Raw genomic sequence first — 116697 nt, forward strand, 5'->3', positions numbered from 1 at the left:
ACCATTTCATCAATAATTAAATAGATACAAAACCCAGTTTTTAGGTGTCTTTAGGGTATTTATTAATGGACTATTTTAGAAAAAAATTTATACCATTTTTATGGAAAATATAAAAAGTTTTCAGAAAAATCTTCAAAAAAATCAATTACATTTTTCTTTTCTGGTAAAAAAATTCTAAAATTATTTCTTAAATCAATGCTTTTAGGGCATCCTTTAAATTTTTCCATAGTCAATATTAGTATAAAATACATGGTTATCTTCCTTTCTCTTCTTCCCATTTTTTTGGCTAAGTGGTAAAAGAGCCCAACAAAACCAATCCCAAAATTTTTGGGGCTAAATGACAGAGGAAGCCCAACAGAATCAAAATCTACACACCCAGAAAATAATTGACAGTTGCCTAATGGTAATTGTAGTTAGCTTATGATGCAATTCTCTTGTGAAGGCTTTTGGCACTTTCATCAGGAAGTTAATTAAGTTTTGAATGGTCAAGAGTCATGTTGATTCAATAACATTATCTAGTTCATTTCATGTACATAACTTGGGTTTCAATCCCCATTCTTCACTAGTTGTAAGAAAAGCAAAATTCAAGTTATGGATGCAAAAATAAGGTTGGGGTGCCACAAATTGATTACATGATTTTGTGGAAACTCATGCATGCGCATATACAAACACATTTTTTTAGACCTCATATTCCATTAACATCCTAATATTTAAAAAATCCCCATAATGTGTTAAATTTCTAGACTTTTGAATTTTAATAACAAAATGAATTGGTTAAAAATGGGAAAAATACTTTGCAAGAATGATAACAAAGGAAAAAAGGAAAAGGTAATATATACATCATATATTGTAAGACTCATCTTCTAGGATTAGTTTGGATGGAGGGGAAGTAGAATAAAGTTTACCAGAGCTTGAAGAATAGCTCAGCAACATTAAACAAGAAAGAAGAAATGAGCTTGAAGAATAGCTCAGCAACATTAAACAAGAAAGAAGAAATGGTGTTGCTCCTTCTGGAGACAAACATTTCAAGCATAAAAGTGATGTCGTTCCAACTCAGGTTTCAGGTAAACGGTGTTGTTATACATAGACTTATAAATCATCGGACTCATGAGTCATGAGATAAAGGAAACGGTGTCGTTTCTCATTAATCCAAAACGTAATGTTTATGTAACGGAATCAGTTAGTCCGAGTGGATAGGAACCATGCACATGATGACTGATGAGTTCTTAGTTTGTTAGATTTTAGCCCTTAGTACGGTTATCATATCAAGCTCTATTCCATATATGTGAAGCAGTAAAACAAATTTGTAAAATCATTAACTTAAGCAAGATTTGTAAACTCACATTTTCTCTTTCAATAAAATTCTCTCTAGAAATTGCTTTTCTTCAATCATTTCATGAATCCAGATCTGATGTGAGAAGGGTCATCCCTCATAATAAATATGTACCATACTTTTTTTTTTGATAGGTGTACCACACTAATTGTTTCAATAATATGTACCCTTTCACCCTGCTTACTGATGAGCATATTATCTTATGCAAATCACCTCAATTGCTATGGGACATGATTTTTTGGGCATTTAACATTATTTTTGGAACATTTAGTTAGTTATCAAGTTTGCAAAATTATTTAGTGAACTAGCATCTCGAGACTCAAGTTTAATGATGGAACTCAAGTCTTTAAAACTTAAGTTGCAAGTGATGGTAATCTGATGTGGAAGAAAAAATCCACATGAATTCCTACCGTTGGATAGGGTTGTACTTCTTTAGATCTTCTCCTTCTTCTTCTTCTTGTTCACTCTATAGAACTCAAGTCTGAGATACTTAAGTTCCACGTGGATAAATTATTCCATGTCAGCTGTGTGTTAGCACAGGAACTCGAGTCTTAGAGGCTCGAGTTTTGTCACTAAACTTTAGTCTGAGAGACTCGAGATGCTAGTTTACAAAATAGTTTCAATAACTTGACAACTAATGAAATTGTTAAAAAATTGATACTAAATGCCAAAAAAAAAAACCCCATTTTGTTGCTCAGTTGCTCTCCATTGTTTCCCTTTATTTGGTGCAAAATCATTGTGTGCGTATGCTGAGGGTGACTTTGTGCATGCAAGCATGAGTTTCTCACACAGAGAGAGAGAGAGCTAGCTTAGAACCAGCCTACCAGGAGGAGTAGCAAAACTTTTATTCATCAATGTACTTCACATCAATCCCAGTAAACCATGATCAACTAAAATCAAAGAAAGATGTTAATTCAATCTTGCCATGTGTGTCTATTACCATAAAAGAGGGCTAAAATACATGCTAATCCATATGAACTGCGCCAACGCTCTTGACATGACATACTGCTCCCCTAAAGCATTTCAAAATTATTTGTAACATACAAGAAATAAGGAGCGCTGCACAGCCTGCATGAATGCTTGTTGGAATTATTGCACAAATTATTTACTTTTGTGATTTTGTGAACAAGATAAAAAAAATCAATATTAATACACAAATCTATGTGTGAATGTACAAGAAAAAATAGTGTAAAACTTACATAGCAAATGAATGTAGAATGGTTGATACAAAACTGATCGAGACTGGTGTTTGACAGTATGTCCTTAAGACATATTTCACCCCTCACACTATTTATTCAGTGATGTTTTAAGTCTCTTAGACGTCTGCCTCTCAAGATACAATGATCAACAACACATAGAAAAATCACTACAATCTTCGTGCACAACGAAGAAAGAATGTTTTAAGTCTCTTAGACGTCTGCCTCTCAAGATACAATGATCAACAACACGTAGAAAAAGCACTACAATCTTCGTGCACAACGAATAGATCTCTCTCTCTCTCTCTCTCTCTCTCTCTCTCTCTCTCTCTCTCTCTCTAAAGACTCTTATGAATGAATGAAAAAAACTAAGTTTCTAAAATAAAATTAGGGATGCCTATTTATAGGCACACTGACACTCATTTAGAATAGGTGCAATTATGAATAAACATATTGTTACATAATCGAATTAGTTCAGAAAATGTGCAATAGTGAATAGACATATTATTACACACTCGTACTAGTTTAGAAAATGTGCAATAGTGAATAGACATATTGTTCCAAACTCGCACTAGTTCAGAAAAGGTGCAATAGTCAATAGACACATTGGTTTAGAATTAAGTACAATTTGCACAAACAAATATTGAAATTAGGGGTGTGCATGGATCGGGTTAGGTGGGGTTGAGGGGATCTTTTGACCTAACCCACCATAGTGGGTCAAAAAAAATTCAACCCAACCCAACCCATCACATAAGTCCAACCTAACCCATGTGGGTTGGGTTGGATTGAGTCAGGTTGAACCCATGGGTTTGACAAAATTTTTTTTATTATTATTATTAAATTGAATAGAAAAAAATATAAATATTAATATATTAAAAAAACCTAAAGATTAGTATCAATGTAACTCCTTAAAGGCAAACAACACTAATGACTAAACAACAATAGTAATTTATTAAAATTTGTGTGAACTAATTGGCTTTTATATAGGATAGGAAGAACTAGTTATTTTAAAAATTTTATTAATTATATAATATTATATATATATATATATTTATATTCGATTAGTATTAATAGGAGGAACCGAGGAAGTGCTACTCTATAGCTGGTTTTTTTTTTTAATTATTAAATATATAATATATATTTAAATATATATATATATATATAAGTGCCCTAGCTGATTTAAAAAAAAAATTATTAAATATATAATATATTTTAAATATATATTAAATATGGGTGGGTCAGATCGGGTTTGGCGGGTTTGTAATTTTATGACCCAAACCCAACCCGACCCGCTATAAAATTTTTTTTGTAACCCAACCCAACCCACCAAACCTTAAAAATAGACCTAATCCGGCGGGTCGGGTTGGGTCGGTGGGTTTTCTGCACACCCCTAATTGAAATAAGCCCAACCCATTTGAGCTAGAATTTATGGAATCAATTTCTCATTCACACCTTAATTGAATAAAATAATTTAGTTCAATTATTTTGTAGTTTTTATTAAAAAAAATAGAGGGTAAATTACTCATTTGATCCTTAACCTTTAGACTATATGTTAATTTAGTCCCTAGTGTTTCGAATGTGCATTAATTTAGTCCCCAACCTTTTGGTATTAGGTCAAAATGATCCCTGCCGTTAAGTAATAGACGGAAAATATTGACATAGCTAACGGTTAAAATAAAATATTATTTTTATGCCATTTAAATTGCCACACATACTGCCACACATACTGCCACATCAGCATAAAATATTCTCTCTCCCTTTCCCTTTCCATCTCTCTGGTGTCTCTATACCTTAGGCCAATACACATCCAACACCCACCCAACCAAATCCCTCTCTCTCTCTCTCTCCATCAATCCCAGCTTCTCACCCCACCCATCAAATCCAAAAGCCCCCATAGCAAACTGATCCAAGAAAAACCAAACTATGTATTGGTGTTACAAGAGTTTAACTCCATTAACTTCCATAACCTATCATTAAACCTGCAACTCTCCTATGATCCTATCCTTCTTCGTACTTGTATTATTTTGCCAAATTTGATCATTTTTCTAAGGAAATTAATGATGTTTGGTTCAATCTGCAATGGATGGTTCTTTGATAGCTTGGACCTTTTAGCTTTTCTTAAAGAATTGAATGAGTTATCAATTAAATGTTTGTTTAGCAAACTCCAGTGGTCAGTGAAAACATCATGACTTAGTAATTAAATAACAAGGTTATCATTGAACATAAATGAAAATTACAAAAGAAGGATGAACTGTACATATCGCCAAATCAAAGCTCGTATTTTCGATGGCGTTTGGAGAGGGTTTCATGTGCAAAGTTGCAACTAGTTCTACGGGTCTAGAAATGACTACAAAATTTTGCTATCCACAATCCACACACTCTTAGATTTATTACTTAAGAATTATTGGCTTGGAATACTTAACATCAGTCAATAAAAAATTCTAGTTTTCTACTCAGTATTAGCTTGTTACTCAAGAATAACAAGTACTTTTTTCCCTTTGTGTTTGGTTTATGAAAAAGTAGTGGAAAAGATAGGGAAAATTGGTTGGGTGGGTATCAGGTGCATGTGTAACTGTGTATTGGCCTAGGTATAGAGAGTCATAGATGCCAAAGGGAGAGAGAGGGAGAGGGAGAGGAAGAGAGAGAGAGAGAGTTAATTTGGGGAGAGGAGATGGAGATAAGTTTGGGTGGTAGGATCTCCTAGTTTTAATTTGGGTTTTTTTTAATATGATGTGGCGGTCCAATTAGTAGTTGATATAGCATGGAAAAAAAATTTTATTGTTCTGTTTGACACATCAACTTTTTATATCCTCAATCAACTGCCAATTTATTTACTTGTATCAGATTCTTACATGTTGGTAGAAATGGAAATTCTGTAGCTCATAACCTAGGTAGATATGCACGTCATATAATTGATTTTTCGATCTGGATGGAGGATGTTCCATTCCTAACTCTTGCAGCATATAGCGCTGATTTACCTATTTCTTAATAATATTTAAAATTTTCTTTCTCAAAAAAAAAAAAAAATCATCCAAAAGATAACGACAGGGACTAAATTGACTCAGCACTGAAAATGTTAGGGACCAAATTGACTCAATTAAAAGGTTAGGGACTAAATTGAAACATGGTGTAAAGGATATGGACCCAACTTTGTAATTTACCCAAAAATAAAATTAAAAATAGTTACTGTAAGAGCGCGTTTTAGATCCTTGGCCCAAGGTATGATTGCATCCAAGCCCAATAAACCCAATACAATGAATTTGTAGAGAGTGGGTTGGAAAACTATGCTCTAATGAATCACTTAACAGTTAGAATGGATTTTAAAAGATAATCAAACAAAAATGAACTGGATTTATCTAAGTAAATTTGTTCTCAACATAATCTGAGGAGGTATATTCTAGTATATATTGATTGAAAATGTTTACAGATATGGTTCAAGCTGTTACAGTGCTTTCTCTTACAAATTTCCGATCCCCTTCTCTTAGGGTCTCCATTCCATTTTATACTATCTTCCCCTAGCATCCCCACCCTCCACGTGCAAATTAGATCTCTAAGGTTGGTTCTTGTCCCATCAGCACCTCCCTAAAGTCTTTGGGTAGTAGCTGGAAGGTTGAGAATTACTGTTCAGGGATCACTTCATCATTAATACAGTCAGAGAGTTAGTTGTTGTATATTTAATGCGGTGATAGCAGTTTTTTCCAAGATATTTGTAGCTTTCCTCTATCATGTCCCTTCTTGATGTTTATCCTTATCCATGGAATGGTCTGGAATGTTGCTCTTGACGGCAGTACACTTCCTCTTACCTGGGCTTTACTTTGCTGAGATGACACTCCTCCTCGGACCTTTGCCAGGTGATCCTGATCTGATTTTACCCCTTTCACCTACTACCACTGATCCTCATGCAAGCAATTATTCGTCCTCGGACTGGTTACGTCCTCGGATTGGGCCCCTGGCCCAATACATGTGTAGAGATGTACACCTGGGCTTTTCTCCCCCACAATAGCCCCTTAAAATTCTTCTTTCTGGCTCCTTAGGAAGAAAGGAGGATTTTGATGTCACAAAAATCACTCTGTGCTCATCATGCACTGTATCAGATCTAGCAGTTGCCTTTTTAATTGCCCAAGGTTTGCTCCGGACACTTCGGTATCCGAGACGCGCCTTCATTAAATTTTGACGATTCTATGCTCCCCACATTCTACGGTATGATGCAGATCCAACGGTTGAGAGTCTTGCTAGAAACCAGGCGGGATCTTTCCCGCTCGCAACCTTTCCCTTTGATATAAATACGATTCAAATCAATCATTCTCCTCACTTTAGTGCTTTAGACATTGAACCTACAATTTCACTCACTCTACTCGTGCCCTCATAAACCTCAAGAGCCTTGTCTGAGAAGTCCTTTCCTTTTCTAAGTAAGTCTTCAGAAACCCTCCCATTTTATTTTTCATCTACTTTTTCTTTTTTCCGTGTCTATTTCTCCTCGGCTCTATCAGCTTTCTTCTCCTTTTCCTTAGTATCAATAGCCTTTCTCTAGACATGGGTTGATTTGCTTACCTAGTAGATTCCAAGGAGGGGATAACGAACTTTAGAACCCAATATAGGATCCCACCAAACGCTTACATTAGGTATTGCAAGGAAGGGGGATGGTTTGAGAAAAGGCAGGAGGGTGAAGTAGTGATCCCTATGATTGCCTTCATAGAGGGAGGGATGAAAATCCCTATGGGTACTGTCACCAGAGACTATCTTAGGGCTTATAGGCTAGCTCCTACCCAATATGCCCTAAATATGTTTAGGATTTTGGGGAGTATAGATGCCCTTAACGAGAAAATGGGCCTAAGGCTTACCCACCACAACGTTAACTGGGTTTACAATCTCCACCACCTAAAGGGGCAAAGGTATTACCTAAAATCTACGTACCCTGAAGTTAGCCTAATCCAATGCCTCCCCGACTTAAATAAAAGTCTAAAAAAGGACTTTCTGATCATCTCAAGGGAGTGGCATAATGGCCTCCCCTGCCCAACGAGAGAGGGGAAACCAGGTAAGGCTTTAGGTCTAGGTTTCTTATTTCGGAATCATTTTCTTTCTCATATTTTTTATTTGTATCAGTATAGGAATTTTCCTTTGACTCGTTCTTTTTTTTTTTTTTTACTAACAATGTTTTTCTGTCTTTTTTGATGGGTTTGCAAATCTGAACGCTGCTGTACCAAACTTCAATCTAGTAAATCAATCAAGCTTAGACTAGATTTTAAAGGCCGAGGTATTCGTCCACAAGGACAACTAGCTTAGTGCAACACATCTGATCCTCGGCTAAGATCCTATCTCCAAAGCCTTTCAGGTGCCTAAGTGTATCATCAAGGCAAAGGACCCCCGTCTACATCGGATCAATGTAGCAGCTCTGGGCTTTCTCACCACTAGTCCCGTCCCAGATGGCGTCCACATTACAACTCCCATACTTGAAGGCATACCAAAAGTAGGAGCCTCATCTTCCCATCCAGTCATCAAGGGAGAGAAAGAAGAAAAAGAAGAAAGAGTAATCAAAGTGTCTGATTCCGAGGACGACTTTGATGTCTTCAATCAACCTTTGTCTCCAGAAGCTCCTGTTGGTGACCTCGACGATCTTTTCCCTATACAAACAGATCTCGCTCAAGAAGAGATTGCCATCCCAACAGACATAAGAATCCAAAGAAAATAAAGGACCGGCCTACTAGAGGTGATGGAGTCCTCGGCTGAGGGCAAAGCACTAAAGAAGCCCTCCCAGGCCAAACTTCCTCCCCCTACCCTAATTCAGCCTATTGACCATAAACGAAAAAGGGACCAAAGGGGGTAGGAAGTAGTGGAAGGGAGGAAGGGCCCACAGACTAAGGAGACTGTGCCCCCTAAAGGAGCCAAACAGCCCAAGGTCACTCAAACCTAGGCAGATAAAAGAGGTGAGTTCTCGGTGGCAGTCCTTGCCTGGACCCTGACCATGATACTGGATGGGGCCTCTCTATCAGCTAATGCCTCGATCAGAAATTTCCAAGGTGGAACGGCTGGCTATGTGGCTGATGTCGCTGAGCAAGCCTTACTCCTTCCTGCAGATATGGCCGACCTTCGAGAAATGTGGAAACATGAGATTTTTCCTAGCCTAAAAAGGGACCTTGCCCTGGTAAGTTCCATGAATATCTCTTTATTTCTATCACCATAGCAATTACTTATTCGTACTTATATACATATATATATATATATATATATTTGTTTCTTGTTGTGGCCTTCCTTTTTTTATAGGTTGTTTAGGCTGCCCATAGGGCTGAAGAGATAGTCATCAGCTCCCACAGGCTAGCAAAGGATGAAGAGAGTAGGCGCATTGCTACTGTGAAGGCCTTTGAGATAGCTGAAAAGAAGTCTCAAGACCTCACAACCAAGCTAGCAGAGGCCAACCATGCTAAGAAGAGTGTTGAGTCTGCCTTGAATGTGGTAGAGAGGTAGGCCAAGAGTCAAAGGTTGATCTTTCGCCAGATAGAGAACCAGCTGGCCATTGCCAAGGAGCAGATAACAGCCTTGGGCAAAAAACTGGAAGAGGCTGAGAAGGCTAAAGAACAAGCAGAACAAAAGGGCTGCAATATAGGGGTTACTGAGACCGAGGATGCCCTAAGGGCTGAGGTCGTGGGGGTATGTAGACATTACTGCCTCCAAGTGTGGAATGAGGCTCTTGAGTCCACCCATTTTCCCTTCGCATCATCCAACCTCTTCTTGAGTCCGTTTACTATGACCTTATTGACAGCCTCGGCCTGTCCATTCCCTTGGGGGTAAGTGGTATCCAAACAAACCCTATATGGCTTATCAAGATCTAATTTTATTGCTAATTGGCCAACCGTTCCTTTCTTCCTTCTCAAAGACCTAATGAACTCTTGGACTAGTATAATATCATCACTCGTGTAACAAAGAATGAATTTTTTTAGCAATTCCCTTTCTTAAAAGATAAATTGCAACACCTCTAAGCGAAAAGGATAATGTAATTTTGGCTTTAAACAAGCCCATGAATTCTTACAATATTTCAAGAACTTGGCTTATGTTTTTTGTCCATTACTAATAGCCTTGCTTTAAGAATAACACTAAGGTTGCATTTGCAACGAGTTTTGGAAGAATGCATTTTCTAGAATGTATTATGACAAAATGTTTTTTTTTTTTTTTTTCTAAACTGTGTTTGGTATTATGCTTAAACTTTTACTAAAATGTAATTATTGTAAGGTTGAATTTAATCAACCATCTTGTTGGCTTTATTTCATGCCAAATTTGCTTGTATTTCAGCAATTAGTAACCCTGTATTTAGGTGGGATTTTTGTAAGGATAGTGAGTGAGATAGTGTGAAGAAATGCTCAAGAGTGTGCAAGAAAAACAGAGACTCGCAACTGGATCTCGCAGGTGACTCGTAGCTGCAAGCCGCCAGAAGTTGCACACGTGCTAGGCATGCCAGAAGTTGAAGCGTCATGCTAGCTGGAGCACTACAGGACAAAATAGAACAACTGGCCGTTCAGTTATCTCACAGTTGGATCTCGCAACTCAGTCAAGCCGCGAGCCAGCCCTGTTTTGAAAAACCTGACTCTTCACATTCCATTCTCACTCCAGTATAAATACCCCTTATACCCATGAAAAAAAAAAAAAGCTTCCAGAGAGAATTTTAAGAGAGAAACCCTAGAGAAAAACAAGATTGATTCATCCCCAATCTTCATTAAGAGACTCTTCAAATTTCTCAACTCTCTTCCTCTCCATTGTTAAATCCTTGAGAGACCTTTTACCAAAACCTTTTCTCACCATATCTATTACTGTAAGAGGGTTGTTTGATATTTTGGGAAGCAGTTGGGAAGGAACCAATTTCACATTGGTTGATACTATGGTCAAGTAGTGGAATCCGGGAAGCTAGAAAAGAAATAGGTTCGGCGCAACCTCGTTGGAGCAAGAAGCTTGGAGGGCTTAGGTACACTGGGTAGATTAGGTTTGGAGGGTCTATTACTGTTCATGTATCCCAACTACATTTTCTAGTGGATTATTGACCGCTTGGAGGGCGGCGAAGAGGTTTTACGCCGAGGGCTTTGGTTTCCTTTTCGATATCACATTGTTGTGTTGTCCTTATATTTGCATCTCTCTTCCCTTAATCTTTGCCTTTTATTTTCTGCTGTGGATGTGATTTTAATTGGCTTAGATTGTTTACCGATTCTGTTTATAGCTTGTGTTCATTTTCCGCACTCTTATTGTTTGTCATAAAACTTGAATTAGTAATTTTGTTATTGGGGGTCTAAACGTTTAAGGGTATTTTATACACTAATTGAACTTTCAATTATGTTCAATGAAATTGCACTTGGTTTAATTTGGAGAAATGTAGAGTGCATTTTATTAGATTAAATCAATTTTTCTTAGGATAACTATAGTTGCACACATATAAATTGAGATATATTATATAAGTGTCCTCCATTACATAAAATCTCAAAAAAAAAAATCAATTATTAATATCTACTTAAATACTAAAACACAAATACACTCACCATTACTAATAAGAATAATAGTAACAAAATAAATAATGCCAACGAATATTTTCAAATTCCTTAAATTTTTATATAACTTTTTTTTCTATTTGAAAAATGTTAGAGTTATAAACTTTTTTATAATATTTTTTACAAATTACTGATGTGGCTAGTGGTTATTAGTAAGTAAAAAAGTGATATAGGTGGTGGGCCTAGATGAAAACCAGCAAGAATTTATTATTTGAACATTTTGTAAAAATGTTGTAAAAAAGTTTGTAACTACATCATTACTAAGGAATATATTTAGTAGAACCAGGTGAGTGATAGAGATGATAGGGATTCAAGGAGAGATGGTTTTGGTGTTTGTAGGTTCTAAAATAACAATTTGGGGTTTTATGCCCCAAATGCTAATGCTAAGGAAAAAAGGTTTATTTGGGTGTGTTAAAAAGTTTAACACTGTGTTTGGTTGGGGTGAAAATAGGGAGAATGGAAAACAGTGTTTTCCACTGTTTGACAAAAGAAGGAAAATGGGGAGGAAGGAAAACTCGAGAGAAATTTTTCTCTCTCGGGCTCACAATTTTCATCCTCCCAAATTGGGAGGAAAAGGCTGGAGAGAAAAGTGCTCGAACAGCACTTTTACACAAATGCTCTCTTTCTCTCTCCTCTTATAGCTACAAACACAACCATCTTTCTCTCAAACATCTCTAAACTCAAGTATAATCAGATTATCAGAATACAAACACAAAAACAGAATTTTAAAATTAATCAAATCATAACAAAAAAGAAATAAAAAAGACAGAAGACAGAAGACAGAAGCCATTTGACCCATTTAGACTACGTTGGGGATGAAAATGAGCAACGACTCTGGTTGGGCCAACTGCTTTAGGACAAAGATGACCCATCTGGACTGCGTTGGGGACGACTGTTCTGGAATCAAGTAAAGAGAGAGAGAGAGAGAGAGTGAGAGCTGGAGAAAAAAAGAAAGAATGAGAGCACTAACTGGAACGTTCTTGAATGAGGGAGAAAAAGAAAGAAAAGAAGGGGGAGATAAAGAGATAAGGACAAACATGGATGGAGGAGAAAAACAAGAAGAAGAAAAAAAAAAAAAAAGAAAGGAAAAAAAAATGTATGAACGAAATGAAGGCTGTGAAAAGAGAAATAATATAAAGAATAAAAAATCCTAATTGAGAAATGTTACCACAATATTTTCACAATAAATTTTAAGTAATAGATTGTTGTTAGTAAATATTGGTGAGTAAAAAAAATAATTTCAGTGGTGGGTTCAAATTAGAACTAGTAACAATTTTCCACATAAATTTTTTTTTTTTTTGAGAAACTTTTCCACATAAATTTTGTTGTTAAAATATTGTGAACGTAACACTTCTCATTGAAAAATATAATTGTTGGTAAATTTTATATTATTTAATAAGTACAAATAAATCTATTTCTTACCTATTATGTAACAAGGATATAATAGTCAATTTATATAAATTACATTTTCTATCCTCCCACTTTTCTTTTCAACTAAATAAAAGAGTTTTCCACCTTCCTACTTTTCCATCCCTTCAACCAAACACATACAAGAGAAAACTAAATATTTTCTACCCTCTCACTTTTCCATCTTCCCACTACCTTTCCATCTTCCTATTTTTCCACTTCTCCAACCAAACGGACCCTAAAAAAAAAAAAAGAGATTGTAGTGAAAGAATGGAAAGAGTAATGCTATATTTACATTCCTGTCATGACGTGAGCTCATCCCACAACAAAGTTGATTAACTTCGCCCATCCCAAATAATCTAGAAATTGCACGTAGGAATTCGATTTAGCCATTGAACAACCTCAGGCATAGTTGGCCTGCATCTTCGTATCTCACAAGTACACATTCCAGCAATTTCAAAATACTCTTTGACTTGGACTTGTATGAGGCCGTCCTCCCTCGAAATATGGGCATCAACCATTTCCATATGCTGATTTTTGAACAGCATATTCCTGGCCCATTCGACTAACCCAACCTCTTTCCCATCCAAAAAGTTGGGCAAATTGGGACGCTTTCCGGTAGCAATCTCGAACATTAAGATCCCAAACTGTAAACATCAGCCTCGAGTGTGGGTACAGTGAGGCCGTCCTTGTACTCGGGGGGCTTGTAACTGTAACCCATTGTGCCCGTAGATTGGCTTTGGCTGGACGCATAAGAAGTGGAGGCGTCGATCCTCCTTGCGAGACCAAAATCAGAAATGTGAGCCTGAAAATTGGAATCCAAGAGCACATTGCTGGACTTAATATCCTGATGAGCAATGGGTTTGTCCAAACCATGCAGAAAAGAGAGACCATTAGCCACACCCCTCACAATCTGAATCCGGGTCCCCCAAGATAACGTAGTCACGTCCGGTTTCTCTTCCTCCTGCAGGTGCAACCACTGGTCCAAACTGCCATTCTGAATAAACTCGTATATGAGGAGCTTATTGGAGTCGGTCATGCAATAACCTAGAATCTTAACGATGTTTGGGTGATGGAGCATACCCAGGGTCACCATCTCAGCCCAAAACTCTTGAGAGCCTTTGAAAGCGTCTGGGTCGAGTCTCTTGATGGCCACGGTGACTCCGTTGGAGAGCTGGGCCTTGTAGATGAGGCCGAATCTGCCACCGCCAATGATAAAGTCACTGGAGAAGTTTTTGGTGGCCCTCCTCAGCTTGGTCATGGAGATTTGGAGAGTGGGATCGAAGGAAGCGCTATTATTGGCGGTAATGGTGGAGAATAGCTCGGTTGTAGTTGTAGTTGTAGTTGTAGACACGGGGTTTTGGACTTTTTGGGGTTTCTTGCGTTTTCCACACAGGATGACCAAGAAAGCAAAGAACATGATTACGATCGAGGAAGAAGCATGCAGTGACTGCAGCAACCAACGACTGCTAGAACAGAAGACTACTATGTTATGTTATCGTTAAGAACATAATATAACATAACATAGTAGTCTTGGCAATCTTGCAGACATCATAGGAATAATGAATTCAAACACTTTATATAGAAAGAATTACGAATACACCACATATAACATATATTCCTTGTGAACACTGTATCCACGTAAGATTTGTTCCAGATTCACAACTATTTTTTTCCATAACTCAAATATGGAATTATAAGCATTAGCAGCAATGAAGCTAAATAGCTATATTAACTTCTCTTTACAATGCACAACTATGTATGGCTGTGTACTATAGCAAGAAGCTAAAAAAAAAATTATTTTATTAACTTCTATCTCTTCTCCCATTAAACGAATATTTTCTCTTTTCTTTCTTTCTCTCTCTTTCTCCGGCTTCTCTCCTTTCTTCTTTTTTCCTCCTCATTTTTTTTTTCCTCTCTAGCCATCTCGTGCCTCCCTCATCTCCCTCATCCCTCAGCTCCCCAACCACCAAGACCCATCTAACCCACCTACCCACCGAAAAGTCGTTCAAAAAAGACACACACCAAACCACCGATTTTATTTTTTGTTGTCATATCAGGTTACAAAATTTTGAGCTTTGACTGTTCTGAATCTAGCGTTGTTAAAATTCTGTGTGTACCCTTTGGTTGTGATCGAAACTCTGTAGGTTTTATTTTTGTGGTTGTGAGTAGATTTTCTTGAGTAGTTGCGGGCTGATTTGGTTGTTGTGGTGGCGGTAAGAGTAGATTGTGGGTAGGGTGGTGGTGGTGGTGGTGGTGGTGGTGGTGGTGGGCTGTATGAAGTGGTGGGATGTATTATTTTATTGTAATAGATATATAATTTTATTGTGATATTTATATTATTTTATTGTGTTGAAAGCTAAAATAGATCCACTATTGCTAGATGTTTTGTAAAATAAGTAGATAAAATAAATAAAATAATTTTTTGTGGTGCCAAATAGCTAAAAAAATAACTCCAAGTAGACTTGTTCTCCACTATTAGGTATATCACATCCAAATTGTGGCAATATTGTGACAAAGATGGATGTGGGCCTAGGAAATTTTCTCCAACTACAATTATAGTTGGAGAAAATTTCTACTTTTCTGCTTCGCACTATCACACTGTATTTGTGGGAAGTTACCCAATTATTTCTACTTTTTCTACATTCGCACTATCTTAGGAAGTAACCAGAACTTTACTTCTATGTACTAATTCCTTGTTGTAGTTGGAGAAAATTTCTACTTTTTTGCTTCGCACTATCACACTGTATTTGTGGGATGTTACCCAATTATTTCTACTTTTTCTACATTCGCACTATCTTAGGAAGTAACCAGAACTTTACTTCTATGTACTAATTCCTTTTTTTGATTGGATGTACTAACTCGTTATTATTGTTGAGACTTGGAAATTTACACACACACACACACACACATATATATATATATATAGAGTACATTTTTTTACTTTAACATATATATAGTACAAAGGAATCCTACTTGTTATTGAAGTGAGTGTTGGGTTCCATTTACTTTGAGAGGGTGACTTCATATAACCATTTTTTGGCATGGACTCTCCTACGCTCTCCACAGAAGAGAAAGAAGAGCTAGTACGGAGCAATAAGAAAGTGAAGTGTCCTACTCATGAGCAAGGAACAGGGCCTGATTCAAGCTCCTTCAGGGATAAACTCATTGGGGAGATTCCAGGCGCATACTCTCAGGCTTTTTGTTTTGACGATAGCATGGCGGATGAAGACGGATCCGATGAGGAGGTTGAAAACCTTCGTGAAGGTCTGGTAGCTGTTAAGTTCTCTAAAGATTTTAAACAGAGAATCCGCAACCCATGGACCAAAGCTCTTATCGTGAAGGTTTATGGAAGAGCTGTTGGGTTAAGTTTTTTACAAAACAGGCTGCTCTCTTTGTGGAAACCGGCTGGTAGATTGGATTGTGTGGACCTAGAACAGGGCTTCTTCCTTACCCGTTTTTACTTGAAGGAAGATTACGAAGCAACTCTCAGGAGGGGTCCTTGGTTTATTGGAGAGCATTTTCTCTCCATTAGACCATGGGAACCGAATTTCCGGCCTGAGACGGCTAATGTCACTTCGGTGGCTGTTTGGATTAGATTAAATGCATTACCTATTGAATATTACAATTCAGAAGCTCTGTTGATGATTGGAAAATCCATTGGTAACGTGCTTAGAGTTGATACGCATACTGCGAATGAAGCGAGAGGTAGATTTGCAAGACTTTGTGTTCAGGTGGATGTGGATAAGCCTTTGGTGACAGCCGTGTTGATTGGAAAGTTTGAACAACCGGTATGTTATGAGGGCGTCCAAAAACTTTGTTTTTCCTGCGGAAGAATGGGGCACAAGAGGGAGAACTGTCCATACATGATCCGTCAAGCTCCGCCGCCAAAACACATAAGGGAGGTGGCATCGGAGAGTGATAGGGAGGTCAGGGATGGCTCACGCATTAAGCATGTCTCTGAGGGATTGTACATGGGAGCGGGGCAAACCAAGGACGTGCATGGGAGTGAGCCTGAGGAGGGGCAGGAAAGGACGTACGGTCCGTGGATTGTAGTGGAACGTAGGAGACATGCGCAGAAAAATCAGAGAAGTGGTGGGCCTCTGGTTGGGATGGACAATGGTAGGCTACGACAAGAGCAAAGAAAGGTTGAAAGTGAGGCAAATTTCAAGTTCACAGCAGGTAATCCAAGTAATGGGGTTGAGCCAAATAGAGAAGCCAAAAGGAAGTTGTCTCCTCCAAAGCAGTTAAGCCAAGCCCAAGTTGCTAGTTCAATTAAGAGTCTAAGGCCGAGTAGCTTCCAGCAGGCCCACAAGCCATTAACTAAAAGCCCAGAAGTTTTTAATGGGACTGATGGGCAACCACGGGCTGAACTTGAGGTAAGGCCTACCAAGATAAATCATAATGGCTCTGTTAAGGGTAAGAAGGCCATTGCGCGTACAAGGGCTTCACAAGTTTCTTCCTCAATTGCCGTAAGGGAGGAGTCATTTCAGTTCACTCCTCAAAAGCTTGAGAAAGCAAACAAGTTGAAGGTTCTTTCTATACCAAGTTGTGATGGAGTTTCAAAGCAAGAAAGGGAGAGAATGGCAAGGCCGAAATCTCCAAATGAAAGTCAGCTATCAAGTATGTCCGGGTCAGCAATGGGCAATCAACATGGAAGTGGTGGCTGTGGAGTTACCGGAGGTAGCGGTAGTTTTAATCCGTGCAAAACCGAATTGGGTGAGGGGCTGGTCCAACGAGAAGATTTGGACTTGGAAGAGAGGTTTCGCACTGACAATCCTAGCATGGAAGAAGGCGAGGATTCCGTGGTGGTAGGTCCTAACCAGTACACCTTCATCGGAGGAGAAGCGTCACATGGTGTGGGAAATGATGAAGATGATAGGATGGAATTTGAGGGGGAAGGTGATGTCCCTAGCTCTTGTTGTTGATTGTTTTACCAAGTATTATCAATTCCTAATGAATACAATTATTTGGAATTGCAGAGGTGCTCTAAAGCCCTCTTTTCAAAGTCATGTCCGAGAGCTGGTTCAATATCATGATCCGGCGATCTTAGTGTTGATGGAAACCAAAATTGGAGGTGATAGGGCTAAAGAGATTTCGAGTAGACTCCCTTTTGATGAGGCCTTTCATACTGACACTATCGGTTATGCTGGTGGGCTCTGGATGTTATGGAACTCAGATAGGGTGGAGGTCTCCATTTTATCCAGCACAGAGCAGGAAATTCATGCTGTTGTTAAGGTATTAAATTCCAACTTAAGCTGGTTATTTACTGCTATTTATGCTAGTCCTAGGACTACTAAGAGACATATTCTTTGGGAAAATCTAAATAAAGTAGCTGAGCTGCATAATATGCCTTGGGTTTTAGCGGGAGATTTTAATGAACCTCTCTTAAATGAGGATAAATTTGGGGGGAGAGCGGTGAGTGTGAATAGATCTCTTCTTTTTAAGGAATGCCTTGATAACTGTGGGATGATTGACATTGGGTTTTCTGGCCCTCGGTTCACTTGGACTAATAAAAGAGAAGTTCAAGCACTCATCCAAGAAAGAATTGATAGATTCTTTGTCAATGCCAGCTGGTGTACTTTGTATCCTGAAGCTAGGGTTGTTCACCTCACAAGATGTCACTCCGATCACTGTCCTGTTATGCTGGATATGTTGCCTACTAATCACATGGGTAGGAAGAGGCCTTTTAAGTTTCAAACATGCTGGTTGACTGATCCTACCTTTCCTAGGATTGTATCCCATGCGTGGAGACAACATAACATTCTTGAGGGGGCTATAGAAACTTTCTCGAAGGAAGCGTTGGTTTGGAATAAGGTGCAGTTTGGGAATATCTTTGCGAAGAAAAAGAAAATCAAGGCTAGACTTAACGGCATTCAAAAGGTTGTTGGAGTTAGACCATCTACCTTTCTTCTTGAGCTTGAGAAGGAGCTTCTTGGAGAGTTAGATACTATCTTAAGGCAGGAAGAGGAGTTGTGGACTTTAAAATCCCGAGTTAATTGGCTGATCCAAGGTGACCGCAATACTGCTTTTTACCATGTCTCCACTTTGGTGAGAAGGAAACGAAATAAAATTTTAGCTATCAAAGATAATATGGGGGAATGGCTGCATGAAGAAAATGAGGTCAAGGAGTTTATTAGGGAGGGTTTTAGCAGTATATATACAACTTCTTTGGTCAGTGCCTCCCGGCTAAACCCATCTATATTGCCTTGGCAAGCCAAGCTTTCGGAAGAGGAGCAAGAAAGTATTAGTGGGGAAGTGACGGAGGAGGAGATTAAGGCTGCCTTGTGGTCGCTTAAGGCTTTCAAAGCGCCGGGGCCGGATGGGTTGCATGCGGGGTTTTTCCAAAGATTTTGGTTGGTGGTAGGTAGATCGGTCATTAATGAAGTGCAGAAGATTTTTGTGGAGAGAAAAGTGCCTAGCTACTTGAATAAAACTCACATTGCTCTCATTCCTAAAATACAAGGTCCGGAGACCTTAGGAAATTATAGACCCATTAGTCTATGTAACACTGTCTATAAGATTGTCACTAAGGTTTTAGTTGCTAGATTGAGACCGCTCTTGGATAAGCTTATATCCCCGGTTCAGGCAGCCTTTGTTCCTGGAAGGAAAGGATTAGATAATACAATTATAGTCCAAGAAGTTATCCATTCTATCTCAAAGAAGAAGGGGGAAGTTGGGTATATGGCTTTAAAGATTGATTTGGAGAAAGCTTATGACAAGCTTGAATGGAGTTTCATTAAGGAGATGCTTGTTAGAGCAAATATTCCGGCTGATCTCATTGCTATCATTATGAGCTGCGTTTCGTCGGCCTTCACGTCCATTTTGGTGAATGGGGAGGCCTTAGAGCCGATTTATCCTTCAAGAGGGATTAGGCAAGGAGATCCGCTATCCCCTTATTTGTTCATTCTTTGTATGGATTACCTTGGCCAGCTCATTGAAGAGAAGTGTCATATGCAGCTTTGGCAGCCAGTTAAAGCTTCTCAAAGTGGACCGACTTTCTCTCATCTTTTCTTTGCGGATGACCTTGTCCTCTTCGCTAGAGCAGATCACATTAATTGCTCAGTTATTAGGGACGTTCTTGATGATTTCTGTAGTATATCCGGCCAAACTATAAGTGAAGCCAAGTCTAGAGTCTTCTTTTCTCCTAATGTGAATAGAGATACTAGAGAGTCCCTTTGTGATATACTTGGTTTTGCTTCAACCCCTAACCTTGGAAAGTATTTAGGATTTCCCATTAAGCATGAGAGATCCTCTTCTCATGACTATAATTTCATCTTAGATAGGGTCAAGCAAAAACTTGCCGGTTGGAAGACTAATTTGTTATCAATGGCTGGCCGAGCTGTTCTCATCCAAGCTTCCACCTCTGCTATCCCCTCGTATGTGATGCAATGCACTCATCTCCCAGTTAATATTCTTGAAGGATTAGATCGGGTCAATCGCAATTTTCTTTGGGGTTCTTCGGAGACTGCTAGGAAGATACATTGGGTTGGTTGGCAAAAGGTGACTAGGCCTAAAGATGAAGGTGGTCTCGGGCTGCAAACTGCTAAGGGAAGAAATGTAGCCCTTCTTGGTAAACTTAATTGGAGGTTTAATATTGAAAGAGATGCTCCTTGGGCCAAGGTTTTAAGAACTAAATACTGTAACAGCAGAAGAATTGCCTCTCCTAATGCTGATAGGCTGCCTTGTTCCCGCGTTTGGGCAGCAATGAAGAAGGGTAGGGAAGTGTTTAATGCAGGTAGCATGTGGATGGTTGGAAGGGAAAGCAAGTTGAGCTTTTGGTATGGGAATTGGACTAAGAAAGGGCCCCTTCGGCATCTCATTCAAGGCCCTTTAAACCAAGAGGAATCCAAGTGGGAAGTGAAAGACCTTATGACAGATACGGGGTGGGATTTAAATTAGATTTCCTTTGTGCTCCCTTTAGAGGTGAAGCTCATGATTCAAGCCACTCCTATTCCTTTAACTGGTAGAGGAAGGGATAGTTTAGCTTGGAGAGACAATCCTAGAGGTATTTTTGATCTTAGAAGTGCTTATAGCCTTGCTAATGGTACCGCCCAAGACCTGATTTTCTCGGCTAAATGGATTTGGAAAGCAAATACTTTGCCTCGAATCAAGACCTTTATGTGGCAATGTGCTCATAACAGCTTAGGGGTGAAGGGATGTCTTATTAGAAGAGGTATGGGTATTGATGATACTTGTTCTATTTGTCAAGAGGGAGTTGAAACAGTGATGCATGCCCTTAGGGATTGTTCTTGGGCCAGATCAATTTGGAGGCAGCTGGGTGTGCTGCCTTCGAACCAAGATTTTTGGAGGTTAGATTTGCAGGATTGGTTGGTTTTTAATGGGATGTGGAAGCCTAATGGTGTTGTTGGGACATTGCCTTGGAAGATGGTTTTTCCTTTTGCCTTATGGAATATATGGAAGAGTCGGAATAGGTATATTTTTAGAGGGAAAAACCCGAACCCAAAATTAGCCGAGGAGATTGTTAACCAAGGAATGGAGTTTCTGTACTGTGCAGCTTCGCCAAGGGACTTGACCTGCAGTATCATTAAAAGAGTTAGGTGGGAGAAGCCACAGGCTGGTTGGAAAAAATTAAACACAGATGGAGCTTCTAAGGGTAATCCGGGTTTGGCGGGTTGTGGTGGCGTGGTTAGGGATGAGAATGGTAGGTGGTTTACTGGGTTTTCAAGGCGCATAGGGGTGACTTCCAGCTTTGAGGCTGAGCTTTGGGGGCTTCGGGAGGGTCTCATATTCTGCGGCAACCTAAACATTCATTCTTTACTTATTGAACTTGATGCTAAAGCTGTGGTGGATATTTTTCTTACTCCAAACTATCAAAACAGAGCTGTTTCACCAATTTTGGATGATTGCAGGCATTTGTTACTTCAGTTTCATCAGGTTCAGCTTAGGCATTGCTTTCGCCAAGCCAATCGTTGTGCGGATATGTTAGCTAGGATGAGTTTTGAGCAAGATGTTGATTTTATTTCCTTTAATTGTCCGCCTGTGGACATTAGAAAGTTCTTAGATGAGGATGTTGTTGGTCTGTATGTGAACAGGGGATGTTCTGTTTCTGTTGTCCCTGGTTAGTTTGTTGAATGAAATCATATTTTAACCAAAAAAAAAAAAACATATATATAGTACTTTTTTGATAAACACATATAGGACTCAGCTTCTGTCTAGTGGCCAGTAGCCACTGGACACGTTGGATACGCGATACGTGTTCAACACGTTGGATACGTGACACGTGTCCAGTCTTGGACACATGTCGCGTATCTAACGTGTCCAGTGGCCACTGGACAGAAACCTTACCCACACATATATATCATACTTAGTTCAAAAGCCTATACTTAGTTCAGAAGCGAGCGCGTTCTTCTGTTGGGTGGGAAAAGGAGATTATCGGATATCAAAACCTCCATATTTCCACACATAACTCATAAGAAGCCTACTGGGAGTGGGTGGGAAAATGCGTGTGTGGTTTCAAGGAGTCTTCAGCCTTGAAGTTTTTGACTTTTTGTAGTGAGGAGTCACTGAGAGACACTTATGAACCGTATCTGGACTATCATGGAAGTCACATTTCTTTTTTTTTTAGAGAGAGACGTGGACATAAGGCTACTCATGATGAATGAATAAAAGTGGGACAGAAAGTTGCTTGGATTTGTTTTCTTATTTCTTAATTATGAATAGATAAAACTGTGTATGCACATGATATTTGATTAGAGTCTAAATCTTCTGTCTCATTCTTTATGCTCCATCAATAAACTTTGCCACATTATATCATATACTATATAATAAAAGTTGGGCTTAAAAGCCGTGTTTGCACTAAATTGCAGAAATTTTTTTAGAATTTTTTAAAAAATAAATAAATTATTTTTGTATTTATCTTCTTCTCCTATTATTTCTAAATTTATAAAAATCTTAATTTGATTACAATCCAAACTCTTCATCTAATCCTTTTATTATTATAATTTATAAGTTGATAAAAAAATTTTAATTTGATTACAATTCAAACTCTTTATGAAATCTTTTTTTATTTATTTAAATTATATTACTACGAGTAAAAACAAAAAAAACAAAAAAAAAAAAAAAAAAAAAAAAACAACAACAACAAACAACACAGTACACGTAAAAAAAACAAAAAACAACAACAATCTTCATCTATTCCTTTTTTTAAAATTTAAATTATATTACTTTGTGTAAAAAATAAAAATAAAATAATACCTGTAAAAAAAAAAAAAAAGTAACGTATTCAATAGCAAAATCTTCCTCTTCACACGTGACTCTTTTTTTTTCAGATAATTATTGTTCATACAGATTTACCAAAAATATTTTTGGATAAAGTTAAAAAAAAAATTATAAATGGGTAATAAATATTTAAGTTTAAAGTAAACACCTTCTCTTTCTTCTAAAAAAAAAAGTATATATATATATATATAAAATAAACTTTTTTTTTTTGGGTTATAAAAGAAAAGTTTCCATAAAAAAAATGTTTTCTTTTTTCTTTCTATTCATATGACCTTTTTTTTTATTCCACTTTTTATGGGATTTATCATTTAGCAACAAACAAATAGATTAGAAATCTTAATTCCGATTGGATTTAAATTCTATATCAAATGAAACTCTATATATATCCTTTTTGAAGTGAAGTTTATTCCAATATGTGAATGCCTAAATCCCATGACAGGTATGGATTCTTTCTTGATTATTATTTTTTTCATTTTGTTTAAGCTATTTTTCTTTAACTTCAAAAAAATTAATAAAAACTTCTCACATACGTTTTAACCCAATTCATATTATTAAACTTTTGTACTCATTTTTTCTCTTCTACAATAATTGGTTCAGGTTTTAGTTACATACTCACACTTTCATCTCTCAAAGTGATAGAGAAAACAAATAGATTTATTCTTTGTTCATTTTCTAAATTTATATCTTAATTTATAATTTATGCTAATTTCTTAATCTTAAATTATAAAAAAGTTTGATTATATTCTTTATATTGAATGTAAATGGTTGTTTATAGGTTTTTGGTTGTGTTAAATTCTTCAGCAAAAAAAAAGAGTTTATATAAATTTGGCAAAAAAACTAAATAGATAAGCCTAAGAAATGTTTACTAATAATCGTTTTATCGGTAACTTTTTATTAACATGATTTAAAAAAAATTGAATAGAGAGATAATTTATTAACATGATTTCAACTCTACTAAAACTTTTTTAAGGGATTGGTTTAAAAAAAATTCAAAGTAATTTTCTAATTATTAACTACCGTGCACTAACTTCTAACTACCAAAAACCATAATTGAAATACTAATCTATATGAGATACCACTTCTAAAGATTAATATCTTAGCTATTATATATTATATGCTAACTTTTTTTTTTTCAAAAGAAGCGTTTCTCTCTCTCCCCGCAAAACAAAGATATTATAATAAGAATTAGCTAGACAGGGTAAGATTACACCACCTCTTTTCTACAATAAATGTTAAATTCATATCATTTTTCATGCATCTACACACACACATGTAGTGTGCAACGCACAAGACTTAAACTTGGTAGGGTGAAACTCACTCAAGTTTTAGTGTCTTCTTCCATAATTTCAAGGACAAAAATTAAATTCTCATGTGAATCTCTCTACTTCAAATTTTTAAATGTTTAATAATTTAAATTGTTCTTAATTATTGATTTGAGGTTTCTACTTAAACTTGATTTCAATTATTGTTTTGGATAGTTTTTAACTATTAAATTTAAGGATTTTCCATTTAAATATATGTGATTAATTGAGCCTTAAAGTTCAATGTATTATTGAAAATCATTTTATATATATATATATTTTTTAGGTACTTCTACCATCTTCCATTCAATTATATATATATATATATATATATGCATTTTATGATACCTTAATCTCACACAACATGCATTCATTATGTAACTTAAAAGTAAAATATTCATTTATTTTTATAATTTATTTTAAGTAAATTAATAAAATATTATTTACATATGAATTTTGATTAAGCCATGCATCGCATGGGCATAATGCTAGTGTACACTATATTTAATTCATACCTAATTTTAAGCATTTTTTATAAAACTTCCAATAACCCAAACCATCCCACCAGTCCTCCACCACATCCCACCGGCCACACCACCGGTCCTCCACCACCACCATCAGCTTTCACCAGCGCCACCAGGAGTAGATCACTGACATCATCAACGGCCAACAACCACCATCATGATTTGGTTTTGATTATGCAAAGAAAATCATTTTATCAAACAAAAGAGTAGATCTGAAATTATATTTGTAAAAGTAAACATTTTTTGTAGAGAAAATATCAATCTTGGTTTTTGTAATTATATAGCAAAACAAGTGTTTTATATAGAGAAAATATAAGTTCTGATTTTGTATAAACAAAAGAAGTGTTTTTCATAAGAAAATATCTGATCTAGTTTGTACAGCATATAAAATAGTAGATCTCGATAAATAACGCATAAGGAAGCATGTTTTATACGAAAAATAATAGATCGATGAATATAGTAAAAGAATAACCCTAGATCTAAGACTACATCATGGCATATTGAATTTAAAGCATGTGATTCGAATCTAATAATTAAAACATGTGAGCAATTAAAGCATGTGAACAATTCAAATCTTGCAATTACAGCATGTTATAAAACATTAATCAAAATAATATACCTTCATGTAGGATAAAAAAAAGTCCTAGTTCTCAATTTTTACCAGTTTTGACAGGTCTTTACGGGACAAGATTATGGTCTTGTTCCCGATTGAACCAGCCAATCCAATCCGATTTTTAAAACTATGGTCTTAGCTTTACTTAAAATAAACAAATTAATGGTATTAGCTTTTTGTGTATACAAGAGATTTAATTGACTTTATGTAAATTACATCCATCATTTAGTCATGTATTATCTTCTAATAATATTTTATTAATAGTTTTTTTAGTTAATGTGGGATGTCTAAAGCTTTTCAAACATTTGACTATTTGCATGGGTGTGTATAATCTCTCATCCCACACAATATAATTACGTAGAGGAATTCCTTTAAAATGACCAATGACTCTAAAATACTAACTAGGAGTTTTAAACCCAACATTAGACCAACCCTTTAGGGTGTGTTTGGTAGAGTGGATTTTGGAGAGAGAGAGAGAGAGAGAGAGAGAGAGAGAGAGGAAGAAGAAGAAGAAGAAGAAGAAGAAGAAGAAGAAGAAGAAGAGAAAATGAGAAGAGAAAACTTTTTGGAGAATGTTTGGTTGGGAGAGGGAGAGAGGAAAATGATGGTGAGGTCCACGTGTTTTCTCTCTGGGTATACGAAAAAATTTTCTGTCCAAAATGAGGAGAAAATTGGGTGAGAGGAATTTGATAAATATATGACATTTGGGGGGAGGGGGGGGGGGGGGGTTTGGCTTCTTTGTAGACATTTTTGTTTTTTTTTTTTTTTAATAAATTTGGGTGATTGCATTTTTCTTTTTTCTTTTTAATTGGATATCATTTTTTAACAAGAATATATGAGTAAATTTACACAAAGTCACTTTTTTCATCCCTCCACTTTCCATTCCCAACCAAACAAAAAGAAAAAAAATTAAAATTTTTTCTATCCTCCTACTTTTTGACCCTTCCATCATTTTTTATTCTTCTATATTTTCACCCCTCCAACCAAATGGACCCCTAGGATTACCTTCTTCTCTCTTGATTCTGGACCTTTCCTGTCCTTGAATTATTTTTATTTCAATAATTTTCAATATAACCTCTAGGGTCATCTTCTTCTTTCTTGACCCTCGACCGTTCCTTTCCTTGAATTATTTCAATCATTTTCAATATAACATCAAGGGCAGTTAGTCCTAAGGTTCACAACAATCACTTCCCCTCTCTCCATTAAAGTGTGGATTGGCATATCAAATTGATATTATTTTAATGGTAAATACTAGTACACACCATTGTTAAGTCATGATTTTAGTACAAAAAGTGTGCGCGTGTACTAGTGTGAAATAAACATTGCCCTTATTTGAATGATAAGGAATATTGCAACTTGAAACAATGGCATCTTTGCAAGTATTTTCATACTGTCTTGTTTGGTTGTATTCCACATGAGAATATTTATCACCTTCGGTTTAATTGGACATCCAGGTCCTTAAAAATTTTTCTTTCATGTGAATGTTACAGAACAAAAATTTTAAGATAAATTTAGTGACACATGGAAATCAATATCGATGCATGGGGTTGAGAAGTAAAAAAAAAAAAAAAAAAAAAAAAAAAAAAAAAAAAAACCAGCAGCAACAGGATAATACAATAAAAGACTCCTACAACAGTATAACCCCATTCAGCAATATCAGCTCCATCAGGCATAAGTATTAAGAACAAAGTGACTTGTATTAGTAAAATACAAATTAAGGATTGGAATTTGGACTAGGAATATTGATGTAAAATTGACTGCAATCCTGTGGAAACTTACAGTCATATTCGTGCATGCGCATATGCAAACACCTTTTTAACCCGCAAGTTCCATGACTTTTCAAGTTTTGATAACAAAATCAATAGATTCAAAATGACAAAAATAATTTGCAACAATGAGGATGAATGAAAACAGGTCAATTATAATACATCATATATCGGAAGACTCGCTGATCTTTCAAAGTCTCTGCGAATGAGAACTATGTTACCTATGTACAGAGCCTCTTGAAAAATACTGATTAGCATGTTAGCATCTATACTCACAAAATCACTCCAATCGAGAAATCCAAGCTTTAAAGACAGCTGGAATCAACTTTTGGCAGAAAAAATCCTCTTCACTTCGTGAACGTTGAAAACACATCTGTTGAAGAGAAGGGTCTTCCCTTGCTATATGTACCAATTGTTTCAATAATTTGTCATTGGAGGCAACTCAACTCACACAGCTGCACAAATTGCCCCTGAGATGTGGGGGGAAAAACTATATAAACAAAGATGTCACTCTAAATGAACTTTGTCCCTTTGAGTCAGAACCATAAGTTAAGAGAAATGTAAAACTGCCCAATCCACAAGTAGTTGAGCCTTCACAAATGACACCGTCTATAATATTCTAGCCTCTTTGATCTTAGTTATACATATGTCTATGCATGTTTAGATATTCAGGAGTTTGCCCTGCTCTACGCTTTTAAAAAAGAATGCTGAATATAGATTGCCAATGGAGCGTGACCAGACATCATGGATCTTATTGTAGGGGGGAAAAGAAAACTCGTACAAGGCTATGCTATAACATGCAAGAATCTAACAAGACTAAATGGAAACTAACTAGACATTGGATCAAAGAATCTTCGCTTCAGCAAAATTGTTATATCACACCAGTGGAGGTATATAGCAAGAGGCGGTTAGGATTGGTGTTCTGTTTTCCCCACAAACCCAAAGAAGAAATAAGTTTTTCTCCATGCCAAAACTTTTAGGGTCCGTTTGGTTGAGGTAAAACAGGAAGGATAGAAAATGATGGAGAGAAAATGAAAAAAAAAAAAAAGTGTTTTTGTTGGGAGTGGAAATGAGGGAAGAAAATAGTGAGGCTTGGCAGTTTTCTCTCCGGGCCCACCAAAACTCTCTCCCCAAATCAGGGAGAAAACTCAAGTGGAAACCTGTTGCTATATTTTGGATGAAATTGTCTCAATCCAACGTCCATATTATTTGAACTTTTGTGTCATTTTCTTCTCTGTTATTTTGTTTTCTTCTTGATTTTTTTTTTTTTGTCTCTTTTATTTAGTATTTATCTTTTTTTCAGATTTTTTTCCCTTTCATGCATATCCTTTCTTCTGTTTATTTTTTTATTTTTTATTATTCTTTTCTTTTGTGCTCATCCTTCTTTTCTCAACAGTTTTGGATTTTTTTTTTTTTAATTTTTTTTGGGAGAAAAAAGTTTTGGGTTGTTCAACTCCTTTTTTCTTTTTTTAATGAAGTAATCAGTCATACATAATTTTTAATAAAAATATAATGTATTAATTTTTGTTTTACCTAATTGGGACATAATGGTAAATTTATACTAACTCTATTTTCTATCCTGTCATTTTTGTACCCTCCCAACCAAATACATATAAGAGAAAATTAAATCTCTTCTATCCTCCTACTTTTCCACCCTTCTAACCAAATGGGCCCTTAGAGAAAGCTGTGTCACCATGTAGCTGACTGTTAAAGAGTTATTTAATGTTATAAACCCTAATATAAATATATGCTAAGGTAGGGGCTGACTAATTAACACCTAAACCTTATTTTCTTCTCTGTTCTCTGTTGCTCTCTCCCTTTATTTTCCCCTTCTTCCTTCTCTTTAACCTTTTTTTTTTATAAGTTTTCCTTCTCTTTAACCTGAACTTCCATAGTTTACAATTTAACTCTGACGAAAACTAAACAAATTATTTTACCAGTAACATACTAACATGTATATGAAAATTAAACTTTTCTAGTTTTTTAGTAAAACATGAAAGTCCTTTAAGAGAGAACCCACCAGATGAGATAGGAATCATAGCATAAAAACAAAGACCCTTTCCCAATGCTCACTCAGCAATATAAGTAATCACCTCCATTGCAATGCCACGTGCTTTTTTGCTAAGTTGCTCTCAATTGTTTCCCTTTATTTGGGGCAAAAATTATTGTGTGTATTTGAGAGAGAGAGAGAGAGAGAGAGAGACCTGAGAACGAGGAGGAGCAGCAAAACTTTACTTCATTAATGTGCTTCACATCAAGCCCAATAAACCATGATCCAGTGCTAACATCATCATGGGCATATGTACGAAGAATAGATCTGGAGAACCAAAAAAAGATGTCAACTCAATAATGCCAGGTGTGTCTATATTGTAATTAATATTACCATAAAAGAGGGAGAAAATACTTGTTTATTGATATGAACTGAGCCAGTGCTCTTGACATGACATACATCTCCCCTGAAGCATGTCGGAAATATCTGTAACATAAAAGAAACATGTTTTCAGTCAGTTGAAGAGGCAGGAAGTGAAAAATTAAGAACAGGGAGCTGCACAGCCTGCATGAATGCTAACATCCTAGGTTCTTGTGCACTACTTAGTTTTTTCAAACCAAGCATTCAGCTCCAACCATGGAATTTCCCCCCAAAACATTACAAATTACCTATGATGGTTATTGAGATAGAAGAATTTCACATTACAAGGACTGATTTGTGGGAAATCGCACTACATTGTTGCAGCAATATGCAACAATCAGTTCAGTACTTTCATAGGCACATTTTCTTCAGTGGAAAAACAAAACCTTTTTTTGGTATGTTCTACACTAATGCACCTCACAAAACAGAATGAATATTTTAAGAAGCCAACCCTTGCCACCTCACTTAACTTAACTCAAAGTTTCAGAGGAAATTGCAGTAAGGGGATAGTTTCAAATGAAGAAGAGTATTTTGAATATGCAGCAAGAAACAGATATGTAAGCCACAATAATAATATTGTATTTTGAAATTGGCGAGTACACAACTGAGCCAGTTACACTCTGGAATAAAGAATTGCAACATCATACTTAAAAGGCTTTAGGAAAAAAACCAAAGGATGAAATACTCACGATTTTTTATCCCCAAATTTCCACCATTCTGGTTCATACCACTTGTGGGACCTACATATTTCAGACAGTATAGGGAATAATGAAAAACATATTAAACATTTCCCATCATCAAATAAACTTTTTTTTATTTAACTCACTGTTCTGAAAAAACTTCGCCTGATTTCATACACCCAATATAAACACGAGGCTTATCCATATGAATAGTTAGCATTGCTCCCAGGGCATCTGTATAACAAACAATAAGCCAAAACAATCAGCATAGACTATAATAATCTGTTTAGGACTATAGGCTTCAAGTTCTCTTAATTGATGAAGGCTGTAATTGCTGCTTTTTTTTTTTTTTTGCTTAGTAAATTTCTTTTAATTCATGTCAAAATTGAGCTTTATACTGTGATAATGATGTATTTAGTGTTCAAACATCAGCTAGTATGTAAAAGGATTGAAATAAAACTAACAAATTTTTGCGACAAATATTAATGGGATAAACAAGGGAAAATGTCGAGGGAGGAGGATAAACTAGTTTACTGTAACATTTCATGTGAACATGTGTTCTTGCATAGCCTACAAGATTCTCTCTCTTACAAACTAGAAAAATTGAAGGTTACAGGGACACACTATGTTGTCAATCACCAGAAAGATTAAGGACACACCTATGTTAACATAGACATCATCATTGACCTTAGCATAAAACTCAGCATCCCAATTCTCTACTGCATGAATAAAAAATGATTTCATCTTTTTTGGAGACTCCCCAGGTGCCTCCACTTGACCATCCTGTAGGACAGAAGACAAAAGAATTGGATTATTAATAACTACTCCAAGTTTGTATTCCTATTTCATATGAACAAATCAGCCAACTGCCAACTTCAGCTATTAACAAGTGATTCAACTCTATTAGAAAAAATGAAAATTATAAAACTACATTTCAGATCTATTGAACCTTTAAGAGTTAGATATCTGTATGTGAAAGAATTGTTTAAGCTCTAAAACACCAACTATTTATCATTGACTTAAATTTAGTAAATGGTTTAACGTACAAGAATGATGAAATCATTGGTGTGCCTATTTTCATTGTCAATTTCTCTGTCCAAACTGTCTCCATGATTTGCACTGCAAGATATATAAACTTAAGTAAATTAAAAAATAGAAAATTCTTTCAATTAGTGTTGAGTTAACAAAATAGAGACCTTCTTCCTATGACAAATCGTACAATGATGCCCTTTTCATCAGCCAGTTTTTCTACAGCTGCACCTGCACATATTTTTTTTTAAAGCTTTACCGTCATAAAATTCAAATAAAAAGTGCGATCAAGGAAAAAAAAAAAAACTGAAAGTAGCAGTTGCAAGATACTCAAATTATTATTATTATTATTATTATTATTTTGATAGATGCAATATACTCAAAAAATTAATAGATATTGAAAATGACAGTCACATAAACACAAAAAATCCATATATCCACTATAAAATCCTCATTTGCAATTTAAACAAAGTAATTTATTTTTAGGTCATGATGTAAATTAGTGGCTGGACACTTGTATGGCATACAGCTAAGGTTATCTATAGCAAACTTTAAACAGGAGAGACACAACAAAGCGATAGTCAGAACTAAATTTGACCAATTAAAGAGATTAAAAGAATTGGGTAACATATCTAGTAACAAAGCCCCAGCCATCTCATCATCCTCCCCCCAACCTCCCAAGACAAAAAGGTTTAATTACACATTTAGTCCTCAACCTTAGCCCCATGTTTCAGAAATGGCCCCTATCTTTTAACAGGTGTCATTTTAGTCCTTATAATTTTGTGTCCAAAACAGTCCTTGCTTTGATTTTGAGTTGAAATAGTTCAAAGAAATCCTAGGGCTTTTGATTACTTAAAAGGAGTGAAGACATTCCCTCGTTGTGGTCTTTAAGCATGCCTATAAGCAAAGGAACAATCCTGAGCTAGAAGACATGTCCTAAGGATGGAGTGAAATTAAATTCATGCAAAATGTCCCCTATTCACAGGCTGTGGGCAGCCTCATGTACGCTATGACAAGTACAAGGCCAAATATTTGTTGTGGTGGGATTAGTGAGTAGATATCAATCTAATCCCAGTAGGACACATTGGCAAGCATTTGAACAAATTTTCCATTATCTCCAGGCACCAAAGGAATGAAATTATGTTTCAGCTTCAATGATCTAGAAATGATAGGATATATTGATGCTGGTTTTTCATGAGATGTAGATGATTGAAAATATATAAGCAGACATATTTCCTATTTGGTGGAACAGTTGTTTCTTGGTTAAGCAAGAAACAGGGTTGTATTACAAAGCATACAATGGAGGTGGATATACATATCATGCAGCACAGCATTTATGCCTTCACTTATATGTTTTGCTTTAGTTAGGGTAGGTTACCCTTGTAGTGGTTTTTCCTATGGAGACATTCTCCATTGGTTTTCCACTTTTTCCATATCACGAGTTTTGCTTTTATTAGTTTATCTGTTTAATGCTTTATGATATGGTTCATGCTGATCTATAGTAATCGATATTGCACTTGTGATCACATAATCCAATTAATTGATCATTAATTTTTTAATCCTCTGCTTAATTGTTTTGGGGTCAAAACTGGTCTTTTCAAGTTCACTACTCAATAATTCCAGCTGTTATTACTATTGGCTTATGTTTCACATACAGAAACACCTAAATAATTCTTTCACTAAGGGCATATTTGGTACATTGAATGAGGATTACAACAGGAATGGTAATCTTTATTACTAAGAATAAAATGTGTTGTAAAAGAATAAGTTTGGTTGTGATGGAATAAACTAATTCATAAGTTTGGTTGTGAGCTGTAACAATAGAATAAAACTTAAGATTTATTTTAAGAAATATATTACTCATATAATTATATTTCCCTAAAAGTAATATTGTTTAAAATTTGAGAGAGAGATGAGTTATTTTTTATAATTTTTTATTTTATAATTGTTATGTGTATATGGAAAGTTTATTTATTTATAAATATATTAATTTTCGAAATTATTACACCTACTAAGAAATAACTATTACAAGCTTTTTAGAGATAAACACTTATTTCTCATTTTAAAGAATAGTTAAATGACTATTTTCAGTAATAAAAACATAACCAAACTAAAAAATAACTAAACTATAAGAATAGTTATTACATTATAGTGCCTATTACAATCTACCAAACATACTCTAACTACTTCTTGGAAACGTTCTAAGCCTTCAAATTGTCTTTCCGACTCACTATTAATTCATTTTAAATCTACTATTGGTTCAGCCAACTACATGTGTTGGATCCAGTTCAGTTATTCATAATATAACATATCAGTTTGGGTCAAACTTTTCACTTCAAATGGTCTCCACCCACATCTTTTTCTGGTTAGGATAGCATTCAGCATTCTAGATTTAGAACCACCATATAACATGTTAAGTTTAGCCACACTACTATTTTATTGAACTATCTCCTTTTCATTGAAGACACAAATAAGATAACAAACATTAACAGCCATACTAAACTAGCAGTTGCAATATTGCATTTCACTTTAGCACTACACACTACCATGAGCTTATCACAGACCCCTAAATTGTAATGTAAGTTTCCAGCCTTTATCCCCTCTAAATATTTTCAATTTCGAGCTCCTTTAGAATGGCATGCCTAAAAATTGTAAAGTAATGGAGTGTTTTTTACTTAGTTATTTATTTACTTTTAAATGATAAGTTTAACACACATCTAATGGGTCTTGAAGCCAAAGCCACAAACTTACCTCCACCCTTTTTAAGGATGGAGGAAGCGCTGTTTGAGCAGCTCATTATAAGTGAAGTGTTGCCATTGACATAGGTCATTATTTACATTGATTTTACTAAAGTAGGGAAAAATGAAACTAGCAAACAGTTACCAGTTGGCATCCATGCCTTGCGAATAGCATCTCTATTTTTCTTTCGCCCAAATGTTGTAATAATTCCTATGACAGCTAAAAGCTTTTTCTTAGAACGAGTCCCGTCATTTTTTGACAAGTGCTTTGGAACAAAGCCTTCCTGTGTGGCTGCAGCGAGGTCCATCTCAAGCTCCGACAACTTCTTTTGTTGCTCCCTGTAAAATAAAAAAAAGAATCCCACTATGAGCTTGAGATCATAATTTGTCGAATGTGACAAATGGCTAGAATCAAATTACCTGCACGTTATAACTTTTAACGTATCATCAACAGAAATGGCAGATTGACCCTGAAAATTTATGACAAATCATTCGTTAACTTTTCGTTTTATGCAAAAACTAAACAAAACCTTATAAATAAAGGAAAAAATAGGCGCAGTGTCACGACCAACAACACTTTGCCCAAGGACTTGACAAACCAAAACAACCCATTATACTCCTAACCATGATCCCATCAATTAAGTATTATTGCATCATGAAATACCATACCAGGCAATGCTGACTGTAGATGATACAGAACACGATCCAATCATTTTGGGATTGTCAGTTATTCAAGTATTTCCCATTTACAATAACGATACTAAAGGTCCAATCAAACCCAAACAAGTCCATTGTCTTTTACAAAACCATCGTATTTCGTATGCTAGCAGTCTAACAAAAAAATGTCACTAGAATCACCAAATTACTGCAGAGCAAATAAAATTAGTAGAGATCATTTCAATTCTGCGAAGAACACAATGGTCTAATTTTATTTCCCAAGTATAACTTTACAAGCACTTTTCCTTCACCCAATAAATTTTGCTTTATTAATCATAAATTTAGCTGTACTTATTTATTTATTTATTTTTAAAAAAAAAAAAAAACAGAAAAACCTAAATTTGATACAGAAAATGAAAATTAAAAAACAAAAAAAAAAAAAAAAAATTTTTTTGATAAGTAAAGCGATTTGAAAGAATGAAAAAGAAAAAGAATTACCTGGCCAGTTCGTTTATCGAGCTCTTGGATCAAATAAACTCTATTCTCAGCATCCTGCCATAGCCTATCGAATACAAATTCTTATCAAACACTCATTGAACTAAAATTTACCAATAAATCACAATTCACAACGTAAATAAAATTCTTAAATTAAAAATAAATAAAAAATTAAAATTAAAAAAAAAAAAACCCTAACCGGCCAGCGACGTAAACTGCGGCCATGGTTGCGAACATGGCGAGCAAGAGAACCGAAATCCGAGACGGAGTAGATAGCCGGTTCTGCGATGCGCGGCTATGCATTGTGGTCAACGGAGAGGGAGAGAGAGAGATAGAGCGCGCTCAGTAAATTGTTGTTGACTTTGACATGTGATTGAATTGTTTTCTGACCGTCTGATTTGATCCGGAGGAATCGGAAGCTTGTTCAACGATGGAGCTGTGAGCGTGAGTTTTTGAATCTGAAATGAAAGGAAGGTAAGGTAAGGTAGTGTGGGGTTATAGTTAGTTTTTCAGATGAATTGGCGGTTGCTGCAGGTGCATTTCATAGCATGATATAACTCTGTACAGTTAAAAACAATTATAATTTCAGTAGAGGTTTCAAAATTATTCGCAGAGTTACACATTTTTTTAAGTGATAAATTTTATTCTTTTATTTATTTCTTTTAGTTTTTTTAATATATACTGAGTTTTTTTTTTTTTTTGGGGTTTTTTATGGTTTATTATAAACTGTCTTTTGAATAACATTAATTCACCTATACCAAAAAAAAAAAAAAAAAAAAAAAAAAAAAAAAAAACTTAGATAAGACCCATGGTGTAAAATTAAACAACAATTAGTTACAATTTAGATTCTAATGGGATTCTCTCTCAATTTTGAATTTAATTATATCTATATAGAATTTTTTTTTCCAATAATTCTTTTTATTGGTGTATTAGAGGCTAAGAGCGGACTTTTGGTTTTTTTTTTTTTTTTTGTCATTTATTAAAAATAGACCACCTCATTAGTACATTAGTCATACACAACAACAACAACAACAATAATAATTATAACATAATTAAACAAAAGGACCAATAATGCTTGTTTTTTGGAACTTTAAGATTCAATTGTAAACTTACTGGCCTAACTGATGATACTGAAAATATCACCAATAGGTCACACAGCACTCGCGACTCAAAGCGAACCTGCACAACAAAAACAATCGAAAGAAAACCTTAGAGAGCACCGGTGTGGTGCCGGCCAAATACTCTCCGAATGTCAAGTTAGAATTATTCTCACAACTCTAGAGTGCTAGAGAGGGTAAATTATGCGTACCTTGATTTGCGAGGGTATTATGGCTTTTATAGTAGTAGAGAGTCGGCTTTTCCTTCTTGGTGTCCAAGTCTTTTCCATATGGGACTCTACTTCAAGTCTTTCTGAGCGTGGTGAGCAAGGTTTTCCTTATAGAGGAGATCTATTTTCAGCGTGCGTGTCTTCTAGAATCACCCTTGTGCTCAGATTTCCATATTGGAATTCTAGGGCGTTTCTAGGCGATGAGCGATAGAGATCTTAGATCATGGGCCCTTATTGAGCCCTTCAGCGATGGGCCTTTAAAGAGCGTTGGATCATCTTTACACCGGCCCAACAGTTCCTATCCATCAGGCCTATTACCATAGGCCCGTCAGGTACATATTTTATCCTCTTCAGTTGCCCCCTTCACCCCAAGGGTCCGTCAGCTTTTAGGACAAAGGAACCATGGGGTGACGATCCTAAGGTAAAGGGTATGACAGATATTTTCTATGACGGAATGAGACCGATAAGAAAAAAAAGAGGTTTTAAGGTTATAGTGACAATGGGTTGACAGATTCATGCAAGCTAGGATGACGGTTCAAACAAGGAGTCCGTCGACCATACCAACAACAGACAGGCTGTACGAAAGTCATCAATGATGGTGACACGTGTCATAATTTGATTGGGTTTTACCTCGGATCGAAGCGACGCTTCGACTTCCGTGCATCTCCCTTATAAATAAGGGAGTCATCCCTCTCATTTCTCCAGTTTCAGCAAAATTTAACCTGTCAGAGCTCACCCGTCACACCTGTCAGAGCATACCCGTCACGTTTTGTTAGGGGCTGAACTGTCCAGTTGCTTCAATCGTCAGTGCTATACTTCCTCATTTCGTTTATAAATTTGGTAAGTGCTCTTTTCAAAGCCAATCTTGTTTTAATTTACACCCGTTATGGACACATAGACCCCGTCAGAGTCTTAGGCTCTTGTCGTTTCATGTAGGAAATGTCTAGTGCGTCCAGTAATCAGTCGGTTGTTCGTGACGGGCTGGATTACGAGGAAGTATATCCGTCATGTCATAGAGAACAAGATATTCCTGGTGATGATAGGAGTCCGTCCACCTCCTTCTCGTCCTCAACATATGAGGATATGGAGGTGGTTGAACAAGACGAAGGCTCTAATGATGGTGAGGAACAGATTGTTAGATCCGTCGTTGGTGCTGATGGGTTTAGGGAGTTCGTCATGCTACCAGAGTGGACGGTGAATTACTTCTCGTCTGTCATCAAAGAGAAGCACTTTAAGACATTTAGGGATAACTATCAAATTCCAGAAAATATTTCCATCCGTCTACCCTATAAATCAGAGAGATGTTATTATGAAGGGGTAGAGGGTGTCGGGGTATATGAGCAAATGTTGAAGGCCGGACTCAGGTTCCCATTGAGTTCGCTTCACCATGAACTCCTCCGTCATCTGGGATTGTCCGTGAACCAGATTTCCCCTAATGCTTGGAGGGTCTTCATAGCGATGGAGATCTTGTACGGCGCAATGTCCGATGGAGCCAAGAGGCTGACGGTTAGGGAGTTCCTTCATTGCTACTGTCCGACGAAATCGATAGGTCTAGGGGAATATATAGCTTCGTCCCCAAGAGTCCGCTATTGAAAGTTATCTATGATACACCGGACTCAAATAGGGATTGGAAAAGCCGTTATTTCTTCCTAGAGGGTGACGGTTGGATGTGTCGTCCAGGGGATACGGACTTCATGCCCGTTGACACCACTTGGGGCATATTACACCCGTCTAGTATGGACCGTCCTCAAAATTTTAACTTAATTTCATTATGTATGTTTGAAACAATCTAACCGTCCTCTCTTCTTTGTAGTTAGACGACGCCCTCAAGTCGATTTTAAGGAGTTCGCCTTCCTTGAGAAAATCTTCTCAAAGACCCAGCCGAAGGAAAGGACTTGGGCGAAGCTGGTGACACTTAAGACCATTCATTGGTATTACGACGGACCAGAGCCAATAGCAGCAGCCGTTAAGCACGAGGCACAGATTAGGAGGTGTAAGTTCGTCACCCTATACTTTATAATTTGTGTAACTTATTTTGATAATTAATACTCCCGTCCACGTTTCAGAAATGGACGACGCCAAGAGAAGAGCTTTGATCAGATCCAAAGCCGTAAAGAAGACCGGCGATGTTGCTCCCTCTGTGACGGGCCCAAGCAATCTGTCTGCCAAAAGGAAAACTCTGCCCAAAGTGGATCGTCAGGCCAAGAAGGCCAAAGTGTCTTTGGAACCCGTCGTGGGACTTATGGCGGAGCCTCCGAAGACGGCAACTCCAATCAAGCACGGGGTTGGCAAGGGCCTCATGAAGGGACTGTCGAAGGATCAAGAGAAGCCACCCGTCCTTCTTCGAGAGGATTCTAAGCACGCCTTAGAACAGATTTCCTCCATCATATCGGCGGAGGATTATGAAGACTTAGGCAATCACTCGACAGAGGCCATGGGTGAGACGGGCCTTTTTGCAATTACACAGGTAAGACAGCCCGTCTACTATTCAAATGCAAATTACATATTTTTTGCTCATAGTTCGTTTCATAATTATCATTGTTATCATTTTTTAGGCAATGGTCATGATGAAGGGGTTGATGGGACGGTGCCTCAGCCATGAGACGGCCCTGGATCGTGTGCGGGCGAAAGCGAAGCAGACGGAGGAAGAACTTCTTCAGCTACGAAATTGGAAACCCAAGATGGAGAAGAAGCTTGAACTTTCTGAGAAGGCAAGGAAAAACCTTGAACAGGTGACGGAAGAGGCGAAGAAGGCTTTAGAGAGCAAGGACAAGGAGATAGAATATCTGAAAAATGAAGTCCGCCAGGCTAAGGATGTTGCGGTTCGTGAGTACCGTGACTCCGACGCCCTAATTACTGAGCTAGGTGACTCTTTCCATCAAGGTTTCATGGATGCCATCCGTCAGGTCAAGCAAGCTTATCCGGACTTGGACATTTCAAAGTTCAAAGTTGAAGACCCAGCTTAGACATCCGTCGTGCCTGCTGCTTCAGAGGATACAGACGACCTCTTTGCTGATGACGATGCCCTTGGTGACGAGGAGTCAGCACCAGCAAAAGTTGAACAAGCTAAGCCTGATACAGAGACAGTTCCTTAGTCCATCGTCAATGAGGACAAAGTTCAGTAGCTAGATTTTTTTTTTTTTTTTTTTTTTATGTACTTTGGGAACAATTCTCATCCGTTGTTGATGATATGTAAACATTGCCTTCTAATGGCCTATTTTTTGTCAAATGCATCCGTTTACTTCATTTTATATGTTGAATGTTTTAATTTTTTGAATTTTCTAATTTTTGCGCTTGAATTCTGTCATTGTGGAACCTGTTTCTATCCGTCCAGCTATTAGTTACTATTGGATCCGGCATATATAGGTATGTTTTTGGTCTTAAGAATTTATTCTTTGGAAACCCGTCTATCCGTCCACTTTGGACAAGACTCGTCACCGTTGTAGAATGATCCGTCCACTTTGTGGGCTCATTTTGGATTCGTCCATGTTGGACTTCCAATCGTCATCCTCGTAGGATGATCCGTCCATCTTGTGGACTTTATTTTGTATCCGTCCATTTTAGTCTTTAAGTCGTCATCCTCGTAGGATGATCCGTCCATCTTGTGAACTTTATTTTGTATCCGTCCATTTTGGACTTCAAGTGGTCATCCTCATAGGATGATTCGTCCATTGTTTGGACTTACTTTGTATCCGTCCAATTTGGACTTCAAGTTGTCACCCCCGTAGGATGATCCGTCCATTTTTTGGACTTATGTTGTATCCGTCCAATTTGGACTTCAAGTTGTCACCCTCGTAGGATGATCCGTCCATTTTTTGTACTTATTTTGTATCCGTCCATTTTGGACTTCAAGTGATCATTCTTTTAGGATGATCCGTCCATTGTTTGGACTTATTTTGTATCCGTCCATTTTGGACTTCAAGTGATCATTCTTGTAGGATGATCCGTCCATTGTTTGGACTTATTTTGTATCCGTCCAATTTGGACTTCAAGTGGTCATCCTTGTAGGATGATCCGTCCATTTTTTGGACTTATTTTGTATCCGTCCATTTTGGACTTCAAATCGTCATCCTCGTGGGATGATCCGTCCTATTTTGTTGATAATTATAGTAATAACACATCCATGTAGAAAATCAAAATTGTATCTGATTATTATTCTTAATAGAAATGCGTAAGGGAAAAGTGCCTGCCCCCTTGGGCTTAAAAAGGCACGACTGGATTGTAGCAAAAAATAGCTGAAGAAAAACTAATAATTAAAAAATTTAAGATAAACTGGTCGCCGTTCGCCGTGTTACTATTATTGGTAGTACTTTCTCAAGTGCTCGGCATTCCATGGATGCGGTAGCCTCTTTTCGTCTGTCGTCTCCAGGTGGTAGGTTCCTTTCCTTTTCCATGACGTAACTCGGTAAGGTCCTTCCCAATTGGGGCCGAGCTTTCCTTGTGTAGGGTCTCTAGTTGCACCCATGGCCTTCTTGAGTACGAGGTCTCCTACTTGGAAGTCTCTGTGTTGGACCCGGGAGTTGTACTGTTTGGCCATGCGATCCTGGTATCTAGCGATCCTTTGCTCCGCTGTCGACCTAACCTTGTCTATCAGGTCCAGCTGTAGCCGCATTGTTTCGTCATTCCTGCTCTCGTCATGGTTGTGAACCCTGTAACTTGTGAGCCCAACTTCTGCTGGGATGATCGCCTCGCTCCCGTACGTTAGTCGGAATGGCGTCTCTCCTGTTGGGGTCCTCACCGTTGTCCTGTATGCCCATAGTATGCTTGGCAATTCTTTAGGCCATATGCTCTTTGCCCCCTCCAGCCGAGTCTTGATAATCTTAAGCAGGGATCGGTTCGTGACTTCAACCTAGCCATTAGCCTGAGGATGGGCGGGTGATGAGTAGTGGTTTTTTATTCCTAGTTGTGAGCAGAAGTCCCGGAAGTGGCCGTTATCGAACTGCCTCCCGTTGTCTGAGACAAGGACTCTAGGAATACCAAACCTGCATATGATGCACCTCCAGACAAAATTTCTAATGTTCTTCTCCGTAACGGTGACCAAGGCTTCCGCTTCTACCCATTTTGTAAAGTAATCAATACCCACTACCAAGAACTTCAGCTGTCTTACCGCCGTTGGAAAAGGTCCCATGATATCTAGTCCCCACTGAGCGAACAGCCATGGAGCCGTCATCGGGGTCAGCTCCTCGGTTGGCTGTCCAATAACATTGCTGAATCTCTGGCATTTGTCGCAGCTTTTGACGTAATACTCGGCATCCTTCTGCATTGTTGGCCAGTAATACCCAGCCCGTACCAGTTTGTGCACCAACGACCTCGATCCAGAATAGTTCCCGCATATCCCTTCGTATACTTCCCTCATTACGTAGTCTGCCTCTTCGACACCCAGGCATCTTAGATATGGATGGGAGAAACCTCTCTTGTACAAGATGTCTTTTATCAAGACGAACTTTGCCGTTTGGACTTTTAGCTTTCTTGCTGCCTCCCTCTCGTCTGGCAATAACCCGTCCTTCAAGTATGAAATTATCTGTGTAGTCCAGTTACTTTCGGAGCATATCTCCTGCATGTTTCCGGGGTCTATTAGTGGAGAAAGTTGAACAAAAGAAAGTACATTACTCGGTGTTATCATATGTTCTGCGGAAGCAGTTTTGGCTAGCCGATCGGCGAGCTCATTTTCTCCCCTGGGGATTTGGATGACCTTGGCTTCTAGGTCGTCGATTCTCGTCCTTACTTGATCAAGATATCTCTTCATCCTTTCCCCCTTGCATTCATAATCTCCGTTTACTTGATTGGTCACGACCTGAGAGTCGCAGTAAATGACTACGCTCTCGGCTCCAGCGGCTTTGGCTAGGTCGAGGCCTGCCACCACTTCTTCATATTCCGCTTCATTGTTGGTGGTAGGGAAGTTGAGACGGACCATACATTCAATCTTGTCTCCTTCAGGTGACAGCAATACGATGTCGGCTCCCCCGGCTCGCCGATTGGATGATCCGTTGGTATATATGCTCCACTGAGGGGACTCTTCTGCCCCCTTGTCTTCGTCACGAGTAAATTCTGCTATGAAGTCGGCTACGACCTGTCCTTTAATGGCTACACGTGGACGGTACTTGATATCAAATTCGCTCAATTCTATCGCCCATAGCGTCAGTCGACCTGCAGCTTCAGGATTACTCAATGCCCTTCGAAAGGCTTGTCGGTCATTACGTTCATGGTATGGACTTGAAAGTAGGGCTTGAGCTTGCGAGTCGTCGTGACTAATGCAAAAGTGAGTTTCTCCATAGGTGGGTATCTTTCTTCGGCACCGCGGAGCGCCCAGCTGGCGTAGTATACGGGCTTCTGTACCCTATCCTCTTCTCTAATTAAGGCCGCGCTGACTGCGACAGGGGAGATAGCCAAGTAGAGGAAGAGTTCTTCACCTGGTTGCGAGGGACTCAGTAGGGGTGGTGAAGATAGATATGCTTTCAACTCCTCGAATGCTCGCTGACACTCGTCCGTCCACTCGAAAGACTTCTTTAACGTGCGAAAGAAGGGCAAACACTTGTCCGTGGCTCTCGACACGAATCTATTCAATGCCGCTATCTTGCCGTTAAGACTTTGTACTTCCTTCACATTTCTCGGGGGGGGGGGGGAGGGCATCTCTATTATGGCTCGGATCTTGTCCGGGTTAGCCTCAATCCCCCTTTGAGATACCATAAATCCTAGGAATTTTCCTGCTGTTACGTTGAATGCGCACTTTCCCGGATTGAGCTTCATGTTATAGGATCGAAGCGTACCGAATGTTTCCCTAAGATCTTCTAGGTGGTCTTCCTCCTTCCGGCTCTTCACTAGCATGTCATCGACGTAGACCTGGACATTCCTCCCGATTTGCTGCGAACATTTTGTTCATCAGTCTTTGGTATGTTACCCCCGCATTTTTTAGGCCGAATGGCATTACTTTGTAGCAGAAGAGGCCTTGACTGGTCACAAACGAAGTCTTCTCCTGATCAGCCTCGTGCATGCGGATCTGGTTATAACCCGAGAAAGCGTCCATGAAGCTTAGAAACTGGTGTTGAGCCGTTGAGTCTACTAGGACGTCGACCCTTGGAAGGGGATAGCTATCTTTGGGACACGCTTTGTTAAGATCGGTGAAGTCCACGCACATCCGCCACTTGCCGTTCGCTTTTTCCACCATTACTACATTCGCCAGCCAATCGGGATAGTAGACTTCCCTAATGAAGCTTGCCTCTTATAGTTTGCAGACTTCTTCCGTTATTGCTTGGTCTCGTTCCGGGGCGAACACTCTCTTCTTCTGTCGGACGGGTGGAAAGGAGGGCAATACATTCAATTTATGTACCATGACTGAGGGATCGATTCCTGGAATGTCGTCATGACTCCAGGCGAACACATCTTGATAGCTCCTCAAGAAAGTTATGAGCTCTTGACGGATTGCGGGTTTGGCGAGCGTTCCGATCTTAGTTGTTCGGTCCGGATTGGAGCTGTCGAGAGTTATCTCCTCTAGCTTCTCTGTTGGTTCTGCCACCGTTCGGTGTTCTTCTATGTTCAAGGCCTGGATTTGGTCTTCCATCTCCATCATAGCCACGTAGCATTCCCGTGCGGCCATTTGACTTCCGCGGAGCTCCCCTGCTCCATAATCCGTAGGAAACTTGATCATCAGATGGTAAGTTGATGTCACCGCCTTCCACAAGTTGAGCGTGGGTCGTCTGAGGATAGCGTTGTAAGCGGACGAACAGTCGACCACCAGGAAAGTTACGTCCCTGGTGATTTGCTGGGGGTAATCACCTACCGTCACTGATAACGTGACCGCGCACAAAAGGTGTACCCGGCTCCCTCCGAAACCAACGAGCGGGGCGTTCGTCGGCATCAATCGCTCCCTGTCAATCCTCATTTGCTGGTACGCCGGATAATACAAGATATCGGCTGAGCTGCCGTTGTCGACCAACACCCGGTGCATGTTGTAGTCTCCTACCCGTATGCTGACGACGAGGGCATCATCGTGTGGATGGTGTAGGCGTCGTGCATCTTCTTCTGAGAACCCGATAACGGGGCCTTCTCTCCTTGCTATCTTCGGCACAGTGCCCGTCAACTGGACGCTCTGTACCATCCGGAAGTACGTTTTGCGAGCCTTTTTTGAAGACCCGGCTGCAACTGTTCCTCCAATTATCATCCTTATGTCCCCTATAGGAGGTCTTGGTCGTTCGTTCTCTCGTCGAGGGTGTTGTTCTTGTGGGGGTGGATCTGTTCTCTCCTTGCTGACGAACTTTTGCAGCTTTCCTTGTCAGATAAGGGTTTCAATTTGCTGCTTCAAGTCGTAGCAATCGGCTGTGTCGTGACCATGGTCACGGTGGAAGCAGAAATATTTGTCCCTGGATCGTTTGTTGGGGTCACTCTTCAGCTTTCTCGGAAATGTCAGGGCCCCTTCGTCCTTAATCTGCATTAGGACTTGGTCTATCGGGGCGGTTAATAGGGTGAAACTTGTGAACCTTCCCCCCATGGGTTTAGGGGGTCTCTCCTCCCTTCGGTCTCCCATCCTGCCTTTCTTCCGCCCCTGGTCCTGTCGGGGGTCTTCTTGCCTGTCTCTTTTCTTGGGCCTATCTTCTCGGGCCAACAGCACGTCTTCAACGTTCATATATTTGGTGGCCCTGTAAAGCACCTCTGACATGGTCTTTAGGTCGTTTTTGTATAGGGAGAACAAAAACTTACCCCCCTTCAGCCCATTCGTGAATGCTGCCACTAGTATCTTGTCGTCGGCTTCGTCAATCGAGAGTGCCTCTTTATTGAAGCGTGATATGTAGGCCCTTAACGTCTCCTCCTCTCGCTGCTTGATATTCATTAAACAAGCTGTGGACTTCTTATACCGATGTCCTCCGATGAAGTGCGTAGTAAATTGAGCGCTTAGCTCCTTGAAGGTGCTGATGGAGTTGGGTGCTAGCCGGTTGAACCAAATCCTTGTTGCGCCCTTTAGGGTTGTAGGAAAGACCTTACACATAATTGCGTCTGCCACTCCCTGAAGGTGCATCAGGGTCTTGAAGGTCTCTAGGTGATCTAGAGGGTCCTTAACCCCATCATAACTATCCATATTTGGCATGCAGAACTTACTTGGCAGGGGGAAGGAGTTGACGGTTGTCGTAAATGGCGAGTCAGTCCTGTTGACAAGGTCGTCAAGATCACTGGACACTCGTCCCTTGAGAGCATTCATTATCACTTCCATCTGTTCCTTCATCGCCTGCATCTCCGCGATGATGGGTGGCGGGGCCGTATCTGCCAGAGAAGGAATGCTAGTGTCCCGTCGCTCTGGTCTGCTTGGGGCGTTGCTGGCTTGTGGTCCTTCGTGGTTCTTCCTTTCAGCGCTAGTCCCTTCTTGTTCTGCTCCTTGGTTGTTGGGAGCCGCATTTTTCTTGTTTAGTTGCTTTTCTAGGTCGTGGTTTTGTTTGGTGAGGCGCTCCACGGCTGTGGCGAGCGTCCTGACCTGTCTCTCAAGAGCAGTCGTAGGGGCTTCTTCTTCTTGAACGTCGTTAGTGGTCGCCATTGAGCGAGTGAGTACCATGTAACTATTTTGTCTAGGAAGCGATAATGTGCTACGTTTCCCACAGACGGCGCCAACTGATGATACCGAAAATATCACCAATAGGTCACATAGCACTCGCGACTCAAAGCGAGCCTATACAACAAAAACAATCGAAAGAAAACCTTAGAGAGCACCGGTGTGATGCCGGCCAAATACTCTCCGAAGGTCAAGTTAGAATTATTCTCACAACTCTAGAGTGCTAGAGAGGGTAAATTATGCGTACCTTGATTTGCGAGGGTATTAGGGCTTTTATAGTAGTAGAGAGTCGGCTTTTCCTTCTTGGTGTCCAAGTCTTTTCCATATGGGACTCTACTTCAAGTCTTTCTGAGCGTGGTGAGCAAGATTTTCCTTATAGAGGAGATCTATTTTCAGCGTGCGTGTCTTCTAGAATCACCCTTGTGCTCAGATTTCCATATTGGAATTCTAGGGCGTTTCTAGGCGATGAGCGATAGAGATCTTAAATCATGGGCCCTTACTGTGCCCTTCAGCGATGGGCCTTTAAAGAGCGTTGGATCATCTTTACACCGGCCCAACAGTTCCTATCCGTCAGGCCCATTACCATAGGCCCATCAGGTACATATTTTATCCTCTTCACTAACAATACTACTTTAAGGTGAAATAACATAACTCACAGTCTTATAAGTTGTATTACAACTACGGTCATGAGTTCGAGTTGTGAGAGCATCATTGTGTAGGGAGATTGTCAAGGGCTCACAATTCAATTCCCTTTCGATCACTCTAAAAACAGGCTTGCGATACACAGTCTGATAAGACTTTTACAATATATAGTACATTTAACTCTTTAATTTGTAATGCATCTTTATCAGAATAGTCGAAACTAATCTAAAATGCATGTTGATTATGGCAAAACTCGCTATAACACTTGTGTGTTATTTTCCTTCTTTGGGGTTTGGGGCTTAAGGCCACATGAAGAGCAATCAGCGGTTATGTTCAGAGCTTTTGAGTTTGCGTTTGTTTGTTGGCCTAAATGAGTGTAAGTTGTAACCCTACAACCCATGTCACTACTCAAACTGAAATGGAATTGTCCTCCCCGAAATTGGTTTAAGCTTAATTCGGATTGGTCTTCACTCCTCATTAGTTAACCCAAGTCTCACAGGTGGTGGTGGACTCATTAGAGAAGCTAGCGGCGCTTGGGTTAGAGGGTACACAAAAGCTTTAGGTTTACCACAAGCACTGCCGCAGAATTTTGGGCCATTTGAGATGGCATAGATCTCTACTTGCTGTTGATATTGAATTAAATGCTGAATTGGTTGTTGAGTACGTTTGAAAAACTTCAAATGCTAGTAATGCCATTGTGACTGAAGGCAGGGAAAGTCTAAGACAAATCCTGTTGGCCAGGATTTCATCACCGCGGACGGGACTCATCTTTCACGAGATTTTGCTGTGTACTCGGAGCCCCCTGTTTATGTTTCTTTTTTGTTATATTGAATTAAATGCTGAATTGGTTGTTGAGTACGTTTGAAAAACTTCAAATGCTAGTAATGCCATTGTGACTGAAGGCAGGGAAAGTCTAAGACAAATCCTGTTGGCCAGGATTTCATCACCGCGGACGGGACTCATCTTTCACGAGATTTTGCTGTGTACTCGGAGCCCCCTGTTTATGTTTCTTTTTTGTTTATTTAGATTTGTCTAAAACAACTTAAGGACGTTCAGTAGCATCTATTAATGAAGTTATCCAACTACAAGTTTGATTGTTGCTACAAGAAATGCCTTTCATTCATTGTTATGAGCAAGTTTTGTCAGGGCCAGAATGTGCGACTATTAAGTTGCTACAATAGGGTGAGAAGTCTCGCCTTTACAAACTTAAAAGTTGCCTCAACAGGTTTATAGCAAGAATTGCCTATTGCTTGAAACTAATTCGCACACTATGATGCCAAATTAGTTAATATGGGAAAGTATTTCTTTCATCTAAACTGAGATGCAACTTTTTAAAGCATCATATATATATATATATATATATATATATATATATTCAAAATACAACACTACTTTTGCACAATAATCAAAATAAGCAAAAAATAACTAATAAGCTCATCCATGAAAACAAGCTCATCCAATTGGCCAAAAATCAATTAAAAAGCTAGATAAAACAATTTTAAAAGTCTATTGAGGTGCTAGTACAACCTCAGGTTCTCTAGGTGCTGCTGGTATCTTAAACTCCTCCGGAAGTGCTAGTAGATCCTCGTATTCTTTTGGCACCTTCAGAAATATACGCCCCCTACGAACCAGGTGTACAGTCTTTGTCACTGAAAAAGGGCCTTGATGCATTTTTATGTTCCCTGAGTAAACCTGACGAAATTGGGGCTCGTCAGGCAAAGGCACCCAAACACCCCCGAATTTAAATTCCATGGTGGCCTTACAAAAAATCACCCGGGCTTCATCTTGTGGTACCCCAGGCATAAACGCTGAATATAAGAGAGCTTCGTCGGTCTCATAGAGGCACACATCCGGAGAGACCTCCGGAGGCAAAGGTATATCATGTTGTTCCATGTTGATATAATTGATATTAATGCTGCATCAGAATTTTATTTTATTTTTTATTTTTAAAGTAAGATAAATAAAACCCAATGTTATTTGCCTGGCCAATCATAAAGATCTCCATCTGGAGTTAGGGTATTGATAATACATTTCAAGAGCTCTTTTTTTTTTTTGTTTTTTTTTCACTTACGAATAATTATATTGAACAAAACCCAGATACAAACAACAAAAGCACAACACAAAAAAAACTGCTGGACAGATCTGCAATGCAAACACCACGGGAAGCATTACAAAACACAAAACATCTTACCCTATGCTACTCTCCCTCTAAAACAGAAAAAGAAATATTCCACCCGATTCATAAAATTCTATTACAAATAGAATTAGGAACATTTTGCACAAAGAGGATTTGAAATCCAAGCTATGCCATTTAACACCTTCACAATCCTTTGAATCCACAAGTGGGATATATAGAGGCAACCGAAGCTAACGTGTGTAAAGAGGGTCTGAAACTACACTTCTGCAGATTACTGACACCCCATTGTAACACTCAATTTCAAATTATTTCAGTAACTCCTTTACTCCCATAGAAAATAGAAAACAACAAAATAGCCTGAAGGGCAAGGCTAGTTCACCTTATGACACAAAATATAGAAAGGATTTCTATCAAATACAAATCCCTATTAATTTTTAAAACCTAAGCTGAAAGTACAGGTACTGCAATGTAAAATCAAGTATTCAGTCTAACCTTATGTGAGAGGAAGGGGTAGCACATCACTACATTGTACACCAAGAGTTTGAATAATTTCTCTGCAAAAATTGAGACTAGTGGTGTGCATCTTTTTTGTATGCATCACATAAAAGGTTTGCGTCTTTTTTGTATGCATCATTTTAATGCTCCCATGAAGTTTATGTAATTTTAAAAGATCTATAGATTTTAATAAATAATAACTAGATAATCTCTAATAGACAGGTACATCCTTCTGAAACTCGTGTAGATATAAATTATATGTATTTGCTCTGTTTCTCATACATGATGATAACATAAGTCAATCAAATAGCTGTAAAAATTTTGGACATGTCTAGATAACAATCATATTCTATCACCTATGTTTAGCATTCAATCATTCACACTTTCAGAAGGGGGGACTAATTCAGTGCCCAAGGGAACAGAGGCAGGTGATAAGACATAAAACACAGAAATGAAAGAAATCTGAATTTGCAATTCAAAAATATACCATGACCCATCAAAACCTAAAAGCACACAAAAATTCTATATCACACAATAAAAATAGTGTTTTTTTAAAAAATAATTTAAAAAAAAAAAAAAAAAAAAAAAAAAAAAAAAAAAAAAAAAAACAGAAACAGAGCATGGTAATTACAAGTATACATGTTTAGTCATTCCCTCAAACACCTAGCACGCATGCCCCCTAAAACATTGCAACATAATTAACACAAAATTATAAACTTTATAGCGTGTATGAATAAATAACACAAAGTAATACAAAGAATTTGGTCTAAAAGAAACACAAAATTAATGGAAGATATTTGACAACACACCAAGAAAAAAAAGAAAAGAAAGAAAGAAAGAAACTTACCGATTAAGAGAGCAGGAATTCAACGAAATTAGGGTTAGGGTTTGGGGAGAGAATCAATACTCTGTACGGTACATAACAATCACAGTGGTCTTTTGCGTGAAGAGAGCAGTGTAGTCTGACTGACAATACCATACCATAACGTTAGCATGAAGAAGATTGCTATTAAAACCAAGGTTGGAGTATTCGAAATTCTTTTTTTTTTTTCTTTTTTTGAGAAACCAGAGTAATCGAAATTCAAGTATGAAAAGTTATATAATTGACTTGCAATCAAATAGATTCGATACTAGAGCATCAAAACAGGGATGGGGTTTGGGCTACAAATTTATCATTGAAAAGAAAATATAAAAAATAATAATAATTTACAGAAAATTTTATCATAATAAATAAAAATTTATAAGATCAACATAGCAAGTTAGGCGTTTGTAGTCCAACGGTTAGGATAATTGCCTTCCAAGCAATAGACCCGGGTTCGACTCCCGGCAAACGCATATGCAATTTTTTTGAGATTTTTTCCTCATTATGAAATTCTTGGATTTAAAGGTGATTTATGTCTTTGTCTTTGCTTTTCCTTTTCTTTTTTTGGTGGAACTCCCTGGATGAATATCATTCCATTGATTTGTAGTGACATAATTTTGCTAAAATGATCTTTAGATTCTCTAATCCTAGGACACTCTCGTTCAGTAGTTGTATGCATGATCATGATGTCAAACGGCTCAAAGTAAAAACTTAAGGTTTATTTGAATTTTTTTTTTTATTTAGAAAAAGATGAGAAGTTTTTTTAATTTATTAAGAGACAATGCAGTGAAGGAGAGATATTGATATATTTTCAAACTTTTTTTTGAAGAGAGTTTCAATATGACGTTCGCTTCTAATGATAGCTCTTTATCATCAGACCAAGACACTAATCAATTTTTGGTGTTAGCGGGGATTGAACCTCTGATCTCTTATACAACCATCAGATATTTTAGTAGTTGAGCTAATTAGAACCCATCATCAAACTTTGATTTTGATCTTGAGAGGAAGAAATATCATTTGGTCTGTGGTCGTATGATATATTGGGTGTCTATATTGATAGTCTAAAAAAAAAAATTCAAAAATTGAAGACTCAAGTCATTTTGGTGAAATAAATTGTTAATAATAATTCATCATACTAATAAATTTATTTTCTAAAACAATTAGAGTTTTTATTGAGCCATAATTTTGGGGGATTTGTTATGGATGGGAGACTAGATCTAGAATTGTCCCTCTTTGTTAAGAGTCTTGTAGTTTAACTATGACCCCTTGATGTTGTCAATGAAGATGTACATGATTCAAATTCCTCCTCCGAACGGCCCTTATCAAGGTTGACTCAGTACAGTTTAAGGCATAAATATATTTAAATATCACTTAAATAATAGTTAGTTAATGTTTTATAATATTATATATATATATATACACAAACACACATACTTGCCTCATCACACGCGCTTTGCGCTTGCAATGAGAGTTTTTTTTTTTTTTTTTTTTCTAGTGTCATAAATTTCCTTTAAAAAAAAATTTGGATAAGTTTGTTTTGAAGAAGTGAATTAGTGGGAGAATGTCCTATTTTGTAGGCATTTTAAATGAAGTTTGAGATATATTTTTACCGGGTTGTTCTTAAAATTTTTTCCCTGTTAAACATAAGGTTTAGGGGTATTTCTAAACCACATAAAAGTTTAATCCAAAGAAGGGAATCTTCTTATAAATAGTACAGTTTTTTTGGTCTAGTGTCATAATTTTCCTTTAAAAAAAAAATTGGATAAGTTTGTTTTGAAAACATGGATTAGTAGGAGAGTGTCCTACTAATCACAAAAATACCTTTTAAAAAAAAAATGGATAAGTTTGTTTTGAAGACATGGATTAGAAGGAGAGTGTCCTATTTTGTAGACATTTTAAGTGGAGTTGGAAATATATTTTTACCGGATTGTCCTCAAGTTTTTTCCGTATTAAACATAAGGTTTACGGGGTATTTTTGAACCACATAAAAGTCCAGTCCAAAGAATGAAATCCTTTTATAAATAGTATAGATATATATTATTATTATTATATTTTATTATGACTAACTCATTTTATACACCACTGTTAGTTTCTTTAAAACCTTCACCCTTCTTATCATGTGTGCATGTGTTAAAATACTTAGAATTTATAAAAAAAAAAAAAAAAAAAAAAAAAACAGTGGGTTAGTCCCACATTAGAAAATGTGAATTAAAGAAATTTAAAACCGGTGTTGTGTATTAAAGAGTTAAGCCATTTTGGATATACACCACTGTCAGTTTCGTTAAGACTTTCTCATTTCTTCCCGTGTGTGTATGTTAAAATATTTAGTATTCTAAAAAAAAATCTCACTTTATGGTGAATAAGTTGTATTTCTATAAATCCATAATTTTTTTTAAGCTTGCAAATTGATATGGAAACAAATTTGATTCTTGAAATTATCAAAAAAAAAAAAAAATGATTCATAACACTTTAACAAGATTTTGGTTTTGAGAAACCACTTCAACAAGATAGTAAATGAGTATTTGAATTACCTATGTGGTAAAATTTATAGTGTCTCTAATATTACCCTTATGAGAAACATTTGATATATTAGGACATAAAATAGAAGTTGCTTCTTTAGGGCCTTTCTCTAATAGGGACCCTAGGCCTAGGCCTAAGGTTGGCTCGGTTTATTGTTTGTAGTTATTGAATTAAAAAAAAATTAAAAAAATAAACCAAAAGAAGAAGAAGAAGAAAAAGAAAGCCTTCTTAATTAGTTGTGTTTAGTTATTATCACACGTTGGAAGGGTACCTAAGAACCCCCACTCATGGGTATTATGTTTAACCAATGAAGAACCCCATGGGTATTATGTTTAACCAATGAAGATAAGTGCCTAACTTGTAGGTTGTAGCCATCAAGAGTGTCTGAGTGTGTGTGTTTCCCAACCCCCCCCCCCCCCTCCCCCAACAAATCTTTGTTATAATATGAAGATTAAGGGAATTATGTTCCTAGTGTATTGGAATAGCAATTAGAGAGAAACGAAAGTACCATTGTGTAATTCATGTAATGTTCTATTAATTAGAAGTATTTTTTCTTTTTTTGTTTGATACAAGATAGAATTCTACTCTAACCTAATCTAAGTGTATATGTGTGTGAAGCTCCCTCTTGGAGACTTGAACCCCGACCCTTACCCCCTACACTCCACAAGCATTTATACTTGTGGAGTGACTATCGCATCAAGGGAGTGCGGTAGTTATTAATTAGAAGTATTGAGAAGTAATTGTTGGAGCATTCATAGTGATGCTCTTAAATTGCTATAAAGTTATTTTTAGCATCACAAACAATAAAATGCATGCTATATTGATGGTGCTAAAACTAAAAATTTTAGCACTCAAGCTACAATAAAATGCCAAAATTGAAAGCTTATTGTAATTCTCTCTCTTCAATTCTCTAGTTGTTTCTCTCTCTCTCTCTCTCTCTCTCTCCTCATACTCAAATTTTTCCCCCTCTTTGCTCTCTCTTTTGTGGTGGTGATGAGTTTTGTGACTAGTTGTGGGTGTGGTTGTGATGAGTTTTGTGGCTGATTGGAGGTGTGGTTGTGATGAGTTTTATGGCCAGTTATAGGTGTGGTGATGATGGGTTTTGTGGCCGGTTTTGGTTGCTGGGTTTCATGTCATTTTGTGCCTAATGGTAGTACTGCCAGTGGCTGGTGGTGTTGGGTTTTTGTGGTCGATTGTGTGAGTTTATTGGGTTTTGTGGCTGGTTGTATGGGTGGGTTTGTTGGGTTTTTGTGGCAAAGAGGAAGTGAGAAAGAAATTAATAAGTAAATAAGCAGTGTTTGGCCTAGATGTAAAAATATAAGAGAATTGATGTATGATGAGTTATAAAATAGTGTGTTAAAATAGACAAAATGAATTTTTTGAGATGACAAAAGCTAGAAATTTTAAGTCCAATTTTTTATTTTTCAATTTTTCGAGATAAAAAATGTGCTATATATATATATATAAATTTTGAAGCAAAAATGTCCTCTAAAATAATCAGGAAATGATAAATAGCTTCAAAATGCAGCAGATGTGCTATACTTTATTTATTTTGTATATTTTATTATTATTATTTTTTTTTGGTTTCCCAAAGTACCCCTAGATTTTTTTCTACATCCACAAGGGCTAGCTGAGACCACTTACTTAACCGACTAGAGCCCTTCCACTAAGCCAACCGTCGTTGGTTATTTTTTTTAATTTTTCATGAGAGCAAATGTGCTGTATTTGATTTGGGATATGTGAATGTGAGACGCCAAACGTGAACAGACTCAACAGAGTACTACTCTCCCTTGTCGTCTAGTAATTTATAACCCATTATAAACAAAAAACCACCACAAGTATTTTTTCCCCTCTGAATATCACCTGTTGATGGAAAAAAAAAAAAAAAAAAAAAAAAAAAGAATACCGTTCCCAAAAAAAAGAAAAAAAAAGAGCATAACTGATAAAATACAAATTTGAAGGAGCATATATAAATTAAATAAAAAAATAAGGCCTCTCTCTCTCTGTCTCTCTGCACTCTCTCGTCTTGTACTAGTCTAGATATCTCCCTCTCTCTCCCTCCTATCAATCAGAAAAACACAGCCCGATCTTATAGCCAAAATGAACGACACCGATGTCTCCAAGCAGATCCAGCAGATGGTCAGATTCATCCGCCAAGAAGCCGAGGAAAAAGCCAACGAGATCTCCGTCTCCGCCGAGGAAGTATATATCTCTTTTTCCCCTCCCTTTTTTTTGGTTTCTGAAATTGAATTTTAGTTAAATTCGATTGTTTTTGGTTAGGAATTCAATATAGAGAAGTTGCAATTGGTGGAGGCAGAGAAGAAAAAGATCAGGCAAGAGTACGAGCGCAAAGAGAAGCAAGTCGATGTTCGAAAGAAGATGTACAAATTTCTTTTTCTTTATGATCTAAACGAATCGGTAGTTTGAAGATTTCCAGTGAGATTTATGTGTGTTTTGCGAATTTGCAGTGAGTACTCGATGCAGCTTAATGCGTCTCGGATCAAAGTTCTTCAAGCACAAGACGACGTCGTTAATGCTATGAAAGACGCCGCCGCCAAGGAGCTTTTGAATGTGAGCAGCGATCACCATGTGTATAAGAGGCTTCTTAAAGATCTAATTGTTCAGGTCAGTAATTCAATCCTCTCGCTTTCTGTTCGATTTGAAAAGAAAAAAAAAAAAAATCCTATTTTGATTGTCTTGATATTGAATTTATGCATTTAGATATGAGTGTACGTGTTTGTGAAAATCGTAGAAATTCAAATGGCTTTTCGGAATACAGAATGAGAGGATTCGAGTATAGAAGAAATTTAAGCAAACATGATGAGATTTGGATTTAGGCGAATGTGAAAATTATAGAAATTTTCAGATGGCTTTCGGAGTAGAGAATGAGTGAATTCGGGAATAGTAAAATATAAGTAGTTTGTTACAAGTTTGTGGAAATTTTTTAGATTGAGATGTTTTTTAAGAATAAGAGAACAAGAGGATTCGAGAATAGAAGAAACTTAAACTAAGACGGTACTGAATTACTGTTAATTTCTTAGGCCAAAAATGGTTGTGAGAAAATATAATTCAAATGGCTTTTCGGAATAGAGAATGAGAGGATTTGAGAATAGAAGAAACTTAAAGCAAACGTTAAACATGTTAAGAGATACATCGGAAGAGAGAATGAGATGATTTGGGAATAGAAGAAACAGTTAGATTTACAAATTGCATTTACACTCAAGATATGAGTAGTTTGCTACTAATTTGTGAAAATTATAAAATTCAGATGGCTTTTGGAATAGAGAGCAAGAGGATTCGAGAATAGAAGAAACTTAAGCAAACATAAAATAAGACGATGCTGAATTGAGAGTGATTTCTTAGGCCATAAAAAGAGAATAAAAAAAGGTTGTGAGAGAGTATAGGAAATAGTACTTGTGCAGTGTCTAAGTGTGTTTTGAAAGCGTGGACTTAAGTTACTATAATTTCTGATGATGGCTTGAGGTTTCAGAATCAGATTTGTGATGATTTTGTAACTAAATTGAACCATGTGAAATGGATCGGCTAATCTTCAAAGTACAAGATTAGGTACAATCAGTAGATGAGTTTCTGATATATGATTGCTAATATAATGATTCTTTGATGCAGAGTTTGTTAAGATTGAAAGAGCCTTCTGTCTTATTGCGTTGTCGGGAAGATGATCTTCATTTGGTGCAGTCTGTGCTGGATTCAGCAGCAGAGGAGTATTCTGAGAAAGCAAGTGTTCATGCACCTGAGATTATAGTCGACAACAATGTCTATCTTCCACCTGCTCCCGGCCATCATAATGCCCATGCTCTTTCCTGGTAAATATTTTTTTGTTTAATTTGATACACTAATTATTGCCTGGTTCCATTTACTTTTTATTTTCCAATTACCCTTTGTTTGGGCTGTTTGGGGTGTTCTAAAGTAGTCTGCCTGAGTTGGACCAGGTTATTGAGGCTGCAAAAGCAGCTTTCATATAGGACTTTCCAAAATTTCGAAACCATCCTTCCCTTTTTGCTGTAGCTGTATGGTAGCCAGTGAATTAGGGAAGATTGAAATTGGCTATCTAACATCTTATGTTCTCAACAGCCTCTTTGTTACTGAAATTCTGTTGATGGAGAAGCTTTCTGATAATTTTATTGTTGTTCAGCTCTGGAGGTGTAGTTTTGGCTTCTAAAGATGGGAAGATTGTCTTTGAGAACACCCTTGATGCACGGTTGGATGTTTTATTCCGTAAAAAACTGCCAGAGGTATTTACCATTGTAAACTACATACATGTACAGTGTTATATTACATTAGTGCATACAACTTATACATATTCTGCCTTTGTTGTTTTGTTAGTAGTCACTAATTTCATGGACTGTGATATGGTTTGTAGTCATCCTGCTCAGCTAACTATGAGATTAAACGAAGTAAAGTATCAATTATTTTTGGTCCCCTACCCCACATTTTTTTATCATTGTTGGTTACTTTCTTCCAAAAAAAAAAAAAATGATGGTTAATTTCTTCAGTGATCACATTATTACACATGATGCCATTAGAATAGATGATATGTCATGCAAGACATATTCCAGTACTTGTAATATTGTGCTGCTTGGATCTGCAGTGATCATGTCTTGTGGAGTTAGATTGAACTAAGTTTCTGTTTCTCTTATTGCAGATCCGCAAGTGGCTATGTGGTCAGGTTGCTGCATGATGGGGAGGGTTGTGTTTTTATTGTATTGCTTTGTTGTCCCTATATTATTTATGTCCAAAGATTGTTATTTGACGATAAGATAAGATCTGTTGTCCAATTGCTTTTGTTTGTTTATCTCCAGTTTCTTGTTTGCTGAATAATTTTATCCGCTAAAATTAGTGTAGATGTTCTTCAGTTTGGTGCTCATGTCGTTTGGGGCATGAAAAAGTACTTATTCTTAGTAATAACGTTAATAAATGTTACCGGCTTGAGTATTTCTCTTATTTGTCCGTTTGAGCATAATTTGGGCTGAATGGTTTATCGTACAACTCTGCAGAATAGCTTTCTTTTTTGATGAACTGCAGAATAGCTTTCTATGCAAATTTGGAATGTTACTAAAATGGTATGAACTAGTGGGCTTATCAACCTGAGTTGTCCAATACCGCCGCCAACTTTAATGTTATGGTATGAACTAGTGTGCTGTTATCAATCTGGGTTGTCCATTACCCCCACCGACTTTTATGTTATGACTTCTACTAACTACAGTATGCCATGTGTTTATTTATTTATTTAATTTTCCATTTTAAACTTTAGTTATTGTATAAGGGGAAAAAATGGAGTGTGACATACCAAATTTTATTGGTAGAGCATAAAATGGAACACTCGCAGTGGGATAGAGGTTTTTTATTCTTACCTCTCTTAAATCTTTTAAAAATTTTGGGCATTTATGGTCTATTTGGTATGCGACCTAGAATTGTTCATTGAAGAATGACTTTTCCCAGCTTCGAGCACTTGCATCAATAAGTGCAAATTAGAAAAAAAGTGTTGAGATATGCACTGACCAAAAAAACACCCATATCAGTGGGTGTAAAATTGTGCATAAATGAACAATTGCTACAATAATCGTGCAAATGTACACAGTTACTATAGCTGTGCATATTATTATTTTATATTTTTTCTCTCACCTCTCTTCTTTCTCCATCAGACTTCTCTCTCTCCCTCTCCCTCTCCCTCTTCCTCTGAATCAGACAAAACTGATTGACCATCGACCATTGTCCAAACACCACCGCAACAGCACCACCCACCACCGTAACCTAGCACCACCCACCATCACCACCGCAACCAATCACAACACCTTATGATTTAACATAAAATTGACCCAAAAATCAATAGAAAATTAAACTAAAATCAACAAAAAAATTAACCCAAAATAAACAAAAACACAAACCAATTTCAAAGGAAAATCACAGTACAATCTTTGACTTAACCCAGAAAACCCGTTTCACCTCAACCCAACTTCATCTCGACCCATTTCACCTCAACCCAAAAAACCCATGTTCGGGTCATGGGTGAGATCAAGCGAGCTTTCAACCCAAAAAACTAATGATTCCGTCTTGTTGCCGATCAGATTGCAAGAGAGAAATGTTGGGGTTTTGGCTGGGTCAGATTGAGAAAAAAAAGGTAAAGATTAGTGGTGGGTTGAAGGTGGTTCAAATTGAGAGAGAGGAAGGACGAGGATGGCAATGAATGGAGAGAATGGAGAAAACAATGAATAGGGTGAGGGAAGGAGAAAACCACATGTATTCTTTTATGGGTTGAGGGAAGGAGAGAATACAGAGAACGGAGAAAATAAGACAGGCTGATGAGAGAGAACTGGAGAAATTAAAGGTAAAAAAATAATAAAAAAAGATTATTTAATTAAAATAGAGTGTAAAATAGACAGACTGATGTGGTTGTTTTTGTAAAAGTGACAATGTAAAATAGAAAAAGTAAGTTTTTAGTGTAAAATAGATAGAAAAATTTAGACCAACTGATATGGATGCTCTTAATGTTGCATACACTGGCGGGACATCCTAAATTCTTTTGAATGTTATTTTTGGGTATATATAAGCTCTAATTCTATAGCTCATTCTCCCAATGGGCTTACCTTTGTGGCAGGTGAGGGACTACCCCTTTTATGTATTTTTTGGTTTTGTGGAAAGTGGAGATGGCTGAGTCCCATCCCACAACATTTCCTTTTGCTGTCTTTGTACTTCTTAATTTTGGTAATAGAATGATGATTTATTCAGAGCTGTATATGTGTGTGTATGCATCTCAATTTTATTTGTATGAATTTATTTATTATTATTGGTTTGTTGGTGAATATCATTCGAATTGTTGTTACTGTTGTATTTGAGTAGATCCAAGCATTATATGAAGCCACCGTTCTGTATGCATAAGTCATCCAAAGCTTCCATAACTTCAATTGACCAGATTTACATATAAAAGTCCCCGTAAAATGAAGAGGCGTCATGGGATAGATACCTTGTTAAGGGAGGAAAACATCGTTATTCGAGTTCAGGTCATCAAAGAATGTATCAAAGTTTAGGGTGATTGGTCTGCTGCTAAAATGTGGATATTTTTAGAGTAATAATGCTATAAACACTATTTGTAATATTTTTACAAATTATTGATGTAGTCAAATTTTACTGGTTCTTATTTGAGTCTACTACAAACATTACCTTTTCACTTATCAAATAAACACTTACTACATCAATAATTTTGTAAAAAGGTTCGTAAAATAATTTGTAATTCTAGCAATTTTTCATATTTTTATCTACCTCTGCTAGATTAATCATCCGTGCACGCCAGTTGCAACCGGTCAGTAGTGTTATTAATATTGCCAATATGGAATTGATATTCTTGGGGGTACATAACAACATGCTAGCCATTATGAAATCAGAAAAATTGGAGGAAATGCTATTATCATAGAAGACATTATTTTTAGAATAATACTAGAGATACAAACTATTTTATAAATTGCTGATGTGCTAAGTAATATTATTAGTAAATAAAAATGTGATATTAATGGTGTGTTTAGATGAAAACCAATAAGAAGTTGGTCACATCAACATTTTGTAAAAATATTGTAAAATAGTTTGTGCCTATAGCATTATTCTTATTTTTCTTGCTACAATTAAATGGTAATGGTTACATGGATTGAGATCCCTAAAGTCCAGGATGCAATAGCTTTTAATGATTAAGATTAAGAATTAAAAAATAAACTTTCAACCTCAATCTTTGGATCTTTTTATTTTATTTTTAATTTTAATATTTTTAAAAATCTTTTCTAATTTAAAATTTGAGATTAAAAATAAATTTTTATCATCAAAACAAGATACCAATTAGTTTTTGGTGTAGACAAATATTGAACCCTAGATCTCTTATTCAAGAGCCATCAGAGACTTTACCGATTGAGTTATAATTTAAGATATATATTTTTTTGCTTAAAAAAAAGATGTTTTTTAATTCAATTGATATTAATGAAAAATTTTCTTTTAAGTTATACTAATGTAGGTTGTAAACTAAAGAAAAAAAAAAAACAAAAAGACAAAATTTAGATACACCACCTTAGGTGCAGTATTTTAGGTTTCTCACTAAAATTTCAACCACGTGTATTTACTTAAACACCGAACAAACAACGTTAACTTAAAACACTTCCATCCATCTTTATTTCCCCTGCACTCACGTTTCAAACCATTTTGTCACACTCTTTCTTGTAATCAAGCTAATCCCAATACATCCACCAAAACCTCATCAACGTTATCATCATCAATTCATCACCACTCTCAACAATGCTAAAGACCATAATTGATTTCACAAAACTGGAGTGAGTTGGATCTGATTTATGACAAGAGGGAGTCGATTTCACTAAAGGGTCATGGAGGCCGATAGGTTTCGACTTAGTTCCAGAAGAAAGGGAAGGCGTAGATGAAGAAGATGAGGATGAAGAAGTAAGGAGCTTGACTCTCCTCTCCGGCCGCTAGTCTGATTCGTGTTTTGCATCGCAGCCTGCGATCTAGTCGGAGGCACCAAGTCCATGGCCATCGCTTCCACCATCAAGATGATCCACATCAAGTCTCTCATCACAACAATCTCACTTGCATGGAAAATTACAATCTTCGCCGGTGAGAGAGTAAGGGAAGGAGGAGAAGGGGTGTAGGTTGTTACATTTTTCTTTCTTTCTCTTATTTTCACAGAAAAGGGATATGGAATTGTGAAGTTTGTGAAAGATTGATTTTATTTTATTTTTTTTTTATTTTTTTTTTTGTTTCTTTTGGGAGAGTAGGACTATTGAAGGGTTGTGAATTTTACAGAAAGTCAATTTCTTCTTGTGAGTTGTGAGATCAAAGATTTCTCAGATTGAGGTGATGGGATTTTCTTGCTTCTAAATGGGTTTTTGATTCTTTTGATATAGGGGAAAAAAACGGAAAGAGCGATAAGTTGTAACGCCATTTGTTCAGTGTTTAAGTAAATACACGTGGCTGAAATTTAAGCGAGAAATTTAAGGAACTACCTTAAATTGTAACGCCGTTTGCTGTAAAACGTTTTCCGAAAAATACATATTTTCCGGAAATGCTAATTTCTGGAAAAGGAAAATGTTTCCATGTGTTTGGTTGCATTTCAAAAAATTTTCCGGAAAATATTTTCTGGTGTTTGGAAAAGAAGAAGGAAAACACAAATCCAGAAAAACACAAGCCACAACCCAGAAAAAAATCATCAACGACGATGAATCCAGTCCGACGACCGCGCCGTCAATCGCGATCCGAGATCGCGATCGACGATGCGATCACGATCTCACCTTCTTCGCGAGATCGCGATCAACGGCGTGATCTCGCGAAGGCAAGATCGCGATCTCGGATCTTCCTCTCTCGCGTGCGGTTGTCGGTTCTTCCTCTCTCTCTCTCTCTCTCTCTCTCCGGAAATGCTTTGAAGTGAAAATGGAAGTGGAAAATGATTTCCGTGGTCAAAGGCATTTTTTTTCGGTCAAAGGATTTCAATTTCTGGAAAATAGAATTTTTCGAACCAACCAAACAGCCTCATTTTCGAAAAAGCATTTTCAGAAGCGATTTTCATCCAAAACAAACAAACCCTAAGTTTTGCCCGAAATGGGCCCAAAAAAAAAAAAAAAAAAACCCATTAACCTGCACATTAAAATCGATTAATCGACATAGGTTTATCAAAAAAAAAAAACCTTATCACGGTATCGCTATCGGTATCACTCTCACAGAGTCCATTGTTCTATTTTCTCCTATTTTCCCTTCTTCTTCATCGAAGCCTTTCACGGTTCACACATAACAAAAACACAGTACCCTTCGGCCACCCACCCCCACTGGAGACCAAGTTCCGGAGAGCTCACTGGAACTAGCTCCTCTAGTCTCAGCATCCATATAGAGAAAAATTAAGGTAATTCTTAACTTTCTTCAATCTAAAATGCCTCATTCATGATTATACATAATGGGTAATGAATAATCTTATCAAATTGAATATAGGAATACCCTTTTGAAGGTCTTGAAACTTGAAAGGCCTGGACTTGGGGTTAAGAAAGTTGAGGCTAAAACCCCACAAGGTGTTTGTGTTTGTGTCTCTGTGTGAGTGAGTGTTATGTGAATGTTGGAACGTTTGTTTATGTGGAATGAATTAAAGTTGGTTTCTTTCAATATAACTATGTTGGTTCATTATGGTTTGTAATTGTAAGTGCTACCTTGGCTACACCTCTAAACTGGTGATTGTTTTTGTTTTGCTTCTTTTGTTCCCCAACTGTGCAGAGTTTGACATACTTATGAATGGCTTGGAGAGAGCTTACCAAAAAGGTAAGTTATTGGGTACCCATGTGTATTTGAATCCATTTTCTCTTAAGCATATATTTCTTTAATTTCAGTTCTTTTCTCTGTTATCAGAACCAATGCAAACATGCCTAAGCTGATTGCACCTTGCTCTCTTAGTATCTTACAATCTTGAATCAAGTTCACACTGATATTTTGGAAATTTTTAGTCTTGCAACATATTAAAGGAAAAAAGAAAACACCATATTTTTTTGGGGGTGGGGCTGGTGATTAAATCACAGTTGATAGAGGAACTCTTTCGAGTGTTTTGCTCTTTGTGTGATCACTGGATGAGAAACTTAGCATGTTAATTCCGTGGGAAATAAGCCTGTGCTGGCTGCTTAATTTTGAATCAACAGATAGTAATGCATTCAACTGTTGAAATGATGGTAGTTTTGGTGCATGCTTGTACTGAAGTCTAAAGCTAGTTGAGATTTGGATCAATGTTGTCTTTATTGTCCAGTTCTGGTCGAAATGACTTGCTAATATATACATGTATGTATGTATTGATGGATCAATGGATGTATAACTGGACTGAACAACCACCTAAATTCATAGTGACCTATTTTTCACTTTATTATTATTTATTTGTTTAATGATCAAGGCTCCCATTTCCAAGCTGCTAAGCCTTTTTTTTATCCATTATGGTCTATTTCCCCAGTTTTGATATTTATCATTGTCTACTCTATTTTCACCATTATAAGTTGTTTTTATGCAGGGTGTACGCACTAGTCTTTCAAGAGCTTTGACTCCTGTGCCACCAAGGCCTGTGGTTGGGTCAAACTTTTCATCTGCCCTTGAGGATGTAATAAAAACATCAATCCCTGCTTCATTAAGATGCATATCAGGTTCTCTTAAATTTCATACATGTTTTTGTAGCTTTGTTTTTAGTTACTATTGTTGTTCAATTTAACTTGAGAGGCCTTAATTCTAACCGCCTAGGGTGCTCTAGTTGTTTAGTTTTGTAATTAGTTTGTACAATGGACAATACAATCAAGCTCTCGTAGTACAGTGGTCAATCATATCTAAAAGAGAATTAAAGGAAAACGAACCCAAAGCTAGCAAACAATGAAACAAAGAATTGAGGAAAAATAACTTAAGATTGAGAATAGATAGTTCACATCCCCTGAAGCTTCTAGCTGCCATATGCACCGCATTAAACAATTAGGCACAACTTTCCAAACTGCTATGTGCTGATGACGACCAAATTGACCTGGCCAAGAAGCTAGCATATGCACAACTACGACATAACCCAATGTACTCCAAATAGACTGAATACCGTATTGAACTAATTGATGGGCCCTTTTTTTAATTTAATGAGTAACTTTCAATATCGGGCTTATAATATGGGCCTTGATCCATTTGCTCACATTACATATCTTTTTATTTTTCCTTGGATGAGCCTAGAACCCTTGGAAGGGGGTGTCTGGACTATGAAGAGGGTGCATAGCACACACGGTTGTAGTTTATGGAAGAGTATTAGAGCAGCATGGGATGACTTGATCAATTATGTGCGTTTTGAAATGAGAGTAGGAGATAGCGTGCGTTTTTTGGCATGGTAGGTGGTGTGGGGAGCGCTGCTTTGTTTTTGTTAGCAATAGATCTTGATGGTTTGATATTTGATTATTTGGTTGGTGGTACTGGAGGGTCTGAGAAGCATTGGAATGTTTTTTTTTTTTGATAAGTAACTTAAAAGTATATTGAAAAAACACAGCCCCGCACATAGGAAATGTACTAAAAAGGCAAAGACATCAAGAAATCAAAGTACAATGCTCAAGCAACCCAGAAAGGGAAATACAAGAAAGAGAAGGTAAAACCAAACACCATTCGAGAAGAGTAGAAAAGAAAAAAGACTTGAACACAAGAATGGACCGTTCACGATCCTCAAAGCTTCTTGAATTCCATTCCCGCCAGATACACCACATCAAACAGTGCGGCACAATCCTCCAAACAACTATATTACGATGCCGCCTGAAATTGCAAGACCAACAATCCAACAAATCCGCAACCCTTTGTGGCATCACCCAACAAATAGCAAACAAACAAAAGATCATACTCCATATCTCAGATGCAATAGGACAGTGAAGGAGGAGGTGATCTATAGATTCCCCACACCCTTTGCACATATAACACCACTCAAGAACAACAAAGTGCCTCTTCCGAAGATTATCAATAGTTAGAATCTTGCCTAAAGCCGCAGTCCAAGAGAAAAAAGCAACCCGAGGAGGAACCTTCGATTGCCACACCATTTTCCAAGGGAAGGGAATGACAGTAGCTAGTGAGTCTTTGCTTGGGTTTAGTTAGAGACTACTTTAGCTAGTGAGCTTGTGTGGTACTTGTAATACTCTTTAGCTATTGGTGATCGATCTTTTAGAAAATTATTTGTGATGTTTAATTTATTGACGAACTAACTAAAAATTGTTGGGTTTTCAATTGATTGCAGCTTAATTTGTGGAAGTTTTTGTTCAATCTCTTTCCAAGAATTTGATAAAAATATAATTTTGTTTCTAGATAGAGATTTTTTTTTTTTGAAAATTTATTAGCTTCAGAATTGTTTTGTGTGATTTCTTGAATATGATATTTATACTTATACTGTGTGCTTGGGGTATTTTTATGTGATTTATATGATGATGAAAGAATTTGTGAAAGTAGGACTTTAGAATTTGGATCTTTCCTTCTTACCTTAGATATGCATGTATTTATGAATTAAATGTAGAAGTGGCTGTGGCTGTGTGTGTTGCAGATCTAAGGATTTCTGTGGCTGTGGCTGTGGCTGTGGCTGTGGCTGTGGCTATGGGGTTCGGATCTGCGTGTACTGGTGGGGGATATGGTGGTGGTGGGAGTGTGGGTTTTGAACCCACTTTCATATGGGTGGCTGGCTGGCTGCCAATGGGTGTAGCTGTGGCTGTGGGTTCAGATTTGTGTGTGCTGGTGGGGGATGGGTGGCTGCAGTTTCTCTCTCTCTCTCTCCCTCTCTGGGTGGCTGTGGATTTGGATTTGGTGGTGGTGATGGAAATGTGTTTTAGTTTTCTGTGGTGGGTGGAATTTTTTTACTGTTGGTGTGGTTGTGGTGGAGAGGATTTAATTGGAAGATAAAAGGGGGAAAAAAAAGCAAACTAGACCAGAAAACTGGTGCCAAACCATGCAAGTGGCTTTTTGAGAACAAAAAATGAGAACACCTAGAATACAAAGTCAAAAATGAAAACTGAAAACAAAAACAACAGGAATCAAACAGGGAGCAAAGTTGGAATGACAAAAAAGAATACATGTGACCAAACTTAATTAGTTTATCAAGTATCTACAGCTAACCCAAAATTTTGGGACTAAGGCTTGATTGTTATTGTTGTAAAATTTTGATAAGTTAGATAGTTATGTGTATAACAAACAATGTCCCTCCAGTAGTTGAACCCATTGAAATAAATAAATTTTTTTAAAGAAGGGTTGGGGGATTTCAAATTCACTTGGGGTTCCACCCCCCAAATGATCAATGTTTGAGCATTCCTGTATTTATTGGTGGGTTAATGCCATTTTGGGCTCAGGCCCTTGGCTTAAAGATGAAATGTCCTGAGATTAGATTTTTTCCTACATAATGTGAAGCATTTATTTGTTGATCCGTATGGTATAAATTTATTATTTTGAAAAAATTTCAAGGTTAATTGTGTGTTGTCATGAAGTCTTTTGCAAAATTTATGTTGCAGAGTTCTCTTCCAGATCAGCATTATGGGGCTCAGCTTGTCACAAGGCTCCAGCAGTATTGCCCCTTATGAGGTTACTTGATCTGTTTTACTTTTTTTTGGGCTTTTTAATTGTTTTTTGGGTACAAGGAATGCTACTTTTGACTACAGTCATTGGTATGGTCTTTTGTAAGTTACACACCTGGTGGTCTTGAATCCATGACCTCATCCTTCACCTTAGTGAAAAACTCTTGATAAGTATATTCTGATTGCGTTAATATGTACCTGACTAAATGTTCATGACTAAAATTGATAGGAAGAGGTTGGACTTCTGAAAAAGTCACTGATCATAAATTTAGTTTACTGGCTACATATGACAAATGATAAATTGCTGTTTAACATTTATAATTTCACAGAAGAACATGTCTGCAATGCAGAAATTTCATTCTAATCTTTTTGCTCCTGGACTTCCTAAAGATTATAATTTGTTCTTACATCTTGCTTAGGTATTTTCATTCCACTCCGGAGCTGTGGGCTAGAAGGAATAATAATGACCCAGTTTCTGAAACAAATTCCAAGAAAAAGCCTTCCAGTAGAGGGAAGTTTGTGAAAAGAGTCAGGACTGAGCCACCTGTTGAAGCCCCTTATGTGCCTCCTAGACCAAAAAGAACCACCAAATCCTTGCCAGATAAAACAATTGACATATTTGAAGGCATGACAATTGTGGAGCTTGCCAAGCGTACTGGTGAATCAATACGTACACTGCAGGAAATTCTAGTCAACGTTGGGGAAAAGGTTGAATCTGAGTTTGATCCTCTCGGCATCGACATTGCGGAACTGGTTACAATGGTATTTCCTATTCTTAGTTGTAAATATTACATAATAATCCCTCACATAATTTATAGCACCAAATTGGAGAACATCAATGATATATATATATATATATATATAGTTGTCAATATTCCTCCTTCCTGCAAAAAAAGTCTTTTCTTTTATTAATACAATATTCCCCTTTCCCCCCCAATAACCTTATCTATTATTATTATTTTGCTGCTCTGTAGTCTTTATTTCCCCCATCCATATTGTACGCTATCTTTTGAGTTTTAGTTGTCTCGGAAACTTTTGGGACTCAATGTTTGGTTATCACTTCTTCAGGAAGTCGGAATCAATGTAAGGAGGCAACACTCCACTGAAGGCACTGAAATTTTACCGAGGCCTGCAGTTGTAACAGTAATGGGTCATGTTGATCATGGTAAAACTTCTCTCTTGGATTCTCTACGTCAAACATCAGTGGCAGCAAAGGAAGCTGGTGGCATAACTCAGCATCTTGGTGCTTTTGTTGTGAGTATGCAGTCAGGAGCGTCAATCACTTTTTTAGACACCCCTGGTCATGCTGCATTCAGTGCAATGCGAGCAAGAGGTGCAGCAGTTACAGATATAGTGGTGCTAGTTGTAGCTGCTGATGATGGAGTGATGCCCCAAACTCTTGAAGCCATGTCTCATGCAAAAGCAGCTAATGTGCCAGTTGTTGTTGCAATTAATAAATGTGATAAACCAGCTGCTGACCCAGAGAGAGTAAAGCAACAGCTTGCTTCAGAGGGCTTGCTACTGGAGGAGATAGGTGGTGACGTTCAGGTGGTTGAAGTTTCAGCGACAAAGAAGACTGGGTTGGATAACTTGGAAGAGTGTTTGCTTCTCCAGGCTGAAATGATGGATCTGAAAGCACGTATTGATGGGCCTGCTCAAGCTTATGTGGTGGAGGCAAGACTTGACAGGGGACGGGGTCCATTGGCTACTGCAATAGTTAAGGCGGGGACTTTGGTCTGTGGGCAGCATGTGGTTGTTGGCTCACAGTGGGGCAGAATAAGGGCTATTAGGGATACGGTGGGGAAGTTGACAGAGAAGGCAACACCTGCAATGCCTGTTGAAATTGAAGGGCTGAAGGGGCTCCCAATGGCTGGTGATGATATTATTGTTGTGGACTCTGATGAGCGAGCTAGAATGCTTAGCGAGGGAAGGAAAAGGAAATTTGAGAAAGATAGGCTTAGCAAGGTCAATGATGGGGCAACAGAAAATTTGGAAACATCAGAAGAGGAGTTTAAGAGGGTTGAAATGCCAATAATAGTAAAAGCAGACGTTCAGGGAACCGTCCAAGCTGTCACAGATGCATTAAAGACTTTAAATAGTCCTCAGGTATGGCAAGATCATAATAGCTATATATCCTGAATTTGTATTTTCTTTGTTGTTTTCAACAATGTTCTACTAATTACTTGTTGCTTTAACTGATGATGATTGTTTGTTCTTCCTCACAATATAATTAGCAGTTGTCATCTGTTGATCATATGTTAGACCTCTTTGGCATCTTAACTGTTAAGTATATACTAGAACAAGGTGCAGCTTATAATCCATCTCTCCCCCCTTACCCCCCCCCCCCCCCTTCTTTTTTCCCCGGGGGGGGGGGGGGGGGGGTTCGAATGCTATTGACTATTTGCCTCTGACTACATAATATTTTAACCTAAACCCCACTCCCTTTACTTGATCCTAGGCCCAGGGCAGGTTCTGCTTTTAGTAAAACATTGGCTTTGTTACCTAAAAATATTCTCTGGTATTTTACTGCTGACTGAAATTGTTACTCATTGTAATTCATGTGGTTCAATTTGATTATCAGGTTTTTGTGAATGTTGTCCATGTTGGTGTTGGACCTATTTCTCAATCTGATGTGGATCTAGCAAAAGCCTGTGGTGCTTGTATAGTTGGGTTCAATATTAAGAGTCCACCTAGTTCTATCAATCTGGAAGCGACTCAAGCCGGCACAAAGGTATTGACCTTTTGCTCTCAATTTCAATGCTCTGTTGAGAATGTTAAATTCATTTAACCGTCAAGGTTAAGATTACACATTAACATTGTTTATGGGAAGTTGATACTTGATATTATTTTCAGAAAAATAAAAAACAAGCATGCAAAGCTTGAAAACCTTATGATTTTTGTCGTTTCTTATGTTGTTTGTAGATAGTGCTTCACCGTGTGATCTATCACCTATTGGAAGAAATGGGCAATTTGATAGTAGACAAGGCCCCTGGGACTAGTGAGACTCAGGTAGCTGGGGAGGCTGAGGTACTGAATATATTTGAGCTCAAAGGAAGGAGCAAAGCAAAGGGAGATGATGTAAAAATTGCTGGCTGTCGAGTCATTGATGGTTTTGTCTCAAAATCATCAACCTTGAGGCTCATGAGGAGTGGGGAAGTTGTGTTTGAGGGATCCTGTGCATCTCTTAAGCGGGAGAAGCAGGATGTGGATACAGTGAGGAAAGGAAACGAGTGTGGACTTGTGATTAGTGATTGGGATGATTTACAGATTGGAGATGTCATCCAGTGCTTGGAGCAAGTTGTAAGGAAGCCCAAATTCATTTCATCTGAGAGTGGTGCTGTTCGAATTGAGTGCTGATGGTACTTCCACTAGATGCTCCTTTATTTTTTGACTCAATCGTTTTCCCTTGCGTCTCTGCTTGAGGACAAACAAATTCTTGTAACATCAGGATCAATACCTAGACTTGCTGCAGGGCGCTCTCAGTCATTTTTACAAACTGGTGCTCCTGCCCAAATACCCCATGCTTCAGAGTGGCTAAGGTTTATTTATGTAGGACAATTTTGAAAGGTTATGGCAAAATATTCGGTTTTTGATATAAATTTTGTTGTACAATAGCAAACCCACAAGATTATTAGGTCAAAACATCAGCAAAGAGCAATTTGTTTATTTAATTTACGCTTTTAATTGCCTATGATAAGGTTGTATTCTTTTATACTACATTATTTATTCATCTAACAAATTTATATCTATATATTACTAAAAGCTGAAGCGTAGCATTTAATGTTGCTACGCTCCAGTTGAGCCACCTCATACTTTTTTTTTAAAAAAAAAAAATCATTTTTTCCTTTATGAGTTCTATCTATTTTTTTTTTAAAAAAAAAAAAAAATTTAATATAGATATGGGCAAACATGTTGATGCATTCTATTAAGGTGATTATTCATCTCCTTCTCAAAAAGAAAAGAAAAGAAAAGAAAAAAAGATGACTATTCATTTGCTACTAATTTACTACATATAATAAATCATCTCAATTGTTATCCATACAACATGAGTTATTATCTTTAGTTACAACTATTCATGTCATTCCATCCAAAATTGGAATTTGAAAGCAAAACGGTTTCTTTGTAACGTATATGCAGAGTTAGAGTCTACTATCCAAATCACCCTTCCACTTTCAATATCTAATCCAAATCTTATATATTCTGCCTGTAATTTCTCTCTTTCCATCTCCACCTTTAGTTCCCCCCCCCCCTCCCAAATTTCTATACATAGCCAATGCCCAGTGAATATGCAAGACAAAGGTGTGCAAACTATCAAGAATTCAATTCCACTATTGATTATTGCTTACAATCCCAGAGGAATTTATCGATTCTTTATTGAAATTTTGGGTAATCAATTTCTTTTACATATCACTCTTGATTTTTGTTTAGGTGTGTTTCACAATGTTGAATTATCACTATATTTGTATCACAACTTTTGATGACTTTTTGAATGGTTAGTATTTTTTGTTTAACATTAAGACTAAATGCTAATTTGCTCACAATGTGCATGATGTTATATTTCTAGAAGGTAGCCAACCAATCAATGTAACTCATGTTTTTTTTTTTTTTTTTTTTAAATAATAATAATTATTCTGTGTTTTTTCATTTAGTCACAATACAAATTGTTTTTTTACCAACCATTGGCACTGACACCCCTATCTATGTGTTTAGCAATTTTCATGAACTCTTCTATTGGCTATGTGTTTTGACATATTTTCTTTACATATATGAATTTTGGTCTGTAAAAAATGCGTGCCTTTATTATTTTCGAGGTATCTTTGTCTCTCTCTCTCATTACATTTTTCTTATGTGTATCATGTTTGTATTTATCTATCTAACTTATATATATATATATATATTTATATATATTACTAAAAGCTGAAACAGAGCATTTAATGATGCTACATTCCAGTTGAGCCACCTCATCCTCCACCTCATATTTTTTTTTTAATAAAAAAAATCCTTTTTTCCTTTATGATTTCTCTCTATTTAAAAAAAAAAAAAATTAAATATAGATCATGGGCAAACATGTTGATGCACTCTATTAAGATGACTATTCATCTCCATCTCAAAAAAAAAGAAAAAAAAAGATGACTATTCATCTGCTACTAATCTACTACATATACTAAATCTTCTCAATCGTTATCCATACAACATGAGTTATTATTTTCAGTTATGACTATTCACATCCTTCCATCCAAAATTGGAATTTGGAAGCAAAATAGTTTCTTTGTATAGTAAATGCAAAGTTAGAGTCTTCTATCTAAATCATCCTTCCACTTTCAATAGCTAATCCAAATCTTATATATTCTGCTTGTAAGTTCTCTCTCTCTCCATCTTTTTTTTTATTATTTTATTTTTATTTTTATTTTTTTTGAATTTTAAGGGATATTGAAGGAGAATAAATGTGACTGTTAGAGTAGCTTGGAGTTCCAATCTATCTAGGTAGACAAAAAACTTTGAACTATTTTATACAAAAATTATTGTGTGTATATGTCAATTTTTCTCAACATAAAACTTATCTGCTTGGCATATTTTGTCTATGAAAGCCAAATAGAATCACTTGGCATTTCTTCAATGGCAGAATTGTCTCCCTCTAAAGACTCATATCTTAATGAATTTGACAATTTTACTTAGTAAGCTTCTATTCTCTCTCTTTCTTACTCTATTCTCACAATTCAATATTTTATTACAATCACTAGATAAAAAATATCTAGATTGTTATTTTGATTGTTTGATCTCTTTGTGTTAATGGATTCTCATAATTTTGATCATATTTTATTCATAAGGTAATTGATTTGGGTTTGGAATTATTTTATGTAATGGGATTGTAATTATGGGTTACTTGGATTAAAATAATTCCTTTTGGAATTTTTTTCTTGCAATGTGTCTCCAAGCAACTTGATACACAGTTCTCATGCCCAATAAAGATTAAAGTGTTTTTATAGTTATTTAGAATGAAAAAATATCAATATATTTTGTGGGAAATATTTTTGTAACATTAAATAGACTTGAGTCTTTTAACATTCATTTAGTGATAATCAAACTATAAATTGTTAGATTTTTCTAGAACTCAAAAGTTTAATGCATAATTTTTTTTTTTTTTTTTTTTTTTTTTTTTTTTTTTTTTTTTTCTCTGAGAAACATTTTATACGTAACTTATGGTATAAAAAATGATATATGGATTTGTAGGGTGACAATTTTTGGAGCCCAAACCCCAATCATGTGAGGTCTTGATCCAAAAGGCCCAACACAATGAATTTTGTAGAGTATAGGTTTAAGAACTAAGTTTAGATAAGTAGACAGAGGCTTGCATGGGATAAAGGTACACATGGACAAGAACAAAAACCATTACGTTGAAAAAGCTCACAGTTCGAGGAGATTCAAAGTTTAATTTATGTATACAGACCAGTACATTAGGGTTTCTTTGCATGCCACAGTATTCTGACCTCCTTTTTTCTCTCCCCTTCTTATGGGGGTTTCTATACATTATATTGGCCCTTCCTTACCATCTGGGCTTTATACTTGTTGATCATCCAAGCCTTCACTTGAGCACCCATCCCATTAGACACCTCTTTCAGTCCTTTGTGAGTTGCGGTAGCCAAGACAACACTGTTCAGGGGTCTTCTCTACATTAATGCGGCCAGGAAGGTAGTTGTAGTGCATTCAATGTAGTGGTGGCAGCTTTTGCTGAGATATTTTGTGTTTCCTTCCTTTTCACGTATTTAGGGGATGGGTTTCAGTGGCTTGGACGTATCTATGCTCCGGATTTTCAGTGTTCGAGGAGGAATTCCTCCTCAGACCTTTTTTCTTTGTCTCTCGTGATAAGGCTTAAAACGTGGATCACTAAGCCACGTTTCCTCCTCGGACGGGCCCAAGGCCCAACTCATTATTTTGGGCCGTAGCCCCCACAATAGCCCCTCAAAACTTCAGTTTTTATATCCATCCGAGAAGAAAAGCGGGGTTTTGACTTTTTGAGGGACAGAACCAATTAATTTCCAGTTCGTGCGTGTGGGGACAGTTGATTTTGACGCGTTGTGAGTTACGAGGCGTTACTTATTAATCCAGGCGGTTTTGTGTCTCCCGTATCCGACAGCGAAGCGCAGATCCAACGGTTGACATTTCTCCTAGATCGTTGAGCGGGAATGACCTTCTCTTTTCCCCCTTGCTATATAAAACCCTAAGGAGACTCTTTTTTGCTTTTCTCTTCTACTAACATATAAGAAGTCCAGAGAACTCCAGAGAACTCCAGTGCCCAGATATTCATGAACATTCCAGACCTTTGGATTTCCGTAGTTATTTTTGTGAGACGTCTTTCCCTGAAGAGATTTCTAAGTGCTTCAGAGATTGTTGTAAGGACACCCGTAAGTTCTCCTTCCTCTTTGTAATCTTGATTTTCATCTCGGCCCTCCTTCTCGGCCTATCAGATTTTCTAGATGGGTAAATTAAAGTGTCTAGTAGATATTCCAGCCGCCATGGAGGTCTTTAGAGCTAGGTACCGCATCCCGCAGGGGGTGGTTTTGGAGTATTGTCCTCCGGAACGAGTGCTGACCGATAGGGAAGTGGGTCAGGTTGTCATTCCTATGATCGCTTTTATAGAGGGAGGAATGACGCTTCCTATGCGTAGGATTACTCGGGATTACCTGCGTAACCATAGATTGACACCACATTAATGCGTTCCCAACCTATTTAGGGTTTTGGGTAGCATATACGTTTTGAACGAGCAGATGGGTTTAGGCCTTACATGGCACGATGTAGTCCACATGTACGAGTGCCACCATCTTGACAAAGCGGGGTACTACCTTAAATCTCGGTCCGAGGTCGTTAGGCTAATTTCCTGTCTTCCTAAGTCCAATAAGAGTATGAAGAATGACTTCCTAATTGTCTAGGAACGACGGTCTTCATTGTCCAACTCGGGCAGGAGAACCAGGTGCGGTACCTTTAGGATCAATCCCTTGGGAAGGGAGTTCAGCCCTTTAGTCTGTCTTTATTTGAAGATTCAAACACCCCGTTTTTTTTTTTAATTACAAATTTCCTTCTTGGCTATTTTGCAGATAGGCGCCACGTCGCTCCTCGGCTGAGTCTTACGAACGTTCAAGCCTTGAACTACCTCCTAAGGTCAGAGATCTTCGTTCATATGGACGGGCAACTGCATGCTGCTCATTTGATCCTAGGTTACGAACCTTTATCCCGTGCTTTCACGAACGTCGACCATTCTATAAGAGCTGGTAGTCCAAGGTTGACCAGGATTAACGTGTCGAAGCTAGGATTTTTGGCTCGAAGGGATCTCCCGCCCGTTGTTTTGCCCGTCCTTCAGAACCTTCAACTAACCGCACTACCTCTTCCACAAGAAAATCTTGAAGCCGCAGCGTTTGTTGAGGAGGAGACTGAGTCCTCTCGTCTCTCTTTAGAAGAAGAGATAGATGAATTTTACTTTGAGGAAGATATTCCAAAGGCTTCTTTAATCGAACTCTCGGACGTTGAGGGCGAGCCGGATAGACATTCAATAATCAAAGCTCCTCCTATCGTGATTGCCTGTTCGGACGGTTCTTCTGACGAGGAAGTTGACAACATGGGTTCCAAGGGAAAGAGTTTGCACGAATTGATAGCTGCACGAGGTAAAGGGCAAACCTCGAAAGCGCCCACTAAGAGCTAGACCCACTCTGACCTTCCTCCAGCTCCTCCACAGATTCTAGCCGATCTCGGCTTGAAGGCTAATCCTGACCTGAAGAAGAAGAGGCCGGTTGAGTCCCTTGAGGAAGTTGAGGTGGGTCCTCGCCAAGGCAGAAAACAGCAAAAAATGACCCGGGAGCAACGGGACAAAAGGGCTCCATTTGTGGAAAGCCGAGAAGAGATGGAGTGGGCTGAAGTGCGTATGCCTCTGCGCACCTGGAGCCCTCGGCTTGAAGTGGATGGAGTAGCCATTCCCTATAATGCTTCGATCTGAGAGTACAATCGGGGCCGAACGGGCTACATTGCTGAGGCCCTGGAGCAGCCTGTTCTCCTTCCCAGGGACATGGAGGCTTACAGGCGATTTTCACAGCCTGAACTCTTCTTATCCTTGAAGAGAGATCTTGCGATGGTAAGGCAATTCACCCTCTTATCGGTAGGATTTTTAGATCATTTCATGTTATAACCTGTCATCTTGTCATTTCTTGTGTAGATCACTCAACAAGTATTTGTGGCTGAGCAGTGGTGCTGCGACAATCGCAAGTTAGCTGATGTCGAGGCCCTCTCGCGTGCTGAGGTGGAAAAGGCCTTGGGAGCCCTCAAGCAGGAGCATTACGAGCTATCTGAGAAGCTCAAGGAGGCTGAGTCAGGCCACAAGAGTGCTGAGGCTGGCTTGAAGACTGCTGAAAAGCAAGCTGAAGATCAATGCCAGAAGCTGTACGTGACTAAGACCAACCTTGCTACTGAAAAGCAAGTTGTGCTGGATCTCAAGGCAGCGTTGCAGAAAGCCAAAGAGGAGGCCCGGCTTGCCAAGGAAGAGGCTCAGCTGGTCAAGGAGGCAGTTGAGGCCGAAAAGAGGGCATTTTATCAGCTTGGGGCGGAGGAGATTGATGCTAGGCTTTCCGAGGAGCTACCAGAGGTATGCAGGGATTATTGCAGTATTTCATGGGCACATGCTCTTAATGCTGCAGGGATCCCTGCAGACTCGGCCTTGAGATTGCCTGAGAAGGTCTTCTTCCCTCCAGAGATCCGAAAGATCCCTGCCGATACTACTGAAGCTTCTGAGCAAGCTACGGTTGTTCCTGATGCCACCCCCTAGCTGAAATCGCTGGGGGTTCTGGTCAGGTCGCCGTCCAAGGCGAGGATGTGGAAGAAGAGAAGGGCAAAGGCAAGGGTAAGGGAAAGAAAACCTCCTCAAAGGCTAAGGATCTTGCTAAGGAAGCAGTCACTGAGGATCATGGGGTAGATCTCCAAGTCAAGGATGTTCCACCTCCTCAGCCAGAGCAAAAAGAAGATCCTCCTGTTGAGACTTAGCTCCTAGGGTTTTTATTATTATTACTGTATATATATATATATTTTTTATTTCGGACGGAAGTTGTACTGCATTTTGTTCTTTTGTAAAGACCTCCTATTGTATTATTTTTGGTTTATTAATACAAAATGCTTTCTTTCATTTTTTTTTTAATCTTTATGATCGATGTTGATGGAATTCCATTATGTTGTTCTGAGTTAATGCTATTGTTTCTTTATTTGATGTTTGCAACAACCCTACCGATATAAAAAAATGAGAAGGGGCAGGACCGTGTAATGAACTTAGAACAATAGATGCTATCATGCAAGACTGCGAACATACCTTAGAATTACATAGAAGTCCTAAGTTGCTAATTTCCCCTAAGTCTGTGGTCCAAGGAGCCATGCAGGACTTAGGTTCTATTTAAAACTTGACTAGATGCCATAAGTTGTTAATTTCCCTAAGTCTGTGGTCCGAGGAGTCATGCAAGACTTAGGTTCTTTTTAAAACTTGTATAGATGCCATAAGTTGTTAATTTCCCTTAAGTCTGTGGCCCAAGGAGCCATGCAGGACTTAGGTTCTGTTTAAAACTTGTATAGATGCCATAAGTTGTTAATTTCCCCTAAGTCTGTGGTTCGAGGAGCCATGCAGGACTTAGGTTCTGTTTAAAACTTGTATAGATGCCATAAGTTGTTAATTTCTCCTAAGTCTATGGTCCGAGGAGCCATGCAGAACTTAGGTTCTATTTAAAACTTGTATATATGCCATAAGTTGTTAATTTTCCCTAAGTCTGTGGCCCGAGGAGCCATGCAGGACTTAGGTTCTGTTTAAAACTTGTATAGATGCCATAAGTTGTTAATTTCCCCTAAGTCTGTGGTTCGAGGAGCCATGCAGGACTTAGGTTCTGTTTAAAACTTGTATAGATGCCATAAGTTGTTAATTTCTCCTAAGTCTGTGGTTCGAGGAGCCATGCAGGACTTAGGTTCTGTTTAAAACTTGTATAGATGGAAGTGAGTCGACAAATGCGCAATGATCACAGGATACAATACAGGCATAGCTGTTTTCATTAATAATAATATCTTTTCAAATTGTTTACATTCCATGGGCGAGGTACATTTTTCTAGTCTAGATTTTCCAGATAATAAGCACCTATTCTTGCCACTGAGGTGATGCGATATGGCCCTTCCTAGTTTGGTCCCAGTTTACCCCAGGAAGGGTTCTTGGCGCTGCCAAAAAATTATTCTCATCACGAGGTCACCCAGCCCTAATGGCCTTAGTTTTACATTTGTATCGTACCCTTGTTTTAGCTTTTGGTGGTAATAAGCCAATTGGATCATTGCCCTTTCTCTTTTCTCCTCGGCTAAGTCTAGTCTTCTCCCTAGTAACTCGTCATTATTTCTTGGGGTACAAGTGTTGGATTTCAACGTTGGGAAGCTAGTTTCCAGGGGAAGCACAGCTTCGGCCCCATAAGTCATTGAAAAAGGAGTTTCTCCCGTTGACCATTGCGGTATGGTTTGGTAGGTCCATAGACATGTGATAGTTCTTTCACCCATCTTCCCTTTGCATCATCCAGTCTCTTTTTCAACCCATTCACTATGACCTTATTCATAGCTTCGGCTTACCCGTTTCCTTGGGGATAGGCTGGAGTGGAATATCGGTTTGTGATTCCAAAGTCGCAGCAGTATTTCTTGAAGGTTTTACTATCAAATTGAAGACCGTTGTCGGAGATGAGGGTGCGAGGAGTTCCGAAGTACGTAATGATGTTTTTCCAAATGAACTTCTTTGTATCCACGCCTTTGATGTTGGCTAACGGCTCAGCCTCTATCCATTTGGTGAAATAATCAGTGCCAACTATTAAGTATCGCTTGTTCCCTGTTGCTTTCGGGAAAGGGCCGACAATATCAAGACCCCACTGAGCGAATGACCAAGGACTGGATAGGGGGTTAAGGACTCCCTTTGGCTAGTGGATATTTGGGGTGAATCTCTGGCATTGATTACACTTCTTTGCATATTCTTGGGCCTTTCTCTGCATGTTCAGTCACCAGTACCCCTGGGTGAGTGCTTTGTGGGCTAGCGATCTTCCTCCCGTATGACTCCCACAAATTTCCTCATGCAGTTCTTCAGCAATGACTCTGATGCCTCTGGGTGTATGCACAGTAAGTATGGCCCAGAATAGGAGCGCTTGTATAGCTTGTGGTCCTCTGATAACCAAAACCAAGGAGCATTCCTCCTTATCTTCTCGGCCTCCAATTTCCCTTCGGGTAATACATCATCTTTGAGGAAGTTCACTGTGGGCTCCTTCCAACTCAGATTTCTTCTGATTTGATGGATCCGAATTGTATCCCTTTCGATTGTACTTGTCTTGCATAAATCCTCAACAAGAATCATTCGTGGTAGATCCTGTGCAGAAGACGTGGCAAGAGTGGCCAGTGAATCCGCATGTATGTTCACGCTTCTAGAGACATGCGTCAAATTAAAAAAATTCAAAGTCTGATTGCAAGCGTTTGACTTGACTGAGGTATTCCTGCATTCTTGCATCTCTAGCCTCCAACTCGCCCCTTACCTGGCCAACGACCAGTCTGGAGTCCGAGAACGCTTCCATTGCTTTTCCGCCCATTTTTTGCACCATAATCGTTCCTTGCAGCAAAGTCTCATACTCAGCTTCATTATTTGTAGCCGAGAACCCAAGTCTTAATGACTTCTCAATGGTAATCCTCTCGGGCGATATTAGAACTAGCCCTACCCCAGATCCTTTTTGACTTGTCGTGCCATCCATATAGACTCTCCATTGCGAGGCTCCTTGTGTAGAGATTGTTCCAACCGATTTTCCATGATTGTTCCAACCGATTTTCCATCCATGTTTTCCTTCTCGGCTAGTGCTTCTACAGAGGGTTCAGCAAATTCAGCGACTAGATCTGCAAGGACTTGGCCCTTGATAGAGGTCCTGGGCATGTATTTAATATCGAAAGCCCCTAGAAGCGTATTCCACATGGCGATTCTTCCTGTGTAATCCGCGCCTTGGAGCACCGATCGGAGGGGGAGTTGAGTCAGGACAATGACCATGTATGCCTGAAAGTAGTGGGGAAGTTTTCGCGTGGCATGCACTACTGCAAACATTGCCTTTTCCAGTGGTAAGTAGCACACTTCAGCTTCATGTAACGATTTACTTACATAATATACTGGTCGCTGTATCCCATTATCAATCCGTATTAATACCAAGCTTATAGTGTGAAAGGCCACTGCTATGTATGCGAACAAAACCTCGTCGGCTTCGGGGCTGGACATAATGGGTGGCCGTGACAAGTATTCTTTGAGTTGTTGGAAGGCTACAACACAATCCTAGGACCATTCAAACCTTTTCCACTTATTCATCAAGAGGTAGAAAGGTCGGCATCGGTCTGCAGATCAGGAGATGAACCGATTCAACACTGCGATCATACCGGTGAGTTTCTATACTTCTTTTGGGTTCTGAGGAGCTTGTAGGCTATTAATCGCTTTGATTTGGTCCGGACTTACCTTTATTCCTTTGTGAGTTGCTATATAGCCTAGAAATTTCCCAAACCCGACCCCAAATGAACACTTAGAAGCATTGAGGCACAACTTGTGCTCCCTTAAGATGCTAAAAATGACTTCAAAGTCTTTCATGTGCTCGGACATCACTTTAATTTTTACTACCATATCATCTATGTAGACTTCAATAGCCTTGCCTAGCTGTGGTTTGAACATTCTGGTCATCATCCTTTCGTAGGTTGACCCTGCATTCTTTAAACCGAAAGGCATCACCTTATAGTGGTAGTTTTTGACGGGTGTTATGGACGCCGTTTTCTCCTGATCTTCTAGAGCTAGTGGTATCTGATGATAACCCTGGAAGACATCCAGGAATCTCATTCGGGGGTGGCCTACAGTCGCATCTACCAATCAGTCTATCCGAGGCAATGGGAACGGGTCCTTCGGGCATGCCTTGTTTAAGTCTATGAAGTCTACGCAGACTCGCCACTTCCCCATCTTCTTTCTTACCACCACCGTATTTGCCAGCCATTCGGGGTAAAAAACTTCTTTGATAGCCCTTGCCTTTTTTAGCTTCATCACTTCATCCCTAACAGCGTCGGCATGCTCTTTCGATGGGCGCCAGGGTGGCTGCTTCTTTGGAATAGAAGATGGGTTAACATTTAGGTAATGAAAAATGAGACTAGGGTCAACCCCCAGGGCATCGTAGGCGCCCCATGCAAATACATCAACGTTCTTCCTCAGAAACCCGACCAGTTCCTCTTTTTCTTGAAGAGGTAATTCCGAGCCGACTTGGAAAAATCTTTCTGGATTATTGTCAACGGCAACCCTTTCTAGACTTTCACAATTTATCTCCTCGGCTAGTTCACTGACTTGTGTTGCCGAGGTGATTGATTGCTATAAGTTCTTCACAGAAGCCGAGGACTCGGCATTGGACCGGCGTGAGATGGTAGCCACCATGCATTGGCTAGCCATGGCTTGATCTCCACCAATCTCTTCCATTTGACCCCCCGACGGGTATTTTACCTTTTGATGAAGTGTAGAAGACACGGCTCCCAAGGCGAGGAGCCAAGGTCTGGCTACTATGGCCGTGTAGGGTGAGTAGGCATCGACCACGATAAAATAAACCTCTACCACCTCTGATCTGGTCTGTATAGGTAATCTGATTTGCCCTTTTGGTATGACAGTCTTCCCTTCGAAACTTATAAGAGGAGAGTCATAAGCCGTTAAGTCCTCAGGCCTTAGGTTCAGCCCCCTGTACAGATCAGGGTACATTACTTCCACTGCATTGCCCGGATCTACTAGTACCCTTCTCACGTCGAACCCTCCAATCCTCAACGTAATCACCAAAGTATCGTCGTAAGGTTGGATAGTTCCACCCTTATCCTCCTCCAAGAACCCCAACACTAGGGAGTTTCCCTTTTTAGATCTTTTGGACTCCCTCTCACCATCCTCGGCGAGGGGCCAAGCTATGGACAGCACCCCAGAGGGAAAAGAGCAGGTTTTCCCTAGGGCGGCGAGGATGACGTGTATTGTCCCCATGGGAGGTCTCAAAGATACATATTTCCGAGGCTCTTGAACTGCTTGGCCCAGATGACCGCTGGAGGGGTGTAAAAGGTGACGTAACTTTCTTTCTCGGACCAACTGATCCAAGTGATTCCATAGATTCCTGCAATCCTCAGTGGTATGCTCGTGGTCTTGATGATAATGACAATACAGGCTCTGGTTGCGCTTCGAGGGGTCTCCGACCATTTTACTCGGCCATTTGAAGAAATGCTCTTTTTTGACTTTCTCCAAAACTTGTTGCACCAGCTCTCTGAATATGGCATTAACCGTTTGCATGTTGGTTTATCCAGCCTGTCTCGAAAAATCCCTTCTCGGCTGGTTATTGTTATATCGTTCTAACCTGTAATCATTCCCTTTGGGGGGAATGATCTTCTCCTTTCCTTTCCCTTGTAGCTGGTCCTCTTCCACCCTTTTGTATTTGTCAATCCTGTCCATCAATTGGCGAACGCTGGTGACGGGTTTACCAGTTAAAGATTTCCTTAAGCCGTGCTCGGTGAGGAGACCACTTTTGAACGTGCTGATGGCGACGTCATCGTGGTTTTCATCCATCTCGTTATACATCTCCCAATATCTATCAGAATACGCCTTTAAGGTTTCCCTTTCGTGCATAGACAAGGATAACAACGAACTTAGGGGTTGAGGGACTCTGCTGTTTGTAATAAAGCGAGAGCAAAAAGCTTGGGTAAGCTGCTTATAGGAATCTATGGAGTTCGTCTTCAAGTTGTTGAACCATCTCATCACCACTGGTCCCAGGCTGGACGGAAAAACTTTGCACATCAAAGTCTCATTTTGGGAATGGATAGCCATTCTCTGGTTAAACTGGCTCACATACTCCACGGGGTTTGCTCGACCATTGTAGATGGCAAACGTAGGTTGATTGAAGCGTCGAGGTAATTTAGCCCCCTCTATCCTGTGCGCGAAGGGTGATCTGGAGATCTAATCCAATGCCTTGTTCATTGCATCATTACCCAAACCCTGACTAGATGGGCTCTTATATCTCCGTTCAGGGCGCAACTCCTTCTCGTAAGAAAAGGTTTCACTTGGGAGAGTTCTTGACCTCCGCCTGTAACTGACATCCTCATCCTCGTTAGAGGATGTATTTGAGCTGGAAAGGGACTACCTTCGCTGTGCACGACGCAACTTCTTTTTCAGGTTGTCTGTCTCTCGCTGCATGGCCTGATAGTTGTTTCGCCTTTGGGATATGTGACTGCCTACTTGGGAGTGGCTTTGGCTTGTCTGAGTAGTATGTACACTCCCCTCTCGGTTTCTTCCATTGCTTGGATTTGGCTTAGGGTTAGGAGGATTATTTTGCCTCTAGGGCCCAATAGGTTCTGTTTGCTGAGGGTCAGCTTGGCATGGATTTTCTTGGTGTGGACCTGATCCTGCCATGCTTAACCGTCATACTTACTAACACTCAAGTTCTCCCCACAGACGGTGCCAATTGTAGGGTGACAATTTTTGAAGCCCAAACCCCAATCGTGTGGAGTCTTGATCCAAAAGGCCCAACGCAATGAATTTTGTAGAGTATGAGTTTAAGAACTAAGTTTAGATAAGTAGATAGAGGCTTGCATGGGATAAAGGTACACATGGACAAGAACAAAAGCCATTACGTTGAAAAATCTCACAGTCTGAGGAGATTCAATGTTTAATTTATGTATATAGACCAATACATTAGGGTTTCTTTGCATGCCACAGTATTCTGACCTCCTTTTTTCTCTCCCTTTCTTATGGGGGTTTCTATATATTATATAGGCCCTTCCTTACCATCTGGGCTTTACATTTGTTGATCATCCAAGCCTTCACTTGAGCACCCATCCCATTAGACACCTCTTTCAGTCCTTTGTGAGTTGCAGTAGCCAAGGCAACACTGTTTAGGGGTCTTCTCCACATTAATGTGGCCAGGAAGATAGTTGTAGTGCATTCAATGTGGTGGTGGCAGCTTTTGCTAAGATATTTTGTGTTTCCTTTCTTTTCATGTATTTAGAGGATGGGTTTCAGTGGCTTGGACGTATCTATGCTCTAGATTTTTAGTGTCCGAGGAGGAATTCCTCCTGGGACCTTTTTTCTTTGTCTCTTGTGATAAGGCTTAAAACGTGGATCACTAAGTCACATTTTCTCCTCGGACGGGCCCAAGGCCCTACTCATTATTTTGGGCCGTAGCCCCCACAGGATTTTTTTTTCCCTTTAAGAAGTGAAATTGAAGTAAATGTGTTCAATAGACTTTGTTTGTTGTTTGAGGACTTAGAATGTGGTGGAGTTGGGACATATTCCAGCTTTTTAAATGTGTAATAGTCATTACTTTGATTTATACAAATTTCTATAATTTTGATAATATATATATTTTCACCTCTACGTTGTGTTTTTTTTTTTTGTTTTTGTTTTTTTTTTGTTTGTGTGATTATGGTTGGTAATAATTTCTATTCAATATAGTTTTATTAATTGAATTTTCACTTTAACATTGACCTATGTTAGTCATTATCCTTTGTAAGTGAGCTATGTTTGGATGATAAGGTGCTAAGGTGCTACATGTCATATTTGGATTGACATATGGCAAATTTCACTAATTAATTTCTCAATAATTGTTGAAATTTGAAAATTTTATTTAAAATTTAGAATAATTGTAAGTAAATAAGAATCAAATGATTATTTTTTGGAAACTGCTTATGTTAATATTTTTTCAAAAATATACTTAAATTTTCATCTAATTATTTGAAATTTGTTAAAAGAATCTTAAATTTCTAGAAATTGCATTTGACAATGCAAAAATTTACCGAGATAAAATCTTTAAGTAATGAAGGATTAAAATATATTAAAGTTTCAAGACTTGCATTTCTTAATTTTGGATTGAATGTTTAAGGATTGTGTTCTTTGAAAAGATATGGATAAAAGGTGGGCTTATTAAACTAAGTATCTAATAATAAATATTCAAATTACAAACGTTACTATATATTAGATACAAATGTTTGACTATTCAGCCACCCAAATTGATTTCAACTTTTCATTTTCTTCTTTTTAATTTCAAGTAATTATTAAAATTGAATAGTTCATTATCTTTTTAGTGGATACAATTAAAATTTCAAGCATAATTTACAGCCCAAAGATGAGTTTTGTGTCTCTTCGTTTATCTACAATTACAATGTTTCCTCTTCCAAATTTTCAATTTTTCACAACTGTATTTCTCTCTCACTCACACATCAATCATTTTTATTTAAGCTTTACAATATATCTACCAATGTACATTCTAGATACGATCACCCCATCATTTACAACAAAAAAATTAGTTCAATACTATTTGTTCTCCACATTTTTCAATCAAGCTTTAGTTTTCACCATTTTGAGAAGACATTGATTGTTTTTGTTAGAGATTTTTAAACTTAAGTCGGCAATAGGATGACCATTGAGGTGAACAAAATGCACAAATATAAATGAACCTTTTTTCCCTTTCTTTTTGGTATTCTTACATTTAGTCTATGTGAAGTGATTTTGCTGTTTTCCTTCCCAAATTTTTTAATGATATTGACTTTTGTTACTCTTAATTGACTTAGAATTGGCAACACAATTTTAGTTAATCTGAGTTTTTTTGGCAAGTTTTTACTTTGCGTAGTTGATCATCTTTAAGGAAAATATCAAAAAGAAAAAAGAAAAAAAAAAGAATAAGACAAAATATAATTTACTCTAGAGCATCATTATGCTATTAATGTTTTTATATATAGATATACTTGAGGAACTTGTGATTAATTCTTTTTTGGAATTCCAATTATTCTTTTGTCTAGCCTTCTAGATTAATTTTTAGGGGGTGCAAATGATAGCCTAGAGGTAAATACATTCTTTGTAGTGTCCCATATTTGTGGTTCAAACCCCACCATCCCCCCTCCACCACTATCTACCTATGAAAAAAAAGAAAAGAAGGTTAGTGTTTGTGTTAGTTTGAATAACATTTTATGTCCCATTATTTGCCTAAATCTTTCATATATGCAATGCTTAATTCATATAACATTTTTGAATTAATATTTTTCCCCCCTTTTAGTCTCTTTGTGATTTTGAAATTGCACAAATTCTGTTACATAGAAACAAATTTAGCTTATCTTGTGGTTTCAACATAAACAATGCCTAAGGTGCCCCCACTTTTGACAAATTAAGCATTAAACCACATAAACTTCTCAATAGGGTTGATTTCTATGATGAAGTCATTGGTATTTGTAATGCAAGCCTTAATGGAGAGTGAACTTTTAAATTCCATAAGTATGTACAACATATGGAATAGGAAAAATGAATTTATTTGTACAAAGTTTTGAATAATAGTTTTTGAATAGTTTTGTATAACTACTCTATAATTGTCATAGTTTAAATTTGTCAATGTCACCTTCATTTGGAAGAGAAACCATGAAAAAAAAGAGCAAACTAACATAGTTGATAGTGATTAAAAATTCTTTGATTAGTTCCTCTTGGTTGAATGTGTTTACTCCTTATAAAAAATATCTTAATATCACTAAGCTAAAGGTAGTATACTATTTAATCATTTTGCCAAATTTTTGTATTAAAATTATAGATTCTATCTTCTAATAGACGTTTGTGTTGGATGATTTATATATCTATAAGCAGTTATTTAAACTAAGAATTCCCCATCATATGTTACTCTCTAAAGATCTTATTAGCTATATAGATGTTATTTTTGGATTAATGAGACAAGATCAACAAAACATGACTTTTATATAATTATATCTAGACGATATTGCAATGTTATGATGGATAGGTTGGTCTTATTTTACTCTATAATCTAAGTAATCATATGGTTTATGAATTTGAAGAGTTATATATTGCGGGATTTATTCAAATGTTCATATGATAAAAAAAAATTTGTTTTTTGAATTTTATTTTATATTTTCACTTTATGATATATGATTTATTGATTATGAGAATGAATGAAATGTTGATCTATGTTTAGGAGAAAAACATACCTATAAGAGTTGATTCGCATGTATCTGTATAGTAATTAACAAAGTATATATGGTTACAACTTGGTCTAATAGTTCTCACACTATAAAATAAGCGATAACTTTTTTTTATTTTATTGTGTTTCAAGTTGAAGTGTAGCATTTATTGTTACTACGTTCTAGTTAAGCCACATCAGCAGGCATGTAATTTTTTTTTTAAAAACAATATTAATATAAAAAAATAGTGCAACTTTACACATTCTTTAACTTATTAAATCCAACTCACCATTAATTCAAGCCTCTTCCAATTCTCAATTCTTTCTTTTCCCCTTTAAAATCGATTGGCACTTTTGAAGTTTAAACCCTTCAATTGCCACCCTTGTAATTAACTATGTTATTTTTAACACTATAAATTTCCAATTGCTTTCTCTACCTCAGCAAAAGCTACCAAAGCTGCATCTGATTTGGAAAGTCCCTTCGACTTCGATGTGTGTTCTTTCCCTTCTTATTTTTCCTTTTTCCCCAACTTTGGTTTTTCCTTTGGAATTTTAAAGTTTGAGGCTGATATGCTTTTTTTTTTTTTTTGCATTGTCGACAATATGATCACTTTGGGGCTATGGGTGGCTAGGATTTGGTTTGTCGATTATGAGAAGGATTTTCGAGGATTAGAAATCTCTACAACAACTTCTTACTTCATATTCATGTTGTACAATTTTTACCAGTTTAATTTGTTTTTCTTTGAAATTTTAAAGAAAACCAAGTTTTCTTACACCTGACATTTGTTTAATTCTATGTAAGCAAAGAAGAAAAAAAAACCCTGAAGTTTGATGTATTTACTTTTGATAGTTTTGAAACAATAATAGAGTATATGCTACAGTTTTACTCCAACTAATGCTTTCATATTTTTCAACTCAATAGTTCCCTTCTTTTTATTTTTCTTTATGTGGGATCTTTCTCAATTTCTATTTGGCTCCGAAAGTCATAAATACCATGTTTAGCACATTGTTTCTTATTATGTCACAAGGCAATATAAAGTTTTTATTGCAGTCCAGTAGATAATAATAAATCTGCCTCATAAGTTTGATGGGTTTGTGTGTCACAAGGAAATAGAAAATCTTAAAATATGATTGGTGGTTTAATTTTTATCTGATTATGATAATGCTAAATGTGGAATTTGGTTCTTGCAGGCTTTAGGAACATTGATCCAGATACATAAGAGTTTGACAATGAAGATTTCTTAAGTGACCAAAGACATTTCTAAAGAACTTTAAGAGAACAGAGACAATTTTTTCATCCTTTTTCATCATAGCCTTGGATATTTATTCCAATTGAACTTTTGTGTCGGGCATGTAAGGACTCCAAAGTCCAGGCATTAGTATTGCCGCAAACCCACACATACTACCTTAGTTGACTTATGTTAGTAATATAAATACACGTTCAATGGCAATTGTTTTGGATTATTAGTGCCACATTATTAGAATAAGTTTTTCGCTATTCTTTGTTATTCTTTAGAGTCTAAGTCATGACTTTGTTCTAGAGATTTTCAATTGTTCATTTGAGGCATGATATGTTGGTTCTAATGATGACATTAGGAAAGCTTAGAGAGTAGTAGTAAACTACAAGAGCATACCTTTAATAAATGAAACAAAAGCTAAAAGGGACTGAAAAAAAAGACAATAAATGATGTCCTTAACAAGAGCAATGCAAAACCCATCAAATGAGTCTAATACATTATTGTTTGTGGTTTTTGAAACAATAAGGTAAACAAACTGAGCTCACCATCATTATTTTGATATTGGTTCATTTCATTTACAAGTGATTCAAATATTTGACTCATACTTATTCTTCTTCAATAATTAAGAAAAACTTCATTAGCTCAAAACAAATGTCACAACCTGAGATGCTATTCCCAAAATAGGGCAAATCGCAATCATCACTTCATCAGTTCAAACAATCTAACTCTGTACAAAGCAGATTGAAAATATAAATGCTATCTAACTGTTTTTCAATATAGTTATAACGGGGAGTAATGATTTGAACCTTGGATATTATGGATACACCAAGAGATGCCAACCATTTGAGACGCAATACTCTTGGCTAAATGCTATCTAACTAGATAACATTAGATTGATACAACTTAATTCTAATCAAAACACTTTTGACTCTCAATTGCTACATCAATAACAGAACCTCAACTTGCAACCATTTACACCATGCAGATTGAAACCTGCCAAATTACCACTTCACAATCTCCCATCACTTCAATTAGATTTTAGAATTAGGTTTGAGCATTCTCTAGTTGATAAACATCACTTCATTGAGGATGGTGTTCTTTAAGTTGCTCCTTGCTTCCATTTTAGCTTTGACATCACTCTTAGTGATTCTAACAATCTATTCCTTTGTCTTGACTACTCTACCATAAAGCCTACTCTCTCTTTGAATTCGCAAGTGGCAAATTGTTGCCCACAATGCCACTTTGCAAAGAGAAGTTCTGAACCGCGTTTTAGGCTTGCACAATGGGTTTCTTGCATGGTAGGTTTCTTTCACTTTGCATGCCTATACACCTTTCTTTTTTTCAGAAAAAATTAAATAAAAAATTAGAAACTTAAAGTCCTATTTGTTTGATTGCTAAGAAAATGAAGTAAATTTTAAATGAATAAAACAAGCCTCAAGTCCTTTGTTAGTAGCTTTATTGTTTTTCAGTAATTGCTTCTTTGATACGATGATTTTATGTTATAATATACTCTGGTTCCAATATGTTCATTTACTTATTTTAATCAAGGTGAAACTTCCATTTTTTTGTTCAATTGTGAAAAAAATTGATTTCTCTCTCTCCTTTAGATTGATGATTTTTTGTGTTTGTTGTATTCTACTTTGGGTTGATACATTTTGGTTGTGTTTTTTGAGTTCCCCATCACATGCACTCTTTTTCGCTTTTATAGTTTTAGTTTGAGTTAATTATATATATATATATATATATATATATATTTATATTGGAAGTGAGAATTTGAATTTATATCAAAATACAATCTACATGGTTATATATTTGAATGTTCCTATCAATTATTTAAGTACTATCAAAGATTTTATCATGATAATCTCCTTAAGAGAAAGAGAAATCTGAATAATTAATTTGAAACTTAAAAAAAGTTTAGTTGTACCCAAAGAAAAGGAAAACATAACACACTATAACAAAAATTTGAAAAATTTAAACCAATTCAAAAAAATAAAAATAAATCAAACACCCCCAAGTTTCTTTAAAAAAAAAAAACTCAAAATAATAGAACGGTGTGGTGGACCCTAAAAAGAAAGGCCCAAGCCCATTGAGAATAGTAATACCTTGTCCTTCAAATCAAGCTCAAACAATAGAATTTTTAAGAGAGTGGGTCTTTAAGTCAAGTGCAATGTAAAGATAAGTCCAAGTCTAAGATTGTTGAATCCAAAGTAACAGATTAGTGTATTTAGAACAACAAATGAGGATAATATCCTCCTCGGATGGGTCCGAGAATAAATCTCTTATTAATAAGTTAAGCTCATGTCCCTTTACAAGGTAATCCTTAGTTCTCTCACTTGTTTCTTTTTTCTTGGAAATTGTTCATCCCCATTTTTTGGGGGGTTTCCTCTCTTTTATAGTCTCTTCCCTAGCATCTTAGCCTTTCACCTGTACGTTTTAAGTGGTCCTTCAAGATACTTGTCCTGTCAGGACCCTTTTGGAGGTGGTAGAGAGAGTTGCTAGCTGTGATGTTGCTGTTCATGGGTCATTTCCTCATTAATACAGCTGATTAAGTTGGTGCAAAGCATTAAATGCGGAGGTGGGAGGTGTCTTCTTCAGGAAAATTCCTCCCACCACCCTCTTAGGTCTCATTTTCTCTTGTTACTATCCTTTCCCTTATCCTTAGGCTTCAATGGGGTGCTAGTCATCCTTTGGCTCTCTTGCTTTCCTTGGGTGAGCGCAATCCTTGGAGTTTGCCTATCTTTCTTTGCTTGAATTGGACAACTTCGTCCTTGGATTGGGCTCCTCAGTCCTCGGCTCCCTCACAGGTGTATTTGTAGAGATAGAGAGATGGATAATACTATTAAAAATAGTTCAATTTTTTTGGAGAAAAAATTATCATAAAAAAATTATACATTATATCATATTACAAAATAATTATGTATTCCATGCATTGTGTGGGTATGCGACTAGTAATTATTATTATTCATGCATATGACACAGCTTATAAATAGAATTACCCTTGTTCCCCATTTAGAAATTTCAAAGAAACCACATTCAGTGTATAACTGGCTAAACAAACCTAGGGAATACGTAACTTTTATGATTTTATCAAACCAGTGCAATAGTTTGATTTATATGCTGATTGTTGAGTGGTCAAAATTATGATCATTCTTTCTGGTACATGACATCCATGCGTGCCATATATTGGAACCTTTCACAGGATTAAACAAGTGCCCAAATCAATGAAATCGCAATTTTATGTAGTGGAACCTTTTGCAGGATTGAGCATTTGTCCAAATCAATGGAAAAACAATTTTATAGTGGAACCTTTTGCAGGATTAAGCATTTGTCCAAATCAATGAAAAGTGAAAACGCAATTTTATCGCATGGTACAATTTAAAGTTAAGAATGGGAGTCTGTCTAATTCTTAGGTGTGTCAATTTACAAACATTGATGCCCGCTTGTTTTGAAAATGGACTTTTCGTGTAAATTTTTGTGTGTGTAGTGTTCCCCCAAGTGCAATGACAGAGGGAAAGTTCGGAAAAATTCTGGAACCATAACTAATTTCACATACATTTTCATGACTATCTAATGTGATTGACTATGAGTAGTGCAAAAAAATTAATAGTTCTATGTGAACAACTATTTGATGTGGCTGACTATGAGTAGTGGAAAAAAAATAGTAAGCCTATGTGAAAATGACAGACATCTAACCACAGTCACATATAATAGTTGTGATAATGAGTGTAAAATTGGTTGTGATTTTAGAAGAATATAAAAAGATTATTTCACTATTTGTAGCTTTTCTATCAACTATTTTCACCAAACCATTTAGGATTTGAAGGATACCCATTAGAGCATCTAGTTCTACCACCAAAACTTAACCATCCGAATTCAATCTCAACTTAACCCAATCAAGATCCGGAGGAATCCAATGTAGGTGCCACTGGCATTCCCTAAAAGAGCATAAAGTTCAATGGCTCTATGCACACAGAGTGAAGGAGACAACACAGATTGAGAAGATGCTATAAAGATTGAATTTTTTCTATCAAGCCAAGACTCCAATACACGTTTCCTAATAGCTATCATATATATGCTATGCTAATTATGAATTGCCAACATTTTCCTACTTTCTCCATTTTTCAATCAAATCCAAAAAATGGAAATCAATTAGTCAATAGACTTAATTAACGTGACAAAATCTAGTCTACTGGTTTCATTGTGAGTGGACAGTTTCTTAAGAACTACACAAGAGAGTAATTATAAGAAATCTAGATAATCTTAATATATACGTCTCAAACTCCTTTCAATTATTAGATTTTAGCAAATCTAATCTCAAACTTGTCTATCTCATACTTGATTTAACAAATTCAAACTTTCTAAAAATAAATGACGAATTGTATTAATTGACTTTAAATGACATGACATCATTTACACTATTTTCAGATTTGTGAAAGTTAAATCTTCACTGACAAATAACTTGTGTTAATTTCAAAAAAAATAAAAAATATACTTCGTTATCTAACAAATAATAATTATTATTCATGCATGTGCAGTGTGCACGTTCCAAAGCCACTTACTGGGGCTGAGCATAACTTTGGATTTTTGGGAATTTACTAGTACTACTTGATAGTTCTAGCTGCATATGACACATGAAAACTTGCCCCATACTTTTGAGAGAGATTGTCATTTATAGTAACTTAGTAGCGTTATTACATTAACCTAACTTGTCTCTTCTACTCAAGGCATGGCTTACTTATAAGTTATAACTTATAACTTATAACTTATAAGTGAGAGTTCACCAGAATTGACAAACACTTTGTGGTTAGCTACTCTTATCTCAGAGCTATATAAACTGGCCCCATCCGGCTAGGTTGGTTTAGAGACCAAGTGACTTTAATAGGCTCTTTGAGGTCAAAATCAGGAAAAGGGTGGCCGTCAAGGTTTTGATTAGAGATGAAAATACTCTGTTTTCAAAATAATGTGCAGCATATGTTGAACCTATGTCTTTTTAGGTTCTAATCAATCTAATTGTCATTTATGATATAATCATGACAATTTATTTGTATCTGACTTTTTTTGTCTCTTCAAAATTATTTTCAGACATGTTATAAAGCTTCTTTGAGTCCAACGATCAACTTAAGAATATTTTTTAAATTCACAATTAGTTTTCACTTTTCATATACTCCACAAAAAAAAAATCTTCCTTCATTATCTTTTTCCTATCAACTTTGACTAGAGGAAGGGGCATCATCTTTCATTAGATAAAAATATCTTTCTTCTTATCTGTAAGGACGCGATTCGTGACGGACCGTAACAGTGTCGGGTTCGCACGTGAAAAGGCCCCTAACAATATCATTTGTAGAGCGTGGGTTTGAAAGGCTAGGCCTTGTTCGATAGGCGGTGGGTTTTTCGCGGTGTTCGTATGAACTTAAGCTTTCCTACACCCCTGGAATCTTTCTCCTGGAGGTGGGTTGGGAGGCTCTGGTTTCTGGCCATTTTTCCCAACCCCCCAATCGGTGCACCTTCCTTTTTATTATATAGTCCGTCTTGGCTGATCCTGACCCTCCACTTGTAGGTCAGGCAGGAGCTTGTTCCTGTGTCCATCCCATCAACTGTCCCGTCTAACTTTCTATTAGTTGCATGGATCGACGTTTGTACCTCCCAAACGTCTTTTCTCATTAACCAACTCTGGGTATTGGCAGGTACATTTACTGAAGGGGGTGGGACGCACTTTCCTTGGTCCGAGTTCACACCCTGCTTCCCTATGGGCCCCATTCCGTTCACATCCCTTTGAGGGGGCTGTTTGGGGATTGCCTATACCAAGGTGTTGGTCTTCCTGTTGAAGCTATGGAATGCCGAGGACAGGGTAAGTTCTCAGCCGTTCCCCTTGCTACCTCGGCCACTGAGCATTTGTCTTCGGCAAGGTACCTCCTCGGCACGGGCCCTAGGCCCAGATAGAGTTTGGGCCGGACTGCAGAGCTCTCGGACCCACAATAGCCCCTCAAAATCCTGCTATCCGTCCCCTCGGACGGATAGGAGGGTTTTGATGACATCATGGGTCTGCCAATGCCTATCAATCCTTGTCATCTAGCGATTCCCGAGGTTTTTCACCTGCCCAAGGCACGTTCCTAGAGCCGTTGGAAGGCGAAACGTGGCCTCATTAAATACGGGCGGCTTGGTGCTTCCCACGTTCAACGGTGTGATGGGAATCGAACGGTGGTGATCTCCTGGCCTCTTTGGGCGGGAAAAAGGGGCGTGCTGTTTACCCTAGAAAGTATAAAAGATTTTTTGGAGATGGATCCGTCTCTCCAGTTCTATACTTAAGAGTTTTAGTGCGTGTATCCAGGGTTCATCCGAACTTCCGCCCAAATTCAAGTCTATCTCAAGCACATACAGCCCATCCGAAGCGTAATTCTCTTTTTATGTAAGTTCCCTACCCCTATTAACTCACGTTTTTTCTTTTCTGGATTTATTTCTCTTTAGCTCCCTTTCTTTTCCGTCGCGGGTTAGGTTTGTTTTAGTAAATGGCGAAAGCGGCTAAACTGAGATTGAGGAAGTTGGTTGATACTGAAGAGGCGATGAATAAGTTCATCGTTGATTATAGGATTCCCCCTAACGTAAGGCTGGAACACTGTAAGATGGGGGAATGGCACATTAAGAGGGGAACGGGCGCGGTTGTAATTCCCGTCCTCGCCTTTGTAGAGGGAGGTATGAGAATCCCCATGGGACCAGTGACAAGGGGTTACCTCAGGCATTTCCGTTTAGCCCCTACCCAGTGCGCCGGCAATGTTCTTAGGATTTTGGGTTGTGTGGACGCTTTAAACGAGAAGATGGGTTTAAGACTGACCCACCATGATGTAAACTGGTGCTATAACCTCCAAAAATTGAAAGGAAAAACCTACTACATGAGGTCGAGGGATGATAGGATTCGGTTGATCCAGTGCCTCCCTGATTCCAACAAGGGACTGAACAAGGATTTTCTTATCGTCTCTGGGGAGTGGCATGATGGCGATCCATGCCCCGTAGTAGAAGGAGAACCAGGTGGGGTATTAGGAATGGAAGAGGGATAACCCTTTAAACCATTCTAAACTTACTTCCTTCGATGACTAACTATGCATATATGTTTGTTGTTTTTGTAGATGAACGCGCCTATAAACGGCATTTTCATTTAGTCAATCGGGCAGATTTGGAGACCGTTTTACAAGCGGCAGTTTTTGTGAATGACAGTGATGGCCAAGTTCGTGCAGCTCACAAAATACTAGGGTACCCTCCGGTTCAGAAGTCGTTCGGGGACGCGAAGCACGTGATCAGTGCCCGCCGTCCTTGGCTTCCAAAGATTACAGTGGTAGAGAAGGGGTTCTTGATCTCGCAGGAGCCAGCTGTCCCCAAGAACATCCCCCTGGTGGGCCCCTCTTCGTCCCATCAAGCAGCAGAGGACGAGGGTGAACCAGGTCAGCCGGAGGAAGGGTTTGGGGTATTCGACTTAATCTACCAATCTGAGGACCCTCCGGGTGACCTAGGTGACCCAGCCTTGTCCGAGGCGGAATTATCATTAATAGGCACCTCTTCTCAAGCCGAGATGGGAGTCAAAAGAATACCTTTAACCCCCCTTCTCCAACTCCTCGAGGACCAACCAGGGAAGGATACCCAGGAGGCACCACAACCCAATGCTCCTCCTCCACCAGCTCGGCCCCTTACAATTCAAACCAGGTCATCCTCCACCAAGTCCCAACCACAGTCCACCCGTTACGAACCTCCCACCTCCTCCCAACCAGCTCGGTCTCCTCGACCCGAAGGTGCTGATTCTAAGAGAAAGAGGAGCCCCAAGGGCAAGGACATCGTGGACGAGGGAAAATCCCAACCTCCTAAGGAGAAGGATGAGACTCCGCCCACAAAACAACCGAAGATCGGACCCCAAGGCAGAGGCAAAGGACCCGCAGTTCAAACCTCTCAAGGCAAAGGAAAAGGAATTGATTCCCAATCCTCTCCGAGCGCCTGGCTTCCTGCCCCAATGCTTCACGGGGGTCCATTACTGGAAACTGCCTCTCTGAGGGACCTTGGAGACGGCGAGGGTGGATACGTGGCAGATGCATTAGGGAGAACCATGCTACTTCCTAATGACATGGAAGAGCTGAAGAGAATGAGGATGCAGGAGGTTTTTCTCAGTACTAAGAGATATTTGGGCATGGTAAGATTTCTTGAAACCTAACACTTTACTAATTCTTGTCACCAGTTTGTCACTCACTACACGTTCATCTTTCTTGACAGGCTCTCCAGGCAACCTATAGGATGGAGGAAGAAGTGCATGACAGGAGTAAGGTGGCCGAGAACGAACGCAAGAGGCGCATAACGGCCTCAAAGACTCTCGAAGCTACTGAAAAGGAACTTGCCCAAGTCAAGGATGACTTAACAATGACCACTCGCGAGAGGAATAACGTCTCGGCGGGCCTTGCTAGTGCCCAAAAACAGGCCAAGGACCAAACCAAGCGCGCAATTGAAGCCGAGGACCAGCTGCAAATAGCCAGAACTCTGATCGAGGATTTAAATAAGCAGCTGGCCACGGCTCTGCATGAGAAAGGAGTGGCAGAATATGCCCGTGATGAAGCCGTAAGGGCAAAGCAGGAGGCCGAGTTTGCCAGGAATGAGGCGGAAGCTGCCAAGAATACGGCCGAGGACGATGGTTACAACATGGGAGTAGCTGAGACCCAGGCCATCCTTAAGGCGCAGATCCCTGGTGTGTGTAGGTTTTATTGCTCCCAGGTTTGGGAGGAAGCATTGAAGCGAGCTGGGGTGGATGCCTCATCCGATTTGTGGAGGGCGGAGAGCATATTCTACCCGGCAGCCATCCGCGAGGCCACTTCGACTAGCCCCGCGGCTACTCGTGATCAGCCCGAGGAAGAGATCACCCCGTTGGAAGACTTGCAGGCCAGCGGTTCTTCTAGCAAGGCGCCCAAAGAAGGAGAACTTCAGGATGTGACAGTGATATCCCAGCGCATGAGTTCTGAGGCACCTAAAGAGGTTGCCGAGCCCGTGGCTGGCATTCAGGTGCCTAATACAGAGGAACCCACCATACTTGCAGAGCCGTCGCAGGCCACTTCCCTTGCTGTGGTTCCCCAGAGTACCAGTGCTGGTCCTGTTCAGCCTTCCCCAGAAGGGACCATCCTTCCAGGCACCGAAGCTGAATCTGCTCCCATTTCCCAAAATGTTACCGACAAAAAAGCAGAAAAGTAGAAACCTTCGTTGGGCTTTTTTGTATTCGTTTCTATTTGAACGATTAACTTGTTTCTTTTCCTTTCACAAACTTCCTAATTTATTGATGGTTTACAAGCATTTGAACATGTATATATGAAATCTTGCTTTTTCTTTTTCCTTCTGATTACATCGTTAACGGCCCTAATAGACGCGCACTATTTGCTTATGAACTCTGCGCTGATTTATTTTAACATGTACAAATAGCTATGCATGTAATACATTCATCACCATGTTCCCCGAACCCTAATTTGCTTGCGCCCACAAAGGCCTTAGATTTATTCCTAACCTTTGTCTTACGAAGATATAAGCACCATTTTTAACGTTACGCATAATAGTTAAAACTCGCTTAGTGCCTGGTTTTCCTCATCCAAGTAGTCGGTTTCCCCGTAGGCTTGAGTCCGAGGACCATACAATGCCTTGGTTCTGTCCAAAACCTAGTTTTCATTACATCCAGGTAGTTGGTTTCCCCTGAGGCTTGAGTCCGAGGACCATGCAATGCCTTGGTTCTGTCCAAAACCTAGTTTTCATTACATCCAGGTAGTTGGTTTCCCCTGAGGCTTGAGTCCGGTGGACCATGCAATGCCTTGGTTCTGTCCAAAACCTAGTTTTCCACATCCAGGTAGTTGGTTTCCCCGTAGGCTTGAGTCCGGTGGACCATGCAATGCCTTGGTTCTGTCCAAAACCTAGTTTTCCACATCCAGGTAGTTGGTTTCCCCTGAGGCTTGGGTCCGAGGACCATGCAATGCCTTGGTTCTGTCCAAAACCTAGTTTTCATTACATCCAGGTAGTTGGTTTCCCCTGAGGCTTGAGTCCGGTGGACCATGCAATGCCTTGGTTCTGTCCAAAACCTAGTTTTCCACATCCAGGTAGTTGGTTTCCCCTGAGGACCTGCAATGGGTTCTGTGGGTAGTTGGTTTCCCCTGAGGCTAGGACCATGCAATGCCTTGGTTCTGTCCAAAACCTAGTTTTCCACATCCAGGTAGTTGGTTTCCCCTGAGGCTTGGGTCCGAGGACCATGCAATGCCTTGGTTCTGTCCAAAACCTAGTTTTCCACATCCAGGTAGTTGGTTTCCCCTGAGGCTTGGGTCCGAGGACCATGCAATGCCTTGGTTCTGTCCAAAACCTAGTTTTCATTACATCCAGGTAGTTGGTTTCCCCTGAGACTTGAGTCCGGTGGACCATGCAATGCCTTGGTTCTGTCCAAAACCTAGTTTTCCACATCCAGGTAGTTGGTTTCCCCTAGGCTTGAGTCCGAGGACCATGCAATGCCTTGGTTCTGTCCAAAACCTAGTTTTCTCATCCAGGTAGTTGGTTTCCCATGGCTTGAGTCCGAGGACCATGCAATGCCTTGGTTCTGTCCAAAACCTAGTTTTCATCCAGGTAGTTGGTTTCCCCTAGGCTTGAGTCCGAGGACCATGCAATGCCTTGGTTCTGTCCAAAACCTAGTTTTCATTACATCCAGGTAGTTGGTTTCCCCTGAGGCTTGAGTCCGGTGGACCATGCAATGCCTTGTTCTGTCCAAAACCTAGTTTTCCACATCCAGGTAGTTGGTTTCCCCTGAGGCTTGAGTCCGGTGGACCATGCAATGCCTTGGTTCTGTCCAAAACCTAGTTTTCTCATTGTGTGGGATCTTGGCTTTAGGGGAGTTAGCTCCTCGGCCAAGCCCCTAGAGTTTATCCATACGGTTAACGTTACAAGGTACCTAGTTTACTCTTTACAGGGGACCTTGGCTTTAAGGGAGTTGGCTCCCCAACCAAGCCCCTAATCAAGAAACATAGTCCCTAACAGAACTTTATACTAGAACTCTATAACCGACGGTTAGATATAACGAAGAAGCTCTATCGACCCACTTCCTATACCAACACACAAGCCTTCCCCACAGACGGCGCCAATTGTAAGGACGCGATTCGTGACGGACCGTAACAGTGTCGGGTTCGCACGTGAAAAGGCCCCTAACAATATCATTTGTAGAGCGTGGGTTTGAAAGGCTAGGCCTTGTTCGATAGGCGGTGGGTTTTTCGCGGTGTTCGTATGAACTTAAGCTTTCCTACACCCCTGGAGTCTTTCTCCTGGAGGTGGGCTGGGAGGCTCTGGTTTCTGGCCATTTTTCCCAACCCCCCAATCGGTGCACCTTCCTTTTTATTATATAGTCCGTCTTGGCTGATCCTGACCCTCCACTTGTAGGTCAGGCAGGAGCTTGTTCCTGTGTCCATCCCATCAACTGTCCCGTCTAACTTTCTATTAGTCGCATGGATCGACGTTTGCACCGCCCAAACGTCTTTTCTCATTAACCAACTCTGGGTATTGGCAAGTACATTTACTGAAGGGGGTGGGACGCACTTTCCTTGGTCCGAGTTCACACCCTGCTTCCCTATGGGCCCCATTCCGTTCACATCCCTTTGAGGGGGCTGTTTGGGGATTGCCTACACCAAGGTGTTGGTCTTCCTGTTGAAGCTATGGAATGCCGAGAACAGGGTAAGTTCTCAGCCGTTCCCCTTGCTACCTCGGCCACTGAGCATTTGTCTTCGGCAAGGTACCTCCTCGGCACGGGCCCTGGGCCCAGATAGAGTTTGGGCCGGACTGCAGAGCTCTCGGACCCACATTATCTATATAGCACACCATTTTTTTTTAAAACAATCATTGGCTCATCTCTCAAAACCAATTAGGTTAGTTCATCGATTTTTCTTCTTGCTCACATAATCACAAGACTCACTGAAGGACAGGTAGCCACATGTTTTAGTTATGTACACAAGAATAAAAAGTTGTCACTTTCTTTTGCTGCTATTATTTTGCTCTATCTGCAATCAATGAAAACTTAATGATATCTAGAAGTGGCCAACGAATTTTCTTTCTTTCTTTCAATATTCTTTGTTCTGCATTGATGCGACTTAAAGCATGAACTTATTTTTATTAGCTCTGTTCGTGATATTTTCTTCCATGGATCATGGCTTTTCTGTCTCGAAATTTTCAAATGGGTTAAACAAAAGAATATTAGGGACATAATTTTTTATTTCACAATTTCTTAATATGGTAAATTATGATTAGAGCAACATCATTTTCACATATACCAATTAGTGACACCATTTTTATTATACACCACCAATCACATATACCAACTCAGCAGTCATAAAAAAATTTGTATTAGTAGATGACTTTTTGAATCATAGATTTTGATAAGAGTAATGTTAGAACAAAAAATTTACAACCTTATTTACATCTTACTCTAAGGCTGTAAATAAGCCGCTGAGTATTAAAGTTTAGGAATGTTCATTTAATTTTATTTCGAACACAGTCGAGCTCATTATCAAACAAATTACATGTTTAAATTTAATTCATTTTCTTGTTGTACAAGTTCAAGCTAGTTAACAAGCTACTTGATTAACTTATATTTTTCCCATATATAATAAAACCATGACTAAAATTTTTTATCCCTTTACAAATCTATGAATTTTATTACAAATGAACTGTTTATATTATCAATCAACTACAAATATGAATTTGATGTTATATGAACCTAGTTACAAACTTACATAATCCATTCTCAAGTCTAAATTAGTATATTTTTGGACAAATATACATAAAATATAATATTATATATTGTTAAATTGAACTTGCACATGTTCACGAGCTTGCTTAAAAATACATTATTATATTTAAGTTTAGCTTTTTTAACAGGTGACCCTAAACTAATGCTTGAACTTGACTTATTTGCTAAACAAACAAACATGAATAAACTTTTTCCTTGGCCGACCTCAAACCGTTCATAAACTTTCATTTACAATCCTACAACTTACTGACATGTCAATTTCTGACACATAGTAGCGTGGCACTAATTTTCGTTGTACAAGGATCCACCATGTGAAAAACGTTTAGGTCACTGAACTTTTGCTTCTCAAAAAAAAAGGTCACTGAACTTTTTGTTGTGCTATTGACAATTTCTTTTACACACTAGTGGGCATTTTTGAAGCGTATGTACCATTTAATGTGCTTTTCTGGCATGTGATGCGGGATCCGCCTGTTACTTGAATAGAGCCAAATTCAAAGCATTGGAATTTTTGCATCTAGAAGATTTGATTTTGACATCTAATATTTTAATTTAGAAGTTCAAAGTTCAACTACTGAATGAACATAACCCATATCAGTTATCAAAAGCATGATAAAAAAAAAAGGATTCACGATCCCAGCGTGATTAAATAAAAAAGGTACCAGTCACGTAGATTTAGGATCTTAAGAAAAAATGATAATATTAAGAATGCAAGTCACTTGGATTCATCCTCAGATTGACAATTGACTAACAGGCACTGGTATACGATGGTCCTCCTCGTGGTTCGTACGCTCTGGAGAAAAAACTGTCAGTCAGCTAGTCATTAATTCTGTGCTACATTATTTTCCCGTCACACTGCAAGGGGTTATATATTATTATATGAGTGGTGAAGTGTGTACGGGACACAATGCCATGTCAGCTGAAACGGTATTTTATTGTAAAAAAAATCATTTTTTCAAAACATGATTTTACAGTGTATGTGTAGGGGAGTATACGATAAGGAATGCGTAACAAGATTTAACTTCATTTGCAAGGAGTTTGTTAAGCTAAGCTGAATATAACTTAATAAGCTCTAATTTCACAATTTTAACTAAAATTATATTTTAAAAACATAATTTAAAAAATGAGTGTGTATAGAGTGTGGAATAACATGTGTAATAAGATTTTCTGTTATATATACGTTGCTAAACAGAGGTGTCAGTCTGAAGAAAACTGGAAGTGAGTTTTTTGTAACATGACAAGAACATTAAAGTTTCTCTGCATGGCAAAGCAAAGAATGTTGTTAGCAAGAGCAAGCTAGTCAAGGAGGTTGATTTGCTAAAGGTAGAGTGAGTTTCTAACTTTCTTGGAACTCAAGTATTATCACTGTCTTCTTAGTCTTAGATTTGTACACACAAAACATATAGACAATTACGTATGCAATTTTGTTTTTGTCCTTTTTTTTGTTTAAACCAAGAGTATATTAAAACAAAAAAACTAGCCAACAGAAATCAGATCAGCACCACGTCTGACCAAGTACAAACCAGAACCATCAAAATCTATCCTACTTCTAATGTCCTCAGGCGGACAAGAAAAACATAAAAAACTACTTTCCTGCTCAGCACCCATCTTAGCAAGGCCATCTGCACAGCCGTTAGCTTGGCGATAGATATGGTGAACTTGGACCTGATCAAACCTGGTCATGAGATGGCGACAGCCGTTTTTGTCCTTTTCTTTTCTTTGTATTTGTCATTTACTAATTTACTAATTTCATGCTTGGATTGTAATGAAAGCTGATGTGAATATAGTGGCTTTCTTAATTGTACTTTCAACTTATATTCATGCTTACATAGTCAGTTCCAGAATAGAACATCCTTGGAATTGTGAGGTTTCTGTTTTTAGCAGGTAGATGAATTGATGCTACCATTTTCATCTTTACCTTTTGGATTTCTTTACAGGGTTTGTTTGTACTAAGTTTTCAATTTGTCTGCATATGAAAATTCACTTCTCCCCCTCCCCTCTTTCTTCCACTGTCGGTAAAACTTATTTGTAACCCAAATAATAAAATGTTCCAAGTAATCATATGGTGTAGGAATGCACGAAGGGCACTAGATTTTTGTGGCGCTTGTGATGTCAGTATGTTAATGGAGAAGTTAAAATTGCTTTTGTACTATTGAGATTGGTTAGAAGAGTTACAGACCTGTAGGCTAAATGCATAGTCCATGTTTGAGTGTTATCTAGAGAGGATATAAAATAATGGGCTGTCCGGTATCCCACATGAAAGAATAGGAATGTTTTTGAAAATGAATGGTGAAAACCCATTTGTAATATATGTAGATTTAGTTGTTAACTTGATCGAAATTCTTTGTGTGCATACTTATCACCTTTTTTGTTGTTCTTCCTTATTAGGCTCTTTTTGATTGCCTCTCAACTACATAAAGCATCTTGTTTGAAGTAGCAACTCACAGAGACTAGGCATGGCTGAGGTTTTCTGGTCTGTATTCTGTGGGAATTCTGAGTGTTCAAGCGAAGATGGAAAGAGATGCAGTTATGGTTTTCTATCCATAATCGACCCCAACACATGCATCAACAATTCTTTGGTTATTTCTGTTGATTTCCTGCTCATGCTCATGTTCCTCTATATGGTCATTTATAGATCATTCTCAAGGAAGATTGTAGAACCATCACACTCTGAACACTTCTCTCCAATTTTGATTTTCTCAGCCATTTCTAATGGTGCTCTGGGTTTGGCTTACTTGGGATCTGGGATTTGGATATGTTATAAAGAACTGAAAGCAACAGGAACCATTTTACCTCTGCATGGATGGCTAGTAATGCTATTCCAAGGATTCACATGGTTGCTGCTGGATTTTGCAGTAATTATTGACAGTCTACACTTTCAACACATCACAATTTCACAGCTTTGTTCAATTGTCGCCTTCTTATTTGCAGGATTCCTCTGCTTTTCATCTATTTGGGTCATTATTTTGGACAAAATGGTATATGTTCAAATGATTTTGGATATTTTGTCCCTTCCAGGGGCAGTCCTGCTGCTCTTGTTTGTTTTTCGGAGACACAAGTATGAGGAAACTGATCCAGACTTCAGTCATGATACTTCTTATGTACCTTTACAAGGTGAAGAAGACAATGCCACAGGTGAAAATTATTCCAATGAAAATGTTACTTCTTTTGCCAAAGTTGGATTTCTTAGTACTATGACATTTTGGTGGTTGAATCCATTAATGAAGCAGGGTAAGGAGAAAATTCTTGAGGAAAATGATATTCCACAGTTAAGGCAGGCAGACCGAGCTCAAACATGCTACTTAATGTTTAAGGAGCAACTAAGCAAACAGAAACAAAAAGCAACATATGAATCCCCGTCAATGTTCTCAGTAATATTTTCATGCCAGAAAAAGGCAATTTTAATTTCTGGATTCTATGCATTGATCAAGGTCCTCACAGTGTCTACAGGTCCATTGTTTCTTAAAGGCTTCATTGAGGTTGCAGGTGGCAATGAAGCTTTTGAATATGAGGGTTATGCACTGGCCGGAGGGCTCTTCTTGGCGAAGTGTTTGGAGTCATTCTCCGAGAGGCAATGGTTCTTTCAAACCAGAATAATTGGGCTCCAAGTAAGATCCTTTCTTTCTGCAGCTATCTATCAGAAGCAACTGCAACTCTCAAATGCTGCTAAGGTGACTCATTCTCCTGGCCAGATAATGAACTATGTCACAGTAGATGCCTATAGGATAGGTGAATTTCCATATTGGTTCCATCAGATATGGTCAACAAGCCTTCAGCTGTTTTTTGCATTAATTATTGTCTGGTATTCTGTGGGGCTAGCAACTGTTGCAGCTTTAATTGTAATCATACTAACAGTGGTTGCAACTTCTCCATTAGCCAAATTGCAGCATAAGTATCAGACAAACCTCATGTTGGCACAAGATAAGAGGCTGAAGGCCATTACAGAAGCTCTTGCAAATATGAAGGTCTTGAAGTTGTATGCTTGGGAGAAACATTTTAAGAATGTCATAGAAGGGTTAAGGAAAGAAGAATCTGAGTGGATACTAGCAGTACTATCGCAAAAGGGGTACTATTTGATTTTGTTTTGGTCGTCTCCCATTTTAGTATCAATTGCCACCTTTTGGTCATGCTACTTCCTTGGAATTCCACTATCTACTAGTAATGTATTCATGTTCCTAGCAAGTCTGCGCATTGTTCAGGAGCCCATTAGGATGATCCCTGATGTCGTTGGAGTGTTCATTGAAACAAATGTTTCTTTATCTCGGATAGTGAAGTTTCTGGAGGCGCCAGAGTTAGAGAACAGAAATACAAGGCAAAAATGCAACAAGAAAGAGCTTGAGCAGTCCATATTTATCAGGGCCACAGAAATATCGTGGGAGACTAATCCTGCAAATGCCACACTAAGAAACATAAATTTGGAGGTGAAACAAGGAGAAAAGGTAGCTATCTGTGGAGAGGTTGGATCAGGAAAATCTACCATTTTAGCTGCGATTCTTGGAGAGGTGCCAAACATCAAGGGCATAGTAAGTAATCATTTCATTCCTTCTCCAATGGACTAGAATAAACTCTGAATTAGAGCATAGTATATTTCTAGCTTTCTTTGAGACTTTAGGTGACAAATTTTCCATGAAGATATAATATTTTTCCTTCATTTTCTCTGGTTTTCCTTTCTAAACATTTATACCTGTTTAACTGTATACATCAATCACAGGGTAGATATCTAAGTTCTTAAATGAAAAAAAAAAAAAAAAAAATTAATAACACTTCGGGGTCTATCTTTTCAGGTTAATGTTTATGGAAAAATAGCATATGTTTCTCAAACATCCTGGATCCAGACAGGGTCTATACGAGAAAACATTCTGTTTGGGTCCCCCATGGATTCGTTTAGATACAAAGAAGTTCTTAAAAGAAGTTCCCTAATAAAGGACCTCGAGATGCTTCCATTTGGTGATCTCACTGAAATAGGAGAAAGAGGTGTTACTTTGAGTGGTGGACAAAAGCAGCGGGTTCAACTTGCACGTGCACTCTATCAGGATGCAGATGTATATCTCTTGGATGATCCATTCAGTGCTGTTGATGCACATACTGCAACCACACTATTTAATGTAATTTTTTTTTCCATCTAATAGGTTTTTGATAATATACTCTTTTTTGTTTTTAGAAGAAAAATATAATATGCCCTGTTGCCAGGAATATGTGATGGGAGCTCTATCTAAGAAGACAGTCTTGCTGGTGACTCACCAAGTGGACTTCCTTCCTGCATTTGATTCTGTTTTGGTTGGTATACCAGTGAACTATTCCGCTCCCTCTGTCTTTCATTTATTTATCTATTCATTTTCTGGGTTGGGGTTGTTAGAAGTACGTGGTTAAATGATTAAATTTATCCTATTTCAATAGCTTAAACTTTTGGAACAATCGGTAATTTAACATGATATTAGAGCAGAAGATCTTAAGTTCGATCTCTGTTTCTTCCACTCTACCTTTCATTTAATTTAATAGGGGCTACTTTTTCCATTATTCTTCTTAACTATGGTCTTGATACCTAAGAGGTTAAGAAATAGTGGATAGACTTTCTTTTCCAATTTTACTAAACATTTTCTATTATCTGCTGGTAGTGCTGTGAAAAATACTTGGACTAAGTATATTTTAATTTGTTTGCAGTTAATGACAGAAGGGAAAGTATTAAGAGCTTCTACATATGAAGAATTGCTGGCTTCTAATCAAGAATTTCAAAATCTTGTCAATGCACACCATGACACTGTTGGTTCTGAGAGACAAGCCAAATATGCCTCTTCTGGAAAATCTAAAACCTCCAAAAGTGAGATCCAGGGAAATTATAATGAGGAGCAGGTAATGTCATCTTTAGAAGATCAATTGATTAAACAAGAAGAAAGAGAAATTGGAGATACTGGTCTCAAGCCTTACAGACAGTATCTGAGTCAACACAAGGGCTTTTTGTACTTCACCTTGGCAACCATTTGCCATATGATATTCATAGTTGGCCAAATTATTCAAAACTACTGGTTGGCTGCTAACATCCAGAATTCTCATGTAAATAGAGTAGAACTGATCACAGTTTACACAGTGATTGGGTGTATCCTAGCATTAATTTTGCTTATTAGATCCATTTACGTAGTTCTTTTAGGATTTGGGGCATCACAATCGGTTTTTTCTACACTGCTGACCTCTCTTTTTCGGGCACCAATGTCGTTTTATGACTCAACGCCTCTGGGAAGGATTCTCAACCGGGTAAGAGTTAAAACTTCAAAACTTAAAAGTTTTGTGCTATGCTTATGAAAATCTCAGTTGGACTTGCACTAATGTCTACTTTTATAGGTGTCATCTGATTTGACTGTCGTGGACCTTGATTTGGCTTTCAAATTAAGTACTGCCCTTGGGTCAGCTATGATCTCGTACTCTGGCTATGCAATATTAGCTATTCTAACCTGGCCAGTCTTGTTTCTCATAATTCCAATGGTTTATCTAACCATACTCTTACAGGTAATACATACGCCAATAACAATGAACAAAATGATCTTTTCACAAAATTTTTATAAGATCCCTACCTTTGATAACTATTTTGACGTGGTGCATGCATATGTATTTAATTTTGGTGTGGCATCAGTGCATTATCAATGCTCTATCTGTGGGCTGGTTCTCCAATAGTGTGACCTTTTAGATGGTAGTCTTGTCTAATACACAAATTGTCAGTTGAAGTTAGTGAAAGTCTGGATTTTCTGTGGTTTTAAAAGGGTCCAAGTTTGTTACCACATTCTTTGATGTTATAATGAAATAACTGCAAAATAAATATATAATCCTAGAGGTGTATTTAAGTATTCCTTTTCTGATTTTCTCCAGCCTTCTCAACAAATAAGTACTGAACTTGTTTTTGTTTGGACATATACAGAGATATTTCTTTGCTTCTGCTAAAGAGTTGATGCGTACAGATGGTACAACCAGGTCTTTGATTGCAAGCCACCTCGCTGAATCCATTGCTGGAGCCATGACAATTAGAGCTTTTGGGGAGGAAGAGAGGTTCTTTATAAAGAACTTGGACCTTATTGACAGAAACGCGAGTCCATACTTCTATAGTTTTTCAGCGAATGAGTGGTTAATTCAACGTCTAGAAATTCTATGTGCAATTGTTCTCTCGGTCTCAGCACTTGCCATGACTTTGCTTCAACTCGGAGCTTCGGCCTCTGGTTCGTAACATTAGCTTCATTAACTCCATTGTGTTCCAATAATCAAATTTGACTCATCTACATTCTTGTGGTGTTACTGCATATCATGATTATCAACTTTTTAGGCTTCACACTGAACAAGGGTTTTTTAGAAGCAACTTATAAATCCAACTCCTCCAGCCAGCAATACAACCTTGCCTTGACACTCTGACCTATTACTAACCACAAATGTTTGTGGTTTGACTCCCTCTTGTCATCTCATATTTGGAGTAACCAACACCTTATAATAGAAGTGATCTGCTTCTGTGAGCTTGTATACACATCTTAACTGAAGCTCCTTCATAAATAATCATTTGGGAATTCCATAGGATTCCTCACATGATATATTCATTCCAAAAGTTGGACTCTACAGTTCTAGACTTTTATTTTTTAGCTTTGCCAGCCAAAGCCACCGAGGGTGGTAATAGGTTGTTTTTGCTTGAACAACCTAACCTGCCTTGCTAGAAAATTTTGGGATTTATAAAATCTTGGATGAGTAATTTAAGCTGAAATTTATTTTTGCTTATTCAATGTTATTGGGTCTGCTATATAAATACCATTGGAGGCTTTTTTTTTTTTTTTGGTTGAGAATTAAATGCCATTGTTTTAAATATACAAAGGCAAGTGGTTGTGGGTTTTAATTTGCACATTTTATTTAGTTAGTGGATGATGTGGCAATTTTTCATTAAAACAAATGAAGAATCCAGTTAAAAAAGTACTGAAAATAAGCTAAAACCTGCCATCTATAATATATTTCTGACTAACATTTTCTATTGTCAATAATTTGATTGTAGGATTAATTGGAATGGCACTGTCATATGGTCTTTCATTAAATGTACATGTTGTTTTTTGTGTCCAAAACTGGTGCTTGCTAGAAAATTTAATTACTTCAGTTGAAAGGCTAGAACAGTACATGCATATTCCTAGTGAAGCTGCAGAAGTAATACAAGGTCACCGACCCATGCACAATTGGCCTGTTGTTGGTGAAGTGAAAATAATTGATTTGAAGGTAATCATGAAAAATTTGCAAAAAATTATCCATCAAAGTTTTCTAGAATTATGGAAATGTACTTATTTTTACATGGCATCAATCAGGTGAGGTATCGGCCCAATGCTCCCCTAGTTCTTCAAGGGATAAGTTGCATATTTGAAGGAGGGCACAAAATTGGGATCGTTGGCCGGACTGGTAGTGGAAAGACAACTCTTACTAGTGCTTTGTTTCGTCTAGTGGAGCCAACTGAGGGAATGATCATTATAGATGGCATTGACATTTCTTCAATTGGGCTTCATGATTTAAGGTCACGTTTAGGAATCATACCACAAGATCCAACACTATTTAGTGGGTCAGTGAGATACAATCTAGACCCCCAGTCAGAGCATACTGATCAGGAAATATGGGAGGTAAGGTTTTTATTAACCTATTTTAATTAATTTTAGGATGGATTGAGAAATGTGCATAGCAATCTGCCATATTAAGTTTCTTTTTATGTATTTTAGAACTCATAACAATAACTAGATTTACTATTTACAGTCATATATGCAAGGTTCCTGAAAATGTCATTCAATTTTGATGTTATGTTAACTTGTAGATGTTGATGAAAACTAATTGTCATCACATTAACATCTAAGATATAATAACAATTGTACTAAACTTACTCTTCCCTAATTGAGTATTTCTTACTGTGTAACAGGTTCTAGGAAAATGTCAGCTTCGAGAGGCTATTAGTCAAAAAGAAGAGGGCCTGAATTCCTTAGGTAAGAAATTGTGTGTGTAGCTTGTCCTTTCATTTTGTTTAGAAATTAAAACTAATAATCTATATGCAGTTATGCAAGATGGATCAAATTGGAGCCTGGGACAACGACAATTATTTTGTTTGGGACGTGCATTACTAAAGAAAAGTCAGATACTAGTGCTTGATGAGGCCACTGCATCAATTGACAATGCAACCGACTCCATTATTCAGAAAACTATAAGAACAGAATTCACAAACTGCACTGTAATAACAGTGGCGCATCGGATACCAACTGTCATGGACTGCACTAAGGTGCTTTCTATTAGTGATGGTGAGTGATGTCTCTACTTTCTAGTAAAAGAACCATGCCGTCATATCAATGACAATGGTAGTAATAGATTATTTTGCATTAACAGGGAAAATAGTGGAGTATGATGAGCCATTAAAGCTGATGAGCATGGAGGGGTCACTTTTTGGTCAGCTTGTCAAGGAATATTGGTCTCATTCTGCAAGTGGAAGTGTTTACTTGGAAAATTGATAGAAGCTCACTAGATGCAGCAACTGGTTATAAGGTCCTCTCAATTTCCTAGCAAGACTATGCCTTGCATCATGTGATCGGAAATATAACTTAATTAAGCTGTGGAAAAGCTGCAAACAAAGCCGCATGCAATTTCTTCGGGCCTTGTTATTAATTGGGTTAAGACTTTTTTTTGAAAACAATTGGGTTAAGAGTATACATTTTCTCAAAAAAATTGTGTGTCAATTTAATCCTTGTGCACTATGGCATCATTTGGAATTTTCAGAGTAGTTAATGTATCCCTTTCTTATAATGATGAAGCACATAATAAACCTAAAAAATAAGCTTATTTAGAAAAACCTTAATCCTTAACCATTTAAAGGGGGTTTAGTGGCTCAACTGTGCTAATTATATTAGTCTTATGATATTGATCACCCGTCCAATGATCGGAGATTTGATAAGTTTCTTTGAGGTCTATCTCATCATCACAAAAAGAAGACACATCAACAGTTTTTTTTTCATTTCAAGTGATGCCGTAGTGTGGAACGACCAAAATGACTCATTTTGAAATGAAGTGTATAGGAACTAAAACGATACAAAACACGTGATTTTCCAAGGCATTGAGGATATACCTTAACCTATCCATTATCATTGTTGTGGTTGTGCTAGGTTTTTTTGGTTGTTTTTGTAATAGTCATTGTTGTTTGTTATTAAGGGGCGGGTGCATTCTATACTCTTCAAGCCGATTGAGAGCTTTCAACCTTATTGCTTCAAATAATCCTCTTCCCAATCCAAATCCAACATCCTGGAATTGGATTTGGAAAACTCTAGGCACTCTAAAACTCAAAGTTTTCTTATGGAAATGTGCTCATAACAAAATTACTACTTGGAAGACGTATACCTTTTTCAAACTGATCCCATGAATACCAATTTTGTCCTAGATGTGGTGCATTCAATAGCTTAATCGATAAAGTTTGTTGTAGTAAAAAAAAGACTTGGGATCCCATCTGCGTTATATCTCAAAAGGACTAGTCACAATTGAGGCTCCTTGTAGTTGTTAATAAAGCCCAGATCTATCCAGTAAATACTCAATGTGGGACTTATCACACACCCACACACATCACACAATCAATTAAATTAGGGTATCACAATCTCCCCCACTTAAATTCCTAACGTCCTCGTTAGGGCCCACTTTGTGGGGTAGTGTCTCTAAGCCCACACGGGATTATTAACCTGGCTCTGATACCATATGTAATGACCTAAGTAAAAATGCTAGCCACATCTGTGCTATACCTCAAAAGGACTAGTCACAATTGAGGCTCCTTGTAGTTGTTAATAAAGCCTAGATCTACCTAGTAAATACCTGATGTGGGACTTATCATACACCCACAAACATTACACAATCAATCAAATTGGGGTATCACAGTAGTATTTGGTTGGCAAGAAACCACTTGATTTTTAGAAATGAAACTATTTCTTTGAAATTAGTTGTAACTTAAGCATGGGTTTCAAATAGCTCAATTGGTTATTGAATAAGAGATTTGAAGTTCAAATCTCATCTATAACAAAAACCAATTGGTTTTTTGGCCTGATAATAAAGAGTAATCATTCCATAGGTTAAAATTTTATCTAATAAAGAGCAATCATTCCATAGGTTGAAATCCTATTGTATATATACAAAAAAAAAAAAAAAAAAAAAAATTTGCAACTCGGTTAATCATGCAAAGTTTAACACAAAACCCGCAATCAAAAACTCTTCTAAGGTTGTTTGGATGTCTTGGTCTCTCCCTATATATCCATTTGTAAAGCTTAACACAGATGGTCTCAATCTTTTGACTCAGGGCCGGCCCTAGGCCTAGGCCAATTAGACCATTGCCTAGGGTCCCCTACTAGAGAAAGGCTCCAAATTTGGTGGGCAAAAATTGTTTAATTTTTATTTTTTGGGAGATATTAAAAAAATTTTAGTTTACATTTTTTTTTCTTCACTATTAAGAAGGCCCAAAGAATTGAGCATCTGTCTGTGTCTAGAAGCTGGTTAAAGTTTCAGCTTATTTTAGAATTTTAGCTTTTTTTTGGTATTATTCATGGGCCTCGTTGCACTTTTTGGTACTATTCATCGGTCCCATTGTACTATTCAACTAGTTTTTATCATTTTTTTTTCCTACACTTTTAGCAAAAAGTTTTTAGTTTCAATTAAATAAGTTATTCCCAAATGGACCCCTAAATAATGCTAGAGATAGAGATAAGTTTATTTGCCTAATATACAAATAAACTTTATAAGGTTCAAATATTTTATTCAAATTTCTCAATTCTTAAGAAATAAGGAGATTATCATAACAATAAAAAATAATCACAAAATTACTATATTATTTTAACCAAAATTAAAATGGAACCAAAGGAATAAAAGATATACTTTATAATTAATTATTATTCAAAAAATAGGTAGGCATATTTCAAATTCATAACCATGTAGATTGTGTTTTGATATAAACTCAAATTCCTATTTCCCAAAAAAAAAAAAAAAAAAAAAACCTAAACTAAGTATTAACCTAAGCCAAAATTTAACCAAAGCTATAAAAGGGAGAGAGAAGACTTTGTGATGAGAAATAAAATAAAAAAAAATACTAAAAAAAAAAACATCAACCTTAATTAAAGTTATAAAAAAAAGAGTTATAAAAATGAACAAAAATACACCAAAAGAAAGTAAAGAAAGAGAGAGAGAGAGAGTACTCACAACTTTGTATGAGAAAAATATGGATTGAATGGTAGAAATGATATCAAGTTTATACAAAATAAAATTGGGAGAAGAAGAGTCAAAATATAAAAAAGAGAAAATAATGAAGGAGGTGTAATAGAAAAGTAAATAGTAGTGGGGGCATAAAGAGGCAAAGATGAGGGGAAATGTTAGAAGAAGTGTAATAGTAGTAGGTGTGGACTGATAGGGAGAAGAAGTGTATTTTTTATTTTTTTTGGTTGAGAATAAGGAGAAGAAAAGTTTAAAAAGAAAAAAGAAATGTAGAAAATAAGTGGATGATGTGACCGCTAATGTGGCTCCACAAAAGCGCATCAATAATAAATGATATACTTCAGCTTTTAAATATAAAAATATAATATAGATATAAATTATAGATAGGTAGTGTGGCAATTGAACAGTTTTCATAAATGCTTGATTAGAGATGAAGAGTAATAGAGTAGAAGAAAGTTTGAATTAAATATCAATTGAAATTGAAATTATGGGAAAGATAAAAATTAGGAAAATGTTACCAAATTGGGTTTGATGGAGAGTGAAATATTTTCAGATTGGGTTTGATGGAATAATAAATGGAAAATTGAAAAGTTAGGAAATGTTAATTGAGAGAGAGAGAGAGAGAGAGAGAGAGAGAGAGAGAGAGAGAGGGACACACATGGTAGCTTGAATAGAATATGGTAGTAGATTTGGCTTGATGGAGTAATAAATGGAAAGTTGAAAAATGGTAACGATAATTGAGAGAGAGAGAGAGTAATTGGAAATGTCTTTGAATGAGGTTTGAAGGAGTAATTTTTTTTTCTTTTTTTAATGTGATGGAGTAATAATTGAGAAAATGTTAATTGCAAAAGGAAGGGCAAAAAAAAAGTGTCAGTGGGGTCGTTGATGTGGCGCTGATGTGATTCAACAAGAGTATAACAACAATAAATGTTAAAGTTCAGTTTTTAGATATATATATATATATATATATATATATATAGTTGTACAACTTTTCAAAACCTCACTTTTCCCTTCATTTTCTCATTTTTTTCAAAATTTTTTAAGGTATAAGTATAATTTAACATACTTTTAGTAAGAAATTAGATAAACCATTCTCAAATAAGGGTCATCAAATAGGCCACGGCCCACAACCCGATCCAAAAACCCGATGGCCCACCGGACTAATGGTAGGTTTGGCCCGTTGTTATTGAGACTCATGAGTAGCCCACTAGCCCAGTGGGTTAGGCTATGGGCTAGTTTTTATGCCCATAGGTACCTGGTGGGCTAGCCTAGTAGCCCAACTCGTTGGCCCAGTCCTGTAATTCATAATTCATAACAAAAATATATAGGAAGTATATGAAGGATTGATCTTGAGATATTATAGAGGAATTCCTTAAGAGAACTTCCTCAGCCACTAAGATACTCAAAGTAATTGTGCTAAACTTAGTTTACTAAATATATATTTTTCTAGTAGTCTAGCAAATTTGAATTAACCATTTGACATTTTTTATTATTAAAGATAAAAATAAAAATTATTTAAAACCTTAATTAAAAAAATTAAATAGGTTTCCATCAACTAAACAAAAAATTAAATAGATTTGACTGTAAAAAAATTTGTAATTAAATATTACATTCTTTAATTCTTTCTTTTAGAAAAATAGATTGAATATTCCTTTATAAAAAATTAATTCTTTCTTTATAAAAATAATAAAATAATATGTTAACATAAGCTCATAGGTAGCTTATTAGGCCCAACCTGATAACCCAGCTCGTTAAAGACAAAATGGACATTGCCCATGAGTAGGGTCATGGGCTGAGGTTTTTTTTTGCGACTCAGCTCGACCCGGCCCGTTAACTAGTTAATAGCCTATTATACTCAGCCCATTGTGCCCATGGGCCAAGTAAAAATGGGCCGGACCGCCTATTGACGACCCTTATTCCCAAAAGAACACTTGGATATATATATATTTTTATTATAAATTTTTATTTGCATCAGAGAATTCCCATACCGTGTGCAGCACGGGTTATTTGCCTAGAATTATAAAAAGAGGATAAGTTTCTTTGCATGACAGACCAAGGAATGTTGGTCCAGGAGTAAACCAGTCAAGAAATTTGATTTGCTAGACGGTAGAGTGAGTCGTTACTTGAAACTTTATTAATCTGTCTTCTTGATATTGTTCTGACAAATCAAACAGAAATTTACTTATACACTTCCTCATTTTTTTTTTCCTGCTTGGATTGTAATGAAAACTTGTATGAATAATATAGTGTTCCATTATACTTTCAACTTATATTCATGATTCCAGTCAGTTCGAGTATCAGTATATAACCATATATAGAGCATCTTTCTTGAAATCTATGAGGTTTCTGTTTTTGAATTCCTAGGTATATATTTGTTTATTACAAGAGTATCATTTGTAAATGCAATAAGTTCCAATTTATCTGCACCTGAAAATTTTACTTCTCCCCCTCCCATCTTTCACTATCCCCTGTATAAGAGTTTATTCACTGTTTGTAGCTTTGGAACTGAAAGTGCTGTTAGCAATGTAAATTTTGTAATGCAAAAAGTAATATCTTGCAAGTCAAATGCTCTAGGAAATGCTAGCTCGGCATTCGATTGTCATGCAGCTGTCATTGTCGTGTAGATGGAAATGCTAGCTCGGCATTAGAAACCCAAAAAAAGAATAGCATTCAGCCCATTCATTGACCCATATAACTGGTATCCCCTCCAAATAGAAACAAACAAAAAAAAAAAAACTTTCATATAAATATATAGCTACGACATAGTAAGCAAATACCAAAAATCTCTGATTAGTAAAAAACCCAACTTTAATTTAGTCGCTGCCTAAGCCATAGCTAGCCGGACTTCACTCCAGCCTTCACTTGAAGACCGGTGTTGGATCCGTCCAGATATGTTCATCAGTGTGCTATGTGCAGTGGTATATCCTTCTGTGTTTGAGATTTAAATAACTGAGTAAGCTGTGTTCATATTACTTTTGAATGCCAAGACAATGTAACAAAGCGGCTCATTTGTTAGCAAAGTGGGGAAAGTCCAGCTCCAGGCTAGGTTTGCTTGCACCTGGGGAGCTTCCTCCCTTTATCTTAAATGTGGTTACTTTTGAATGTTTTAGCTGCTAGCAAGGTTTCTTGGCTTTTGTTCTAGCGAGCTGGCTAGTTTTTGTGTCTAGTTGTTGGTTGTTTAATTTGTTGGCTTTGTTTTGGCTGTTGTTAATTGCCTTCTTGCTGGTTTCAATGACATCTACCTTTCGGCAAAAAAATATTACTGAGTCTACTGAGACTTCAACTGTATAAGAAGAAAATAGTGTATATCTATAGACTTTTGAGACTTCAACTTAATAAAAAGAAAATAGTGTATATCTATCAATAGACTTTTTGACAGCTGAGAAAATATTTTGTGTTTTACAGGTTGCATGCAGTATTATTTTATTATTTTGTGAATATATTTTATTTTATATTTATTTTTGGTAATCGTGTTATCGAATACCTATATATCCATTGACAAAGTTGTGATTTAGAGCATTTACAACAGTGATGCTATTTTTTTTAGTTTTTAACAACTTAAAAAACTATTTTATCAATTTTAACACCATATTTAACAATACATGTATCATCAATAGTTATATATTTTTTACTACTTCGTTTAAATATTATTTATTTATTCTTCCTCTCTCTCTCTGCCTCTACCTGTTTGTGAACAAACAACAAACCCACACCACCACTGCCACCCACACCCACACCCCCACAAATCATAGCCCACAATTGTCACAACCACCACCACCACAACCCCGTGACCACAAGCTAAAATCAAACCACATACCACCATAAAATCCCACCTTTCAAACCCAAACCCAAATCTCCAATCCCTAACAACATCAAACAATAATCAAACAAACATGGCCTGATCAATGATCCACCACATCCATAGCAACCCACGGCGTGGC

The 116697-nt window shown here is 37.7% G+C and overlaps 5 protein-coding genes, 1 long non-coding RNA gene, 1 other non-coding gene and 1 pseudogene across 13 annotated transcripts; 4 read left to right on the forward strand and 4 right to left on the reverse strand.

The window, feature by feature from the left end:
- Window positions 1-12820: 12820 nt before the first annotated feature.
- Window positions 12821-14137, reverse strand: LOC115963088 (annotated as a pseudogene).
- A 12650-nt stretch (window positions 14138-26787) lies between these two features.
- On the reverse strand, window positions 26788-35489 carry LOC115975347 (hydroxyproline O-galactosyltransferase HPGT1-like). Of its 2 annotated transcripts, none has more exons than XM_031096090.1 (12): window positions 35116-35489; window positions 34920-34983; window positions 34185-34234; window positions 33910-34103; window positions 31194-31257; window positions 31044-31116; window positions 30657-30780; window positions 30144-30231; window positions 30007-30057; window positions 29312-29383; window positions 29112-29224; window positions 26788-27397 (listed from the first exon to the last, which is right to left on the reverse strand). In XM_031096090.1, exons 1-12 carry the CDS (start codon window positions 35217-35219, stop codon window positions 27336-27338), a joined length of 1059 nt encoding a protein of 352 aa, XP_030951950.1. In that variant the 5' UTR covers window positions 35220-35489; the 3' UTR covers window positions 26788-27335. The 2 variants fall into 2 exon arrangements, with proteins under 2 accessions (XP_030951950.1, XP_030951951.1); XM_031096091.1 differs by having other exon boundaries at window positions 26788-27377; window positions 35116-35488.
- Window positions 35490-47884: 12395 nt separating this feature from the next.
- LOC115975350 lies at window positions 47885-50200 on the reverse strand. Its single transcript, XR_004088111.1, has 2 exons — window positions 49900-50200; window positions 47885-48335 (listed from the first exon to the last, which is right to left on the reverse strand). It is a non-coding gene; the product is annotated as an uncharacterized LOC115975350 (long non-coding RNA).
- A 115-nt stretch (window positions 50201-50315) lies between these two features.
- TRNAG-UCC lies at window positions 50316-50387 on the forward strand. Its single transcript has one exon. It is a non-coding gene; the product is annotated as a tRNA-Gly (tRNA).
- Window positions 50388-54404: 4017 nt separating this feature from the next.
- Window positions 54405-57396, forward strand: LOC115975349 (V-type proton ATPase subunit E-like). The gene is made up of 6 exons (XM_031096095.1): window positions 54405-54636; window positions 54715-54815; window positions 54903-55059; window positions 56062-56258; window positions 56588-56687; window positions 57098-57396. Exons 1-6 carry the CDS (start codon window positions 54535-54537, stop codon window positions 57131-57133), a joined length of 693 nt encoding a protein of 230 aa, XP_030951955.1. The 5' UTR covers window positions 54405-54534; the 3' UTR covers window positions 57134-57396.
- A 4725-nt stretch (window positions 57397-62121) lies between these two features.
- On the forward strand, window positions 62122-70207 carry LOC115975345 (translation initiation factor IF-2). Of its 6 annotated transcripts, none has more exons than XM_031096087.1 (9): window positions 62122-62338; window positions 62425-62527; window positions 62701-62745; window positions 63476-63605; window positions 66456-66525; window positions 66938-67280; window positions 67587-68624; window positions 69100-69249; window positions 69441-70189. In XM_031096087.1, the coding sequence occupies exons 3-9, from the start codon at window positions 62719-62721 to the stop codon at window positions 69873-69875; spliced, it is 2193 nt and encodes a 730-aa protein (XP_030951947.1). In that variant the 5' UTR covers window positions 62122-62338; window positions 62425-62527; window positions 62701-62718; the 3' UTR covers window positions 69876-70189. The 6 variants fall into 6 exon arrangements, with proteins under 6 accessions (XP_030951947.1, XP_030951946.1, XP_030951945.1 ...); XM_031096086.1 differs by having other exon boundaries at window positions 62425-62523; XM_031096085.1 differs by having other exon boundaries at window positions 62425-62501.
- Window positions 70208-81873: 11666 nt separating this feature from the next.
- Window positions 81874-82398, reverse strand: LOC115963125. Its single transcript, XM_031082023.1, has one exon. It carries the CDS (start codon window positions 82396-82398, stop codon window positions 81874-81876), a length of 525 nt encoding a protein of 174 aa, XP_030937883.1.
- Window positions 82399-101768: 19370 nt separating this feature from the next.
- LOC115975344 (ABC transporter C family member 10-like) lies at window positions 101769-110031 on the forward strand. Its single transcript, XM_031096083.1, has 12 exons — window positions 101769-101863; window positions 102929-105063; window positions 105325-105645; window positions 105731-105817; window positions 106202-106789; window positions 106877-107041; window positions 107448-107742; window positions 108555-108769; window positions 108856-109161; window positions 109452-109515; window positions 109585-109824; window positions 109910-110031. Exons 2-12 carry the CDS (start codon window positions 102997-102999, stop codon window positions 110029-110031), a joined length of 4470 nt encoding a protein of 1489 aa, XP_030951943.1. The 5' UTR covers window positions 101769-101863; window positions 102929-102996.
- The last annotated feature ends 6666 nt before the right edge of the window (window positions 110032-116697 follow it).

This window comes from Quercus lobata, chromosome 2 (genome assembly GCF_001633185.2).
Source record: "Quercus lobata isolate SW786 chromosome 2, ValleyOak3.0 Primary Assembly, whole genome shotgun sequence".
Lineage (NCBI taxonomy): Eukaryota > Viridiplantae > Streptophyta > Magnoliopsida > Fagales > Fagaceae > Quercus > Quercus lobata.

What these genes read in the sequence shown, in the direction of transcription:
- LOC115975347 (XM_031096090.1), bottom strand. Translation starts at nt 35,219, where the DNA reads ATGCATAGCCGCGCATCGCAGAACCGGCTATCTACTCCGTCTCGGATT. An exon ending in CGATTTGTCATAGGAAGAAG is followed by an intron (nt 31,117 to 31,193) that starts GTCTCTATTTTG and finishes TATATCTTGCAG; the next exon opens with TGCAAATCATGGAGACAGTT. An exon ending in AAATTTGGGGATAAAAAATC is followed by an intron (nt 29,384 to 30,006) that starts GTGAGTATTTCA and finishes TTTATGTTACAG; the next exon opens with ATATTTCCGACATGCTTCAG.
- LOC115975349 (XM_031096095.1), top strand. Translation starts at nt 54,535, where the DNA reads ATGAACGACACCGATGTCTCCAAGCAGATCCAGCAGATGGTCAGATTC. An exon ending in AATGCCCATGCTCTTTCCTG is followed by an intron (nt 56,259 to 56,587) that starts GTAAATATTTTT and finishes ATTGTTGTTCAG; the next exon opens with CTCTGGAGGTGTAGTTTTGG. An exon ending in TCCGTAAAAAACTGCCAGAG is followed by an intron (nt 56,688 to 57,097) that starts GTATTTACCATT and finishes CTCTTATTGCAG; the next exon opens with ATCCGCAAGTGGCTATGTGG.
- LOC115975345 (XM_031096084.1), top strand. Translation starts at nt 62,719, where the DNA reads ATGGCTTGGAGAGAGCTTACCAAAAAG. An exon ending in GCAGTATTGCCCCTTATGAG is followed by an intron (nt 66,526 to 66,937) that starts GTTACTTGATCT and finishes CATCTTGCTTAG; the next exon opens with GTATTTTCATTCCACTCCGG. An exon ending in AGACTTTAAATAGTCCTCAG is followed by an intron (nt 68,625 to 69,099) that starts GTATGGCAAGAT and finishes TTTGATTATCAG; the next exon opens with GTTTTTGTGAATGTTGTCCA.
- LOC115963125 (XM_031082023.1), bottom strand. Translation starts at nt 82,398, where the DNA reads ATGGCTATCCATTCCCAAAATGAGACTTTGATGTGCAAAGTTTTTCCG.
- LOC115975344 (XM_031096083.1), top strand. Translation starts at nt 102,997, where the DNA reads ATGGCTGAGGTTTTCTGGTCTGTATTCTGTGGGAATTCTGAGTGTTCA. An exon ending in TGGGAAGGATTCTCAACCGG is followed by an intron (nt 106,790 to 106,876) that starts GTAAGAGTTAAA and finishes CTACTTTTATAG; the next exon opens with GTGTCATCTGATTTGACTGT. An exon ending in ACTCGGAGCTTCGGCCTCTG is followed by an intron (nt 107,743 to 108,554) that starts GTTCGTAACATT and finishes ATTTGATTGTAG; the next exon opens with GATTAATTGGAATGGCACTG.